Source organism: Schistocerca serialis, chromosome 7 (assembly GCF_023864345.2).
Source record: "Schistocerca serialis cubense isolate TAMUIC-IGC-003099 chromosome 7, iqSchSeri2.2, whole genome shotgun sequence".
Classification (NCBI taxonomy): domain Eukaryota; kingdom Metazoa; phylum Arthropoda; class Insecta; order Orthoptera; family Acrididae; genus Schistocerca; species Schistocerca serialis.
Window position 1 is genome coordinate 195,032,048 of NC_064644.1, and position 144,179 is coordinate 195,176,226.

The 144,179-nt window shown below is 43.2% G+C and overlaps 1 protein-coding gene across 1 annotated transcript; it reads right to left on the reverse strand.

The window, feature by feature from the left end:
* Positions 1-15,299: 15,299 nt before the first annotated feature.
* On the reverse strand, positions 15,300-106,403 carry LOC126412968 (myrosinase 1-like). The gene is made up of 11 exons (XM_050082860.1): positions 106,268-106,403; positions 73,377-73,510; positions 63,015-63,149; positions 58,330-58,452; positions 58,077-58,260; positions 43,377-43,471; positions 42,985-43,132; positions 38,605-38,723; positions 24,075-24,209; positions 23,882-23,988; positions 15,300-15,420 (listed from the first exon to the last, which is right to left on the reverse strand). The coding sequence occupies exons 1-11, from the start codon at positions 106,401-106,403 to the stop codon at positions 15,300-15,302; spliced, it is 1,437 nt and encodes a 478-aa protein (XP_049938817.1).
* Between the last annotated feature and the right edge of the window lie 37,776 nt (positions 106,404-144,179).

Below are 144,179 nucleotides of genomic sequence, written 5' to 3' on the forward strand. Positions count from 1 at the left end.
TATTTCCGGATTCATTTATGAAATAATAATTGAAATTAATAATGTAACGGAACTAGTAGAAATTCATTTGTTAAGAACCATGGACCTTGCCGTTGGTGGGGAGGCTTGCGTGCCTCAGCGATACAGATGGCCGTACCGTAGGTGCAACCACAACGGAGGGGTATCTGTTAAGAGGCCAGACAAACGAATGGTTCCTGAAGAGGGGCAGCAGCCTTTTCAGTAGTTGCAGGGGCAACAGTCTGGATGTTTGACTGATCTGGCCTTGTAACAATAACCAAAACGGCCTTGCTGTGCTGATACTGCGAACGGCTGAAAGCAAGGGGAAACTACGACCGTAATTTTTCCCGAGGGCATGCAGCTTTACTGTATGATTAAATGATGATGGCGTCCTCTTGGGTAAAATATTTCGGAGGTAAAATAGTCCCCCATTCGGATCTACGGGCGGGGACTACTCAAGAGGACGTCGTTATCAGGAGAAAGAAAACTGGCGTTCTACGTATCGGAGCGTGGAATGTCAGATCCCTTAATCGAGCAGGTAGGTTAGAAAATTTAAAAAGGCAAATGGATAGGTTAAAGTTAGATATAGTGGGAATTAGTGAAGTTCGGTGGCAGGCGGAACAAGAGTTTTGGTCAGGTGAATACAGGGTTATAAATACAACATCAAATAGAGGTAATGCAGGAGTAGGTTTAATAATGAATAAAAAAATAGGTGTGCGGGTAAGCTGCTACAAACAGCATAGTGAACGCATTCTTGTGGCCAAGATAGACACGAAGCCCACGCCTACTACAGTAGTACAAGTTTATATGCCAACTAGCTCTGCAAATGATGAAGAAATTGATGAAATGTATGATGAGATAAAAGAAGTCATGGGTGACTGGAATTCGTGTGTAGGAAAAGGGAGAGAAGAAAACATAGTAGGTGAATATGGATTGGGGCTAAGAAATGAAAGAGGAAGCCGTCTGGTAGAATTTTGCACAGAGCATAACTTAATCATAGCTAGCACTTGGTTCAAGAATCATAAAAGAAGGTTAGAATCCCGGAGATACTAAAAGGTATCAGATAGATTATACAATGGTAAGACAGAAATTTAGGAACCAGGTTTTAAATTGTAGGACATTTACAGGGGCAGATGTGGACTCTGACCACTATCTATTGGTTATGAACTGCAGATTAAAATTGAAGAAACTACAAACAGGTGGGAATTTAAGGAGATGGGACCTGGATAAACTGACTAAACTAGAGGTTGTACAGAGTTTCAGGGAGAGCATAAGGGAACAATTGACAGCAGCGGGGGAAAGAAGTACAGTAGAAGAAGAATGGGTAGCTCTGAGGGATGAAGTAGTGAAGGCAGCAGAGGATCAAGTAGGTAAAAAGACGAGGGCTAGTAGAAATCCTTGGGTAACAGAAGAAATATTGAATTTAATTGATGAAAGGAGAAAATATAAAAACGCAGTAAATGAAGCATGCAAAAAGGAATACAAACGTCTCAAAAATGAGATCGATAGGAAGTGCAAAATGGCTAAGCAGAGATGGGTAGAGGACAAATGTAAGGATGTAGAGGCTTATCTCACTAGGGGTAAGATAGATACTGGCTACAGGAAAATTAAAGAGACCTTTGGAGAAAAGAGAACCACTTGTATGAATATCAAGGGCTCAGATGGAAACCCAGTTCTAAGCAAAGAAGGGAAAGCAGAAAGGTGGAAGGAGTATATAGAGGGTCTATACAAGAGCGATGTACTTGAGGACAATATTATGGAAATGGAAGAGGATGTAGATGAAGATGAAATGGGAGATGCGATACTGTGTGAAGAGTTTGACAGAGCACTGAAAGACCTGAGCCGAAACAAGGCCCCGGGAGTAGACAAAATTCCATTAGAACTACTGACGGCCTTGAGAGAGCCAGTCCTGACAAAACTCTACCATCTGGTGAGCAAGATGTATGAGACAGGCGAAGTACCCTCAGACTTCAAGAAGAATATAATAATTCCAATCCCAAAGAAAGCAGGTGTTGACAGATGTGAAAATTACAGCTGCAAAATACTAACGCGAATTCTGTACAGACGAATGGAAACACTGGTAGAAGCGGACCTCGGGGAAGATCAGTTTGGATTCCGTAGAAATATTGGAACACGTGAGGCAATGCTGACCCTACGACGTATCTTAGAAGAAAGATTAAGGAAAGGCAAACCTACGTTTCTAGCATTTGTAGACTTAGAGAAAGCTTTTGACAATGTTGACTGGAATACTCTCTTCCAAATTCTAAAGGTGGCAGGGGTAAAATACAGGGAGCGAAAGGCTATTTACAATTTGTACAGAAACCAGATGGCAGTTATAAGAGTCGAGGGGTATGAAAGGGAAGCAGTGGTTGGGAAGGGAGTAAGACAGGGTTGTAGCCTCTCCCCAATGTTATTCAATCTGTATATTGAGCAAGCAGTAAAGGAAACAAAAGAAAAATTCGGAGTAGATATTAAAATCCATGGACAAGAAATAAAAACTTTGAGGTTTGCCGATGACATTGTAATTCTATCAGAGACAGCAAAGGACCTGGAAGAGCAGTTGAACGGAATGGACATTGTCTTGAAAGGGACATAAGATGAACATCAACAAAAGCAAAACGAGGATAATGGAATGTAGTCGAATTTCAAGTCGGGCGATGCTGAGGGAATTAGATTAGGAAATGAGACACTTAAAGTAGTAAAGGAGTTTTGCTATTTGGGGAGCAAAATAACTGATGATGGTCGAAGTAGAGAAGATATAAAATGTAGACTGGCAATGGCAAGGAAAGCGTTTCTGAAGAAGAGAAATTTGTTAACATCGAGCATAGATTTAAGTGTGAGGAAGTCGTTTCTGATAGTATTTGTATGGAGTGTAGCCATGTATGGAAGTGAAACATGGACGATAAATAGTTTGGACATGAAGAGAATAGAAGGTTTCGAAATGTGGTGCTACAGAAGAATGCTGAAGATTAGATGGGTAGATCACATAACTAATGAGGAGGTATTGAATAGAATTGGGGAGGAGAGGAGTTTGTGGCACAACTTGATGAGAAGAAGGGACCGGTTGGTAGGACATGTTCTGAGGCATCAAGGGATCACCAATTTAGCATTGGAGGGCAGCGTGGAGGGTAAAAATCGTAGAGGGAGACCAAGAGATGAATACACTAAGCAGATTCAGAAGGATGTAGGTTGCAGTAGGTACTGGGAAATGAAGAAACTTGCACAGGATAGGGTAGCATGATGAGCTGCATCAAACCAGTCTCAGGACTGAAGACCACAACAACAACAAGAAAAATTGTTAAGAAAAATTGTAAACCCTTTGTAATATTGTAATTTCCGCAGAGTGTGGGAGTCGTAAGCATGTCTGTGATATCATCGGACATATTTATATTTTTGTAAGAGCAATGTAATTTCGGCTTTGTTGATGTGAAAAATCAAAATTCTGTATGATATACTAACATGTGAAAAAATATATTTACGTAGAAAATGCTGCAACAACAATCTTCAAATTTATTTAGTTCAAATCAACCGTGAGAGCCTGACGTAAGATTTTCAGCTTCAAGAATCAGACCCATAAACGAGAAGGATTGGAGCCATCTCAACATAACAAGTTAAGTAAACGTGAAAGTTTATTTAACTTGCGTTCCTCTCAATCTTCATAAATGACTTTGCTTATTAATTACTTGGACTGTATTGTTTAATGTGGACAATAGATGGAATCAGGAAGGAGGGGAGAGATTACACACTGCAGGGAGTCTGACCTCGGGTGACTTCGCGAGCTCCATGGAACATGCGTCTGCCTCTTCCAGAGGACTGTTAAGGCCGAGGTATGCCGCTATTGACGTTATTTTGCCACGAGCCGTTTCTATTGTTGTGGTGGTGGCTTGGAGACTTGCCATAGGATGTAGCGTCTGGTGGCAGTGGGTAACGTGCTGCTTTATGTAGAGAGCCGTTCCGCCACCATTTATATTTTATGCGGTCTGTTCGATATCCAACCTTGTTTCGTAACTTAAGTATTGGCGCCTGTCGTTAAGTGCGTTTTTGAACCGAGGAGAACATCAACTTACGAGGGCTGTTCGTAAAGTAAGGTCCGATCGGTCACGAAATGGAAACCACAGTGAAAACCAGAAATTTTTTATTCGCGACAGTTAGCCACAAATTCCAACTATCTCTCTAAAAATTCACCGCCGCGGCTTGACATTTATCGTAGCGTTGTATGAGGGTGCTTTGAAAGGGTCGCGGATCGAAACAGAAAAAACTACTTACATCACTGAAAGTTTTTTCTATTTTTCAGTGTAGTGTCCTTGTTAGATTAATGCACTTGGTCCAACGATGCTCCAGTGCCTTGATCCCATCTCAAAAATGAGTTTCCTATAGGCCTGCAAAATAGTTGTCAACTCCAGCTATCAATTCTTCATTTGAAGAGAATCTTCGTCCGCCGAGATAAATTTTCAGTTTTGGGAAGAGATGGAAATCTGACGGAGCCATTTTAGGTAAATAAGGCGGGTGTGGCAGCAATTCATACCTTACTTAGTGTAATTTTACCATGGCGACGGCACATGTCTGAGGGCGCGCATTGTCTTGATGAAAGATGACTTTCTTCCTTGATAAATCTGGCCTTTTTTCGCCTATCTTTTGTTGCAGATTGTCCCGGAGGTTAGCGTAATATTCTCCAGCAATTGTTTGTCCAGTGGAGAGATAAAATACGAACAGAACCCCGTTCGCATCCCAGACAACCTTTCCTGCTGAAGGAATTTTCTTTGCTTTCTTTGGTGGCAGAGAATCAACATGTTTTCACTGCTTTGACTGTTGTATTGTCTCTGGAGTACACAAGTTTCACCTGTGGCTACAAACCGGCGCAAAAAATCTTGTTTGTTTCTCCTAAAACGGGTCAAGTATTGTTCCGATACACTATGTTATCAACAGTATCTGGACACCTGGCGCGCTCCATCGGTAGTACTGGAACTCAATATTGTGATGGCCCACCCTTAGCCTTGATGACAGCTTCCACTATCGCAGGCATACTTTCAATCAGGTGCTGGAAGGTTTCTCGGGGAATGGCAGTCCATTCTTCACCTAGTGCTGCACTGAGGAGAGGTATCAATGTCGGCCAGTGAGGCCTGGCACGAAGTTAGCGTTCCAAAACATCCCAAAGTTGTTCTGTAGGATTCAGGTCAGGATTCTATGCAGGCCAGTCCATTACAGGGATGTTATTGTCGTGTAACCACTCCGCCACAGGCCATGCTTTATGAACAGCTGCTTGACCTTGTTGAAATATGCAACCGCCATCCCGAATTGCTCTTCAACAGTAGGAAGCAAGAAGGTGCTTACAACATCAATGTATGCTTGTGCTGTGATAGTGCCAAGCAAAACAACAAGGGTTCAAGCTCCCTCCATGAAAAACACGACCATAATATAACACCACCGCCTCAGAATTTTACTGTTGGCACTACACACACTGGCAGATGCCGTTCACCGGATGTACGCCACACCCACACCCTGTCATCGGATCGCCACATTGCGTACCGTGATTCGTCACTCCGCACAACGTTTTCCCCTGGTCAGTTTTCCAATGTTTAAGGTCCTTACACCGACCGAGACGTCGTTTGGCATTTACCAGCGTGATGTGTGGCTTATGAGCAGCCGCTCGTTCACGAAATCCAAGTTTTCTCACCTCCCGCGTAACTGTTTGGAACTCCTGTATGATGGTCTGTATAGATCTCTGCCTATCCCTCTTCGACTGTCGGCTGTCTCTGTCAGTCAACACACGAGGTCGGCCTGTACACTTTTGTGCTGTATGTGTCCTTTCACTTTTCCACTTCACTATCACATCGGAAACAGTGGACCTAGGGATGTTTAGCTGCATGGAAATCTCAGTTACAGCATATGACAAAGTGACACCCAAACATCTGGCCACGTTCGAAGTGCCGGCTGCGGTGGCCGAGCGGTTCTAGGCGCTTCGGTCTGGAACCGCGCGACTGCTACGGTCGCAGGTTCGAATCCTGCCTCGGGCATGGATGTGTGTGATGTCCTTAGGTTAGTTCTGTTTAAGTAGTTCTAAGTACTAGGGGACTGATGACCTCAGATGTCAAGTCCCATAGTGCTCAGAGCCATTTGAACGTTCGAAGTCCGTGAGTTCGGCGGAGCGCCCCATTCTGCTCTCTCACGATGTCTAATGACTACTGAGGTTGCTGATATGGAATACCTGGCGGTAGGTGGCACCACAATGCACCTAATATGAAAAATGTATGTTTTGGGGGTGTCCAGATGCTTTTGATCACATCGTGACGTCTATTGCCATGCGTTTTTGATCTAGCGTCAAGAGTCGCGGCACCCATATTCCAGATAATTTTTTCATTTCTAATTTTTCAATTAAAATGTGATATGCGCTTTCAGATGACATCTGGCAAGTGTGAGCAGTTTCATGCACTTTCAATGGGTGATCCTCCATGACCATTTTGTGTACTTTTGCAATGATTTCTGGAGTAGTGACACATCTTGGCTGACCACTGCGCAGATCATCATCTAAGCTCTGCTGACAAAATTTAAATTCATTTGTCCACTTGGCAACAGTTGAATATGAAGGAACAAAGTCCCCCAGTGTATTCTCGAAATCCGCATGAATGTCCTTTGCTTTCATACCTTTCTTTACGAAGTACTTAATCACTGCTCAAATCTCGAATTTTTCCATCTTTGCAAATCACTGCGTGGGAACAACAACAGTGCCACGTCACCGCCATAGCTCTCTTCCAAGAGCACGTATGTGACACGTGTTTACAGGTAACAGTCCAACGAATATCACGTGAACAACTGGTTGCGCTAGCGCTGACCTCTCGTGTTGATTCCAAGAACTTTTCATACCACCCTCGAACAAACTTTCCAGTACCCTCGACACAGAAGACAGCCGTCTATGCTTTCCGCCAATTCTTTACGTTGGTCTGCTTTCGTTGTTTGTGCCCAAATGTTGTCTTCGTAGCCAGCGGTTCATGTGAGCAGGGATGAACATCGGAGGGAGCCAATTAAGGGCTGTATTGTGGGTTATCAAACACTTCCCATCGAAAACGCTGCAGCGTCTTCATTGCCCTTGCGAAATGCGGCTGACAGTGGTCTTGAAGAAAGAAAAGCATGACATTTATGTTATGTGGGCTGCACAGCTTTAGGCGAAATCTCTCACCAGATCCACATACTTGGCGTGAGACACTGTTGTTATAAGCATTTCCACATGATCACTTTGCCCTCTGAACTGAAAAGAGCAACGTGAAGGGCTGGACAGGTTCCCTAAAGACACTGTCCAACACGTTTGTGCAAAGTTCCATAGGTTTTCACAATGGTTTCCATTTCGCACCAAATCTGACCTTACTTTCCCAACACGCCTCATACATGTTGTTAAAAAGTCGTTTAATTCGGTCTGCTTATTGGAGATGCCACTGGAGTTCTAGATACAAAATGTAAGGCTGTCTTTCCGAATAGGCCTATGGGCCACCTTGAGGGCAACAGAACTGCGTAACAATCTCAAAAGGCGATTATATTTGATGAAAGAGCCGTCCATACGTTCCTTTGTTTCATTGAGATAACGAATGAGTTTAAGCCAGAAATGACATTCATAATTTCAGAATAGAAGGCCGAGTGTGATGTTTGGTGAGAGTCGACGTGTTTTGTTGCTTATTTGTCGTGGGCCAGCCTCTGTGGTCTGAGGCTGAGTTCAAATGGCTCTGAGCACTATGGGACTTAACATCTGAGGTCATCATTCCCCTAGAACTTAGAACTACGTAAACCTAATTAACCTAAGGACATCGCACACATCCTGACGCTGTGTTATCTTGTTGAGTTACGGAAATTACTGGTCTGTTCAAAGACGGGAAATGCTGCTGGCTGTTGACGATTGGCGCTCAGTTTGAGGCTGTGCTTGAGTCCCTCAATTTCGGATTGTCTGTTGGGCATTATGCGTATGTAGGGCTTTCTGGAATGCATACAGTCCCTTCATGAGGCTGGATGTGCTTGGTCGCAGTTTGTACATTTCGAGTCCTGACCACGGGAAAGTGGGCAGTTTTGAGAGATGTAATGCCCTGCCGAGAGTGTGCAGTATTTTGCCGTTTGAATGAATTTTTGACATCGTTTTCACTGTGGAGGGCCCTCTTCGTTGCGATACGTAACCCAACTTTGTTAAGACGTATGAAGTAAATATTTCAGCGAGATCTATTTTCTTCAGGAAATAATCATTTAAGGAAACGCGGGACATTTTTTCAAAAAAATGTCTGTACAGCAAATAGGGATGAAGCCCTACAACATGACATGCGTTCAATAAGTGAAGGAGAAATATAAGGAAAAACATGTGAATTACTGTACGTGGCTATGTCAAAAAAATTGAGAGTGGAATGTTGCATCCGCTGCCGTATTTCATGAGTGATGAAGAGTGGTTCCTTCTGACAGGGACATCTGGTCTTGTGGTAGAACACCAGATACAGGTGAACAAATACTCCCTATAAGATTAATGAGGAACATCTTCACGATAAAAAAAGCAGAGTCTGGTGTGGGGCGATCTCTGACATTTCACGCGGGTCAATCACATGAATTTATTCAAGATTCACAGAAGAAATTGCTCTCAGCAGAGGACTGTGGGCGCCCTTGTGACTTTTATCTGCGGTGCAGTCTAAAGGGAAAAGTGAACCTAAATAACTCAATAGCGTTAGAAGACTTGCAAGACAATATTCGTAATGAAATTTTGAGAATTGATGCGGCAGAATTGCGCAAAGTATATATTAACATGTTAGAGGGCGCAAAGAAGTTCGTTGAAGCACAAGAAAGTCATTTTCACTTAAGCACAAGACGGTCATTTTCAGCATCTAATGTAATGTAAAAGACACGATCAGAGCTTACTTGTTACGTCTTTATCATCTAAGTATTACATGTTTATCTATTTGTTTTTGTAACTGTTGGTGGCAGGATACAATTCGTGCGTAACTGCGTAGCAGTTTGGACTCGTGGCTGGTTTTTCGCGCACCACACTGTACAGGGTGTAACAAAAAGAATCATCCGATTTTTAAAAAAATCGTAACTATTATGTTATTTGAGATATGTGCGTGAACAACGTACTGTTGGAAAGAGCAAATTCTCGAGTTTTACATGGTTTTCGCTAGGAAACAGTAGTGTGCGCCCACTTCAGTTCTAGTATAAATGGTGTCGGGACAACAGAAAGCGTTTTCTGTTTTACGTTTTGGGCAGTGCGGGTCAGTAATAACTGTTCAGCGCGACTTTCGTACTAGGTAATGGCGTGGATCCTCCTACAGCACACAGTATTAGATGATGGCATAACAATTACGAGAAAAAGTTGTGTGAGCAAATCGCCGGGCAGTCCCAGAGTCCTCGAGACAGACGTCGAACGCATCCGCAATAGTTTCACAAGGAGTCTGCAGAAATCCGTTCGCCGTGCAGCTCGACAACTCAACATACCCCCTGTGTCCGTCTGTGTCTGACCTGTGTTGAGTCGACGTTTACACATGAAACCATACAAAATTCAGCTACTGCAAACTCTTCGTGAAGGTGACAAACAACAACGTGTGGAGCACTGTAACTTCGTTCTTGGTAAGATGAAGGATTCCAGTTTTCTTCCACGCTTAGTATTTAGTGACGAGGCAACATTCCATTCAAATGGGAGGGTGAACCGTCATGTGAGACTATGGGGTACAGAAGAAACACTTGAAGTTGTACAACATGAGAGGGACTCTCCAAAATTTGTGTTTTGTGTAGAAATTGTACAACATGAGAGGGACTCTCCAAAATTTGCGTTTTGTGTAGTTTCACGGAAAAAGGTACACGGTCCATTTTTTTTCCAACGGTTGGAGACTGATTCGAACGACTTCATTTACCAACAGGATGGGGGACCGCCACAATGGCATCTGCATGTGCGGGAATTTTTAAATCAAAGGATTACTAGATGATGGATCAGTCGATCTGGGCCAAATGATTCAACCTTACGTTACTGGCCTCCAAGGTCAGCGGGCCTGACTATATGTGATTATTTCTTGTTTGGTTTATAAAAGACTCTGTGCATATGCCTCCGTTACCAACAACAATGAATGAACTGAGACATCGCATAACAGCAGCTGTGGAAGCTGTAACTCAAGACATGCTCGCTGCAGTGTGGGAACAATTTGAATACCTCATTGATATATGCCGTGCATCTCAAGGGTGGCATATTGAACATCTATGAAAAGGTATGAAAAACACTTTTTGAGTTTCCCATTCATAAAAAAAACAGAATTCATTGTATATGTTTATTAGTTTCAGAAATATAGGCATACCAAATCGTATGATTCTTTTTGATACACGCTGCATATTAATGAACGGTCAGGTCTGATGATAACAACTAGCGCCAAATCTCATTTCTGATAGCTTTATCCAAAGATACTGAGAAAGTAATGTATTCAAGAGTTGCATCACATATTTGTACAAATGAAATACTAAAAAAGTGTCAAATTTGGTTTTTAAGAAAGGCTTTTCAACAGAAAATGCTATATATGCTTTCATTGATCAAACATTAAATGCACTGAATAACGAAACATCACCCATTGTGATATTTTGCGATTTCTCAAAGGCTTTTGAATGTGTGAATCTTGAAATTGTTCTAGATAAGCTTAAGTATCGTGGTATGATTGGGACAGTGCAAAAATGGTTTAATTCATACTTAATTGGAAGAATGCAGCAGATCTAAATTGACAGTGCAGATAGTATGCAAAAATCAGCAGAGTCTTCTAACTGGGGAGACATCCAAGAATGGCGTCCCACAGGGTTCAGTCTTGGGTCCCTTATTGTTCTTAATATATATTAACGACTTGCCACTTTATATGCATGAAGATGCAATGCTATTTCTTTTTGCTGATGATACAAGTATAGTAATCACACCCAACAAGCAAGAATCATCTGAGGAAATTGTAAATAATGTCTTTGAGAAAATTGTTAAGTGGTTCTCTGCAAGTGGACTCTCACTAAATTTTGAAAAAACACAGTTTATGCAATTCTCTACAGTAAATGGTATAACACCATTTATAAATATAGAATACGAACAGAAATCTGTTGCTAAGGCAGAATACTCAAAATTTCTGGGTGTGTGCATTGATGATCTGCTGAAACGGTTAGGTTCAGCTGGATACGATATTAGGGTTATTGCAAATTTCGGTGATAAACATATCAGTAAATTAGCCTACTATGCCTATTTTCATTCACTGCTTTCATATGGCATCATATTTTGGGGCAATTCGTCATTAAGAGAGAAAGTATTCTTTGCACAAAAGCGTTTAGTCTGAATAATAGCTGGAGCCCAACCAAGATCACCTAGCAGACATTTATTTAAGGAACTCGGGATATTCACAGTACCTCCGCAATAGTATATTCACTTATGAAATTTGTCATTAATAACCTATCCAAATTCTAAAATAACAGCGAATTGCATAGCTACAACACTAGAAGAAACGATGATCTTCACTATTCTGGATTAAATCTCACTTTGGCACAGAAAGTGCTGCCACAAAAATCTTTGGTCATTTGCCAAATAGTATTAAAAGTCTGACAGATAACCAACCAACATTTAAAAGCAATTTTGAAAGAATTTCTGAATGACAACTCCTTCTACTCAATAGATGAGTTCTTAGATTGAAATAGTAACTGTCATGTTGGTCACAGTTTTCTCCGTGTCTGTCGTGTAGTATGTGCTTCGCTTGTGGTCTTATCGTGCAAGCGTGACACGTTCCACATCATTACGAAATGTCACATTCATGATCTATGGAACAAGGTTTACTGTATGTATGTATGTATATGTATGTATGTAAGCTGAAACGTGTAAAAGGGGATTTCGTCCACTTGAAAATATTTTAAATCATTTCTTTGGTCGGTCATAGTATCAAAGTGGTATTTGACCGAGTCTCCTGTAAAGATTGCCTTGATCGATCCCTTGATGCGCTTTTTGAGTTCAGTACTAATTTTTAGGAACGTCACAGTGTACTGAATCCTGCTGATAGGTGGTACCTCGTGCATTCGTTCATTTGGCTTCGTCTTATTCGGGGTGATTGTTTGCTGGGCCTTGATTTTAGTTTGTTCTGGCGTTGTGTCATTTTCCGCCTGCAGGTGGTCGAAATTGTTTGATGTCGGAATCGGAACTTGTTTCTTGGTGTTTATTTTGTGTGCTTGGCTGTTTTTTGGCTGGAGTTCACTTCGTTTGTGTTTCACAACCTGAAAGGGTTGATCGGTACATTGCCCTTTCGGGATGGATTCCAGACTGGCAGTGTTCAGTTCAGTCTTTTACATCATCTGATTGGGACTCGGAGGTTGGTGTTACTGGCAGGACCTCATCTGAGATAGACATGTGTTCCTCTGCGTTTTGGACGACGGAATCTATTCCGCTTTTTTTAAATGTCATGTTGGTCACGGTTTCCTCTGTGTCTGTACGATTTAGCTTTGTGTAAATTTCGATGAGATATAATAAGGGGAGATGACCTACGGATTAACGCTGTAAGTTGATTTGACGCCAATCCGCCAATTATAGACACCACAAAACATTAGCAGACTACTGTTTACGATTCCTTCTTTTTCTTAATTTCTGTTGTGTTCACCCAATAGCTATTTTAAACAGAAAATGTTAAAATGTTTAGGTGAATAACACAGCATTAGGAAGGCATTTTCAGACGTTTTTCTCGTCGTGAATGCATATTTGATCCAGTAATACGACGTATTTCGCCTAGTTAATGTAACACTCTTCTTGTTACACCTTTCGTATAACCAAGAAGATAAGTATGTGATGTGAAAAGGCTGCTTTCGTAATTAAACATTTTCCTTTGATGTTCGGTCAATGTCCTCCTCCCGAAAATGCTGAGAACATATTTTGCTATATTTGGTCGGTTTCCATTCTTTCTTTCTCACATCGTTCACCCACAGAGCTTTTCGAATTGGACTGGCAGGAAATCTAAAGTCAAATGATATAAATAAAACCACTACAGTAAAAGCAAACAGCGTAAACAAAATTCTTGCAAGTAAAAGAAAATATCGCTTGAACGACTCGACTTACGAATGAAATGCGATTCCTTTTCACCTTAGGCCATAACAGGAATGATTAGTACAGCCATAAATGACGCGAGCTGGGATTTTTTTTCCTTATCAAAACACGTCCAGCAGAAGCACTGACATGGCGGACGTCGGCTTCAAGTATGTGACGTCATGACAACTCCCCTTATTAAACACCCGTGCACCTCTGTGCGAAAAATTGGTGTACCGTGGAAACACGTTTAGTCAGGATGTTGATTTGGTTGTCTTTGCGAAGAGCTTGCCAGACACTACTCGGATCAAAAGTGAGACAATATAAATATTCGTCGGAATATAAGTGAAAATCGGTGTTGAATTGAAAACTACAAAAAAATGAAAGATATCCTCTGATACGATCGTAAATATGCTTGGAACTATAGACAATGCAAATTATAGCAAAGATCGCGTCGAAAGGAACCCAGAATAACTGAATATTCGAGTTGCGAGAGCTGCGGTAGTATAGAAAAGGAAATGAAAAAAGGCGCAAAGCGATTACGCAGCTAGCCCATCGGACACATAGCTCCCAACGGCAATCCAAACTTGTGACTTATCTGTTCTGTAACTATTGCATAACTGTGTATAACCACTGCGTTAAAGAGATTGATAATTAAACATGTTAATACGAAACCTTTGTTTTGATTTTATCCCAACGTCTTCGCGAAAAATTCACAGCGCGGGCCCGAACTGCGCTCAACAAATTTTCGTTCTAGATACTTGGTGTCCATCTCAGAAAATAGTGTCATTTGCTGCATTCAGAAATAGCTACTTACCCAGCCATTATAATGTGGAACTTCGTTTCGGAAGTCCGCTAGTGGTGTCATCCCAAAAGCCCATCGAGTGTCCGTCCCTAAAACTCGAAGTCAGAGAGAGCAGAAACTTCAGTAATATTCTGAGCCCGGCTCTGAAAAATGCAGGATTGGGAGACTTCTTAACTGAAAGATCTACTAGTGTGCTGGGGTATCCTCGGACTGTACCAAGGAAAAGAGAAACGAGGATAAGAGTTCCACATCCAGGAGACAGCTTCACCCATATCATATTCATTCTTTAGTGAGACAGGAAGTACATAGTTTCTGTTTGAAAAAGACCGCAAAAAATTCGAAAGTGCTAAAGTTAATGGACTCAACAAGGCAGCACGATTTCGAAGTATCATCGGGACGTTAGAAGAGAATATCCAAAGGAGCCACGAAGAAGAAAGGAAGGAAGTATACTGAGAGAACAGGTACCAGCAACAAAGATCAAAGCCCAACGTCTGAAAAATATTAGTTCCGAACATATGCACCAGGAATGAGATAAGATGTAACTCTTGAAAATATTTGTCACCTACAAAATTATTGAGGCTTTCATGGCCACTTGTTGACGTATTGTCTGTTTGCTTCTGTCTCGGGCTCTTCGGCCGACGTTTGTTTGACGATTTTTATGACGTTTCGCTGGGACGAATGGCTGCCACCGTTAACGCTACGCCCTCCAATTCCGCCACCAGCAAACAAACATCGAGCGAATAACCCGAGACAGAGTCCAACCGGCAGTATGTCAACTATTTGATATCTCACTGATATTGATCAAATCGTAGTTTTTTCTAAACACCTTGCAGATAACAAATTAGTTCCATAAACACCAGCATCGTTTGTGTTATTTCTAATTTTCAGGACAAGGTCAACTTGTGACAGGACGCCACTTTTCTCCAAGTTTGGCGTGGCAAAATAGTGGTCCAAGTGTCCAAATTTGAAATCATATAACATTTTACTCACGTTCTTGTCCACTTGTTGGCGATGATACCTGTAAGATTTCGCAAAAGAACTGTTGAATTTGCGGTGTAAACAAAGTGTAACAAACCGTATTTTGTCATAAACAATAGAATTTTTAAATTGTTAACGAAACTGAGTTAACTTGTCCATTTAAACCGCACCCCATCGTTCAGGAAAAGTCACAGCCCTGCAGTTAAAAATACCGAACAGCAAATGATCGTGCGAGAAGATGTTCTCTATACTGTATATGCGGTCAATGAAGCTACAAACAGTTGCTCGATTTCTTGGCATATTACTCACTACCTTAAGGAGTACAGTGACGGATAAGTTTACACAACGAATTATTGTAACGTGAAATACATTTGAACAACGCAGTAACGATATTCGTTTTAGGTAGTCGATCTAGTTTCTTTATTTGAACACATAGAACAATGCTAAACATGGGTCTTATTTATGCTGTTACGTCAGCTGGGACACACACCATTGTTAGTTCAAGACTGGCAACTGCTTGCTCTCGAAAATCTCTGACATGGCGTACGCTGACAGCCTCGGCGTTCTGGTTTTATTCACACTGTCAAAGTCGACTTCATACAGGCCCATCTTGATCCTGTGAACAAAAAAGATCACAAGTCGAGATACCCTCCATTGCATTTAAGATTTAGTATACAGGGGGTCCCCACTGGGTGTTGTGTGATGTCCTTAGGTTAGTTAGGTTTAAGTAGTTCTAAATTCTAGGGGACTGATGACCATAGATGTTAAGTCCCATAGTGCTCAGAGCCATTTTGAACAGGGGGTCCAAGGAGGAGTGATTAATATTCAGGAACATGACAGGAATGATCATTCGAAGCAAAAAAGGTCTAGTAAACATAGGCTCTGTAATGTATTCCCTGAGGGCTACTCTCATCTTCCCTAGCATGAAACGCACTTTTTCTGCGCAACAAGTTTTCATAGCAAGATATGCATTTTAGAGCCATGTTCATTAGACAACTTTTTCTTGTTTCAATCCATGCTACCACCTCGCAAAATGTGATAAGCAAAGAGCTTGCAGTAGAACAGATTTGTTTCACAGTATCGAAGATGCAGAAGTACTCATAGCTCCTAATGTATTCATGTTAGAGCCTATATTTACGACACTTTTTTATTTCGAATGATCGTCTCTGTCATGTCCCTCAGTATTGACCACTTCTCCCGGGACACGCCGTATATCTATAGTTCTATTCGCAGTAAAGCAGCTATCACAATATCCACAAAAATAACTCTAGCACGCTAAGTGCCACATAGTCTTCCAACACTACATACGAGGGGCGTTCAATAAGTAATGTAGCACTTTTTTTTCTCGGCCAATTTCGGTTAAAAATTCGGAATTTGTTGTGGGACATAGCGAAATATTCCCGCTTCACCCCCTTTACTTTAATGACATTCGTGGCGGGGCTATATGTAGCTTTCAAAATGGCATCTGTAACGGATGTGCGTTCTAAGCAGAGAGCTGTCAGTGAGTTGCTTTTGGCGAAATAGCAGAGTATCTCAGACATTCATAAGTCCCTGAAAATGTTTACGGAAACCTGGCATTCAACAAAAGCATTGAGTCGTTGGCCTAGGCGTCTGCCATCACCTCCCGCATGCCAGCTGTACGCACACTGCTGTGATTCCTGTAATGTTGGAACGTGCGGACACTCTCATCAGAGGTGATAGACGAATCACAAAGGCCTCACTGCTCAACTGGACGTCTCTGTTGGTAGTGCTGATGCACACGTCCACCACATGGGGCATTCAGAGGCGTGTGCCTGCTGGGTTCCTCGCCACCTAACAGAAGGATATAAAGAGCAACGAAGGAACACCTGTGCGAAATTACTTGCGCATGACGAGGCTGATCGTGAACATTGCCACAGGTGATGTACATGGCTTCATCGCTTCAAACCGAAAACAAAACGGCAGTCCATGGAGTGGCGGCACACCACCTCTCCTCCACAGAAAAAAGTTCAAAGCCGCACCCTCAGCCAGTGAAGTCATGGCGAGCTCTTCCCGGACTTTGAAGAGGTTATTCTGTTTGATGTCCTCCCTCATGGTGCAACGATCAGCTCTGAAGTGTATTGTGGTATCCTCAAGGAATTGAAAAGGCGACTTCAGCGTGTACATACCACAAAATGCAAATGAACTTCTCCTCCATGACGACGCAAAGTCTCACGTAGGTCTGCGCACCCGAGAGGAGCTCACAAATCTTCATTGGACTGTTCTTCCTCATTCACCCTATAGCTCAGATCTCGCACCTTCCGACTTTCATCTGTTGGGCCCAATGAAGGATGCTTTCCGCGGGAAGCAGTGCGTGGACGAAGGGGAGGTTACTGATGCAGCCTCGACGTCAACCATTAGAGTGGTACCATGAGGGCATACAGGCCTTTCCTGTAAGGTAGTGCAGGGCCGTCGCATTGAACGGAGATAATGTTAGAAAAAAGGATTTTGTAGCCAAGAGAGTGGGGCATAATATGACGTATTGGAATCTTGAATAATACCATCTTGCTTTCAGGGGCAAAAATGTGTTGCAGTACTTATTGAATGCCCCTCGTGCATTGTAAAATAGCTGTGTCACTGTAAGGGAAAACATCAGTGATAACATAGATAGAGCGTAAAGGCTGTCGCCGCGCTACAACAGTCTTCCACTCTGACTTTTCACTGTGCCCTCTCAGCAGGGGGTCTGAAAACATGTCGTCTTGGCAGGAGACATCTTTCCAACAGTAGTGTTGCAGAGCAGGGCGCATAATTCTACCATACAATGATAGACATTAAAATCTGAACGCCAGGAACGAAAAAAATTTTACTTATTGTGCGTATGCAATATTTAGGAAGAATACATGATTAAACTTGCAGAACATTTGGGGATATTCTGGGTCCGAAATTCAGTACACAGAGTTGCCACCTCTGGCACCAACAGTGGCTCTAATCCGACTGGATATCGACTCGAATAGAGCTTGGACGAGAGATACGGCTACGTCATTCCATGCAGCTTCAAGTCTACGCCAGAGTTCATCGATCATAGTGTCCAGCGAGTGGTAGTGTCTCAATCTCTTGGCAGTCGATAACCAGATGTTTTCAGGGGCCATAGCATCATTTCCGACACCATCTGTTTCGAGGCAGATCAAGACAGCACAGATAATATGCAGTTTTATGTGATCTTGTTGAACGATACCGTCACGAAGGCTTCAAAGAAAGGGTACACTCAGTAGTCCCGTGCACCAGAGGTGATCACTTTGAGTACCTAATGGACCCAATACTTTTATGCCAGGTACTGGGTTGTATGACAATAAGTAATGTATGCAGAATGAAGCGCCAAATGAAACTTTGTACCAACGCCAGGATTCGATCTCGGGTCTCCTCCTCACTAGGCAGATGCGCTAACCAATACGCCACCCTGGTACAGAGGCTTTGCACAACTGCACGGACTATCCCAGCACACCTCTCTCCTCAATCCAAATTCCAATTCATACCTCTGCCCATTTGGTATTCCCCCTATAACAGCATTGGAGAGACTGTCCAACTGTACTAGAATAACACCTAAGCATCGAACGAAATAGGGGATCCTGCCTAAGACCCAGGCATAAGTACAAGGGTGGCGTAGTGGTTAGCAGAGCTCCCTAGTGAGTAGGAGATTCATGTATGAATCCTGGCCTTAGTACAAATTTTCATTCGTCTCTTCAGTCTGCATTAACACATCATAGATGTTTGGGACTTGAAACACCATATAGTTTCATTTGATTAAAGCACCTATGCCTGGGTTTCATGCAGGATCCCCCTTTTTCGTTCAGTGCTCAGGTGCTGTACCAATATAGCTGGAGAGACTCTGCAATGATATTTGATTTTGGGGAAATACCAAAAGGACTGAGGCACGAATGGCAATTTGGACTGAGGAGGAAGGCGTGCTAGAGTAGTCCGTGCAGTTGTGCAGAGCAACTGTACTGAGGTGGCGTAGTGGTTAGCGTATCTGCTTAGTGGACAGGCAATCCAAGTTTGCATCAAATCCTTCTTACAAATTTTCATTCGTCGCGTCCGCCTGCTTAGTTGGGTGCTGACGTGCTCGCCTCTCATGCAAGAGGGCCCGGGTTCGATTCCCGGCCGGGTTAGACATTTTCTCCGCTCGGGGACTGGGTGTTGTATTGTCCTCATCATCATTTCATTCTCATCACCGGCGCGCATGTCGCTCATTGTGGCGTCAAATGAAATAAGACTTGCACTTGGCAGAGGCCTCCCGGCCAACGATACCAAACGCTCATTTCTACTTTCCACCCGTCACTTCAGTCTGCATAAATGCATCACAGATGTTTATAGATTCATTTGATTAAATACTCCTCAGAGCAGCCGCACAGGTGTAAGTCCATCGTGATACTGTATGCAGAATGCGACTCGCCTGAAAGGACGGCGTGGTGCCACTCCTGAGTCCATTGATGCCGTCGGGCGCACCGCTATCAGCGCGCGTCTCTGCCGCCGCATCAAGGAAAGCAGTAACAGTGGTCGCCTTGCTGACAGTCCGTGGTCCTCCAAACATCGCCACATAGTCCTTGTTGATGCGGTTTGTCCACGATACGCAGACAATTTGCTCAATGGCTGTCAGGACTTGCAGTATGGCAACCTTACCCTCACTTTATGACTGCTGAGAACAGAGGAGCGGAGGGGGGGGGGGGGGCAGCTTCGGCAGCTTGCCGCAGTCCTGGCCCCGTAATCTTAACAATGTGCGCATTAACACTTGGCATCTAGCGACATCGTAACGTTGGCAGCACTTGGAGGTAAATGAATATGTTTCAACAAGTGTTCTTGTTCTCCGCTTCTGGCTGCACCAGTAAAATCGTTAAGTTGTCACGGACAAGCAGTACTTGATTCACTGCAGTTTGCTGGCTCGAGCTATATCATGTGGCTCTACGATCTTACACGACAGAGTGAACAATATGTCTGTCCTCCCAGCTGATAGACATATTGGGCCATTGTAATTCCGCTTGGCATTGAGTACGGTCCTCTTCAGTCCATCCATTCCTTGTTCACTTGAAAGTCGTGGAATCCCAACTGACAGGGACAGGAATATCGCGGTCGCGATAAAGCTCACATACACTCGACATCCAGAATTACTGCTGTGTCCCCTCTACCAAGAAATCTTCAGTCCAGTTAAAAATTTTGTTTGATACGCCATATGTTCTAAGATTCAACACTAAATGAGCCTCAAGGATGTTGGACGACGGTTTTGTAAATCATTCCTGGTAGATTCCTTGTAGATGGGGTGACCTATGCTTTGTCCAAATACTGGGCACAGTTTTTAGTTTGAGTGATCTAAGGTGTTGTTAAAAGAGGGGCTAGCTCGGCCCTAAAATCTGAATAGAATCTGATAGAGATTCCAGTGGGTCCTGAAGCTCTGTCCAGTTTTGGAAATTTGAGCTGTTCTGCTGCGTGCAGATTCGTCTTTGTTGAGAGTTGAGATGTGAATGGAAGGACTACTGAGCTGCTCACCAGACAAGCGTCCAATATGCAAACTCGATTCCTGTGATCTGAGGGTAATCACAATAGCAACTGATACGTGAGGAATGTTTTATAGCCTAAGATACTTTCTGTCGTTCAAACAATTCCTTGCTCTACTGTTCAGCATGGCAGTGCTCAGCCGCATGCAGTACCTTCAGACACTGACTGACAACAAAAGTTAAACACATGGAAGCAATGGTCTGATGTAGATGCAGTGGGTATGTGAATGGTTAGAGTTGCAGTGGCGTCTCACGGCTACGATGACCACCAGAGTGCTTTACCGTTATCACCACGTGACCATTTTACCAAAGCATACAAGTTATGTAATTGGCATGTGCTACGTCGGACCGTTGGTTGGACACTCTGAAGAACAATGGGGAATGCTCCGTGCTCGTGTGAGACAATGTTACCAGTATTTAACAGGTTAAGAAAGGGTCTGCATGCTGCTAGCTCAACGAATCGTGAATTATCCAGTCTCGTGGGGCATTCAGATGCCACACTCAAACAACGTTGAACTGAATGGGGCAGGATTCTGGTCGAACAAGTTCGACCGCAGCAAGGAAGTATCGCCTTACTGGGTGCCAAGCACATCGCAACCCCTTTACATTTACGCCTGCGATCTGGGCACAAGTTATGGACTCATTATAACACACTGTCTCATCATGAACGATTCGTTGGAGACTAGTCGAAGCCGGGTTGCTGAATCAGTGTTCCAGATATTGGCTGCCATTCACACCACAGGACAGATGGCTCCTTCTGGTGCCATTCTCGGAAAGCGTAGCCTGTTGTCGAGTGCCGACGCTTAATTTTCAGCGATTAATCTCGTTTCTCCACTATACCCGGTGGCTGTTGCCTGGAACTATGGCGGGGCGACGGAAAATGTCACATTCTGCTAATGTGTTGGAGAGACCTCTAACGGTTCTAGGCGCTACAGTCTGGAACCGCGCGACCGCTACGGTCGCAGGTTCGAATTCTGCCTCGGGCATGTGTGATGTCCTTAGGTTAGTTAGGTTTAAGTAGTTCTAAGTTCTAGGGGACTGATGACCTCAGAGGCTAAGTCCCATAGCGCTCAGAGCCATTTGAACCATTTTTCAGACCTCTAACGTTATGTTGGGGGGGGGGGGGGGGGGGGAGCCTTCAGGTGGACGTCAGATCATCCCTGGTAGGGGCTAAAGGCACAGACGCTTGTGACCGGCCTCATGTGTTACTTGTCATAAGACAATATTCTCGTATCATCTTTCAGTAGGACAACAATTGCCTACCCACTGCACGCGTCTCTATGAAATGCCAGTATGATGTCGTGGTACTCCCTTAGGCAGCAAGGTTCCACGATTTGTCGCCAGTAGAGCACATGTGGAATGCAATGAGACATCGATTCAATCCCTATGCCAATTTCCAGGATATCGACGGCCAGATACGTCGCGGTTCACCTTAGGCGAAGACATAACGGTTGTACTACATTCTTCTCAAGTGAAACAGCGCATGTACCCAGGCCCAAGATAACCCAATATCCTACAGATAAGGAACCAGCAGTGCGCTCAAACTGCCAATTTCGTTGGATATTTAGCTTGAAATAAAACCACGTAACTTCTCAGTTCTTGAAGTTTCGTTTCGCTCCTCCCTCTTGTTCTAGGAGCTTTTTTTTTTCAGTGAATGTAGAATGATAGGGAACAAGCGTTCTTGACCAGGACCTTTGCCAGAGACGTTACGCACTGAACGCGTTTGGAGAATGGATGTCGGCTCTTCACCTCGATCCTCCAGCAACCACTGCATGGAAGGAGCCTGCCTAGGAACAGAAATAGGTTGGTGGGAAGTGACTGCAATCGACGACCTGGTCCGTTTCAGGGTGCGTAGATACTGTCTGAGAATTCAAACCGGGTATTCTTCAGGTTACTTGGAAAAGATACTGCTGTAGTATCTGAGAACTCGAAGTTGTGAGGAATTGTGTAACACATAGTAAGTGTGAAAGAGCGTAACTGTCAACTGTACAATGCACGAAAAGAGTGAAAGAAACATGGTAATTATGACTCTTTCAGTGAGGTTCTGTGGGTCATACAAAAATTCCCCCTGCCGTGGCGTAAACTGATCCGTTTAGATTCACAGTAACGTTTACATTTCTTCATCTTCACTTTTGGCTACCGATTATAAACTCTATTTAGGGTATATCTCTGTTGCCATCTCAGTTTCATTTGGTCACCCAAGGAGTAAGAATAAGAAGGCAGGTGAAAGTGATGTAAACATGAATCTCCCTCTCATTGGTTGGAAGCGAGATTTTAAGAAAGCCAACCGCCATTGTAAGCAGTTGAGACATTCTGTACAACATTTCACTGAATAATTGCAAAACAGTAAATAGAAATGCATATTAACTAAATTTTTCGAAATTTGCGTAATTACTTCGTGGTAAGCATTTAAATTTTACTCCAGGTTTATAGGCGCAGATTCACAGTGCAACAATGCAGGTTTGGTATGTCTGCTTAGCGGTAGAAGCCTTAAGACAAGGTTAAAATCTTTTAGGTAAATAAGCGTCATACTCACCAAGAGAAAAACGAAATAATGTCCTGGAAGATATTACTAAATTTACTTAACGACCAGCCAGTGAACTTACGTTATTAACATACCATGCAGGAGAATCATGGGTGCGTATACCTGAAGATAATAATGCAAGGAGAAGACAGAGTGGTGTCCGACATCTACGAACCGATGCCAAATGGCCTATGATGATGACGACGATGGTAGTGGCCTTAAAGTTTACAATTGTAGCAATGCCATTTTATAAGAGCTTCTGTAAAAAAGTTTCCATATTTAGTACGCAAAATTTTGTACACTCAAAAACTTTCATTATTGTGGTTCGTCTACTGCTTCTTGCTGCCACACAGTATTCATTATTGAGTGTAAACAATGCTTAATTCGGGAAATAACCAAGAATGATAATAAAAAATCAGCAAGTGACTATAGGCCGATCAGCATATTACCTGCAGTATCTAAAGCCTTGGAGTAAATTACTCATGGACAGCTGACATTACTCAAAACTAGCAACTTACATGATAAATATCAGTCAGACTTTTGGAAACACCTTAGCAGAATTGCGTCAATGAAAGTGACTGACGACATCAACCTCGCCAAGTAGTGGTGTCAACCTACCATTTTAACACTGATTTCAGCGACCCTTTTGTAACGTTGATTTAGATATATTATGAATGAAAGTGAAACAGTTGAATTTCTCAAACAGTTCCCTGCTGTGGTTCGACAGGTATATTAACAACGGGTATCAACGAGTGGCTTAGAGATGTAATCATGAAAACTGTGCTCTCAGAAGTCCCGGCGTTCAGTCCTTGCTCCACTGATTTACTCGTTCTTTTTTTCATTTTCGAAGTGAGTAACTTGTGATGTCGAAATATCGGAATTACCGCCACAGAAACATCACTTACAGTTTTCTCGTTTAAAAGTTTTTCGTTTCACTTAGACAATAATGTTTACCTTATTAGTAAATCCATCTACTTCTGTTTCATTTCATTCTCCTGCTAGGTTTCTAGGCATAATCAAGCAGCTTAATTAAGCCGAAAGCAACTTACGAGAAGCCGCTGGTCCATTCCATGTTGTCCATGAGGGTCCACATGGTGTAGCCGAGTACCTCCACTCCGTCAGTGTTGATCGCTTCCAGCAGCGCGCTCAGGTAGTTCTACAGCAGTGTAATACGAGTTTGTTACGGAACATCAACAACATCTACACGTGACATTCAGCAACCTCTTACGGACTTGTGCTTACAGTCAGGTACTCCACCCTGCCCGTGTCATTCAGGCCTCCTGAGTCGCCATAGCCGTTCTCCGTCACGAAGATAGGGTAACCGGGATACTCTGCAGTTATCCAGTTCAGTATTTTCCTCAAGCCTGCGGGATTGTTCTGAAGAAAAGCAGAATGGTTTGATTAAACGATATATTTGATACAGCCAAAGATTAACGTCAATATGAGCCCAGTAGTCGTAAGGCAGTATTAAAGATATCAACGCGTTAATTTGTCATAAAAATAGGTACGCGATGTCAAAACAGCAGCCAGCGACAACTTTTATCCCAAATCTTTATTTAAAGATGATGAAGGTTCAGTTACTAGATCTACATTGGGACAAACCATAGAAGGGTTCCATATTCACCTCTTCATAATGTTTAAATAGAATTTAATGCCCTTTCACATGTTCTTTAGCATTCGGTAAACATGGCGGGAGAAGTAGTCGGCATCTGTGTATGCTCCAGTCAGCCTCAACTGCATACTCGCTGAATTCATGCTTATTCTACACACAAGAAAAAAAAATTCCCAGAATTCTTGAAGATAGACGTTGATGGTGGATATTATATCACAGACACAGTCCCTTTGACTGTTAAGAAATGTCACTAAACCCACCCAAAAATGTAAACAACCATGTATGAGCAGCGCCTACTAGACGGAGGGAGTCTGACAGCCCATTATTTCCAGTCGTTCCACCAGGAATGAGGTACACGGCTCATGTTGTCTGTAGGTCAACCATGCCTAGACGGTCAGTACCGTGGTTCAATCGCGTCCGCATTTTTACTTTGTGCCAGGAAGGGCTCTCAACAATGGAAGTGTCCAGGCGTCTCGGAGTGAACCAAAGCTATGTTGTTCAGGCATGGAGAAGATACAGAGAGACAGGAACTGCCGATGACATGCGTCGCTCAGGCAGTCCGAGGGCTACTGCTGCAGTGGATGACCGCTACCTACGGATTATGGCTCGGAGGAACCCTGACAGCAATGTCATCATGTTGAATAATGCGTTTCGTGCAGCCACAGGACCTCGTTTTACGACTCAGACTGTGCGCACTAGGCTGTACAATGCCCAACTTCACTCCCAACGACCATGGCGAGGTCCATCTTTGCAACCATGACACCATGCAGCGCGGTACAGAAGGGCCCAACAACATGACGAATGGACAGCTCAGGATTGGCATCACGTCTCTTCACCGATGAGTATCGCTTATCCCTTCAACCAGACAATCGTCGGAGACCTGTTTGGAGGCAACCTGGTCAGGCTGAACACCTTAGACACACAGTCCAGTGAGTGCAGCACGGTGGATGTTCCCTGTTATTTTTGGGTGGCATTATGTGGGGCAGACGTACGCCGCTGATGGTCATGGAAGGCGCCGTAACGGCTGTACGATACGTGAATGCCGTCCTCCGACCAATAGTGCAATTATATCGGGAGCATATTGGCGAGGCATTCATCCCGTGGACGACAATTCGCGCCCCCATCGTGCGCATCTTGTGAACGACTTCCTTCAGGATGACGACATTGCTCGACTAGAGTGGCCAGCATGTTCTCCAGACATGAAACCTATCTAACAAGCCTGGGACAGATTGAAAAGGGCTGTTTATGGACGACATGACCCGCCAACCACTCTGAGGGACGTATGCCGAATCGCCGTTGAGGAGTGGGACAATCTGGACCAACAGTGCCTAGATGAACTTGCGGATAGTAGGCCACGACGAATACAGGCATGCTTCAATGCAAGAGGACGTGACACTGGGTTTTAGAGGTACCGGTGTGTACAGCAATCTGGACCACCACCTCTGATGGTCTCACCGTATGGTGGTACAACATGCGATGTGCGGTTTTCATGAGCAATAAGAAGGGCGGAAATGATGTTTATGTTGATCTCTATTCCATTTTTCTGTACAGGTTCCGGAACTCTCGGAACCGAGGTCATGCAAAATTTTTTTCTTGTATGTATGTCTATTTTATATCCATGTATTAATTTATTACGCATTTGGGCTTCGTACACCTTCCCCACAATTAATTACAATGTATTTATATTGTACCGCTATGTTTCTTTCACATTCCTACCATCTTACACGACAGAGTGAGTGAATGCGTATGTACGAGGGGAAGTGAAAAAGTAAAGGGACTTTTGAGAAAAAAAAATTATTCTAATGATAGAAAATTATAGCATACATTATTTATCTACGTACTTTCCCTGCACTTCAACGGACTTTGTACAACGTTTCACAAGTTTCAGGATTTCGCGGTAATAAAGGTTTTTTGGTTGCACCTGTGACCAATTTTGCACTGCGTCAATGGCTTCTGCATCGGTTGCAAAGCTTCTTCTCCTGGGAGCTTGCTTCAACGGTCCAAACATATGGAAATCGCTTGGAGTCAGGACTGGACCGTGTGGTGGGTGTTCCAGAAATTCGAATCCCAACTCCTTCATTGTTTCGGCAGTCCACTTGGCAGATTCCGAGAATTGTCTTGCTGCAGGATGATATCTTTTCCGTGACGTTTGGAACTGATTGCAGGTTTCGATTTAGTTCGCAACACATCACAATAGTTCTCACAGTTCACAATTTGGCCTCTTGGGGTGAAATGAACGACTGTCACACATTCCATGTCCCAGAATACTGTTAGCATAATCTTACCAGCTGATGGTTGACGTTTAAATTTATTAACTTCTGGCGATGATGTGTGTTTCCAAACAATGCTCGCTGCCTTACTTTCCGGTTCGTGATAATGCCCCAAGTTTCGTCTACAGTAATGATTTGCTGTAAAAGCCAATCTCTCTCGTGACGATAATGGGCCAAATGTTTACGAAAGATGTCCAGCCTTTACGCCTTATGCTGCGCTGAGAATTCCTTAGGTACCTATCTCGCACACACTTTCCGAAAATGTCCACTGTAATTTGTCTGTTTTCCATCACCATATCCTCACGGATTCCAACTTGTCCTCAGTTACTGATATCGATGGCCTGCCCGATCTTTCTTCCTCACATGTAGAAGTTCTTCCCTATCCATTCGTATATCTTGCTGCCATAAAGAGCTATTACTATACCAGGCTTTTATTCGACGAATAATTTCCGCAGCTTTAACACCTTCGGGATACGAAATGCGAATCACTGCCCTCCTTGGTGCAGATCGAGAATGGAGCTGCCATGTTTCACTGTCTGCTACAACACAAAGACTGATGCAGGAACAAGAGTGACACTTTGCACGTATAGAATTGTTGCAGATGACAGTACTTCAGTGCTGGATATCAGCATTGTTACCAAGTCTTAGTACTGTCTGGTGGCGGGTAAACTTCTTGTCTGCTACTGTAGCAGTTTAGCCAATAGTCTAGTTTGCTTAAGTAGGCAAGATGCGGTAAGGGTGTTCTCTGACAACTTGCGCTACGTGTGTGTGGGAACCCCCATTAGGTCAGGGTGCCGGACATTCGGTCTTGGGATTTTGAAGAGAAAGGTTGCTCGTGGCAGTTCGTTTGCAGTACTGATTGTGGTAACTGAGTCTGTGTAAGTTTCAGCCTAGTCGAAGTTTCAATCCATATTCTAGCTTCAGACCTTTATAATCATGCAGAATATTTCATTCGGAATGGAAAGTGGTAGGGTTTCATGTAGTTATTCGGTTTTACTAGTAGTTACTTTTTCCAACCAGGACTAACAAATTTGAGAGTGTGGTGTGCGCACTCTGTTTAGTCTCAATTGGAATTCGTGTTTCCCAGAGTGAATGTGCGTATGTTTGTGTTTCATATATTGTTTCTTCTTCTGTTTCGTTACTTTCTCGGTATTCTGTAATTTCCATCCGTTAGTGCGTGTGCTTTTGTTTGGTCAATCCAGTGTGTTCGTCGTTGTTTTGGAGACCCTTCAATTCTCGGAATCTGTTTCATCATGCAGTTATTCCGCGATAATTTACTTATATGGGCAGTTCCTCCGACGGATTAACTTCCTTTTCGGAATTTTTATATTTTTTCTTGGTCTGACTTTCTGTGGCTGTGGCCATGTGTTTGAAAAATTTAACGAGATTTCAGCTCGTCGGTTTTCCACTCTTATGCTACACTTTTAGGGCTTAAATTACATTGCCGTCACATGTGTATCGTGTTTTACAGCCATTCCGGATCTGATCTGCATTTCGGGCGGTGGAGCAAACCTTTTGTCGACTATATGTGTGTTGTGGTGCGTGTTGTAGTTCTTCTAGTTCCTTTTTCTATCTACTGTGTGGTGTTACCATGAATCTGAAGTGCTTGTGCGATTCCTACTTTAAGAGACTCTAATGATTTATAAGCGCATCAGGCAGTGTATCTGATTATTTGTTTAACGCACGTAGTTATTTAAAGCAGGACTAACCATTGTTATGTTTTTAAATAAATGTGTGGCGCTTTTCTAATTTGATTACGTAAAATAAATATTAAATCTTGTTTTTATTAAATTTCACTATTAATGTTTTATCTCACGTATCTCAATCTCTGTTTCATAGGATACGTTCTACAGCGTTTGTAGCTTATACAGTTCATCCAAGCCTGTTTATTTAATTGCTTGTTAAGTAAAATTTCAATTTTATGAAGCACATTCCCTGAGAATAGATCAATTGCCTGACTGAGAACAGAATGCACACTCTCATTTGTTGAGAGAGCCTTATCCTCCGTTTGGTTAAATTAAAATCATTTATTGTACGCGGAATTTTAATAGCTACAGTTCACGATTTTCACAGATACCGCTCATAATCTATACAGATACCTTTCATGTGGCGACCGTACACCGTTCATTTATTCTCGATCCGTTCTTCTTAGAATAGAATACACTCAGAGGGCCTGTCAGGTGTACCGTTATGTCTGCACATTATAGAGACCTTGTACGGGATGTGACTACCGCTGTGGAAATGCGCAACTGTTTGGAAACCACTGTTTTCGTGCAAGATGAAGTGCCACCTCATGTCGCTCGTCCAGGAAGATCTGCTTAATACACCTTCCACGAACGTGTTATCTCCAGAGTTTTTCCAGATGCGTGGCCTGCAAGAACGCCTGATCTCAATCCATGTGACTTTTGGCTCTGTGAATATCTAAAAGCATGCGTTTACACGTTTACATCATTGGCTTCTACTTGAGTTAAAGGCCTTTATATAGGAACAGGTTGCTCAGATCCCACCGGAAATGCTGTAAGCAACTGTTGCTCACGTCGTTTTACAGACGCAGCATCTCGTCGAGGCCTCCGGCGCCCACACTAAACAAATTATGTAAGTGACAGTTAATAATAACATCAACATTATGCGTTTTTCACTTGTTTCACCTTTTCATCCTTCGTCACATTCCTCATCCATTACATATGGAAACGCTCCTGTAAGTCTTTCTTGCATTCACAGAGCCACATTTGCACCTGATGGCCAAAACTCGAAGTAATTTTTTTCCAGCGTAAATCGATTACGCAATAACGCATTAGAATATCTACCAAGTTCCGGAGTCATACGATAATTACAGCCCTCATTGGACCGAGATGTTCTAATATTCCAGTTCACGACTTGTTAGATAATCGTTGCTGGTGATCTGACAAGGAACCCAATCAGTGCGAGGCCGCAAGAGGCCAGTGATGTTTACGGTGTTTGACCCCCCCCCCCTCCCCACATATCGTCTACCATGCAACCACAATATTGGCTACTGATGACAACAGGGGGCATGCTTGGAGGTATCCAATGGTGAGAACAGCAAGAGGCTACGGAGAGTAGTTGAACTGCTTAGTCAACGAGTAAATCACAACAATGCTATAGTGCTAGTGATATTGATACAAAGCAGGACATTACATTGCATTACATCTACAACAACGCTTACCGAAGTTGACATTGCGTCAGAAAGGAACCCAAGAAATTTCGCAGAGTGAGAAAGAAATGGCAAATAATATATGAACATTTCTGCAAGATGAGTCAGTGGAATGTGTGATGCCGTATGCGCTGGACTGTGCAGTGTACATGAGGAGCAAATTTTAACGATGTTTGCTTAACAAGTGAAAGTTACAGTGTAAAAGGTGTAGAGCCATGTAGTTCATCATCCTTGTCGGACTGGGGGCCACAAATTAGGTAAATGGAAGACCATCTGCACCATAGTAAAAAAGCAATTAGGATTTCGAATAAGTCCTCAGCAGTACGACCGTGTGGCAACGGCCTTGCCGCAGTAGCTACACCGGTTCCCGTCAGATCACCGAAGTTAAGCGCTGTTGGGCGTGGCCAGCAATTGGATGGGTGACCATCAGGGCCGCCATGCACTGCTGCCATTTTTCGGGGTGCACTCAACCTCGTCATGCCAATTGAGAAGCTACTCGACCGATTAGTAACGGCTCCGGTCAAAGAAAACTATCTTAACGATAGGGAGAGCGTTGTGCTGACCACATACCCTCCTCTCCGCATACTCACACGAGGATGACATAGTGGTCGGATGGTCCTGATGAGCCACTTGTGGCCTGAAAACGGAGTGCTTAATATGACCGTGTATTGCATAAGAAAAAGTACGGATAATAAAGAGAAAACAAGGTGCACTTATTTCCTCTCCTCAGAATAGCAGTTGCGTCCTATGTCCTCTTGCTGGATATATTCCAATCTCTGCTTTCCGCTACAGTTTCTTTCCTCTGTATCTTCTTCTAGTACCATGAAAGTTATCCCGTGATGACTTAGCGGATGTCCTACCACCCTGTCCCTTCTTTTTGTCATTGTTATCCACATATTCTTTTCCTCGCCGATTCTCTGGAGAACCTCGTCATTCCTTACCTTAACGGTCCACCTAATTTTCAACAATCTTCTGTAGCACCACACCTCAAATGCTTCGATTCTCTTCTTTTTCGGTTTTCCCGCAATCCACGTTTCACTACCATACAATGGTGTGCTCCAAACATACATTTTCAGAAATTTCTTTCTCAATTTAAGTCCTATGTTCAGTCTAGCCTGCTTTTTATGTCATCCTTGTTCCGTCCGTCATGGGTTATTTTTCCGCATAGGTAGCAGAATTCCTTAACTCCACTACGGTCGCAGGTTCGAATCCTGCCTCGGGCATGGATGTGTGTGATGTCCTTAGGTTAGTTAGGTTTAAGTAGTTCTAAGTTCTAGGGGACTGATGACCACAGATGTTAAGTCCCATAGTGCTCAGAGCCATTTGAACCATTTGAACCTTAACTCCATCTACTTGGTGATCACCAATCCTGATTTTAAGTTTCTTGCTCTTCTTATTTCTGCCACTTCTCATTACTTTCGTCTATCTTCGATTTATTCTCAGTCCATATTCTGTACTCATTAGACTGTTCATTTCATTCAGCAGATCCTGTAATTCTTCTTCACTTTCACTGAGGATAGCATAGTCATCAACGAATCTTGTTATTGATGTCCTTTCGCCTTGAATTTTAATTCCACTCTTGAATCTTTCTTTTATTTATCACGCACATCAAATTGCGCGCGACATGGATTACAGTGATTTCAAGGGAAGCAGTGGATGGTTGCGTAACTTCTAACAGTGCTACAGAACTGGAAGACGTAAGATAACGAAATTTCAAACAAAGCGTCAACTTGACGATGCGCAGCAATCTGCAGAATCGGCCCGAAAGTTTTTAGATGAGATAAACTAACTAATCCCATCATCCAATAAGGAATTCAACTCTGACCAATCGGGATTTGAAGCGGAAATGCGTATGAAAGCAACCCTGGAAACCAGAGGTACTAAGAGAGTTGTATCAAGATTAACTAACATCAATGCCTTACAGCATTCATATAGAATTATGCCGACTGTTAATCTGGATGGTAAATTGGCTAGAAAGTTATTTAATGCGCTGCGAGAAGCTGGGGGTGCTATGCCCCCTATGATTCTGTCTCGTGTGGTGATGCTGCAAGGGCAGTAGGGAATATGAATGTCAAAGCAAGCGAGAGTGGAAAAATGGGCGTAAGAGAACTACAGCTATGGTATGAACACTGCTTTTGGCCAATAGCGGGTCAAAATAACTTGCTTTTGCTTGATTCCCGGGTTGCGTATAAAAATGACACTCCTTTAGAGAAAAGTATCACTCCCGAAAAGTGTGTCACACTGCAGTTCGTACCACCTGGGGCCACTGGACAAATTCAGCCTCTGTATGTTTTTCTTCTCACGGTAAGCTCCGCGACAGACTGCTTCGCATTCGGTTGCATGCCATCACATTCCATCACTTCTCATCACCCCGTTACACCAATATGATTCCATACGCATTCTAGCTGAACGTCCTGCACGGTTTGTAACCTCCAAGGAGTTCACCTTCGATTTTACTAGTGTGAGCCTCTGTGATCACCTGGCCCGCCACTTATCATTCGTTGATCGTGGTGCAAGTAAATGGTTTGCTTTGAAGATTTCTTGAATGTCATCGATGTCCATTTCGTGAAGTGTAATACATGCATCCCATCAAAGGTTGATCTCTGCACCTCCTGGTCTCTCGTTTTCTTTGGCCCTCCTGATGCACATATTTTTCCTGTCATAATTGTTAACACAACTCTTTCAAATAAGCCTTACTGAAGACTGAACTTGCGACCTCGCACTCAAGGGGTTCCTTGTAAGTCGTGCACAACGTAATTATTTCTCTCAACCTCGGGCGTGACTGTTTGCTAAAAGCATAATACATGGTGATAGTGCAAGTTGGCCGATTGCCAGACGGGTTTGCGGGGAGCGGAGGAAGCTAGCCGGGCCTATAGATCGACCGCAGCGGGTGAAGAGTCATGCACCCCGCCTGCTTCCCACAGTGCAGGCACGTTAACCGTGCTTCATGCCTCCGCGAAAGCAGAAGTCACGCACAGGTGTAAGGATCGCCAACATGTTGTTCGCAATTGTAACTGAAACTGTCTTAGGTATTGACGTGTTTAAAAAGGATCCTAACCGCAACAGTTGTATTCTAGAATAAAAATCTCTGAGACCAGTGAAGTACAAAACAGGAACACAGCAGACAACAATGGTAACCTCGTACTGTTAGCTAGATAATATGGCTGCAATCAAACAACTACTGGCTGAGGCCTTCCATCAGGCCTATGGAGCAGATCAATCAATGTACAGTTAACAGACGGTAGTTTATGTACTATATTCCAGCCCACGTTGCTGGTGATCGGAGCCGTGCACGACGTAAGGATTTTTACCACTCCCAACGTGCCTGTTGGCATAGTCGAAAGCACCATCGCGGTTGAGAGGGGCCTCATCCGTGAACAATACAACATAGGTAGTTAAGTAATGCAGTAATGCACTGGATAAACCACGTACATTCAAACTCATTTAACCCCAATCCTCGCGCACATAGTTTATCGTGAGGGAGTTATTGTTACCACAGCAGTACTCTTCACACAGTATTATTCGAAGTTCTAACTTCAGAGGCGAGCTGACCAGTGCTTATTACGGAGTCTTGTGCCACACGGTCCACCATTGTTGTTGTTGTTGTGGTCTTCAGTCCTGAGACTGGATTGATGTAGCTCTCCATGCTACTCTATCCTGTGCAAGCTTCTTCATCTCCCAATACCTACTGCAACCTACATCCTTCTCAATCTGCTTAGTGTATTCATCTCTTGGTCGCCCTCTACGATTTTTACCCTCCACGCTGCCCTCCAGTACTAAATTGGTTATCCCTTGATGCCTCAGAACATATCCTACCAACCGATCCCTTCTTCTAGTCAAGCTGTGCTACAAACTCCTCTTCTCCTCAATTCTATTCAATACCTCCTCATTAGTAATGTGATCTACCCATCTAATCTTCAGTATTCTTCTGTAGCACCACGTTTCGAAAGCTTCTGTTCTCTTCTTGTCCAAACTATTTATCATCCACGTTTCACTTCCATACAAATACTTTCAGAAACTACTTCCTGACACTTAAATCTATACTAGATGTTAACAAATTTTTCTTCTTCAGAAACGTTTTCCTTGCCATTGCCAGTCTACATTTTATATCCTCTCTACTTCGACCATCATCAGTTATTTTGCTCCCCAAATAACAAAACTCCTTTACTACTTTAAATGTCTCATTTCCTAATCTAATTCCCTCAGCATCACCCGACTTAATTCGACTACATTCCATTACCCTCGTTTTGCTTTTGTTGATGTTCATCTTATATCCTCCTTTCAAGACACTGTCCATTCCGTTCAACTGCTCTTCCAAGTCCTTCGCTGTCTCTGACATAATTACAATATCATCGGCGAACCTCAAAGTTTTTATTTCTTCTCCATGGATTTTAATACCTACTCCGAATTTTTGTTTTGTTTCCTTTATTGCTTGCTCAATATACAGATTGAATAACATCGGGGAGAGGCTACAACCCTGTTTCACTCCTTTCCCAACCGCTGCTTCCCTTTCATGCCCCTCGACTCTTGTAACTGTCATCTTGTTTCTGTACAAATTGTAAATAGCCTTTTGCTCCCTGTATTTTACCCCTGCCACCTTCAGAATTTCAAAGAGAGTATTCCAGTCAACATTGTCAAAAGCTTTCTCTAAGTCTACAAATGCTAGAAACGTAGGTTTGCCTTTCCTTAATCTTTTTTCTAAGATAAGTCGTAGGGTCAGTATTGCCTCACGTGTTCCAACATTTCTATGGAATCCAAACTGATATTCCCCGAGGTCGCCTTCTGCCAGTTTTTCCATTCGTCTGTAAAGAATTCGCGTTAGTATTTTGCAGCTGTGACTTATTAAACTGATAGTTCGGTAATTTTCACATCTGTCAACACCTGCTTTCTTTGGGATTGGAATTATTACATTCTTCTTGAAGTCTGAGGGAATTTCGCCTGTCTCATACATCTTGCTCACTAGATGGTAGGACTGGCTCTCCCAAGGTTGTCAGTAGTTCTAATGCAATGTTGTCTACTCCTGGGGCCTTGTTTCGACTTACGTCTTTCAGTGTTCTGTCAAACTCTTCACGCAGTATCATATCTCCCATTTCATCTTCATCTACCTCCTCTTCCATTTCCATAATATTGTCCTCAAGAACATCGCCCCTGTATAGACCCTCTATATACTCCTTCGACCTTTCTGCTTTCCCTTCTTTGCTTAGAACTGGGTTTCCATCTGAGCTCTTGATATTCATGTAAGTGGTTCTCTTTTCTCTAAAGGTCTCTTTAATTTTCTTGTAGGCAGTATCTATCTTACCCCTCGTGAGATAAGCCTCTACATCCTTACATTTGTCCTCTAGCCATCCCTGCTTAGCCATTTTGCACTTCCTGTCGATCTCATTTTTGAGATGTTTGTATTCCTTTTTGCCTGATTCACTTACTGCATTTTTATATTTTCTCCTTGCATCAATTAAATTCAGTATCTCTTCTGTTACCCAAGGATTTCTACTAGCCCTCGTCATTTTACCTACTTGATCCTCTGCTGCCTTCACTATTTCATTCCTCAAAGCTACCCATTCTTCTTCTACTGTATTTCTTTCCCCCTTATACTCTTCCTGAAACTCTGTACAACTTCTGGTTCTTTCAGTTTATCCAGGTCCTATCTCCTTAAATTCCCACCTTTTTGCAGTTTCTTCAGTTTTAATCTACAGGTCATAACCAATAGATTGTGGTCAAAGTCCACATCTGCCCCTGGAAATGTCTTACAATTTGAAATCTGATTCCTAAATCTCTGTCTTACCATTATATAATCTATCTGAAACCTTCTAGTATCTCCACGGTTTTTCCATGTACACAACCTTCTTTCATGATTCTTGAACCAAGTGTTAGCTATGATTAAGTTATGCTCTGTGCAAAATTCTACCAGGCGGCTTCCTCTTTCATTTCTTAGCCCCAATCCATATTCACCTACTATGTTTCCTTCTCTTCCTTTTCCTTCTGTCGAATTCCAGTCACCCATGACTATTAAATTTTCACCTCCCTTCACTACCTGAATAATTTCTTTTACCTCATCATACATTTCAACAATTTCTTCATCATCTGCAGAGCTAGTTGGCATATAAACTTGGACAACTGTAGTAGGCGTGTGCTTCGTGGGCTTCGTGTCTATCTTGGCCGGTCCACCATTATCTCCTCAAATTCTTCTCTGAAAACAATTCTTCCTCGGTAACCAAGGCTACCGCTTTGTAGCTTGAACAATCGATTTGTGCAGATGTCCATTTATGGCGTTTGCCTGATTTACATGTCTACCTGAGCGGAAATTTATTCACTTTCTGTACGAGGGTTATGGCAAATGTTTAGCAGAAATTGAGAATTCATTTACAATATAAGTATTACAACTTTTCAAAATATTTTCCACGAACGCTTACTTATGTTTTCATCCTTCGAAATCTCTTCGAAGACACCTCAATCAAGCTTCTTTAGGGAAGTCACTTAGAGCATTGTTGTAGTCGCGACAGCCTCTACATCAGATGAACAACATTGCCCATGATTTTTTTCTTCGTCTTTTGGAACAGGAAGAAGTCGAAGAGGGCTAGGTCAAGTGAACAGTGTAGGTACGGTAACAAACGCACTTTTTCCTGCTCCAGGAAGTTCATAGTTATGGCATTCGTGAGTACGGAGGCATTGTCGTGATGCAGAAGGTGCCCACTCTTCGTATCTGGGTTCTGCGACCTCTGTGTACTGAATACTTCCGGCAGAAATTCAGTCACATAACATTCAGTATTGACTGTGCCACGTGTGTCAAGGATGAAGGTCCAAGATGACTCTTCTTGGTAAAGAAAGTTGCCACCGTCTTCTTTCCAGAGCTCCTACTTCTCCGAAATTTCATCAGGGAGTTCTTCACATCGAAGGCACATATGAAGAGCGCCTCTTCGTATCCTGGTCATAATGATGTTTCCATGTTTCGTCACCTGTGACAATATTGTGTCTTTGGGCCGCTCTTAGTCGAAATTGTCAAGCATATGCCGACAGCAATCCATTCCTGTGTGGTTTTTGAACTACTGTCGGCGAATGTGCCACCCAACTGTCACGTGTCTTGGTTAGGCCTAAATGCTCGTGAACAATAGTCTGTGTCGCAGTAGATCCAATATAGTCTCTTCAATATAACAACAACGATCTTTAACGAACGTTAGTTGGGACCGTACGTATATGTTCTCACTTTGTTTGCTGCTGTTTTGATAGACGTTTTACTTGGCAAACATTGATTGGTTTGAGAATGGACGTAGCTCGAAGCCGGTCACCGACTAAATAAACATCCATTTTAGTTGCAACTCTGGCTGTCTTTTTTGCATCATAACTAATTATTTACTTATTTATCTGCATGGATTTATTTCATCTAGCAAGATTAACAAGATTAGGCCTTGAGACCATCTCTGATACCTAAGCAAACATCCTTAGTGGGGCAACATTACAATTTGTATGGCACATAATTATTTATGTTAGTAATAATTACTATCAAAATGATCATAATATCAATATATATAGTAAAGACTATATGGAGTTTGAGAAATGGCAGTTTTGTTAACACTGTATTAAGAAATTTGAGCATTACGTTCTTCTCAAATGTGACTAATGGATTCTAACAGGATCGTGTATCAACAGTACAGAAGGAATCGCTATGGAGAAGAAGCTGACTGATCAGACGAAGATCGAGGATAATAGGTAAGACAGTAGATTAGATGAAAGTAAGAAAACATAAATAGAAAGAAATGAGCAGAGCATACATAGTTTATGCTGTGACAGAGATATTGGTCCCCCGTTGGACAGAAAGGAAACAGCTGATATAAGCCGAGAGAGAAGGATCAGATAAAGCTTTAACCTCGTCGTAAACGCAGAGTGGATTAGAGTAAGACGCAGACTAGCGAGTAATTAATTCCGCAGGCGCGTAGCTGAAGTGGACAAGAAAATGAAGGAAGATTTATTGTTATGCAATATGGACGTATCTGATCTGCCACACTTTTTGGCTGCTAATCGGATAAATCACTGTTTACTGTGACATTAGAAATTAAAGATCCCGCTGTGATTAGTTGCGAGACATAATGTAAACGCAGTTTTCGCCGAGGTCTAAAGGAGTGCAGTGGATGAGATATGAAATAACACATAGGGTGTTTCACACATTTAGGGTCAAAATTTTATGTGTGTAGATGCTCCTAAAATGAGCATTTTGAAATACGGAATCAAAGATCTGGAATGAATATTTCAGATCGGTGGAAGTCGTGAACGATAAAGACGTTTGAGGTACGTGTACGTCAACACCTTAGGTGTTATAACAAACATTTGCCCACCGCTTCGATGTTGGTGGCAGTTCCCTAAAAAACGTTGCATAATCGGTCCGTGGAGTGTATCTTTTACTGTTTATGACTGGCGAGGGAGGAGTACTATCCGCTACAGGAACTCCCGGAAACAAGCCGACTGAATGCACGCAGAAAAGTTTTGCAACTGTTTTCATCCTAAAGGGAAACCGTACATCACCCCGGAAAGAAACTTACGGGAAAATCGTTTATTTAAGCCTTGTATTAAAGCCCACTGAATATGCTCTTAAATCGCAGTTCATCATTTTGCAGACACAGATATTACGTACACGGCAAAAGCAATTTGAAACCTGTTTAAACAAAAAGATCCCAGTGAGGACGAATTGTTTGTGTGAAACGCTTCTCGAACAGCCTGCAAACTAACCTCGTTGCTGCTTATGGTGTACGCTCCAGAATCTCTCCTCTTTGAAGGGACTGGTCCTGTCTCTCCGGCCGCCGCATAGTACGTCCTGTAGTGATTCAGTCCGAAGAAGTCAGCAGACCCTGAAATAAAAACAAAAAAACGTAAGGTTTATAGATTATCTCTCCAGAGTCTATGCAACAAAAATACTTACCCGACCATTTTAAGTACTTAGCACGAACAGCAGATCACGATAAACAACCAGAGTACCTCCAAGACACGCAATGGATTATACTTTCATGTAATATTTGTGAGACGCATGCAATACATACGCGGCGTGCTTTTTTCCTTAAATATGTAGCCCTAAGCGTTATGTATTAGTGCATTTTATAGAACAGTGGCCAGGCGTAGATCGAATCCCGTCGCCTCTCTTAAACCGTTAATGTGATGTCATTTCCTCACAGTCCTCGTTGTTTTGCTTTTCGATACATTGGGTCCCTAGTTCCGAAGATGCAAGACCGAGAGTTTGGTGCTGAATATCGGCTCGCTGCCAACCTTAGCGAACAAAAATGTGGTTTTACTGTCTGTTGGAGGAACAGGGCTAGTCTCCTTTCGTGCCCGGATCTCCTTCTAAAGCTGTACAAGGAAAAGTTGTGTTCTCAGGCGCTTTTTCGTTCAGTATCAGGATAACGTTGGCGCAACAGCTACGATATGAAAACATATAAAATAGAATTTACAAGATTCCGGGGTAGACGCCATTCATGAGATTTCTCCCCTTTGTTTTATGGTAGCAAGCAGCTGTCCAAGCGGTTGATTATACTTATATAGCGAGTAAGGAGTTTTAATTAAGTGTTGAATCTTTTTTCTTGCGTCATCAGTGTTCTATCTGGTTTGATGCGGCCCGCTATGAATTCCTCTCCTGTGCCAAACTCTCCATCTCAGAGCTGCAATTGCACCCAGCGTCCTCAGATATTCGTTGTGTGTATTCCAACCTCTGTCTACCTCTCCAGTTTTTTTCCTCTACATCTTCCTTTAGTACCACGGTGGCTATTCTGTGATGTCTTTACACGTGTCCTATCATCCCGTCCTTCCGTCTTGTCAGAGTTTTCCATGTGTTCACTTTTCACCGATTCTACGGAGAACAACCTCATTCATTACCTTATCAGTCCACCTAATTTTCAACATTCTTCTGTAGCACCACATCTCAGACGCTTCGGTTCTCTTCTTTTTCGGTTTTCCCACAGTCCATTGTTTCATTACCATACAATGCTGCCCTCCAAACATTCATTCTCAGAAATTTCTTCTCAAATTAAGGACCATGTTCGATACTAGTAGACTCCTCTTGTCCAGGAATGCCGTTTTTGCCTGTGCTAGTCTGCTTTTTATGTCTTCTTGCTTCATCTGTCACGGTTTATTGTCCTTTCAAGTGAAAAGCTTTCTGCTGTAGGCAGCCTGGCGTTTCATTTTCATTAAGCACTTGAATTAATTCCATGATGTGATACGCAGAGTTTCTGTTTTCGATAGAGTAATGCGTGTATAATGTGTTACTTGATTTGTAGATAGGGCAGGAATGAAGATTGCGGAAGTAAGCCTTTCCTCCTCTTTTGTAAGGCTTTTTTCCATAGTAAGTCTGTATGTACACTCCTGGAAATTGAAATAAGAACACCGTGAATTCATTGTCCCAGGAAGGGGAAACTTTATTGACACATTCCTGGGGTCAGATACATCACATGATCACACTGACAGAACCACAGGCACATAGACACAGGCAACAGAGCATGCACAATGTCGGCACTAGTACAGTGTATATCCACCTTTCGCAGCAATACAGGCTGCTATTCTCCCATGGAGACGATCGTAGAGATGCTGGATGTAGTCCTGTGGAACGGCTTGCCATGCCATTTCCACCTGGCGCCTCAGTTGGACCAGCGTTCGTGCTGGACGTGCAGACCGCGTGAGACGACGCTTCATCCAGTCCCAAACATGCTCAATGGGGGACAGATCCGGAGATCTTGCTGGCCAGGGTAGTTGACTTACACCTTCTAGAGCACGTTGGGTGGCACGGGATACATGCGGACGTGCATTGTCCTGTTGGAACAGCAAGTTCCCTTGCCGGTCTAGGAATGGTAGAACGATGGGTTCGATGACGGTCTGGATGTACCGTGCACTATTCAGTGTCCCCTCGACGATCACCAGTGGTGTACGGCCAGTGTAGGAAATCGCTCCCCACACCATGATGCCGGGTGTTGGCCCTGTGTGTCTCGGTCGTATGCAGTCCTGATTGTGGCGCTCACCTGCACGGCGCCAAACACGCATACGACCATCATTGGCACCAAGGCAGAAGCGACTCTCATCGCTGAAGACGACACGTCTCCATTCGTCCCTCCATTCACGCCTGTCGCGACACCACTGGAGGCGGGCTGCACGATGTTGGGGCGTGAGCGGAAGACGGCCTAAAGGTGTGCGGGACCGTAGCTCAGCTTCATGGAGACGGTTGCGAATGGTCCTCGCCGATACCCCAGGAGCAACAGTGTCCCTAATTTGCTGGGAAGTGGCGGTGCGGTCCCCTACGGCACTGCGTAGGATCCTACGGTCTTGGCGTGCATCCGTGCGTCGCTGCGGTCCGGTCCCAGGTCGACGGGCACGTGCACCTTCCGCCGACCACTGGCGACAATATCGATGTACTGTGGAGACCTCACGCCCCACGTGTTGAGCAATTCGGCGGTACGTCCACCCGGCCTCCCGCATGCCCACTATACGCCCTCGCTCAAAGTCCGTCAACTGCACATACGGTTCACGTCCACGCTGTCGCGGCATGCTACCAGTGTTAAAGACTGCGATGGAGCTCCGTATGCCACGGCAAACTGGCTGACACTGACGGCGGCGGTGCACAAATGCTGCGCAGCTAGCGCCATTCGACGGCCAACACCGCGGTTCCTGGTGTGTCTGCTGTGCCGTGCGTGTGATCATTGCTTGTACAGCCCTCTCGCAGTGTCCGGAGCAAGTATGGTGGGTCTGACACACCGGTGTCAATGTGTTCTTTTTTCCATTTCCAGGAGTGTATTTGCTGGTCGTAACGGCCGAACTGTGGCCAAGGCGGTTCCGTTAGGGCGTCAAATTGGAGGTTAGTATTGGGGCCCCGAAACTGATCGGTACCTGGGCCATCGTGTACCACTGGCCGGCTGCCGTTTCGTTCTCTTAGCACAGGTGGGCATTCGGCAAGCGCCGTTTGAGAGGATTGACGTTTCGCCGTCTTCGTCGGATCTCCCTTTCTGTTCTGTTAATTCATTCTGGTAAGGGCCCCAGACTTAAGAGCAATATTCAAGAATCAGTCGAAAAGGTGTTTTGTTGTGTAGTGGACTGGCCCGACAGCCAATCCACTATGACTGGTAGCCGAAAGGCACGCGTTTAAGCTCACGCAGACTGGCGTGAGGTCAGGAACAGGACAATGTCTTGAGACTTGCAAATAAAGTACGAAGATCTTGGAATACTTAACTTTAATCCATAATTGGTGTACATCGCTCTTGTTGATACGTTAATAACAATCTCAATATAAACTGGTAATGGCGCCTTGCTAGGTCGTAGCAAATGACGTAGCTGAAGGCTATGCTAACTATCGTCTCGGCAAATGAGAGCGTATTTGTCAGTGTAGCATCGCTAGCAAAGTCGGCTGTACAACTGGGGCGAGTGCTAGAACGTCTCTCTAGACCTGCCGTGAGGTGGCGCTCGGTCTGCAATCACTGACAGTGGCGACACGCGGGTCCGACGTATACTAATGGACCGCGGCCGATTTAAAGGCTACCACCTAGCAAGTATGGTGTCTGGCAGTGACACCACATGTTGTAATCCACTCCTTCAGTGGATGAATTACATTTCCATAAGATGCTTCGAATGAATCTCAGTTTTTCCTATAATATAACCTTAGTTTGGACACCATGTTAGCCGGCCGAAGTGGCCGTGCGGTTAAAGGCGCTGCAGTCTGGAACCGCAAGACCGCTACGGTCGCAGGTTCGAATCCCGCCTCGGGCATGGATGTTTGTGGTGTCCTTAGGTTAGTTAGGTTTAATTAGTTCTAAGTTCTAGGGGACTAATGACCTCAGCAGTTGAGTCCCATAGTGCTCAGAGCCATTTGAACCATTTTTGACACCATGTTAAAACGTGGTTCCTCCTACGAAGCTGAGATAAGACAATACAGTTATCGAAAGAAGGGCTCTCTCCCACAATAGGTCGACAAACCACGATGAGGACAGCTTGACTTAATTGAGTATATAGTTTATGATGTTATCCATTACTTTATAACACTTTTAAATTAATTATGTCAATACACGACTAAACTACGAAAATGTTTTTCGTAATGAAATAATGAGAGTCAGTGTTGAATTGTTGGACAGTCACAGTACTCACCTCTAAGGTACTCGATCTCTTCCTGAGTAAAAGTTGGCAGCCTTGAGCGAGGTCTGCCCTCCGCTTCGCTATTGGCGTCTACCCTCTGTCGGACGACTGCCGGATAATCCCCGTCTTCACTGAAGATCGGATGTGCGAAGATGCCATCCTACAGAAAAGCAAATGTTACTTGTTATTGTCACAGCCACCAAACTTAATAATTAAGCGACTGAAAATTTAGCATGAATGCCATTTTATTTGCATGATATTGACTAAGATGCAGAAAAGTGTTTGTGTTAGCCATATGTATGTGGCACTGTAATAATAAGAGTCTATTTTTAATGATGCCAGCTACACTCTAACCAATAGTTCAGAGCATAAAGGTCGTAAAACAACCTTCACGCTATACTTACTTCAAACTGCATGTATCTGTCGACTGCCTCTAAGTCCTCAGTAGAATTACTAGCTGGTTCTATGTTCTGAATGTTAAGTGTGATTCCCACACTGCCTGAAATGAAATATGAATAAATTAATGACATACTCCAGCAATCATAATGTTTGTGCCAGGATGAAAACAGAGTCTACTATTAAAATACACCGTCCAGTCACGTTAATGTGATCTACGCCTACATTCGACGTCAACGCGCAATAACCACTAACAGTGAGCAGGGGGGACAGCACTACCAGTGGAGGGCGTATAAAGAATGTTGGGGGGACGCGGAAAACAGTGCAGCTGCTGTCGTAATGGCTTTCGGGCCAGGGGTGGAATCATTTCCGAAACGGCGAAGTTTGTAAACTGTTCGCACTCCAGGTGCTTAAAGTACACCTTGCATGGCAAACTGGCGCTATCCAAAACAGGCGCAGGTGCAACTGTGGTGCAGCGTGGGCGTAAACGACGGCTGTTAAAATGTTTACGGTTGAAAAGACGTGCAATCATAGAACAACTGACCGTCCAGATGAACCAAGCTGCCGGTCGCTGTGGCCGAGCGGTTCAGTCCGCAACCGCGCTGCTGCTACGGTCGCAGGTTCGAATCCTACATCGGGCATGGATGTGTGTGATGTCTTTAGGTTAGTTAGGTTTAAGTAGGCCTAAGTCTAGGGGACTGATGACCTCAGGTGTTAAGTCCCATAATGGTTAGAGCAATTTGAACCATTCTGAACCAAGCTGCTGTCAACAGTGTCTCAACACCCCTTAGCGAACGTTGCTGCGTATGGGCCTAGGTAGCAAGCACCTGATTCATGCATCCACGCTGACTGCTGTTCATCGGGACGAAGCTGGAATTAGCCTGCCAGTACCGCAAAATGGACGTCCACTGAGTGCGGCAGGTGGCCTTTTCAGATGAATCCCGTTTTATGAACTATCGGACACATGGCCGCTGGCGTGTAGGTGAAAGGTCTGGAAGCAAATAGCCTGCAACAATCGCCGGAAGGGTCCAGGCCGAAGTAGGGAGCGTTATGGACTGGGGAATGTTTTCGTAGCGTTGCGTTGGTATCTCTTCATTCTGGAAGGCACAATGGATCAACACAAGTATGTATCTATCCTTGGGGACCATGTCCACGTCTATAGGCAGTTTGTTTTTCCTCGGCCGAAGGGCATCTACCAGCAGGATAATGCAACGTATCACACAGCTCGCAGTTTACGGGCATGGTTCGAAGAGCACCAGGACCAATTTACTGTGCTCCCCTGGCCGCCAAACTGCCCGGGTTTAAATCCAACCGAGAATCTGTGGGACCACCTCGATTGGGCTGTATGCACCATGAATTCTAAAGCGAGAAACCTATAGCGGCTGACCGCAGCACTGGAGTGGTCACGGCTCCACCGTCCAGAACCTCACTGACGCTCTCCGTACACGTCTCGCCTCGCAGCGATCCGCGCTGCAAAACGTGGTGACTCAGGCTTTGGACATGTGGTCGCGTTAAAGGGGGATAGGACGTCAAACGGGTCGACTTGGAGCAGGAGAGGCATCACAGGACATTTTAATTTCCACTGTCTATACTTTTACAAGTAAATTCATAAAACTTTGTCAGCATCACCAGGAAGCATTCAGGATTCACATTCATTGCAGTGGAAGTTCGAAAACTTAAAAAAGTAATTTTTTTTTACGTGTGAAATTTCATCATTTTTTCACTTACTAATGGCTGCATTTGTTGCTATAGGTACACTTTTCTTCATAAGTTAGAGAGATTCTTCGATGAATTTTGCACATCGTACATACCATACTCACAGCTGTATGAAACTCTAGAATTTATTTAATTTATGAAAACATGAATGCACTGCTATATTTTAAACTTCATGGTTAAGAAAAACACAAATTTTATAGTTAATTACCTCATTTTTTACCACAGTTTTTAATAGATTTGGAAAATTCTAGAGTTTCATACACCTTTAAGTATGGTTTGTATGCTGTGCATAATTCATCGAAGAATCTCTCTTACTTATGAAGAAAAGTGTACCTATAGCAACAAATACTGCCATTAGTAAGTGAAAAAAATGATGAAATTGCAGGTGTAAAAAAAATTATTTCGTTATGTTCTCGAACTTCCGCTGCTATGAGTGTGAATTCTGAATCCTTTCCTGTCATGCTGACAAAGTTTTATGAATTTTATTGTAAAAGTATAGACAGTGGAAATTAAAATGTCCTGTGGTGCCTCTCCTGCTCCAAGTCGGCCCGTTTGACGTCCTACCCCCCCCCCCCCCCTACCCCCCTTAATCTTAATGTGACTGGACAGTTTATATTGGTGTTACATAGAGGTATAGCTTTGCCAGTCGAAGTTTTTAATCACACAATGTAGGCTTTCGCGGCCGGTGTTGTCTTCAGTTAAAACTTCCGGGCTGAGAGGCCGTGGTCGCTGAATAAAACTTCCACCTACGTTTCGTCTCCATCTGCGGGAGACATCTTCTGAGGTCGCCGGGCAACTGCCAAAGGTGGAAATTTTATACATCGACCACGGCCTCTCAGCCCGGAAGTTTTAACTGGATTCGAAGTTTTTGTTCAACGGTAGTAACTACATTCAAACGTGCTTTATTTGGGAGGAAACTGGTGGAACGGTTTCACGCATTCTGGGAAAAAAATGGTCCCATTAGAATAACTATTAGCAATTCCAAAATGTAATGATGTCATTTCAGGTACGTTCTCCGCATTCTAAGAGATCCTGTCAATTCAGATAGCTACAAAATCAGAGCTAAGCACGCTTAACACGTCCAATACCCGTCGTGTCCAGTTCGGAGCTGAAGATTTCTTGCAGAATTCACTCTTAAGGTAAGATATTTTTGCAGTAAAATCTGAATTATCACGTCATAGCTCAGAAAAAGGCAGAAAGTTAGCAGTGACTACAATAAAATTGTTAATTTTATCTATAGAACATAAAACATGAGAAAAATGCTTTGACGTAGGTGGGTCGTAGGGAAGTTAATATCTCAATTAGTGTGGCTCTGTTATTGCCTGTGAATCTAGATGTCACTAAATTGTGTTTAAGGAATTTATATTTACGTTTCGAGAGCTCCTAAGACAAGGGTTATGGCGCCCTTATAAAGATGTATCTCACGTGCTTCACACGTAGGCTTAGATCACATTAGATTTACTTTCATTCCAATTGATCCGTAGTGAGGAGGTCCTCCAGGATGTAGAACATGTCAGAAAAACAACAATACATGACGAATATTTACAACTAATAGAAATAAGCTAATGTACCATTCCACAGGTTCCAAGTGGAATGATCGTCATTTTTTAATGAACACTATATGAAAGAGTCATTTTATTTATTTATTTATTTATTTATTTATTTATTTATTTGTTTAACCTGGCAAGATTAGGGCCATCAGGCCCTCTCTTACATCTAACCAGGCATTCTACTTATTTTACATTCATATGTTTTAGTAGGCATGTTAAACTACATCTAGTACAAAAAGTGAAATAAACAATTTGAAAGGTACACCTGGAAAAATACATACATATAGAGTTTATATTCTTAGGTCACAAGTACTGTTATAATTAGACATTATTGAAGAGACAGATTTTAGATAGGAGTGCCGGCAGCACGGAGTATGAGGGAGACTCATAGTGAAGGGAGGAGAAGAATAGAGACATGATGAAACATAATTAAGGAAATATAAAGGAAAAGAAGATTGCGTGGCTAATAGAGAAAGATGAAGAGGAAGGCATCTCAGGAGCAAGATAGGAGACGCTAGCTTTGCTATTTGACAGATGAGGGGATTGTCCTTGTACATTAATTTTGTGGAGAACTTTGTGAGGATGATAGTAGGAAATGCTTCAACTTCTTCTTAAAAGCAGCAGGAGATCGAATTTTGCGCAAGGTAAGGGGCAGTTTGTTCCATAGGCGGACAGCGGCAACTGAGAAGGAGTTTGCAAAAGTTTTTGTTTTGTGAGTGGGCACAGTTAGGATACCAAATAAGAGTGACCTCGTGTTTCGATTATGATGACATGACAGGTTTTTAATCTCTGAAGCAAGGTACTGGGGTGCTTGCGCGATGAGGAGTCGGTGGAGTAGACATAGAGTGTGGTAGTCACGCAATTTGTCCGGCCGCAGCCACCCTAGCTCGGAGTATGAAGCACTAACATGATCATATCGGCGAATGTTGCAGGTGTAACGCACACAGGCATTCATGGTTAGCTCTAGCCGTCTTTTGTTTTCACTACTCATGCCTTGTTGAATCACATCACAATAGTGGAGGTTCGGTAGAACGAGTGCTTGCACGAGCTGGCGTTTCAAGTCCTGTGGAAATATGTTCCGAAACTTTTTGAGAGCATAGAGACAAGCAGACGTCTTTCAGCACACTGCGACTGTATTCTCCGCCCAGTTGAGATGCTCATCCAAAGTTACACCCAAGTTCTTCACTGTTTTCTGATATGGTATTGGAGTACCGTCGAGCAGAATAGGAGGTAGCCGTTCGCGAAAATCTGAACTTATTAATTTCTGATGGGCTATTAAGATTACTTGCGTCTTTTTTGCATTTAGTTTAAGCCCCAGGTTTTTCGCCCATCTCACTACTGAAGACAGATCATCATTCATCTGAGCGATTGCAGTGTTTACATCTTCAGGTCTGACGCTTAGGTAGAGCTGGAGGTCGTCGGCATAGAAATGATATTTACAGGAGGACAGAACCGACGAAATATCGTTGACATATAAAGAAAACAAAAGTGGTCCTAAGATTGATCCTTGTGGCACTCCCGAGGAAACATGTTTCCAGGAAGATTTTTCATTTACGCAGACAACACATTGCTGTCTGTCTTTTAAGTAGCTTTCAAACCATCTCATTGCACTATCAGAGAAATTAAGCTGTTGCATTTTTCTGAGCAATATGTCAAAGTTAACAGTGTCAAAAGCTTTGCTGAAGTCCAGTAGCGTCAATATTGTTGCCTTTCGATTGTCGATGGCATATTTCAGGTCATCAGTTACTTTAATTAGAGCAGTGTTTGTGCTGTGATGTTTACGGAAACCGGATTGAAATTTGTCATATAGGCTGAATTCATGCAAGTGTTCAGTGATTTGGTCATGAACAATATATTCAAGTGCTTTGGAAACAGCAGGCAGTATGCTAATTGGTCGGTAATCACTAGGCAGTTGCGGGTTTTCGAGCTTAGGGATGGGTCGAATTAGGCTTCTTTTCCATGCAGTAGGATATATTCCGTTCACGAGGGAAAAATTAAATATGTCAGTTAAGACAGGTACTAAGATATCGGCAACATTCTTAATCATGGTTATACCGATACTGTCGTTGCCTATTGCATCAGAAGAGATTCTCATTATTGCTTTTCTTGCCGTATTTGTTGTTACATGTTTTAGATGGAAGGTATCGTTGTTAGTTATCCTGTTTGGGGATTCTTGTGGACGGTAATTATCAGCTGTGCTGGTATTCAGAGGTGCAGAGAAGAATTCATTTAATTCGTTAGCAGACACATGAAAAGTAGTTTCCGATTTTGCCTTTCCGACCCCCAAGCTACGGAGATTCTTCCATAGAGTCGTGGGCGTCAGATCGCTGCATACAAGGGAGCGAGCGTGCCTGATTTTAGCATTGCGAATGCATTGTTTCACTCTGTTCCGTAGCTTTCTGTATTCTTCGAAACGCTCGGGTTTCGGATCTGCCTTGAAACGCCTGTGGGCAGCATCCCTATTAGTCATCATTTGACGTAATTCAGCTGTCAGCCATGGAGCAGGAGATTTTCTTACACGGATTGTGCGCACAGGTGCATGTTTGTCATAGAGGGCAGTGAGTTTATCACCAAGGTCATTAATTTTGCCGTCGATTGTGGGTTTTCTGATTATTTGATGCCATAGGATTTCTGAGCAATCGGCTGTTAGAGCGTCAAGGTCAATATGTTTCATGTTCCTACAAGTTATGTAACGCGATTTGATCCTTGGGGGCTGCACAGAGTAGGCCAGGAATATTACATCATGTGCTGAGAGGCCAGGGGCCGATGTTTGACCAACATCTCTTACTTTGTCAGTCTGTTTCGTTGCGATTACGTCTATAAGAGTATGACTGTGCGCTGTATGGTGTGTAGGTTGTAATGGAAGAATGTTCATGCTATTGCAACTAAACAGTCTTCTTAGGTTTATTGCGGAGGGAGTGTCTCTTAGCAGGTCTATGTTCAAGTCACCCATTACGATGACATGTTCGTATTGACACTGAAGTGAATGTAATTCCGACTGGAAAGAACTCATTGAGCTTATTTTTGGCGGCTTGTGCACGACGCCAGTCAAGAATTTCCGACTTTGTATATTTATTTCAATGAACATGAATTCAGCCTCTTTTTCTTCAGCAGGTTTTGACGTACATAAGACTTTCGCTTTGAGATCTGTTCGTATATACGCGCCGACCCCGCCACCTCGCTTTTTTGATCTGTCTGCCCTAAGAAATGTGTACCCTGGGAGATGAAAAGATGCAGAGGATATGTGTGGTTTCAACCACGTTTCGGATAAGAGGATTACGTGGTAGTTTAGTTGGTTGAAGAGGAGGCTTAGTTCTTCGTAATGCGCAGGTAAAGACTGGACGTTGCAGTGAGCTGCTAAAAGCTCTGACGAGTTCTGCCGAGCTGCCTGGAGTAGGGTGGCAGACTGGTTTGTCCCTTTGTTAGGCACTATCTGCCGCGAGGGGCACTGGCCGCTGCTTCCGCCAAGTGACATACCACAGGGGTGTCCAAGATTTTGCACGCCCTGTTTGTGACACCGCGAGTGCCGAAAGAAAGGCGCCTGCTAAAGATTTCCTGAGGTTGCGGGAGTATAGAAAATGGATTAGTGGTATTCTGTGCAAGGAGAATATGACCAAAATAGTGACGGCTGTGTGTCACTGTGTATCCTCTGTCGTACGAGGAGAAATGTAATTAGCGTATTTGAAACAGCTTAGGGTGGAAATAAGGGAGAAGGGGGTGATTTAAGAGGCCGATGCTGCCAGCAGAGAGAAGTAAGCTTAGTAATTAATAGATTATCGTAGGAAGCTAGAATTAAATTGAAATTTACTAAAGTGATACTGGTAGTGATTATCGTAGGAAGCTACAATTAGTTTGAAATTTGCTAAAGTGATACTGATAGTGATTTTTGTTATGAACAATTTAAACCGAAGAGATGGGTGATTAATGAACTAAAGGAGAGACTAATAATTGCAATAGAACTATTTCAGAATCGAAGAGAATAAACTGAGAAAATGAAAAAAGAATTAGCAGTAACTAAAATTAAGTAATGGTTAGAGCTACAGACACAAAAAAATAGTGAAAAGTTAATACAGTTACAAAAACAATTAGTTGAAGGTACAAATATGGGTATAATTAAAAAATTAATACAATTACAAGACTATATCTGAGTATTGGGGCTGTTACAATTGCAAATGGTGTTAAGTTTGCACTTTTGGCTCGAGTAGCTTCACTTAATACTATTCAGTTCTGTCATGTTTGTGACTGTCTTCTTTCCAGCTGCTGTCTTAATGATTACTCTGCCATCCTGAGTCCACACATTCTGAAGACCGAAATGGGATATGGCACTGTTTAAAATCTTTAGCCGTTCATGTGTCAGATCTTCCCTTATTGTAAGCCCTGTCCTTGCTAACTTCTTCTTCTGGGTAAAGATCTCTGCCCTTTTTCGGTACGAAACAAATTTAATTATTATTGGACGAGGTTTGGTGGCACCTGGTAATTTTCGTCCCACCCGATGGCTCCTGTCAATGTCTGCCTTGGTCACTTCAACACCTAATTTTTCACGTGCAACTTGTATAAGCAGGTTGTCCGTGTCTTCTTCCTTATTTTCTACTACTCCAAACAGTCGTAGACTATTTCGCCTTTGGTACTGTTCTAGTTCGTCAGTTGCGGCAGATAGTTTGACTTCCAACTCTCGTGCCTTTTTCTCGTATTCAGACACAGACTTTTTTAGTGCTGTAATTTCGGCAGTATTGGCCTCAACAGTTTCACGCATTTTGGCCAATACTGCTGCCGTTACAGTATCTGATATAGTGCCTGCTATCAGATCGAGATTGTTTTTATCGCGAAGCGCAGCGTTTACCTCAGAGCGGACCAGCTCCGCTATACCGGGAGCCGCGGCCGCACCTTCCGCCAAGAGCGGGCCCGCCGCACCTGCTGCTTCCCCGCTGCTGGACGCGCTGCTGTTCACTCTTCTGTTTACCATTTTCTCGAAGATATTGGCGGAGCACAGAAAAAAAAATAGCACTACTGCACAGAACACTGTTGTTTTCACGATTTCCACTTGTACTAGACAACACCACCTGCGAGAACACCTTCGAATTCAACTAAATTTCGCGAGCCGAACTTAACACGTGTTACACTGCAGCCGCCATGACACACATCAAATACTGATGCACTGAATTTAAAATAAAAACGTTTTTTTATTTATTTATAAGGTAATAAACATGTAATACAACTACTACAATACTTATTTACAATGAACACATTACTGCACTGAGATGGTGCAGAAGTTAGATTGTACTTACACACACACACGCACATATTTACAATGAACACATTACTGCACTGAAATTGTGCAGAAGTTAACACAAATCAGTTGGTTTTACTGAGAAATTCATCAATGGAGTAGAAAGAGTTGGCCACCAATAAATCCTTTAGGCTTCTCTTAAACTTAATTTCATTGGTTGTTAAGCTTTTTATGACTGCTGGCAAGTTATTGAAAATGTGTGTTCATGAATAATGCACACCTTTTTGTACGAGACTAAGTGACTTTAAATCGTTGTGAAGATTATTCTTATTTCTAGTATTGATGCGTAAAAACTGTGAATGGTACAGTAATTACTCCCCAGACTCTCGGCTACAGCATTAGAACTCAAAGCGACAAAAATAAAACGAAATCGGAAATGCTAGAGTCTCTTTTCGAATGTTATTTCATAATCACGGTGTTTGTCCTTCCACCAAGCGCGTAACGCATGCATACATCAGTAGTAGTTATGACTAAAAACTTCAGAAAGAACTATTCCTAAAAATGTCAACATGAGGATACCTAACGGGATGGAATTTCAGCTGAATATGTTCCATTCCAACCACAGATAACCGCAGATCTTTTGAGCAAAAGAAGTTGTTCCCAGTAACTGAAAAATCTATTAGCAAAAAGTCACTGCAGCTGACAGAAAGAGCTCTGCTCTGAATCACTCTTATACGTCTGCTTCAGAACGCTGCAAACTTTTTCTTTTAATTTATTGGTATATGGCGTACGTATCGTGCAGCTAGTTCAATACTACAAATGTGACACATCCGATGATTAAAGGACGTGAGTAAGGACATGCAGAACATATAACAGGTATAACAAGTCTTTTTAATACATTATAGTAACTGACAAAATATAATTCTTTCAGGTTATTGAAGAAGAAAGGTACAGAAGTACAGTAAAAAGTACATTAATTTAATCTGAAATTATAATTTTACCTATTCTTCTTGTTACACGCTGGATCTCATTCCATAACGATTGCACAATATGTAGCTACTGCACTGAAGCCAAACAGTACAAAAATTCTCCGTCTTAAGAGGCATTCGCTTGTACGTGCGGGCTACAATCTCTAAAAAAATTGATTGATTGAATTGTTGCACTTTCTGATGTAGGGATAGTGGTAATACTAATGAAAAATTGAGGTTCCATTTTTCTTATCGTCCTCCACTTCATAGTCGCGACATCACATACACGAAAATAATAGGCAGTTTAAGTCAACTATTAAAGTTTAGTCGCACGAAATATTCTAGGACTTTCCGAGCCCATTCTGTGAAGGTGACTTGGGAAGTTGCCCTGATGGAAGTGCATCATTTTAATGAAGGCAGTTAGGTTCTGTCTGCCGTGTCCTAGCTGCAAATCACAATTTCATTGAGGTAAAAGTCTGAAAATTGTAATATTGGTGGCGTATGTGTCGTCACGTTGCTTCCCGTTCTTTTCTTTCTGCATGCCCTCACTGTAAGTACGGGGACGTAGTCGGACGGACTGAAACTGAATTTGTCTAAACTGCATGAAAAACAAGTACTAGAAATTTCGACAATTGCGCACAACACGGACTGGAAACATCTCTGCGTGACTCTATCGACGATTCACGTGGGATGGAGAGGAATTCTTTCCTCACATCATGACTGATGATCAAACATGGGTTTCTTATAAAATGTAGGTTGATTGTACGTTGTACATTGTGTTCTTTGCTAAAAGTCCATGTACTCATGTACAATGAATGACTTGGTGTGCTGCTATCTATAGACAGTTCTCAGAAGCTACAAATATTCTAGCGCTGTATTGTATTGTATTGAACTGGGGACCTAAAAACGACGGAGAGGCTTCGTCCCCGCCGTAGCCCTCAGTGGTTCATAACCCCATAACAGGCTACAGCAGTCCACCCACCCCACCGCCGCCCCACACCGACCCAGGGTTATTGTGCGGTTCGGTCCCCAGTGAACTCCGCCGGGAACGTCTCACACCAGACGAGTGTAACCCCAAATGTTTGCGTGGTAAAGTAATGATGTTGTGCACGTACGTGGAGATAGTGTTTACGCAGCAATCGCCGACATAGTGTAACTGAGGTGGAATAAGGGGAACAAGCCCGCACTCACCGAGGCAAATGGAAAACCGCCTTAAAAACCATCCACAGACTGGCCGGCACATCGGACCTCGACACTAATCCGCCGGGCGGATTCGTGCCGGGGACCGGCACGCCTTCCCGCCCGGAATGCAGTGCGCGAGACCGCACGGCTAACCGGGCGGGCTTATATTCTTGCATAGTCGGCCATCTTCAACAGTAAATGCTCTCCAAGGCAACCACCAGGGGTTCTGATAATTGTGTGTGTATGTGTGTGTGTGTGTGTGTGTGTGTGTTGGCTAGGAATTCAATGACATATGCATAAGCACCGTCCTATTATCACATCCGGCCATGTGCACCAAGGCTGTTCCCAGAATCCTGACATCATCGTATCTTTGCCCTGTAAAGGCCACACCCATCCCGAGCCTCCCGCCCCACATCTCTCCCCAACCCCAGCGTCCCCGCCACCTCCCCTTCCCCTCCCTCCCCCCCTCGCGTCCCCGTGCCCCTCTCAGTCAATGACGTGCAAGTTCAGCTCCACATCTTTCTAACATTTTTTTTTTTTTTTTTTTTTTTTTTTGTAAATTGATTGCGGTCCAGCAAGAAGTGCCATCAACAGTAGCCATCAGGTGGGAAGGACAAGGCTATCAGTCTCAAATTATTATTAGTATTGTGTGTGAGTGTCGTTATACTTAGGGCTTTGTTACTATTGTTACAGACGAGGATGCACAGGCATTGCACACATAACTGCAGAAACCACTGACCACATTACCTCTGCCTGACCTGGTGTCGTTTGACTATGCAAAAGCCGCAGCAGCAGCAATGAACCCCTGATCCAGTACTGGCTGAGGGACTTCCAGTGTTCTGCAACATACTAGCGCCTCAGCAGCACCAACAACAGCAACAACAGTCACTCTCCATAGTATGTCTTCCCGATGTTTTGGATCCGGTGTTTTTCGATTATGCCATACCACAGCCGCAGCAGCTACCAGAACTCGAGTCTCAACTAAGTCCTGCAAGAGTACTCTTATTTGTCAACACATACAGTGTGACTGCTAATGGTTCTAAACGCATGAATATAGGTGTGTCACCGAACAAAGACTCTGAAGTAGTTATAGAGTTAGAAAATGCACGACGTAGCAGAACTGATCCACAAAACTGCCGTCCAGTATCCTCGACATCCATTTGTTGTAGAATCCTGGAACTTATTCTGAGCTCAAACATAATAAGGTATCTCGAACACAACGACCTCCTCCATGTCAATCAGCATGGATCTCGAAAACGTAGATAATGTGGAACACAAGTCGCATTTTTCTCACATGACATCCTGAAAACCATGGATCAAGACAGTGAGGTAGATGCAGTATTTCGCGATTTCCGAAAAGTATTTGACTCAGTACGCCTACGGTTACTATCAAAAGCATTATGATATGGAGTAACGACTGTGGTGTCACCGCCAGACACCACACTTGCTAGGTGGTAGCTTTAAATCGGCCGCAGTCCATTAGTACATGTCGGACCCGCGTGTCGCCACTGTCAGGGATCGCAGACCGAGCGCCACCACAAGGCAGGTCTCGAGAGACTGACTAGCAGTCGCCCCAGTTGTACGGACGACTTTGCTAGCGACTACATGGACGAAGCCTCGCTCATTTGCAGAGCAGATAGTTAGAATAGCCTTCAGCTAAGTCAATGGCTACGACCTAGCAAGGCGCCATTAGTAACATTGCATGTATCTATGGAGTCTCACTTATATCGTCAATAGCGATGTACCAAGGATGGATTAAAGTTAAGTATTCCAGAAGCTACGTACTTTTCTTATAGCATTCATTACGTATCCTGTTACAGACCTATCTCTTGCCTGCGTGAACTAAACGCCTGACTTTCGGCTACTTCCGTGGCGTGGCTGTCTTGCTACGCCACAACAACGACAATTCCCGAAAATTGAGACAGTGTTGTAATAACACTGAGGTAACAAAAGTCATGGGATAGCGATATATACATTTGCAGATAGTGGTAGTATCGCGTACACAATGGCGTACACAGGGCAAAGACACGATGATAACAGGATTACGGGAATGGCCTGGGTGCATGTGGCCAGTTGCCATGATAAGGAAGTACTGATATTGATGTCAGTGAATTCCTGGCCAGGAACTGCTACCTGGGCACATGGCGCCGCCCTGTTTCTATCGCTGTATGCGAATTGTTTATCTTACGTGCCTTGAGATAATGTTCTATGAGGTGCCACTTAGTATCACACAGACACCAAAACTGAAATTTGTTTTAGAACTAACAGGGCCAGAAAAAATCCGAGAGAAAGCTGTAAGCAAATAAATGGCTAATGCAAAGGATGAAATTGACCTGCTGCTGTATCTCCTATGGAGAAATGCTTCATAAGAAATAACATAACCAAGAGCTTAAAAACAAAAGGAGAACTCTTCTCAATAATAAATAATTCAACTTCTAAGACACAGTGAATGAACTCAGTGGGACGTGAAGACTATGCCACTGATAATCCCTAACGACGGAGGCTGAGCGTTCGGCGTAGATGGCCGACAAGTACCGATCGGGATATCGCTGGAAATCCGCACGCTCCTCTGCGTTGGCTTCCGACAGGGCTCTGACCGATGGGCGTTGCCCAACCGACTGACTGACAACAAAAACCGGTCGGTCAGTCGGCCAACAAGCTTAAAGCCGTCGGCACACAGACCGTGCTGTCGAACGTTAACGTTGAGGGTGCCAAGTTCAACGTGCTGCTGAACGCTCAGGAACGATGTGACTTGTGCATACGGTACGTGGGCCCCGACGTGGTATACGCGATCGCAACGCACTCCAGCGGCAGTTGAGGGATGTTTCTAGTTCGTAAATCACACTGTTTACTCAACGGGCGCGCGTAAAATTCCACTTTAGCTCTATTAAAACGCACATTTCCTCCATCGTCCACGAAGAGGAAAGTAACACGTCCAATCAGCAAGGACGCAGGGTTGTAAAAGTTCCATGACAAACAGTGCGGTACAAATTTGGAATCCTTCTCTGCATAAGATAAACATTATTTCATCATTCCCACAGTTTGGTAAAACCCCAAGGTCAGTCTTACTTGATCACTGTTCCTACCCAGTAGCAGAATCTTTGCAACATGTGAATTACGAAGCGTAAAAGAAAAAGGAGGAAAATATCTTTACACAAGTAGTGCAAGCTGTCCTGTAGATTAAGCCAATCGAAGTCACCCCTCAAAAAAAGGTGAACTTATATTTACATAACATCAAATATTATAGTATATACTTATAAAACTAATAATAAAGTATCAGAACCTAATAACAACGCGAATGTTAGGAAAAAAAATTGGAAGTCGCAAGCCGCGAACCACAGCCCCAACCCACAGCTCGTAACAGGACAGCGACGCTACCCATTACGCTAAACCAACACCACACCGCTTCTTTTTAATCATATTATTCTACCCCTTGCTGAAAACCTTACTCGTAGCTATGTTACTATTTGAAATTTAATTATAACAAATTGACCAAGAACAATGAGTTTTGGGTGGATCTTCAGTGTGTCGTTCCCTCCAAATAGCCTACTCTCATAACACGCAAGTTACAATAATTCTTTTGCCACGAATATGATGTTTCTCATTATTTTATTGGAACGAATCACATAGTTAACAACGGGTTTTCCAGTGATTCTGAATTTGCTGGTGCTCAGAAATGGCATATATACATATAGGCTTGAAATGAATGCTAATATGGCGCCTTACAACTGTGTACTGAAGAGAGACGGCGTGCGTGTCACGTAGGCGGCGTTGTGCCATCTCATTGGTCAACGCTCAGACGCACTCTCAGAATATCTGACATGCCAGATATTGCTCTGCACGTTCGGAAAGACTCCCGAACGTGCTATCCCACGCTATGACGTCAGAAACTCGGCACGCTCAACGCTCAACGTTCGGATGCACGGTCCGTGTGCCGACGGCTTAACACGCATAACTTGTCAGCCGGTCGGTCGATGAACTGATGTGTGTGTAGTGCTCTTCTCTTTGCTTTGCGTACGCCCCTATGTGCGCCTGGCGTTGCAGAGGCTGTGCTGTGGTACTGACCGTTCTGTGTGGCCCGGTACTGCTGGTCGTACAGGCGGTAGACGCGGCCGTGCGCCCTCAGCAGCGTGTGAATGGCCAGGTAGTCGCCGATGCCGGGGGCGGGCTGCGACGGCGCCGCGGTGCCCACCTCAGCGTAGCCCGAGACGAAGACACCCGGCTCGTTGAACGTTATCCACCACTTCACCTGCGGAAAAGCGCACCGTCAGCCGAGCTGTGGCGCCTTTGTTGGGCGGGTATCGCCACCTTCACTCACCCTGTCACCGAAGTTGTCGAAGAGAACTCTGGCGTACTCCACGAAGTAATCGGCGATCAGACCGTTGGGCCAGCCCCCGAGGTACTGAAGCGCTTGTGGTAGATCCCAGTGGTACATCGTCACCTGCACCATAAAAATCGTATTTGTGGCCAGCATCTGATGACACTTACCAAGCTTGTGCAGCTCGCACTTGTAACATTGTGCCACAAAAAGCCACAGTAACTGACAAGTGTCTGATTATTAGCAATCTGCGTGGAGACTGAGCTCAAAACAATTAACAGCTGCTGTGTGAACCTCTGCATAACACCATCAACTGTGTGTCTGTATTTGTCACTTACACTACTGGCCATTAAAAATGCTACACCACGAAGATGACGTGCTACAGACGTGAAATTTAACCGACAGGAAGAAGATGCTGTGATGTGCAAATGATTAGCTTTTCAGAGCATTCACACAAGGTTCGCGCCTGTGGCGACACCTACAACGTGCTGACATGAGGAAAGTTTCCAACCGATTTCTCATACACAAACAGCAGTTGACCAGTGTTGCTTGGTGAAACGTTGTTGTGATGCCTCGTGTAAGGAGGAGAAATGCGTCCCATCACGTTTCCGACTTTGATAAAGGTCGGATTATAGCCTATCGCGATTGCTGTTTATCCTATCGCGACATTGCTGCTCGCGTTGGTCGCGACCCAATGACTACTAGCAGAATATGGAATCGGTGGGTTCACGAGGGTAATAGGGAACGCCGTGCTGGGTCCCATCGGCCTCGTATCACTAGCAGTCGAGATGACAGGCATCTTATCCGCATGGCTGTAACAGATTGTGCAGCCACGTCTCGATCCCTGAGTCAACAGATGGAGACATTTGCAAGACAACAACCATCTGCACGAACAGTTCGACCACGTTTGCAGCAGCATGGACTATCAGCTCGTAGACCATGGCTGTGGTTATCCTTCACGCTGCGTCACAGACAGGAGTGCCTGCGATGGTGTACTCAACGACGAACCTGGGTGCACGAATGGCAAAATGTCATTTTTTCCTATGAATCCTGTTTACAGTGATATCGCGGTGAACGCACATTGGAAGCGTGTATTCGTCATCGCCATACTGGCGTATCACCCGGCGTGATGGTATGGGGTGCCATTGGTTACACGTCTCGGCCACCTCTTGTTGGCAATGACGGCACTCTGAACAGTGGATGTGTTACGACCCGTGGCTCTACCCTTCATTCGATCCCTGCGAAACCCTACATCTCAGCAGGATAATGCACGACCGCATGTTGCAGGTCCTGTACGGGCCATTATGGATACAGAAAATGTTCGACTGCTGCCCTGGGTAGCACATTCTGCAGACCTCTCACCAACTGAAAACTTCTGGTCAATGGTGGCCGAGCAACTGGCTCGCCACAATACGCCAGTCACTACTCTTGATGAACTGTGGTGTCGTGTTGAAGTTGCATGGGCAGCTGTACCTGTACACGCCATCCAAGCTCTTTTTGACTCAATGTCCAGGTGTATCAAGGCCGTTATTACGGCCAGAAGTGGTTGTTCTAGGTACCGATTTCTCAGGATCTATGCACCCAAATTGCTTGAAAATGTAATCACATGTCAGTTCTAGTATCATATATTTGTCCAATGGATACCCGTTTATCATCTGCTTTTCTTCTTGATGTAGCAATTTTAATGGCCTGTAGTATATTTAATTTTTAGTGGTTTTGGTGGTCAGTCCACTCTCATCAGGCCCCTAGATACAGGAAACGTAACATTAGCATTACCTTCGCAGAAATACAACATAATATCAATAGTAACTATCACGAAACAAACTTACGTTAGCTACTATTATACTGAACCAAATGATATTACATCTGTTTGTGTTACCAGCAGTAACCTAAAATCATAAAATAATCACAGTTACTACAGCTGTTCCGTTGTACCATTCATATTTACTGTTGAAAAAAAATTTGATATTAAGTTATGCATCTCGCTGTTCTCATGTCTGCTAAGTGTCATTACTTTCGTCTTTCTTCGATTTATTTTCAATGCAGATTCTGTACTCATCAGACTGTTCATTCCATTCAACAGATCCTGTAATTCTCCTTGACCTTCACTGAAGATAGCAACGTCATCATCGAATCTTATCATTGATATCCTTTGCATTTTAATCCCACTCTCAAACCTACTTTTAGTTCCGTCATTGCGTCTTCGATGTATAGATTGCACACTAGGGGTGAAAGATTGCCTCACTACCCTTTTTAATCCGAGCACTTCCAGTCTTATTCTTCGCTCCTGGTTCTTGTACATCTCGTATATTACCCGTCTTTCCCGATAGCTAACACCTCTCTACTCAGAATTTCGAGCATCTTGCAGCACTTTACGCTTTTTGCAAGTCGACAAATCCTATGTACGTGTCTTGATTTTTCTTCATTCTTGCTTTCATTATCAACTGCAATACCAGAATTACGTCTTTGGTGCCTTTACCTTTCATAAAGCAAAACCGATCATCTAACGGACCCTCAACATTCTTTTCCATTCTTCTGTATATTATTCATGGCTGCAACTTGAATGAATGACTGTTAAGCAGAATGTCCATTAGTTGTTATCTCTGGAATTGTGTGGCTGATGTTTTTCCGACAGTTTGATACTATGTCGCCTGTCCCAAATTCTATACACCAACTGGAACAGTCGTTTCGTTGTCACAACCCCAATGACTTCAGAAATTCCGACGGCATGTTATCTGTCACATTTGGAAGTCTTCGAAAGCTCTTTTAAATTCTGACTCTAATACTGGATCCCCTTTCTTTTCCATATAGAGTCCAATTTCACCTTCTATCACATCATCAGACAGCTCCTCCGTCTCAATATACTCTTTCCACATATCTGCTCTTTCTTCTGAGTTTAGTGGTGGAATTCCCATTCTACCCTTAATGCTTTCACCCCTACTTTTAAATTTACCAAAGGTGAGTGAGGAACGAATATATAATGAAACTAGTTCATTTAGACAACTGAATCACATAGCTGAAACATCCAAGTAGTGTAGAAATAACGTACAGTCTTAGGCGTAAAACCCGGCTGCCAGCCAGTAGCCGTAGAGCCTAAATTCGAGTCTATCACTTAATGCGGCCAATACAACCGATCGCCCGTCAGAACTCCAAGTCGGGCCACATGCATGATGGGGGTGGCGACTCAGGAAGGGCAGCCGGCCACCCTCTGACACTAACATCGCCACTTCCATAGTAACAAGGCCGACCCCCGTGTGGCAGTGGGACAAAGGTCCAAAGCAAGTGATAAGGTGGACCAATACCTTATTGAACTGAGACCTGCTCAATTTGTCAAGCTCTTTCTCTTGAATAAATAAACCAATTTTTCTGCAATTGTAATCGTTTCTTTATCTGTACATGTGCTTCACATCTCGTGATTTCCATCTGATTGGGATAATTCCTTTGTTGTGGGTCTTTCTTTTTTGTTCTTAGAGCGTGTATACTGAGTGTCTCTCCTGCGGGTTGTCAGCCACTTTTTCTTTGGTGTTTCCACACATATTTGCAATTTCGTTTTTGCAATGTTAGCTGGAGTCAGCCCAAACAAATACCGCTTATCACATCTTTCATGCGAAGCCCAGTATCCACGGACAGTGTCGTTTTGTATCTCGTTACAAACAAAATTATTTTTAAAGTGAATTTTACGTGCTCTCTAGATACAGGAGTCCGAAATTAGTCTTGTGCGGTATTCGTTTTAGAATAATATTTCTTTTAGTCTATAGTCGGAATGTATTTATGAGGGCTATTCGTAAAGTAAGGAGCGATAGGTCGCGAAATGGAAACCACAGTGAAAATCAAAACTGTTTTATTTGCCACAGTTAGCTACAACTTCCAGCTACGTATCTCCATAGTCGCCGATCCGACTTAGACGTTTGTCGTAGCGTTGAACCAACTTTCCAATACCCCCGTTATAGAAAGCAGCCGCCAATGCATTCCGCCAATTCTCTACACTGGCCTACAGCTCGTTGTCTGTGCCAAAATATTGTCTTCATAGCCAGCGATTCATGTGAGCAGAGATGAAACTCAGAGGGAGACAACTACAGGCCGTATAGTGGGTAATCACACATTTGCAATTGAAAACGATGCAGGAACATCTTCATAGCCCCTGCAGAATGCGGCTGAGAATTGTCTTGAAGAAGAAAACGCACGACAGTTATGTAATGTTGGCTGCATGGATTCAGGCGAAATTTCTCACCACATCCTCGTACTTGTCGGGAGACACTATTGTTCTAGGTATCTTTATGTGCTCCCTATGTGCTCAGAACTGAAAAGAACGACTTAATGCGATCGACAGGCACACTATAGACACTGCCCAACACACCTGTGGAAATCTTCATGGGATTTTGACTGTGGTTTCCCTTTCGCGACCGATCGTTCCTTACTTTCCGAATAACCCTCGTATTTGGCCTACTGGCTAACGCTTTCGGTAAACAGTACTATCCTCAGGCCATCCCGTGGCATAGAATCATCACGTCTGTTTCCCAAGTAGGTGTGTCAAATATTTAAAATATGGCAGGATACTTTCCGCGACTAAACTTTCATTTCAAGCTGTACCTTCGTCTCATCTAGACCATTTTCAGTAAATAACAAGAAGCGTGAGACATTTATCGCCTTCTGATTGGAGTTGATGTGATGACACCCTTCCTTACCACAGGCTGGATCCCGTTGTCCAGCAACTCATTGATGAGGTTGTTGTAGTAGTCGATGCCTGGTTGATTGATGACGTCGATGTCTCCAGTGGGCAGAATGCGAGACCAGGAGATGGAAAAGCGGTACACGTCCGCCTGAGGGAGAAAAAAAATCGCAGCTAAGGAAAAATTAGTTATACAAACATCACACCCCAGTCATAACATAAAACATTCCAGACTTCAAACCGATCAATACCACATTTGCTTAAACATACAAATTCAACTTCAGCAATAATAAAATCAACTTAATTATTGGTGGCGTATGTTGTTGTGTGTCGCTGTACAAAAAAGGTAGCTTAAAATGTAGTTCCTATAGAAGTTTCAAATATGTTAAAAATAATAATTAAATACAATAAAAAACTGTGTAAGAACAAATCATTTGTTGGGTAAATTATTGGAAATAATCACAATGTTCATCGAAAAAATTAATTATGTTCGCTTCCATTACGCCTAGCTAGTGCTAAGTGTAGGGAGAAATTTTTGATCCACAATCTAGCAGACGACATCGTTCCAGTAGAACGGATTAAATACACACTAATCCTTTTTCATAATATTTTTTAGCTCTTGATTGTCGCCCTGACATTCTTCTACGACTGTAATTTCAGTCTTTAAGATAAAGAGCGAAATTTTTCCGCTTGAAAATGGTCCCAGAGACTGAAACGGCAATCGAGGGATTTATAAATAAAGTGATTTTTATAGTTAAGGTCACCGTGAAGTCCATTAAAAAGGTTCATATCGAATTATGACTATTAGCCATTCCAGCACGGCTTTCCAGATTGGGAAGGAGCGCCTGGTCCCCGGCACGAATCCGCCCGGCGGACTTGTGTCGAGGTCCGAGTGAGCCGGCGAGTCTGTGGATGGTTTTTAGGCGGTTTTCCATCTGCCTCGGCGAATGCGGGCTGGTTCCCCTTATTCCGCTTCAGCTACACTATGTCGACAATTGCAGACAAACAAGTTTTCCACGTAAGCGTACACCACCATTACTCTACCACGCAAACATAGGGTCTACACTCGTCTGGTGTGAGACGTTCCCAGGGGGGGGGGGGGGGGGGGGGACGGTCCACCGGAGACCGAACCCCACAATAACCCTGAAAGAGGGGTGGGGCGACGGAGGAGTGGACTGCAGTAGTCGTCGTGCGGTTGTGGACCACTGCGGCTGCGGCGGGGACGGAGCCTCTCCGTCGTTTCTGGGCCCCCGGTTAACATACAATGCAATGATTATTTTCTGTTACTCGCGTCGAAATTTAATGGATACCATATCTTTTATCTTTTGTGAGTCATCAGCCTTCTGACAGGGTTGATGCTGCCTGCCACATATTCCTCTCCTGTGCCAGCCTCTGCATCTCAAAGTAGCATTTGCAACCTACGTCTTCAATTATCTGCTGGATGTATTACAGTTTCTGTCTTCCTCTACAGTTTATGCCCTCTACAGTTCCCTCTAGTACCATGAAAGTCACTCCTTGATGTCTTAACAGATGGCCTGTCATCCTGTATTTTCTCCTTGTCTGTGTTTTCCACATATTCCTTTTCTCGCCGATTCTGCGCAGAAACTCCTCATTCCTTATCTTATCAGTTCACCTAATTTTCAACATTCGTCTGTAGCATCACATGTCAGATACTCCGATTCTCCTCTGTTCCAGTTTTCCCACAGGCCGTGTTTCACTGCCATACAATGCTGTGCTCCAGACGTACATTCCCAGGAATTTCTTCCTCAAATTTAGTGCTACGTTTGACACTAGTAAACTTCTCTTAGCCAAGATTGCCCTTCTTGTCAGTGCCAGTCTGCTTATGATGTCCTCCTTGCTCCGTCCGTCACTGGTTATTTTGCTGCCAATGTAGCAGAATTCCTTAACTCCATCTGCTTCGTGAACATCAATCCGGATGTTAAGTTCGCGCTGTTCTGATTTCCACTATTTCTCATTACTTCCGTCTTCCTTCGTTTTACTGAAAATCGATATTCTGTACTCATTACATTGTTCATTCCGTTCAGCATATCATGTAATTCTTCTTCAGTTTCACTCAGGGTAGCAACATTATCAGCTACTCTTATTATTAAGATCGTTTCGCCTTGAATTTTAGTTGCGCTCCTGAACATTTCTTTTATTTCCTGTTTCTTCGATGTACAGATTGAGCAGTAGAGGGGAAAGACAACATCCGTGTCTTACACTCTTTTCAATAAGAGCGCTTCGTTCTTGGTCGTCCACTCTTGTTATTCCCTCTAGGCTCTTGTACATATTGCATATGACCCGTTTCTCCCTATAGCTTATCCCTATTTTTCTCAGCATTTCGAACGTCTTGCACCATTTTATATCGTCGAACTCTTTTTCCAGGTCAACAAATCCTATAAACATGTCTTGATTTTTCTTTAGTCTTGCTTCCATTATCAACCGCAACGTCAGAATTCCCTCACACCAACGCGAATAGTCTTCTTGTTGCCACTTTCCTCAATGATTTTTGAAATTCTGTCTTATTTGACCTTAAGTCCTGCAAAGGTCTTTTAGTTCTGATTCTAATACTGAATCCCGTATTTCTTCTAAATCGTCTCCTGTTTCTTCTTCTATCACATCAGACAAATCTTCCCCCTCATAGAGGCCTTCAATGTACTCTTTCCACCTAGCCACTCTCTCCTCTGCATTTAACAGTGGAATTCCCGTTGCACTCTTAATGTTACCAACATTTATTTTTCGATTTCTTCACATTTTTCATGCAAACATTTCGTCTTAGCTTCCCTGCACTTCCTATTTATTTCATTCCTCAGCGACTTGTATTTCGGTTTCCTGAATTTCCCTGAACATTTTGGAACTTCCTTCTTTCATCGATCAGTTGCAGTATTTCTTCTGTTGCCCATGGTTTCTTCGCATTTACCTTCTTTGTACCTACGTTTTTCTTTCCAACTTCTGTGATTTCCCTTTTTAGACGTCAATTCCTCTTCAACTGCCCTGCCTACTGAGCTATTTTTTATTGCTGCATCTATAGCCTTAGAGAACTTTCCGCGTGTACTTTTGTATCCCACTTCCTTGCTTATTGATTCTTCCTGAATAATCTCTTCAACTTCAGCCTGTTCTTCATCGCTACTTCATTGTGATCTGAGCCGATATCTGCTTCTAGGTACGCCTTACCATCCAGTATCTGATTTCGCAATCTCTGTCTGACCATGATGTAATCTAACTGAGATCCATCCATCTCACCCAGGCTTTTCCAAGTATACCTCCTCCTCTTGTGATTCTTGAACAGAGTATTCGCTATTACTAGCTGAAATTTATTACAGAGTATTCGCTGTTACTAGCTGACATTTGTTACAGAATTCAATTAGTTTTTCTGCTCTCTCATTACTAATCCCATTCTCCTGTAACCTTTTCTTCTGCTCCTTCCCCTACAACTGCAGCCCAGTTACCCATGACTATTAGATTTTCATCTCCCTTTATGTACTGTATTACCCTTTCAATATCCTCATATAGTTTCTCCATCTTTTCATCTTCAGCTTGAGACGTCCGCATGTGTACCTTAACTGTCGTTGTTGGTGTTGGTTTGCTATTGATTCTGACCAGAACAACCCTGTCACTGAACTGTTTACTGCAACACATTCTTAACATTACCTTCCTAATCCCATTATACCATTTTCTGCTGCTGTTGATATTACCTTATTCTCATCTGACTAGAAATCCTTGTTTCTTTCCATTTCACCTACTATGTTTAGATTGAGCCTTTGCATTTCCCTTTTCAGATTTTCTAGCTTCCCTACCGCGTTCAAGCTTCTGACATTCCATGCCCCGACTCGTAGAACGTTATCCTTTCGTTCGTTATTCAGTCTTTGTCTCATGGTCACCTCTCCTTGGCAGTCCCCTCCCTGAGACCCGATAGGGGACTATTCCTGAATCTTTTGGTTCAAATGGTTCAAATGGCTCTGAGCACTATGGGACTTAACATCTGTCATCAGTCCCCTTCAACTTAGAACTGCTTAAACCTAACTAGCCTAAGGACATCACACACATCCATCCCCAAGGCAGGATTCGAACCTGCGACCGTAGCAGTCGCGCGGATCCAGACTAAAGCGCCTAGAAAAGCTCGGCCACACCGACCGGCGAATCTTTTGGGAATGGAGAAAGCATCATGACACTTTTTCAATTAAAGGCCACATCTCCTGTGGATACAGGATATGTGTCTTTACTGCAGTTGTTTCCATCGCCTTTTGTATCCTCTTGCTGTTGATCATTGCAGATTCTTCCGCCTTTAGGGCTGTTTCCTACCGCAAGGACAAAGGAGTGCCCTGGACCTCTGTCCACTACTCTGCCCTCTTTGGCAAGGCCGTTGTCAGAATGAGGGAGCTTTGGCCGCTAACGCTGATTATCAATCAAAATTTAAGCGGTGGTGGGTTTCAACCCTTGGCAAAGGACGTTTTGATTAAGCGTCAAAGACGTTACCCCTTTTTTTTTTGTTTCTTTTTTTTTTTAGTAAAGTTTCCGCCCGGGGTCCAACCGGGGACCTTACGCGTGTTTTTTTATTGTGAATTTTTTTTATTTATTCATTTATTTATTTATTTATTTATTTATTTTTTATTTTTTTAATAGTAAGGAACTGAAAACTAGTAATTGCACTCGTTGCATCGAGTTGGGGACGCATGTAGCTAAAAACATGCTAATAGTTGTAGAAAAAGGCATAAAGAAAGAGAGCAAAGTGCGGGGCTAAGGAAACCATGAAACAAAAACGAAGGGTGGAATCCATACCACCATTAACCAGTGCTACATCTTGCACCGGGTGCGAAACAAAAACTGCAAAGACCTTTTCGCACCGGGGACAAAAAGTGGAAATGGGGCAAATACTGCTACAGAGTGTGAGGGTTCACGACGAAACTCTCCATCTGCTGTATCATCCAGGTACGATCTCTCGTAATGACCAAGGTAGATCCCACGTTGTACCTTGTAGTGTTCTATCATCGTCTGTAATTTTAGCTTCTCTTACCCGTAATGTTCCAGCTACGTGGAGGGTCGTGGAACGCACTCCACAAATAATTGGAAAAATATTATCGATACTTTGGAATCTTGCAATGTCGTTCCTGCAAATAGTTCCAAAAGTCTAAAGTGTCCTTAGTGTCGTCTTGAAACAAATAATGCAATGCATATCCACGAAGCCACGTCATTGCATTAGTTTTAGTGCTTGGATAATACGTCTTATCCGGGAATAAGATAGTCTTGGGGTCGATATGATTCGGCGTTACTCGAAGGAAGTATGTTGACATTTGCCTCACTAAGTGCCACACAGCCGCAGACTCGCCACAGTTAAGACGGAGTTCATCGTTGTCTTGAACGCCACAGCTCGTGCACGTGGGTGAGTCTACCATGTGGATCGCATGTAGCCTTGGTCTGGTCACCTGCTTACCGTTGACAGTGATATACCACATCGCCGTGACGTCAGTGTCCAGTGTTACGTGGGGAATTGTCCTCCACACTTCTCGCCAGTTGACGTTCGGGTGCTTCCTCTCCACGACATTATCGGGTCGTCCACGTTGCAGGACCCGATAAACCGTCTTTGCCGTCGCCAGTTGAGTCGCTGGTAAGGCAAGTCGAACGTAACTGAGATCGAGGTAAAAGACACCGATGTAGAAGAGCGAGGAGGGGACGTGGTGTATCGGCACAGATGGCAACAGGGAGACTGTCCGGACGGCGGTGCCATAGTTTGACTAATGTGCTCACAAATAGGGCGACCGCTCCGTCATGAACGTGATAAAGGCTAAGCTCTCCCCGATCCGGGGGAAGGGTGAGAGTCTCATATTTGATCTTGAAAAGCATTCCTGAACTCACGAAGGACCCAAAAGCCGCAAGTATACGGCGAGCTAACATCACCGGTATAGGTAATATCTTGGCGATGTGCGGAATGCGTGACGCTAAATGTGTGTTAACGTACTGGGTCCTTTGGACGATGTCCAGGGCTAGTAGGCGGTTGTTGGCAATTCCAGTCCGAACATTTCGTAAAAGCCGTTGAAAGTTGTGAGCAGCGGTTCGTCGTATATCGTCTGTAAAATCAATGTCAAGACATTTCAAACTATCTCTGAGCTGTAACGGGGTGACACTGTTCTCAGACAATCCGACCCCGATGTTCATCGCCACCGATTTTGCGACGTTGATACGACTACCAGTGGCCATGCTATATTTCGCTATGCAATTCAGTGCGCTAGCGGTGTCGTCGCCGTTCGGATGACAATCACCAGGTCGTCAGCGTGTGCTTTACACCGGAAAGTGTGGCCTCGTAACATCATACCCGTTAGTCGTTGGCGCAGGCCACAGAGGAGTGGTTCCATGGCCACAGCGTAAAGTAAAGTGGACAGAGGGCAGACTTGGCGTATCGATCGAGAAATGGTGAGGGGCTGCGAAGGTCGGCCGTTGACGATCACCTTGGACGTCGTGCCACGGAGTAGTCGCGTGACGACAGTGACGAATGGCTGTGGGTACCGCACATGTTGGAGGACCGCTTCCAAATAGTCGTGGTCCACTCGGTCGAAAGCTTCACTAAAATCGATTGCCTCCAGTGCACCCTTCAGACGACATACCCTCACCAGTGAGATCAAGTCACGATATTCACTGAGTGCTGTTTGAATATTATTGTCGCCTCCTAATGACGTTTGATCGGGTGAAATAACATTTCGTAAGGCCTGGTGTATCCGCGCCGCCAACAGTCGAGAAAAGATCTTAAAGTCGCAGTTCAATAGCGTCAACGGGCGGTAGTCCTGCAGTCGTGAGCCACCAGACGGTTTGTGAATAGGAATAATCATCCCTTCCACAAGGGCCGCAGGGAGCGGAACTTCCGGGGATAGTAGTTCGCGACAGATGTCCGTCCATCGGGAGGCTAATAAATATTGAAAAGTCCTGTAAAATTCCAAGGGGAGGCCATCAGGACCCGGAGACTTGTTGACAGCTCCTTTTCTAATGGCGTCAATCACTTCTTCTTCTGTGATTTCTTCCTTCAAGGCCGCTTCCATTGCCGGGTTGACGGTGCCGTAAATCGTCTGAGAGACGTCCTCCAGTGCTGTCGGATCAGGGGTCTGAGCGGAATAGAGTGGGAATAATGATCGTAGAACACTGTGTTTATGTGTTGTTGCGTGGTGAGGCGACGACAGTCCTCCGTGTCGATGAAGCGTATCAGCGCTCGTTGACGTCGTTTACGTTCACGAAGGACGTGGAACATTGACGGGCGTTCGCTCGGTATCCGATCCTGCGTCCTCGAGCGGATGACTACCCCCTCTAGGTGGCGTCGCATATGAGCGAGGATCTGAGCCTTAGCACGGTGGACCGCCGTTTGCCGTACCGGAGACGGCGCCATAGCGCCGCAGTCGCGCAGTACTCTGAGGTAAAAGTCGAGTGTATGTCTACGCCAAGCAGCGTGGTCGCGACCGTAGGTTATCAACGTTCGCCTCAGTGCCGGTTTGGCGCAGTCCAACCACCAGCGGATCGTTGTGGGATATGCACGGAGGCGATTTTCACACGAATGCCACGTATCCTCAACGGCTTGGCGGCAATCCGGATACGACAGGTGAGCGATGTTTAATTTCCACGGGCTGCGGCTTCTCCACACTTGTTGCCGCCGCAGGGTGATGGCACAAATGTAAGCCGAGTGGTCCGAGAAGGCTGCAGGCCACACTTCCGCGTCCTGCGTTCCAGCGGCGAGAGAGCGGGAGACATAAATCCGGTCGATACGTCTGGAAGAGTGACTCGTGAAGTGTGTGAATCCCAGTCGGCGGCCGTGAAGATGTTCCCAAGTGTCCACCATCTGCAGGTCTCGAGTTCCGGGCACGGATTATGTCGTGGGAGTTGGTCTCTGGACGCCAGCACGCAATTGTAGTCACCTCCAAACACCAGATGGTCGTGGCGGCCTTGGAAGAGCGGGGCGACGTCTTCCGCAGAGAATCGTGAACGTTCGCGACGTTTGGCCGTCCCGGAAGGTGCGTAGAGATTTATAAGGCGGACACCCAGTACTGTGAGTGCCATTCCTCTTGCACCAGGCAGAAACAGCATATCGTCCGCCACTATCCCTTCAAAAAAAATGCGTGTGAAATCTTATGGGACTTAACTGCTAAGGTCATCAGTCCCTAAGCTTACACACTACTTAACCTAAATTATCCTAAGGACAAACACACACACCCATGCCCGAGGGAGGACTCGAACCTCCGCCGGGATCAGCCGCATAGTCCATGACTGCAGCGCCTAGACCGCTCGGCTAATCCTGCGCGGCACTATCCCTTCCCGAAGAAGTACAGCGACACCGCTGCCTGTAGGTGAGGCTGGAGAGACGCAAGCATCGTAACCGTACATGTCTGGGAAGTCGTCGACGTACACTTCTTGGAGAAGGACCATATCGATGAAAGCAGAGTTCAACATATCCTGAAGCAAGGATAACTTAGCGCGCGTCCGTATAGTGTTGATGTTTATAGTTTCAACGCGATAAGTTTGACGTCTATCCATAGCACCCGTGTTGGCCATCAATATCCTTGTAAGGCTGTCTCGTCACTGTATCTGATGGCGGGAAAGGATCAACACTGGTGGGGTAAATTCCCCCGCGTGTAATCCGACACGATGGGCAAGGAGTTTTCCTCACAGTCGTCCTTCCAGCTGCCATGAAATACCATCGGCTGTTGGTGGCTGTTAGTGGCTGCTGCGGCACTCGGCGCTGACTCCATCTGCTATACTAGCTGGGAATCGGCAGCGGCTGTCTGCTTGTGATCCTGCTGTTCTGTGGGGTCTGAGGGGCTGAAGCCGTCACCACGGCGATCTGTTGAGTTTGATGTTACAGCGGCCTCTGTACCGCCGTTACCGTCGTCGGAGTGTCCACAGTCCATATCAGACGATCGCTTCAAACACTCGTCAGATGGAGCACGCCGCCGCCTCTTGTGTTTTTGCGGGGAACGCTGTTTACTGACGTGTGTTTCAGTATCCGAATGTGGGTGGATTTCTTCAGCTGCTCCGGTGTCTCGAAGAAAAGCCGCTGTCGGCACAACCCGTGGGTCGATGTCCATCCTGGCATCCACGCCTTCTTGCAAGGTCGGTCGATGATTATCTTCAGGTGGGGACGCCGTTGTAGAGGACGGATCCTGTACTGCAGAATCCATCATGGTCTCGCTATCGGGGGCGGCTATCAGACTAATGTGGTCAGCATCGGAAAGGGTTGCTGCCCGTGCAACTTCGGCCTAATTGAGAGGAAGGGTCGTCACCGTAGAAGGAGTCATAGATTCACCTGTCGGGATTTGAGTACGCCGTCGTCGGAGACAATCCGACCGGACGTGCCTTTCTTGGCCACGACCAGAGCAAGTGCGTGCCTGACCGTCATACATAATGATCGCCCTACATCCGCCGATGACAAGATATGACGGTACATGTTTGGTCAGTTCAATTTTGATCTGTCTTACCCCGTTAAGAACGGGGTACGTTGTAAAGGTGGTTCCGCCGGCCGGAGTGGCCGTGCGGTTCTAGGCGCTACAGTCAGGAACCGCGTGACCGCTACGGTCGCGGGTTCGAATCCTGCCTCGGGCATGGATGTGTGTGATGTCCTTAGATTAGTTAGGTTTGGGACTGATGACCACAGCAGTTAAGTCCCATAGTGCTCAGAGCCATTTTGTAAAGATGGTCCATTTTTCGGCCATATGGCTGACCACTCTACCGTAGGGCTGGAAAGCCGCGGTGACTACGTCCGGTGGTACTTCGAAAGGGAGTTCGAAGACGCGAATCGTACGGAGGCCAAGCCCCGCGTGATCGATAGAGACCGCCCCAATATGGCCATCAGAATGTTTGAATTTAAGATCGTTCGCATGTGCGCGCACGATTTTGTTGCAGACCTCGTCACTTACTAACTTGACGTAGACAACACTGCTCGTGATAGAGAGATGGATACCAATGATGTCTCGCGGTTCAATTTTAACGTCGTCACGTAGGAAACGTTCCACTTCAAAAGCTCGCGATCGTGCATGATCGGTTTGAAAACTGATCTTGATGGTGGTTTGTCTGTATGAATGTGCCATGTTGCGTCGGTAGTGATGGACTCTAAACTAGCGACAACGCAGTAGTAAACAACTTTGGGCACTCGCGACCGCGCGGACGGGACGTAAACAAGACGTCCTCGCCGCAGCGCTGCGGAAAGCAGACTGTCCTTAAACCACGGGACTCCAAGTACTACAGTAAAAACAAATCAGCCGATTTACCAATGCCACATCGCCAGATTGTTGTAATGCTAATGGTTGTGATTTGTTGTATCCTTTCGTCCAGAAAAATCAAATCACCTTGTCGCTGATTCTTACTTCGCATCAAAACAAGGCACATAACGTCATTTTAATTCACTCACATTGATGGCTTTCAGCATTTGTACATCCTCCTTGTATTTGTGATAAGAGTCGCACGTCACATCTCCATTGTCTCCATTGTTTCCATATTCTGGATGTTCGTGCAGCATGTGGTCCCAGATACTCTCGCCTTTGCCTGTAAATGACACAAACCACATTTGACATGGTATTACCAGACAGTTTTTGATATGTAAAGTGCATGGATAGAAAGACTGAAAAAATGCTAAGTTGCTTCAAATTAGTCGAGATAAGAGGAGTGTTAAAAAATTAGCAGTGTGAAATAAGGTATTTTGAATACAATTATAACACAATCTGGTCCGTATGAAGTTCCCTATGTGCAAGCAATAAAAACAGTAATATTTTATTTTTTAATAACAAATCTTTTTTGCTGCCCGAGGAGATGCCGTTATCCATTATTGTCGTTTCATGATGACACAGAAGAGAAAATAAACACTGCGCGATACCAGAATGACAGAGATCATACTTTAGTAGAACTTGACGAGAGGAACTACTTATATCTCCTTAGCACATTTTTCAACTAGAAAAAAGAAAAGAATAGAAATCTGGTGAGGAACAAAGGTGCAAAAATGACGCTGACTAAGGTTTACCAAACAATAAAGAAATTGTACAGATTGTGACGACGCCAAAACATTTTCGAATTGCAAGTGACTATAATCTCGCAAGATACAGGGTAAAATTGATAACAAGTTAGAAACGAAGTAACTGAATGTTGAGTACTAGAATTTATTTAAACCAGATTAAATCAAGTGGCAGATTCAACGTCTTTGAAAACATAGGCTATACAAATATAAACGAAGAGGGCAATTACTTAAGAAAGATACTTACGCAAACAGCAAATCTTCCAGGTACAAGAAAGAAAATGACAAGAACATCTCAGCTGGAATGCATCAGCTATTAAAGAAGTAGGTGACAGCATCAAGTAAATAATAATAGGAATTTGACAGAATATGCTGCATTAATTAACCTTGAGGCTTGATAAGCAACACAGGATCATAGACTTTTCCACGCGATGTGCAGATTCAGTGTTGACGTAAATATCTACATCTAAAACCAGCACATCACTGACAACGGCTGCATAAAAGTGTTCTACACCATTCGACTTTTTCAATGACTAAACAGTGTTGGTGTATCTGTAATCATGTGGTGTTCTGTCTACAGCGTGTGTGTGCGTGCAAGCAAACAAATACTCTAACATGACCTACTTATTTTATGTAAGTATGACCTGGCATTATGGTGTAAACTATAGGCCAATAAATTCTGGTCAAATGCAAGTATGGAGAAATAAAAACAGAAATTACATCAGCAGTCGACACTGGAACATCCAGTCTTCTTCTTCCTTCATGGGGTGGACTTACTTCATGTTCTATCTTTACTGAAGTCACGTGTTCCTTGATTGTTCTACATCTTTCTTTCCTTTCGATTCAAAATTAATTACTTGTTTAGTTAATCTGTCTTCCCCCATTGTATTGGTATATTGCTTTCATTTTATGCATCCTTGCTCTATATTTACACAATATATTCTCTATGCCAAAAAAGAAACGACGCACCACGGAGAAATTATCCGAATGATATGAAAATCGGTACATGTGATGTTCATGTACTGACAAACACATGATTAAAGTTTCAGAAAAATTGGATGATTTATTCAAGCGAAAGAGCTTCACAAATTGAGCAAGTCAATAAAGCGTTGTTCCACCTCTCACCCTTAAGCAAACGGTTATTCGCCTTGGCATTGATTAACAGAGTTGCTCGATGTCCTCCTGAGGGATATCGTGCCAAATGCTGTGTGATGGCGCGTTAGATCGCCAAAATCCTGAGCTAGTTGGAGGGCCCTGCCCACATATTCCATACTTCCTCTGTTGAGAGAGATCCGGTGACCTTACTGACCATGGTATCGGTTGATATGTGGTGTCAGCGCCAGACACCACACTTGCTAGGTGATAGCCTTTAAATCGGCCTCGGTCCGGTAGTATACGTCGGACCCGCGTGTCGCCACTGTCAGTGATTGCAGACCGAGCGCCGCCACACGGCAGGTCTAGAGAGACTTCCTAGCACTCGCCCCAGTTGTACAGCCGACTTTGCTAGCGATGCTACACTGACAAATACGCTCTCATTTGCCGAGACGATAGTTAGCATAGCCTTCAGCCACGTCATTTGCTACGACCTAGCAAGGCGCCATTACCAGTTATATTGAGATTATATTAATGTATCAACAAGAGCGATGTTCTCCAATTATGGATTAAAGTTAAGTAATCCAAGATCTTCGTACTTTATTTGCAATTCTCTAGACATTGTCCCGTTCCAGACCTCACGCCAGTCTGCGTGAGCTAAACGCTTGCCTTTCGGCTACCTCCGAGTGGCTTGGCTGTCTTGCCAAGTCACTACATGATAAACATGAAGAGAAGCAATAGAAACCCTTGCCATGTGCAGGCGGACATTATCTTGTTGAAAAGTAAGCCTAAGGTGGCTTGCCGTGAACGGCAACAAAACGCAGCTTAGACTATCGTAGACGTTATGAAAAGAAATGGCACCCCACACCATCACTGTTGGTTGTCAAGCTGTGTGGCAGGCGAAAGTCAGGCTGGAATCCCACAACTGTTCGGAGTGTCTCCTGACTCGCCTCGGTGGTTGTCTGGGCTCGGTTCGAAGCGGGACTTTTCACTGAAGACAGTTCTTCTCCAGTCAATGAGATTCCAGGCCGAGGACGTGTACCGAGACGCCCCAAACAACGGTTGGATACCTGCCTGAGCGTCGCCCTCCATACAGCTGTTAACCAGGAGTGATGGTTCAAAATGGTTCAAATGGCTCTGAGCACTATGGGACTTAACATCTATGGTCATCAGTCCCCTAGAGCTTAGAACTACTTAAACCTAACTAACCTAAGGAAATCACACAACACCCAGTCACCACGGGGCAGAGAAAATCCCTGACCCCGCCGGGAATCGAACCCGGGAACCCGGGCGCGGGAAGCGGAGTGATGGTCTGGGGTGCCGTTTCTTTTCATAGCATGACCTCTTCGGATGTCATCCTCCGCACCCTAAAGCCGTCGGCACACGGACCGTGTTGTCGAACGTTAACGTTGAGCGTGCCAAGTTCAACGTGCAGCTGAACGCTCAGGAACGATGCGACTTGTGCATACAGTACGTTGGCCCCTGACGTGGTATACGCCATCGCAACGCACTCCAGCGGCAGTTGAGGGATGTTTCTAGTTCGTAAATCACACTGTTACTCAACGGGCCCGCGTAAAATTCCCATGTTAGCTCTATTGGAACGCACATTTCCTCCATCGTCCACGAAAAGGAAAGTACCATGTCCAGTCTATAAGGATACAGGCTTATGAAAGTTCCATTACAAACAGTGCGGTACAAATTTGGAATACTTCTCCGCATAAGAATAATAAATAATATTTATTATTTCATCATTCTCACGCTTTAGTAAAACACCAAGGTCAATCTTACTTGATCACTGTTCCCAACCAGTAGCAGAATCTTTGCAACATGTGAATTACGAAGCGTAAAAGAAAAAGGAGCAAAATGTCTTTATACAAGTAGCGCAAGCTGTCTAGTAGATTAAGCCAATCGAACAGTCACTCCGCAAAAAAAGGTAAACTTACATTTACATAACTTCAAATATTATAGTATATAATTATATTAAATTAATAATAAAGTATCAGAACCTAATAAAAACGCGAATGTTAGGAAAAAAAATTTTGAAGTGTCAAGACGCTAACTACAACTCACTATAAGACGGTGATTCCACCCATTACGTTAAGCCAACAACACACATGTACTTGTAAGCATTGTAAGTTACTCATTGCTGAAAACCTTAATCGTAGATATGTTATTAATTGAAATTTAATTATAACAAATTATACCAAGAACAATGCGTTTTGGGTGGATCATCAGCGTGTCGCTGCCTTCAAATAGCCTACTCTCATAACACGCAAGCTAAAATAATTCTTTTGCCACGAGTATCATGTTTCTCATTATTTTATTGGAACGAATCACAGAGTTAACAACGGGTTTTCCAGTGATTCTCAATTTGCTGGTGCTCACAAATGGCATATATACATATAGGCTTGAAATGAATGCCAATACGGCGCCTTACAACTCTGTACTGAAGAGAGACGTGCGTGTCACGTCGGCGGCGTTGTGCCATCTCATTGGTCAACGCTCAGATGCACGCTCAGAATGTCTGACATGCCAGATATTGCTCTGCACGTTCGGAAAGACTTCCGAACGTGCTATTCCACGCTATGACGTCATAAATTCAGCACGCTCAACGCTCAACGTTCGGATGCACGGTCCGTGTGCCGACGGCTTTACAGTACAGCAGTACGTCGACGATTTTGTTACCTCTCATAGCAAGCCATCCTGGGCTAACATTTCACCAAGAAAATGACCGCCGGCACACGCAAGAGTTTCTACTGCTTGTCTTCCTGTAAAACCTCCTTTGGCAAGTAAGGTCGTCGGATCACTCCCCAATTGAGAACGTATGGAACGTGTAACGCCGCTTCCTTTGGACGAAAAATTGAAAATATAAAATAGTACCCAAAGCCCAATAAGAGTCCCAAAAGCCAAGATCCAAATTTCAAGTCCCACTGAAATAGCATCACTTCAATAGTAGCAAGTATATAGAAAAGAAATCTAGTATAAAGTGACTTAATGTTTTGAAAAGGAAAAGAAAAGAAATAGAATCCATTAGTTCCAAATTAAAATTATAGTAGATCACAAAGTAGTGTACTTATAGCTCACGGAATAGAACGAGTCAACTCAAAGAATATTCCTTGTGAGTACTCTTTGAGGACACTGCGTAATACAGAATGAAAAAATCCTACATTGTTAATCTGCTAGCGCTTGCTGGATCAGGTCGTATCTCAACGTGTGTTCTTGTACGTGGGCGTGACGAGGCTGTTTTTGTGCATTTTCGGAAATTTTACCATCTACTAGGAATCATTAAACTTGCAATAGGTAGGTCAGCAACCTTGAGTATATCATTACGTAAAGCCAAGAGAGGAAAAGATCCGAACTTGTCTTAAATTGATTATCATACAGGGAAGACTGAACTCTGCCCCAAAGTAATAGACTGTTAGCAATTCACCGACATAGGAAGTGAACATTGGTATTGAATTGTGAGGAAGTACTGAAGTTTCGTTAAAGTAGCAAATGAAATCTGGATCTTGTTAGAAACTCTTTGACTGAAACTTACGTAACTAATTCCACCCAGCTCAGAGAAAAGTTACTTCCTTAATACAATGATAGTATAGAATAAACCAGCATAAAGTGGATTTACCGTGTGACATTTCTTTCAACCCATTTAATATTGTTTGTTTATGAAATATTTATTTGCGCGACGACATAGATCAAGTAACAGAGCGCAGCATGCATAAATATTCTTTGCCGCGTTAGAAAGTTATTGTACGGATTCGAACTATTAAGCTTACGTAAACTGAAAACTTTAGGGGATAAACTATTACCGTACAGGGACTGTAGACACAATTAGTACGAGTACGAGGATAGCCATTGGTGGGCAACTAAGAGTGGCTGTGCTCGTACACGTCGGGGAGCACATTATTATTTGAACTGGTCGGTATCATTGATACGCACTCGGCGTGAACACAGTGCAGCAGGACAGATTTTTTAATGTAATGTACCTCATAAGACAATATATACGTTCTACCGCTAGTTGGTCGGAGCACGAATTTCATCAACGAACGTTTCCAATATATCTTAAGAGGAGCAGTTGCAAACATTATGGGCAGGGTCCTCTAACTAGCTCGGGATTTTGACCATGTAACGGGCAGTTGGACAGAATTTGGCTTGATATCCTTCAGGAAGATACTTGCCTAGCCAAATAACTGCTTGCGTAAGGGCCAGAGTTGGACCAACACGTTATTGATTTGCTCAATTTGACTAAATCATCCATTTTTTTGTGAAATTGTTATCATTTGTTTGTCTGTACATGTAAATCACGTCTATCGATTTCCGTCCTATACGGACAATTTCCTCGTGGTGTGTCGTTTTCTTTTCTCTTATAGTGTATATTAACTTTTTCTCTTATAATGTTGTTTTTATTTGATACCTGAGGGTACATTCTTTAGCTTTCCTCAGAAATTCCATTTCAACTGACTGTAATCTTCTTTTGTCTTTCTTGTCCAAGACTCGCTTCCATATATCAGGATAGAGGTAGACATTACTTGGTAAAATTTTAACTTAGTGCCCTTCCTTGTCCTGCTCGTTGAGCAAGCTATGAAAATCATCAAGGACAAATTTGGAAAGAGAATTCAAGTTGAGGAGAAAGAAAGCTTTGAAGGTTGCCGATGACTTGTAATTCTCTCAGAGGCGAAAAAGTATTTGGAAGAGTAGTTGAATGGAATCGATAGCGTCTTGAGAAACGGTTACAAGATAGACATCAACAAAATTAAAATAAGGATGATGGAATGTAGACGAGTTAAAACAGGTGATGCGGAGGGAATTGAATTATAAAATGAGATACTAAAAGTGTAGATGACTTTTGTTATTTCGACAGCGGAGAGGTACAAAATGCAGACGGGAAAAGCGTATAAGAAACACAGAAATCTGTTGACACTGAGTTCAAATGTAGATGATAGTAAGTCTTTTCTTAAACCATTTGTCTGGAGTGTAGCCTCGTACGGAAATTAAATATCCTCAGTAAACAGTCCAGACAAAAAAAGAGTAGAAGCTTTGCAAGTGTGTTACTATGGAAGAATGTTGAGGATTAGATGCACAGGGAGAATAATTAATGAGGAGGTATTGAAGCGAATTGAAAAAAAAAGACAGTTATGTCACAATACGATTAAATGAAGAGATCGGTCAACTGGACGCATCCTGAAGCATCAAGGAATCGTCAATTTGGGGAAAGGTGTGATGTTTTTGTGTGAGGGTGAGCATTAAAATTGTAAAGGAAGGTCTAGGCTCAAACGCAAGGAGCGGATTCAAATGGATGACATGGATGTAGGTGGCACTAGTTATGCTGAGTGCAAAAGTTTACACATGATAGAATAGCGTGGAGTGCTGCGTCAACAACAATAATAACAATTTAATAATAACAATTTAGAAATGAAAATAGCACAATGAGCCATTTGCAAGCTTTGCTCGAAGTTATCAAAAGGGGAAATTAGTACGAATTGCTACTTTGCCTGATATTCATAAATGTTGGGAAATTGTCCGAGTTAATTTTAACAAAATGTTTACCAACAGCTCTAGGTTTAGCCTGTGGTAGGTTTCTCAGATGATGAAAAGATTCAAGTCGAGATTTACTAGAAGAGACAGGGAAACAAACAAATTAATCAGGGAAAAGATCGTTATGGACGATGTAATTATAACTAATGAACATGGAATACGCATGAAGAGGACAGGTAGCCAGGCGAATAGAGGCTGAGGAAATTTCATTGTTGGATTTCAAGAGATGAGAGAAGACAGGCAAAACGACGTAATCGAATCAAGGTAGTAGCAGGCTAGGGAAGTCCAATATAGAAAAATTGCCCAATAGCGGGTAGCCATAGGTCGGAAATGCACGGTTGTGAACCTACAACCACAAAACGACTGCCAATCAGCGACGAGCTCGCCGAGATCAATAACCGAGAGGGGGTAGTCGCAAGATCTCTTGAAGGCGCAACGGTAGTACGCTGCATAGCAGATATTGATATTTGAGGAATAAATTTCGACCATTACGCCTACACCTACATCTACATGGCTATTCTGCAATTCACACCTAAGTACATGGCAGAGGGTTCATAAAACTTCTTTCACACCATTCTTGACCTTCCATTCTCGAATAGCGCGCTGGAGAAACAAGCGCCTAAATTTTCCCCGCGAACTCTTATTTCTCCTATTTATCACGACGATCGTTTTCTCCTATGTAGGTGGTATTCAACATATTTTCACATTCGGAGGAGAAAGTTGGTGATTGAATTTCCCAAAAAGAACTCGCCGCAATGGAAAACACCTTTGTTTTAATGATTGTCGCCCAAACTCGCATATCGTATCCATGACACTATCCCCCGTATTTTGCGATTACACAAAACAGAGTTGTCCTTCTTTGAACTTTTTCATTGTCCTGTCTGGTAAGGATCACACACAGCGCAGCACTACTCCGGAAGAGGACGGACAAGCCTATTATAGGCAGTCCAGTGTCTTTAATAGATCTGTTGCATCTTGCAAGCGTTCTCCCAACAAAACGCAGTCTTTGGTTCGCCTTCTCCACAACATTTTCTGTGTGATGGCTCGAGTTTAAATTATTCGTAATTTTAATGCATAGGTATTTTGTTGAACCGACAATTTTTAATTTTATTTGATTTATCGTTCAACCGAAATTTAACGGATTTTTTTAGTACTCACATGTAGATCTTCTCACTTTTTATTGTTCATGTTCAACTGCCACTTTTTATTCCATGCATATATCGTATGTAAATCATTTTGTAATTTGAACTGATCTTCTGACGAGTTGCCTAGATGGTAACCAACATTATAATCTGCAAGCAATCTACGAGGGATGCTCATGTTGTCTAAATGATAGAGGACCTATGAAACTTCGTAGAGGAACCCCAGATTTCACAAGCGATTCATTCCATGAATTCTCGTCGGTAACCACGAACTGTGGCCTTTCTTGAAGAAAATCATGCACCTAGTCGCACGACTGAAATGATTAGACGCACTCAGACATTAGAAGACACTTGAGGGAATAATTTCAGAAGCCTTTTGGAAACCTATAAATGTGGAATCAACTTGATATCCCGTGCAGATAGCACTCGTTATTTCATGTGAATATAGAGGCAGTAGTGTTTCAAAAGAATGTTATTTTCTTAATCCATGCTGGATATGTATCAACAAATAGTTTTCTTTGAAGTATTTCATAACATTCGAACACAGCATGTGATCCAAAATCCTTCATAAATTTAAGTAAAAAGTATGGTTTGAGAAAATATATGTGCTATTTTTTCATCTGAGTCTTAGCGTAGAGTTACTCAGCTACTTGTTATGATTAAAGGTCATTCGTGCACTCCGTACAGCAGCAAAAATTCGTTCTTTCTTATGTTAGATTTCGTTATTAACATTACGTTTTACAGTACCACACGTCGAGCACCTTACTAAGGTGATATCTCCAGAGTGCACCTTGTTATTTTAACGAATCAGTAATAATGCGAGTTTTCTAGCGGAGTCGATTTAATGGTCGAGTTTAACACATTGACCATCACAGAAAAATCGTGTCTAACGTAAGCAGCCTCCTATAGGTGTTTATTATTTGCTTGGCTTTGACTGCTCAGCTTAGAACCGAGGACAACTTTTTTTTTTTTTTTTTTCTTTTCAAAGTCCAGTCGGTCGCGAAATTAAAACCACAGTGAAAATTCGATGAAGCTCCGCACAGGTTTGCGTTGTGTAATCCGTAGTTTTCAGTTCTGAGCGCAAAGTGAGTGCGTACAGATGCCTGAAACAACAGAACCTCCCGTCAAGTTTGAAGTGTGTGCTGTCATTAGGTTTTTTCGTGCTGAGGCGTTCTCCCTGACTTCTCGCAGCCCGCATAACGTAACTGCCATGCGCTGACAGCATAGTGAGGAAATCGTCCCGGAATTTTGAATCAGGACTTACAGACGTTCATGACCTAGGCGGCCAGGGAAGGAAGGGAGCGTCAGCTGCCGATCTTGTTCAGCGAGTGGGTCAGACGATAAGAGAAAACCTTCTACGAAGGAAATTCGGACCAAGCGAAGACGAATGTAATTAACAGGTATTGTCCTTCATGACAATGCTCGAACGCAGACTGCAGCTGCTGCAATAGCACTCCAGCAGTTGTATTTGGCTCCATCTGATTTTCGTCCCTCTTATTGCGTCAACCGCAGGGTATGGGGACAGCATTTTTGGCACAGACGACGAGCTGCAGACCGGCGTAGAGAATTGGCGGAAAGCACAGGTGGCTGCTGCCCACTATGACGAGGGAAGTTGGAAAGTTTTTCACATTATATACTGCGGCCTATGGATGAAGGGCATCAGGCAGATGCCATATTTCTAGATTTACGGAAGGCGTTTAGCACGGTGCCCCATTGCAGGTTGCTAACGAAGGTACGAGCACGTAGAATAAGTTCACATATATGTGAGTAGCTCGAAGACTTCGTAAGTGATAGAATCCAGTATGTTGTCCTCGATGGCGAGTGTTCATCAGATAATCAGAGACAAGGGTATCGTCAGGAGTGCCCCAGGGAAGTGTGATAGGACAGCTGTTGTTCTCTATATACATAAATGATTTGGCGAACAGAGTGGGCAGCAATCTGCGGTTGTTTGCTGATAATGCTATGGTGTACGGTAAGGTGTCGAAATTGAGTGACTGTAGGGAGATACAAGATGACTTAGACAAAATTTCCAGTAGGTGTGATGAATGACAGCTAGTCCTAAATGTGTAAATGTGGAAAAATGTAAATTAATGTGGATGAGTAGGAAGATCAAATCTGTAATGTTCGCTTAATGTATTACTAGTGTCCTGCTTGGCACAGTTAAGTTGTTTAAATATCTGGGCGCAACGTTTCAAAGCGATATGAAATAGAACGAGCGTGTGAGGACTGCAGTAGAAAAGGCGAATGCTCGACGACTTCGATTTACTGGGAGAATTTTAGGAAAGAGTGGTTCACCTGCAAAGGAGACCACATATAGGACTCTGATGCAACCTGTTCTTGAGTACTGCACGAGTGTTTGGGATCAGTACCACGTCGGATTGAAGGAACACATCGAAGAAATTCAGAGGCGGTGTGCTAGATTTGTTACCGATAGGTTCGAACAACACGTAGGGCGACGTTCTTTTCGAGAAACTCTATTGGGAAAGTTTAGAGAATCGGCATTTGAAGCTGACTGCCGAACGATTCTACTACCACCAACATAAATCGCGCATAAGGACTCAGGAGATAAGGTACGAGAAATTAGGGCTCATACGGAGGCATAGACACAGTCGTTTTTCCCTTGCTCTGTTTGCGAGTGGAACAGGAAAGAATATGACTAGCAGTGGTACAGGGTATCAGGAAACAACTAGTAGATGTACATGGTATCCTCTGCCACGCACGGTACTGTGGCTTGCGGGGTATCTATATAGGTGTAGATGTCGATGTAAGTCGAAGTGGTGACTACGAACAGAAGTAGCTGGAAGGTGTAGCTAAATGTTGCAAATAAAACATTTTTGATTTTTACTGTCATTTGCATTTCGCAGCCGATGAAACCTTGAAAAAGAAACCTCTTATATTCCTTCAAAAAATGGTTCAAATGGCTCTGAGCACTATGGGACTCAACTGCTGACGTCATTAGTCCCCTAGTACTTAGAACTAGTTAAACCTAACTAACCTAAGGACATCACAAACATCCATGCCCAAGGCAGGATTCGGACCTGCGACCGTAGCGGTCTTGTCTTATATTCCTTAAACTAATATAAACAGCAACTACGCTCTCGCTGATAGGCTACCTTCTTTTGCCAGCAACGGTAATGTTTCTGGGGATGCTTTATGACAAGTAATGTGTAGTTTTCGCTGATGTAAGCAGGATCCACAAGAGACAGCGTAGTAAAAAAAATGGTTCAAATGGCTCTGAGCACTATGGGACTTAACATCTATGGTCATCAGTCCCCTAGAACTTAGAACTACTTAAACCTAACCAACCTAAGGACAGCACACAACACCCAGCCATCACGAGGCAGAGAAAATCCCTGACCCCGCCGGGAATCGAACCCGGGAACCCGGGCGTGGGAAGCGAGGACGCTACCGCACGACCACGAGATGCGGGCTAGACAGCATAGTAAATTACCACAATACGCATGTGTGGACACATGCAAATCGCCCAGCACTCCGGGAGGTGAGAAGTAAGGGTCGCTTCAGAATCAGTGTATGGGCACGAATCTGCGACACGCTCATAGGCCATGCATTTTATCAGACTGAATAATAGGATTTCTGCAAGATGAATTATCAGCCTTACGAGAGTACCTTGCCCTTGCAGAAAGCCAACGACGGTTTTCTATGAACGACGGGGCATCACCCCATTTTCTGCGCATAGTGGCATAATGCGACAATAGATCACCGCAACGTTTCACGGCGATTAGTTGGTCGATAAGATCCAGTGGCGTGGCCTGCCCGTTCACAAGACCTAAATACTTTGGATTTCTGGCTATGATGATATTTAAAGGTATTGGTGTATGCCCAATCCATCTACAATGTCCAGATGATTCAGCAGCGTGTTATCAACGCATGTGACGCAATCCGAATGACGCTGGGTGTACGCGAAAGAGTGCACAATTCACTGCTGAAGGATGCGTGAGGTTGTGTGATAAATAAATGCAGCACTGCCTATAGTTTCTTCTTCTACGTAACAGACAGATGGCAATGAGAGGACAGGAGGGCCCATATCCCAGACCTACAATTAGAGTAACATTTCTTCTAGTTGCGACTAATACTACCTTCTGTAGGTACATGTGATACTTTTGTTAAACGTCGCACTATATATAACTCCTTTGCAGGTTGTTGCCCAGCTTGCAACCAAAACAGCCCACATAATATAAAATGTAGCCGCAGAACCACCATTTACAGACATTTGAAACAAGCTTACTGTAAAGGCTTCCCATATAATTTAGTTGTGTAGGGATTAATTTTATGAATTTGCAATACATCTCGCCGCGAGAGTGTAACTGTTGTCACACGTAAATTACTTGTAGCCTCCGTATAGGCGTGTTTCCCTACAGACATTCCATATTACAGCCTTTCATTTCTGACTCAAGGTCGATAACTGCGGATTCCATTTCGCTAGAGGCTTTACCCCGACTACAATCCAATTACACTGTGCAGACTGCCTTGAGGCAGAAATTAATTTCAAAGTTGTATTAGAACATCAATCGAAATATTATAACTCAGCTTGTAACGCCGGAAATGCATATCCTCCTATTTCCATCTACAGTACTATAAATTTTTTTTCTTTATTTTGTTACCTGAAGATATGACATTTCTGTGTCTTTATATATTGTAGTTGTTTTACTATTTGTATATATATATTTATGCATTTATGTCGATGTGTAATTGGTTAGTTTTGTAAATATTATTTGTATTTTTACGCTGGGTCTTGCCTAGGGAAAACTATGCTATCGAATGAATACATCAATAGGTCGTGTGGAGAACCAAAGTGTTTAGGATCTTTGGTAGTGTTACCTCTGTCGCGTGGAGCGCGGGCAGAGGCAGAGTCTGGCTGGGGTAGTGCAGTGGAGCAGGTGTGTTGTGTGACGCTCCCACGAGTTGCCGCGCTTTCGGGATTTGGCACCATATAATTGTGCTCTACTTGCTGTGATAGTTTCGGACATGGTGTCGCCGACGGGAAGCGTTAGCTGGCACACATCAAGAGCCCGTTTCGGCTGGAGACCGTGTCGAGAAGAAGGCGCGCCAACATCCAGATTCTGCAACAGCGACGGCCGACAATGAGTGACTGTCGCCACCTCCTCGATCGACAGCTTCAAACCTTCAATCAACCAACAAGGAAGACTGGAAGCACGTAAAGTTTTAGAACTGTATGGCAGACCTCAGCTTTTATAATTGTTGCATCACAAAATTATAGCAACTAAGCATGAACTTTTGTTGCTCATTGTCCCAATTGCATTACCAAGCAGGGTCCCTTCCTTTTCCGAAATGAACCCGAGTGTCGTTGAAATTCAGACGCCAGCATTAAAGTAATATCATTCCATTTCACTGCTTTAATTTCAAAGTTCAGTTAAGGTATTCATAGCTGGCTACAATATTTAGACTGCACAAGCACAAATTAAGAGTGCGAGTTTTGTTAGCATATTTTAGCTTACCTGTGACTCCAGCTCAGCTTGGTACGTACTAAATTTTACTATTGTTAATTGTTCAGAATCATTTAGTTAAAGTTCAAAGTTAAATCTCTTATTTCTAAATTGCGTAGATTCAAGTAGCTTTTGAAATGATTGTTGAGGTAGCCCAAGACTAACCGTATTTTACTGAATTTCGATGTGCTTCAGAAACAAAGCTCACTATTAATTTCAGTCACTAAATTAACTTTCAATTTTCCGGTTTTATTAATTCTTTTGCTCAATTAAGTCAGAGTGTAGCGAAATTTATTACTTCTGGCAAACTTTCAGTTTTCACACTACACGTGTCAACCTTCAGTTGCCACGTTCTAGTGCTAGTTATATGTGTAATAACCTTTCTTTTTCAGTTACTATAGTAATTGTCCATAGGACTGGCGGCCGTAATTTCCTCCAAATCTCAAATATCTAATTACCGCTAGCTAATTGTTAACGTAACGACCGCACATTTACTTCCTTTATTAATTTTACCCTTTTCTCAAAATTAATTTCCACCAATTTCCTTTCATTTAGATGTAACCCTTTCCTCCCTCTTTACCGACAGATTAACTTCGGTAACGATTGCTTTTCCCAAATTTCCATTAGGTACACGCGGTTTAATTTTTCACTGTCATGAAGGTCGATAAGTGAGGGGGAGGTTACACGTGGCGACCTGGCGACAGGACAATCTTCAAATCTGAGGTCGTTCTGGACACGAATTTTGCATTGTGCAAATCTCGTAACAAAGTACTGGTTACGAACAGACCGTTACGTCAGCGAGAATAAGTAGTGGTTGTAATCCAAATTATATTTGAGATTTGGCATTTACATTGAAAATTATTAAATTGAGTGAAGGCAACAACTACCAAAATTTGGTAGACTTAGATACGGAACAATCGGTCGAACAGTGGGAAACACGCACCGCGGAACCCATTGTTCAGGGGCAGGCGGCTAGCATGAAAGACGCGACCGCCGAAACGCAACAAAGAGCAGAAATGGAATTCCAAACTTTGGAAAATGTTTCGGAATCGGAAGCGAAAATCAAATCTGTACCCCTTGATGACGAATACGGGGGAACATATACAGAGGAACCAGCTACGCAAGTAAAATCGGTAGTTTCCGGGAATTTAACTGATTTATTGAATGTTTTGATTAACGAAATAAAGAGTCAATCGGCAGAAATTAAAGCTCAGGCTGCCAAGCAAGAAGCTCAGTATGAAAAAATTGAACGGAAGCTAGACAATCAGAACAAAGCTATTAATGTTGTTAACAACAATGTTGGAGTTGTTAACACAAAAGTTGATAAAACCAAACAAGAAATTGTTGTAATTAATACCGAAATCGGTAATCTTAAACAGGAAATGATAGGCGTTCAGGCGGAAATTGCGAGCATAAATACTCGTTTTTATTCCGAAATTAGCAGAATCGAGAAAAGTGTAGGAGAAGCAGTTGCTCCGATCATCGAGAATAAGATGACGGAACAAATTCAATTAGTGAAAAAAGAGGATCAAAAGAAGGTGGAAACTTTAAAAGCTTTAGTATCTGAAGTAGATACCAAAGTGACGAAGTAGGCTAATACCTGCGAAGAGAAAAAAAGGGAAGTAGAAACGCTTGCGACAACCACTTGCCAAGTAATTATGAGAGTGTCGGGATTAGAAAAGAAACTTGACGAAAAACAGAGCTATGTGCCAATCTGTGCACATAGTTCGGAATTGTTGACGAAAGAGGAGCGGTTCGACCCCTTGAAAAAAGGCGGTATACACGCGACGGATTTCATTAAAAATTGTGAAAGAGTTTTACCCAGATCATGGACTAATGAGAGAAAAATTAATGTGGTTATTGACGTGTTGGCTGGTGATGCCAAGCGTTGGGGCCTAAACCTCAACATTACGAACCTGGCTTTTGACGAGTTTAAAAATTTGTTTCTGGCTGAATACTGGTCAGAGCAAAAACAACAAAGTGTCTGGCGCGAATTTGTCGTATCGAGGCCTTTCGATGCGAATTCGCGTGGCTCGATGAAGGAGTTTTGTGAGGACTGGATCCGCAAGTTGGATATTTGCGTGATCGCCGCACGGAATCTGAAATAGTCTGGGAACTCTACAGGAAGCTTCCAGATGATACAAAACGCTATGTAGGAAGCAATTACAGGACAATCAATGATTTCCTGGATAGAGTTGAGGACGAGGACAATTGGCGCAATAATCGCGACAGTGGTAGAGGCCGTGGTAACAACAACGGGTACCACAACAACCACAACAACGATAACCATGGGAATAATGCATACCGCAACCATGGCAGCAATAACAATAATGGTTCGGACCGTAATAACAATCGGTACAATGCAAATAATAACAGGAATGACGGAAACCATTATCATACTAACGTGATAAGGGCTTCGCAGAATAGTAATAACGCCAGAGGGTGTGATCAGCCGCCTCAGCAGCATCCGGGGAGCGTATCTGCTGGGACGAGACAGGGAAACCATTAGCCGCGTCGGTGAGGGGCCGACCAGGCGTGGAGAAATTTTGGCGGCCCAATAACAGGAGAAAACCCAGGTGTCGTCGTTATGAAAATTCCGTGTGGAATAATCAACGGCGGGAGAGTGTGCCAGTGTTAGGAGAAAGGAGTGCGCCCACAAGTTGTAGATCAGCTGTAGACACGGCAGTAGAAAATACATTCACTGTCAGTGAGAACAATTTAAGTAGTGTTCCGGAAATCGATTATAAAGTGGCAGCTGTAACACCAACAGCGGAACTGGAGATTGAGTTTAAGAATGATTCGCAAGTGTTGAGAGAAGATCAGATGTCGGATAACACGTCCGTCATCGAGCGAGGGGATGCAGAGAGGGATGAGGTCTGGTTAAGGCAGTTCGGTCGCTTATACGGCGAACTAAGAGATTATAGGGGCCTGTACGGGAGAAGTGTTTGTGGGGAGCGCGGACAGGATTTGCCGTGTCTCGTCCCGCGGGAAGATAGTGTTTGTGAAGTGATAGAAAGTTCTGGCCCTAACCGGCAGACTTTACCAGAAATAGTTGATGTTAATGAGGAGCACGAGCAAGATTCGTCGTGTTTCGTCCCGCAGGAGTTAGATGTTGAAGTAGTAACGGAAAGTTCTCGCCCTGACCGGCAGACTTTACCGAAAGTTGTAGTGGTAGAAGTGGCCGACCCATCCGACGCAAAACTCCAGTTTAAACATTGCGAAAGTATTAAGGAGAAAGATTACGAGAATTTTAGTGATAGCCGGGCACGATTGGTAGAAAATCACGCAGATTACAGCATGTACGAGGTTAGAACTGACGTTATACTGTCGGACGATAGCACTGTGGGTTGCGCAGATCCAGAGGAAGTAATTTCAGATACTACTGGGCACATTCCTCCAGGTAGATTGGCAGATGAGATCAATCTGGCCAAAGAGGAATCAACGAAGGTGACAATTAGTGAATTGATAGCAAAGCAACACTCACTAGTTGACGAGTTACAGGAAAAGGTTTCGGTATTGGAGGCGAAGCTACAGACTAAGCCTCAGGACAAACATGTTGAAATTAACACTGTATGTGAACAGAGGCTGAAAAAGCCGCCAGATAAGCCGGATTCACGATCAAAGCCGGATGGTTTATTCTGGAATGACCTGGATATAGACGAGGATTTATTGTGGGAAAATAAAGAAACAGTCGAGGACAAGTGTAGACAGATAGTGGTGTCTGTTAATATGCACGACCTACAACTAAACGTTTTGATTGATACCGGTGCAGAATTGAGTGCTGTATCTGGGAAAATATTTGAGTTACTGAAAGACAGACCTGGTATCGTAGTTATGCCAGTAACCGGAGTGAAAATTATCGGTGCTACTGGGAAGGCCAGTAAACCGGTCACAAAACAGATTTTTGTCAACTTCGAGATATGTGGGGTACGATTTGAACAAGAGTTTGTCGTCGTGCCAGACTTAACTACGGAAGTAATTATCGGGTTAGATTGGCTATTAAAGTACCATGCAGTGATTAATTGCGAAAGCAAAACTTTGACATGTACGTCACAAGATAAAACAATAGTAGTTAGTTTTGACGAGGCAGGAGATGGTGTGCATAGGCAATACCAGCCTATACACATTGTTAACTAGCCGGATGCCATTGACGTAGGTATGAATTTGAACTGCCGTAACATGAGGAATTTCGGCATTGACAAAAGTGTAGAAAGTGAATTGGAAAGTATTGTAGACGGTGTGTCAAACGTAACACACGAACAAAGGCGAGGCCTCTATGAAGTAATAATGAGGAATAAGAGAGTGATTTCAGACAAACCGGGACTTATGGAAGAGATAATCAAATTCCCTCCAAGGATTGACATTAGTATTGGTGTGAAAAAAGATCGTTTGCGAGAAATAATAAAGCTAAAAGCCGATGCTCGCATACGTCGTCATGACTCTAAAGCGCGTTTTGCTAAGTTTGCAATTGGAGACTTAGTACTTGTAAAAGCTCATGAGAAATCGAGTGAGATAGACAATGAAATCTCTAAATTTAAGTTTGTTTATAATGGACCATATAAAGTCATTGGTATACCTCACACAAATGCTTATTGCTTAGAGTATCCACGCTCTGGAAAACTATTAAATATATGGAACATTGTAGACCAATGATTGATTAATACCACTGAATGCGTAATTTGTACAGTATGTAAATATAGAGTGTAAGATTTGAGGATTTGCTAGATTGCCATGCCTTTGCCTGACCAAGAGAACATTAAAGAAGTTGTAATTAATAAGTAATTAATTTTGATTAAATGATTTAAGAGTAACTGATTAATAATCAGTTGAAAAATCCAAGCTGCTAGTTTAAGTTTTCAGCTGAGTCACAGTACATTAAGGAATGTAAATATGATTTTGTAACTAGCTGTAAGATTTCATAAATATGTGATTTACTAGTCATTGCCGATGTACTTAGACGCTGTTTTAAGTTTCAGGCTAGTACATGCGTATGATGATGGACAGTGTTGAGTTATCCACTGTGATAGTGTTAATGGACTCCTTGAGATTACTCGGGAGTGAGTTTTTCCGAAAGAATTCAGTGAAACGGACGTTCTGGAAGTGCCGTTACAAGGGCGAGTGAGATCAAGCGTGCCGCACAGGCGGGCGCAACAATACTGGCGAGGCGGGGTCGCTCTCGGCTCTTGTGCCGCTGTCGGCATTCTTTGTATTTGCGTGTACGGAAGGCGGAGTAGTTTTTCTTCCCGGGCAGCAGATGTGAAAGAATTCTGCTGACAATATTTATGTTTTTTTCGATCTGCTGAGTATTATTTTCTTGTTTAGCGTTAAGTGGACTCTCATGGCGAGAATATTAATTATGAAAAGGTTATATAAAATGTGTATTCTATGTAATTAATTATTAATTTGCGTATTTTGATATACCTGTTATTTTATGACCATGTACTCTGGTTAATTTTGTAAATAGAATTCCATTTCTTGATACTGTTAGGAATTTTGACGATTTTAGAATAGCTAAACCGTTTTCTATGTTTTCTATGAATTTTAATATGTTGTCAACCTGTTTTATTTTGTGCAAGATGACAGAGTGGAATAAGATTACGAGTGTCTCCACTCAATTGTTATGGTCTATAAATTGGTTTATGGTTAATTCGCCTAATGCTAAATTTTCTTGATGTTTTGAGCATATGTATTTCCGCTGTTTTTTTTCCTTTTTGGGACATTTTCTGAGTCTGTTTACGTTACACGAACATCCTCAGACAATGTGGGGCACGTGTAACGCCGGAAATGCATATCCTCCTATTTCCATCTATAGTACCATAAATTTTTTTCTTTATTTTGTTACCTGAAGATATGACATTTCTGTGTCTTTATATATTGTAATTGTTTTACTATTTGTATATATATATTTATGCATTTATGTCGATGTGTAATTGGTTTGTTTTGTAAATATTATTTGTATTTTTACGCTGGGTCTTGCCTAGGGAAAACTTTGCTATCGAATGACTACATCGATAGGTCGTGTGGAGAACCAAAGTGTTTAGGATCTTTGGTAGTGTTAACTGGAAGATGCTAAGTTCACCGGACTTGGATACGATGTGACGTCATTATGACGGATACACGCTACATCGAAAACGATAGAAACCGTGTATCGACTATTCGACTTTTGTGTATTGTACTGTGTTTGTGTCCTGTGCGTTGTTTTTCGTTTGCTCGTCTCTAATTATGTGTTCAGCATTCGAGAGACTAATGAGAGAAAATCTGAAAGAGTTCAGCAACGATGACAACGGGCAATTGCGTGGTTATTGTGAATCTCAAGCAGAAATTGATGTACTTCTGACCCAACTGAAGTGCGTCGGTTATTCGTACTCGGTGAGAAGAAGCACTCAGCAGCCAAAATCTTTAGATGTGTCAAGACACTAACCTTTGGTTAAGATTACATTGAGAAATCTACTTCCCCTCATATTTCATCTCCGGTCGACGATTTTTCTTCAACAATGCCTCATATTTTTCTTTTTAAGTTCGAAATTCAATCATTCTACACACCAGTCATTACTGGACACTAAGGTACCTGTCTCTGCGGTCCGAGTGTAAAATTACTTGGAATTATGGTTGATAAAAGAGTATCTTGAGATGGACATATAAATTACTTAGCTAACAGACTTGCACAAGTTCTCTTTCAGCTGTATAAATTAAGAAAAAAAAGTCAGCAAGAGTATGCTGCTACAATGTAATATGTACTGACAAGACCAATTGTATGAAACCATACTAAAATATTGATAATAAATAAATATTATTTTCGGCGTAAGCGTTCAACACAACAATCACACAATCAAATCTGGTCGGGACATAAGAAGAGTTCACTTTTTTACGAAACATATTGTCTGTGGTGTTTTCAAGGCCACAGTCAGGAATATTTCTATTAATATCCAGCTCTTTTATTTTGGCGAAATACATATCCGCTGCCACACTGAGCTGTTATCAGAATCGCACGTGTCAAAACAAACCACTAGCTGACGACAGTTTAGAATCTCGAACGTTCGTAAAAGTCGATAGGTGTGTTAATCGACTAAAGCGTATATACGTCATAATGACGTCACATCATATCCAGGTTGGGTGAACTTAGCATCCTCCGTGTTAACTCTGTCGCGTGTAGCGCGGGCAGAGGGAGAGTCTGGCTGGGGTAGTGCAGTGGAGCAGGTGTGTTGTGTGACGCTCCAGCGAGTTGCCGCGCTTTTGGGGTTTGGCACCATGTAATTGCGCTCTACTTGCTATGATAGTTTCGGACATGGTGTCGCCGACGGGAAGCGTTAGCTGGCACACATCAAGAGCCCGTTTCGGCTGGAGACCGTGTCGAGAAGAAGGCGCGCCAACATCCAGATTCTGCAACAGCGACGGCCGACAATGAGTGACTGTCGCCACCTCCTCGATCGACAGCTTCAAACCTTCAATCAACCAACAAGGAAGACTGGAAGCACGTAAAGTTTTAGAACTGTATGGCAGACCTCAGCTTTTAAAATTGTTGCATCACAAAATTACAGCAACTTAGCATGAACCTTTGTTGCTCATTGTCCCAATTGCATTACCAAGCAGGGTCCCTTCCTTTTCCGAAATGAACCCGAGTGTCGTTGAAATTCAGACGCCAGCATTAAAGTAATATCATTCTCTTTCACTGCTTTAATTTCAAAGTTCAGTTAAGGTATTCATAGCTGGCTACAATATTTAGACTGCACAAGCACAAATTAAGAGTGCGAGATTTGTTAGCATATTTTAGCTTACCTGTGACTCCAGCTCAGCTTGGTACGTACTAAATTTTACTATTGTTAATTGTTCAGAATCATTTAGTTAAAGTTCAAATTTAAATCTCTTATTTCTAAATTGCGTAGATTCAAGTAGCTTTTGAAATGATTGTTGAGGTAGCCCAAGACTAACCGTATTTTACTGAATTTCGATGTGCTTCAGAAACAAAGCTCACTATTAATTTCAGTCACTAAATTAACTTTCAATTTTCCGGTTTTATCAATTCTTTTGCTAAATTTAGTCAGAGTGTAGCGAAATTTATTACTTCTGACAAACTTTCAGTTTTCACACTACACGTGTCAACCTTCAGTTGCCACGCTTCTAGTGCTAGTTATATGTGTAATAACCTTTCTTTTTCAGTTACTATAGTAATTGTCCATAGGACTGGCGACCTTAATTTCCCCCAAATCTCAAATATCTAATTACCGACAGCTAATTGTTAACGTAATGGCCGCACATTTACTTCCTTTATTAATTTTACCCTTTTCTGAAAATTAATTTCCACCAATTTCATTTGCATTTTTCCTTTCATTTAGATGTAACCCTTTCCTCCCTCTTTACCGACAGATTAACTTCGATGACGATTGCTTTTCCCAAATTTCCATTAGGTACACGCGGTTTAATTTTTCACTGTCATTAAGGTCGATAAGTGAGTGGGAGGCTACAAGCTCTTTGGTCAGGGAGAGATTCGGTAATTGAGTATTGTGTACTGCTGTGATGTAATTTTCGGCTGTTGGCAAGCTGACCGCCGGATGGGAGTCGGCAGGAGGAACGAAAGTGGAGTTAATTTGGTATGATCATTTAGTGACGCCAGGCATCAGAGTCAGTATCCTTGGTTTGATTGGGTTAATGTTATCCCCTTCTGTGGAAATTAAATTTGCAATGCACTTGGTGAACCCTCAATAATCCGACAGAATCTCGGAGGCAGTTCAGAAACATTTTCTACTTGTTGTTTCTGTCGTCAATCCCAAGGCATTACACATATATTCGATATGTAATTCGAAATACTTTTGATAATATTTTATCCATGTTGGATCTTGTGAACTCCGCGGCCGTTAATGACAGTTGCTGAATGATGCAACCAGCCACAAATACTTTTTAAATGTTTTATTTCAGTGCCGTAACCGGTTTCGGGCTACCATGCCCATCTTCAGATAGCTAATATTTTTTGTTACATAGATATTTGATCAACAGCATGTCGTCTGCTCCACACTGCACAAGAATATTTGAGTATTACTTTTGTTTCTCTTAAACACTGCAGAATCCTGTAAGATATAGTTACTGAAACAGACAACACAAAACTCAAGAGCAATGCAACAGTCCTTAGACAGATGCAAATGTACTGCAAAGTGGTTGCCACCGTTGCGGTGTAACTTGTGTTAAGGGGTTTTATATTGTGAATTATATTGGATTGGTTTTCTATTCTTTGACCGAGCGATGTGGCGCAGTGGTTAGCACAATGGACTCACATTCGGGAGGACGGCGGTTCAAACTCGCGTCCAGTGGTACTGATTTAGGTTTTCCGTGATTTCCTTAAATCGCTTCTGGCGAATGCCAGGGTGGTCACTTTGAAAGGGCACGACCGACTTCCTTCCCCATCCTTCCCTAATCCGATGGGACCGATGACCTCGCTGTTTGGTCCCCTCCCCCAAATCAACCAAGCAACCAACCAATCCTATTCTTTAACATCGTGTGTGTCTGTACTGTAATCCTGAACAATGCAAATGGTGTGCTTACGTAAACTCTACCTGATAAAAGTGCCGCCAAATCTCTGAAATTAAATAACTGTGCTGAAATTCACTTTCACCAAAAACTATTAGAAGACTTTAGACTTTTGAGTCGTTGGCCTAGTCTTGGCCTTTTCCTCATACTTTTCAATGAACTTAGAACCGCATCACGTGTAAATAATTCAGTCTTGCATTCCAGTTTTAATGATAACATGAAACGTGAATGATTTTAGGATTCGAAGGGTGCTGTAGTTAGTTTTATCCTGATTACAACCTTCTCTATGTTTTCAGTACTATATTTTTTTTGTATCTAACATTTATTTCTGCATGTGGGAGTGGTTTCTGGAGCTACGTGTGAGATCCTCTTAACTCGCGTTTCTCATGGGTCTGATATAGGTGTACCTTCGTAACATCCTTTCGGCAGGCGACCTCCGCGCCAGACGCGAAGAGCCTGGCGCTCACCGAACCATGGCTAAGCCGCTTATACGGAAAACAAAAGTGGACCTGTGGTCCCAGTTTCCGCAAAATGCGGTCCACACAATAGTGTGCCTGAGCAGAAGGACAGGGCGAGGGCGAGCCATTCCCATTACCCAAAGCAAGAGTGGAGTGGGTGAGAGCTGACCTGAAGAGCAAACATTCTGCTCGAAGGCCGCGGAACACAGCTCGCTAGTCGAAATAATATCGTCTCGAGAATACTCTGGGGAGTACAGACTCAGAGCCTTCCGTGCGAACGTACACCTTTAAAACTTCCCGTTTCTGTTTCCAAATATCTTACGATCAGGGCACCGACCGCCATAGGGAATCGAGCCAGCCGGCCGGTTGCTGACTGGTTGGTTCACAGTTACCATTCTGGTGGGGGGCTTAAGTTCATTATAATTTGCTGTAACTGGAAGAGCGTTTCAGGGCAGGCCTAGGAATGGCCTAGAGCAGGGCCGGCCAGAAATTTTGCACGCGTGCGGTGCTCTTGCACATGTGCAGCTTCCGGGTCACAGCGTGGACGCCGCATCCGTCAGCGTTCATGTAGTGCATGTTTCTACGCACAGATGTCGTTACTCTGTTACAAAAAGTGCGTTATCGACACCTCGTATGTATATCACAACCTGGGCTGTATCTGTAAGATCTGTTGCTTCATCGAGCGCAACAGAGAAAGCAATAAAGTATTTAGCCTTATTTATTAGCTGCTTGTGCAGATCGCCGGCCATAGCACTGATACGTCTTGTCACTGTTTGTTTGGATAGACTGATTTCTTGAAACCTGCTAACGTTCGTGTGACACACAAGTTCTGCAGCATCAATCAGACACCCTTTCACAAACTCCCCTTCGGAAAAGGGTTTCCCAGATTGTGCAATTCTTAGTGCGATTTTAGAACTTGCTCGCAGTGAAGATTTAGTGTGGTTGTCATTCTGGAAAACTGAAAACAGTATATTGTACAGCGTACAGTAAAACAGACATAAATCTAACACAAGAAACTAAGAGTTCAAGAAGAATCAGTTGCTTTGACGTACAGTAAAATCGAGTTGATGTGTCTCATCCATTTTCTCAAGGACATTTAATTTTGCTTGCCGTTCTTCACTGTTGAGTACACTACACTCGTCTTTGTAATATGTATTGTAATGTCTTTCAATTGAAAACTTACTCTGGACGCCTATTATTCGGCGGCACAGCAAATACTATGAGTTTTCACCTACGTCTACAAAAAAGAATTGCAGTTCCCAGTCATTTTTAAACGACTGAGAACATAGATCTCCCGTCCTTTGCTTTTTCACAGTACTTGCCATTTCTCAGTACTTCTCTGTTAAGGTTACTGTCACCAGGGGTAAACGAGACTGGATATGTTGCGCTCTTGCTTGTACCACAGGGAAGTTGAGCCACCGCCGTTCATTTAGTACACATGTCTAATAACAGATGTCGCTGTCGCTCGCTGTCGCACACGTGCGCACATATGCAGCACTTCCGCACGTCTGCACACTGTGCAGCGTTTGGCCGGCCCTGGCCTAGAGGGAGAGACGTGAGCACTGCTCTAAAGTTTAGATGGGAAGACAGATAGGTGAGGTCTGGCCACACTTATTCTGGGAGGGTGATCTACAGTTCACAAGACTTTGTACAAACATGACGCCATTTTGACGCCACACACTCTTACAGATTTTCGTTAACATTCGATGGAGGTTGGTTGGGCAACATTATTTTGGATTCCGTAGTTTTGTATCGTGTTACGCAAGTATGCCGTTCCAGGACAATGGAGCATTGTCGATTTTATAAAAACACGTCATTCTTGGCACAATTTGTTATATTAAACGTCACATAATGACGTATTGGCCGTTAAAGCCTTCATTATTGTAAGTTACAGTACAGGAAACAAAAGATCTCTAGTTCATCGTAGTGCAATGGTCATAAGCGTTGACTGTCGGAGTGTAGTGTAGCTTTGCAGCACGTTCGTATCCTGTCATATCTAAACAGTTTTTTTTACCTTCACGTGTCTAAAATGTTATGGGACTACCTTATTCAGTTAACAGAAGTACGCTCTATAATATTTGATGTTATGTCAACATAATAGCCTCTCTCTCAGAATGAATTGTTATTGTCAATAACTTACAAATTAAACATAAAACGCACAAATAAGACTAAATATTTAAAACACATTGACCATCTGGTAAAACAAACTACCACTCAGAATAAAAAATACAGAAAAGCCTGACACGTTTGCAAAAGAACTGAAAGGCAACTTAGTCTCAGCCGTCTATAAAGTATAAAAGAAAATTTACGAGCTAATTCTATTAGGACACTCCCTTGACAGACAAAAATGTCTTCAATTAAAGCACCTCTTCAGCCACCATTAAGACGTTTTTCGTAATTTTGTTACAACGAATTTTACCAATATCGAGGCGTTACCGAGAGATCCTCAACGTTCTACTGTTTTGAAACAGCATTTATTCGTTGGACATAAATAAGTTAATGGTTTAATTCGTCTGCTGTAATGGCTACCCATCCTTTCTAATTACAAACCATCTCGTGAAACTGGTTTTTCACAGTTTCTAAAAGTAAGCTTATTTTGTTGAGACACCTTGTTGAATACCGTTGAATGTACGCAGTATTAGATTTAGCGCATGCTGGCTTCAGCTTTTCTTTCTGTTTTGTAAATCAGCAATTCGTCTTATTTTCCGTATCAAAAAAAGTACGTTTTCAGTAAGTTTCATAGTTAATTCTTGTCAACAAAATTTTATTTCTCCCTTATCCACAGTCTAGTGTACATGAATGCATTACTTTACGTAGTTATAAACGACGTAACTTCGAGGTTAACGTATCCAGCAGTAAAGAAAAGGCATATTCTCCAGTTCCCTCTCCTTGAGGTGAACGTTACTGTTTTGGACGTCATTTTCGACTCGTGTGTTGTGAACCGAACGACAGACAGCTCTTTCCGTCTTCGATACAACGGGTGACATCAGAGTGACGTCACGTTTACACGAAGTGTTATGAACTGTAGGTTGCCCATTCCGGGACGGCAAGTGGCCTGACCATTTGAGTTTTGCGTCTTATAGTTTTTCTCTCGGAACGGCATCTGTTATGACGGAGCGCTGAGTCTACAAGCACCACCGCTGTAGGGGAGCCCTGCTCACGACTAGAAAATGCTCAGAGCCGCATTGTCGGTCGCCACGTACGCAATCCGACGGTGGTAAGGACGGCAATGCAACGCAAGAGACTGGCACCGAAGCGTGGAAGAGTTTGGAAACGGACTTTTTATTAGAACGCTTAAATTCACGGGGATTCCTAGTATCCGTGCAGTGCGCAAGTTCAGAGCGCAGCACGTGCATTATTATTCCCTTTCTCTTCTTGTGAGGGTACCTTATCGAATCACTCACATTATTAATAAAGGGCGGAGATGGCCGCGAAGATATTGATGCTAAATGTAGGTGAATTTCTTTTTCCCTAATATTCTAATTGTGCGTTTTCCCTCTGTTTTGTTTTTGTACTCAAAAATTTATCAATTTATGAATTTTAATGTAGTGCCATATTTTTAGTGACCGACATTCGGATACTAATTGTCCAGCGACTTTCTCTGGTGGCGACACTGTGCTATTCTGTATTAATTCACTTTTGTGCCAGTCAGATAATTAATTTATTGAATAAATTGTGTCTCGCCAGATCTATGAATTTCGTTTGGTGACTGGAAGGAGAACCTTTTTACATTGACTGCAACAGGTTCATTCATCAAAAACAAGCGATTACGGCCACTATCAAATCGTGCAAGAGAGAAGGCGTTCCCTTTATGCGCACAGTTAGTTCACTAAGATGATATGCTACTTTCATGGGGGCTCCCTGTAGCGCTTGATCTGGCTTGCTAGGGAAAAGAGCAAGTTATCTTATCAGCCCAGGAGCCACTCGTAGGGCCGATGGTCAGTTCGCAAAACACCAGCTTCTTGCAAACTCTAAACTAAATAAACTATCGTGTGAAATACTGTACTGTATAGTGCTACAATGCGTTAATTATTAACATCGCTGTTGTGTGCTTTTTTTTCATGAAGTAACCTCAGCAGATGGGCTGTTCTTCAACGTGACTGCCATGATTAAATTGTAAATTGAAAGTCATTAACTTCATTTCATAATTATTCTTCATTTCATTAGGTTCATTAATTCTGATTTTGAGGCATATATATAGCTGCAGAATGTGAACACGAAAATGCCTTTAATATAGCGTATGTGTGTGTGAGGTTGACACATTACATACTCATACTGCTTAGTATTTTTCTAGTATTTTTCGCGTAGACTTACATGACTGTTCTCGAATAAGATTTCAAAACACTTAAGGCGGAAGCGACCACCTCCCCCTCCTCTTCCCTCGTCTTCAGCATCTCGCGAATAGCAGGGCTCTGGTTGTCACTCCACTGCACGCTAGGGCACTTCGCGCTTGAGCCTTAAGTGGCTCCAGTGGTTCAAAATGGCTCTGAGCACTACGGGACTTTACATCTGAGATCATCAGTCCCCTATACTTAGAACTACCTAAACCTAACTAACCTAAGGACATCACACACATCCATGCCCGAGGCAGGATTCGAACCTGCGACCGTAGCAGCAGCGCGGTTCCGGACTGAAGCGCCTAGAACCGCTCGACTACAAAGGCCGGCTGGCTGCAGTGGACCGGAGCGAGTGACAAGCAACCGGTGCAGGCGCAAGTTTAAAAGCTGTACTTTTACGAGGGCAGTTCAATATGTAATGCAACACATTTTTTTTTCTGAAACAGGGGTTGTTTTATTCAGCATTGAAATACACCAGGTTATTCCCCAATCTTTGAGCTATACAACACTATTTTTCAACGTAATCTCCATTCAATGCTACGGCCTTACGCCACCTTGAAATGAGGGCCTGTATGCCTGCACGGTACCATTCCACTGGTCGATGTCGGAGCCAACGTCGTACTGCATCAATAACTTCTTCATCATCCGCGTAGTGCCTCCCACGGATTGCGTCCTTCATTGGGCCAAACATATGGAAATCCGACGGTGCGAGATCGGGGCTGTAGGGTGCATGAGGAAGAACAGTCCACTGAAGTTTTGTGAGCTCCTCTCGGGTGCAAAGACTTGTGTGAGGTCTTGCGTTGTCATGAAAAAGGAGAAGTTCGTTCAGATTTTTGTGCCTACGAACACGCTGAAGTCGTTTCTTCAATTTCTGAAGAGTAGCACAATACACTTCAGAGTTGATCGTTTGACCATGGGGAAGGACATCGAACAGAATAACCCCTTCAGCGTCCCAGAAGACTGTAACCATGACTTTACCGGCTGAGGGTATGGCTTTAAACTTTTTCTTGGTAGGGGAGTGGGTGTGGCGCCACTCCATTGATTGCCGTTTTGTTTCAGGTTCGAAGTGATGAACCCATGTTTCATCGCCTGTAACAATCTTTGACAAGAAATTGTCACCCTCAGCCACATGACGAGCAAGCAATTCCGCACAGATGGTTCTCCTTTGCTCTTTATGGTGTTCGGTTTGACAACGAGGGACCCAGCGGGAACAAACCTTTGAATATCCCAACTGGTGAACAATTGTGACAGCACTACCAGCAGAGATGTCAAGTTGAGCACTGAGTTGTTTGATGGTGATCTGTCGATCATCTCGAACGAGTGTGTTCGCACGCTACGCCATTGCAGGAGTCACAGCTGTGCACGGCCGGCCCGCACGCGGGAGATCAGACAGTCTTGCTTGACCTTGCGGCGGTGATGACACACGCTTTGCCCAACGACTCACCGTGCTTTTGTCCACTGCCAGATCACCGTAGACATTCTGCAAGCGCCTATGAATATCTGAGATGCCCTGGTTTTCCGCCAAAAGAAACTCGATCACTGCCCGTTGTTTGCAACGCACATCCGTTACAGACGCCATTTTAACAGCTCCGTACAGCGCTGCCACCTGTCGGAAGTCAATGAAACTATACGAGACGAAGCGGGATTGTTTGAAAATATTCCACAAGAAATTCCCGGTTTTTTCAACCAAAATTGACCGAGAAAAAAAATGTGTTGCATTACTTATTGAACTGCCCTCGTAAAAAGCCGCCTCTTATAGCCGCGTCCACATGTTGCTATGGCTGCTTCGACTATACTACAGTAGTTTCGCTGGGAAGCCCTTACAGATTCCCCATACAGACCCGATTTCTCCCAACGCTATTTCATATTTTTGGAGCCCTAAAAAAAGACGTTCGTGGCCGTCGATTTGCTTCGGAGGAGAAGGTGCACACCTGGGTACGATCGTGATACCTTAGGCAACCACAAACATTTTTCCATGAAGGCACTGACCGTCTGTTTCAAATTGATAAATGTATCAACAGTTATGGCGATTACTTTCGAAATAATAAACAGTTTAGCTAAGTTTGTTATCTGTCTCGTTCTCGTCTGACTGCCCGTTTTACTAAGATTTTCTCCATTGTCTGACACCTAGATCAAGTCTACGGACATGCAACAGAGCATCAAGAACACAATGTAAGTCGGCTGTTTAGGGTTTTATGTTGGGTATGTCACGTAGTGTTCTGTATGAAAATCGTTGACCGCGCTGTGGGCAGTCTGTGGCTGGTTGGACTCATTGTTGGAATATTCGCTAGTGTAGTGTTGGGCGGTTGGATGTGAACAGCGCGTAGCGATGGGCAGTTGGAGGTGAGCCGCCAGCAGTGGTGGATGTGGAGAGAGAGATGCCCGAGTTTTGAGAGGTTACTATAAGCGGACGATCTGGACATGTGTCCGCCAGAAAAAGGAAATTTGTAAAGATGTATGTCATGAATTGATATATATATATATATATATATATATATATATATATATATATATATATATATATATAATGACTTTCGAACGTTGTTAAGGCAAATATATGGTTTGTTCTCTATCAAAATCTTTCATTTGCTAACTATGCCTATCAGTAGTTAGTGCCTTCAGTAGTTTGAATCTTTTATTTAGCTGGCAGTATTGGCGCTCGCTGTATTGTAGTAGTTCGAGTAACGAAGATTTTTGTGAGGTAAGTGATTCATGAAAAGTATAGATTATTGTTAGTCAGGAATTATTGAAAGTCAGATTGCTTTGCGCTAAAAAAAATTTGTGTGTCAGTTCAGTGATGACCAGATTGAGTAAAGAGAGAAATGTCTGAGTACATTCAGTTTTGCTCAGCTGTTTGAAAAGCAAATAACGTAGAAGTTTACCAGCACAGTCATTCTTAATTTTCAAAGGGGACGATACATAAATAGTGTTGAAAACGCGTTTTGTGGAAAAGATGCCACGTAAAACGTTTTCCATTTCCGCTCTATTCATGAATAAGGAAGTTCGCTTACCTTCACAGTCAGTTGCTGAATGTTTGTTTACCTCACTAGTCCTAACTTACATAACGTTATAGCGAGGAACAATGGAGGATCTATAATGAAGGATTTAGGAGGGCTATTCTGAAAATAAGGTCTGATGTGGTGCGAAATGTAAACCACAGTGAAAATCCGATGAAGCTTTGCTCAGACGTGTTGGGCAGTGTCTCTAGTATGCCCGTCGATCGCGTCACCTCCGCTCTTTTCAGTTCTGAGCGAACAGTGAGCACGTTAAGATGCTTAGAACAAGTGTCTCCCGCCAAGTATGAAGGCCTGGTGTGAGATTTCGCCTGATGTCGTGCTGCCCACATAACATAACTGTCAAAAGTTTGTAAGTTGGCTGTTCAGGTTTTTATGTTGGTGACGCCACGTAGTTCTCTGTATGAAAATGGCTGTGTGCAGTCTGTGGCTGGTTGACCTGATTGTTCGAATATTCGCTAGTGTTGGGCAATTGGATGTGAGCCGCCAGCAGTGGTGGATGTGGAGAGAGAGATGCCAGAGTTTTGAGAGGTTACTATGAGCGGACGATCTGGACGTGTGTCCGTCAGAAAAAGGAAATTTGTTTAATTGGATGTCACAAATATATATATAATGACTTTTGAACGCTATTAAGGTAAATACATTGTTTGTTCTCTATCAAAATCTCTCATTTGCTAACTATGCCTATCAGTAATTAGTGCCTTCAGTAGTTAGAAACTTTTAATAAGCTGGCAGTATTGGCGCTCGCTGCATTGCAGTAGTTCGTGTCACGAAGATTTTTGTGAGGCAAGTGATTCATGAAAGGTATAAGTTATTGTTAGTCAGGGCCATTCTTTTATAAGGATTATTGAAAGTCAGATTGCGCTGCACTCAAATATTGTGTGTCAGTTTAGTGATGATCAGAATAAGTAAAGAGAAAACTGTCTGAGTACTTGAGTTTTGTTCAGCTGTTTGAAAATCAAATAACGTAAGAGTTTTACCAGCACATTCATTCTTTACATACAAAGGAGAAGCTTTAAGTTTCCTTCTGCATGACAATTCTCGGCCGTACTCTGAAGGGGCAATGCAGATGCTCCTGCAGCGTTTTCGATGGGAAGTGTTTGATCAACCACAATGGAGCCCGCGATTGACTCTCCCTGAGTTTCATTGGCAGGAAGCACAGGCGACTTCCTTCTACGACGAGGGCATTGGAAAGTTGGTACAACGCTACGGCAAATGTTTAAATCGGGGCGGCGACTTTATACAGAAGCAGCTGCAAGGGATAGCTAATTGTTGCAAATAAAACATTTTTGATTTTCACGGTGGTTTCCATTTTGCGACCGATCGGACCTTACTTTCCGAATAGACCTCGTGTTTAGTCAGCGGTTTCGAATATGTTCCTTGGAATGTGGTAGTGAAGGGAAAAAGTCAGTAACGTAAGTGGCAACTATAATCGTGTTCTTGTATTAACCTACACTTAATGAGTGAAGGTGAAACATCAGGAATGTGCCGTCAGTGGCTGAAAATGTGTTCTCACACTCGCCAATAATAGCAAATAAAATTAAAGTTCAAGAAAATACTGTCAGTTGCAGTCTGTATGGGTTTCACATTCGTTCTCACCTAACAATGACCACAATGCAAAAGAGTGTTTAAGGACCTATTCAGTCAGTTGCTGAGATTGTACTTCTCACGTTAGTCTTCACTCACCCCTATGTTAGTAGTAGTGTGCGGACATGTTTCGTTAATATTAACTTACCATCCTCGTTCCATGCCCCTTCTACCTGGTAGGCAGCTGTTGCGCAACCGAAAAGAAATCCATCCGGAAACGTGTTAGCTGGAGTCTGTGCAGAACCCACAGCTAATACGGCTGCGAAGAGCACATGCACCAACATTGTCAGGGAAGCCGTTGCGAACTCAGGTGGGACCGATAGCCATCGGACTGAATTCGTGCTTCAGGAAGATAAGGTGGTGTTTACTTCTCGTAATCTGCCAGCACTCCAATTAGTGAAAGATTTTGATTAGATTTACGTAATGGACATTTTCGCGAGGTTGCATATGTAGCTAGAATAATGAAAGGAGAAGAAGATTACACTGTCTATACCGATTTTCCATTGGCAGTACTATCTTCCATGTCTAAAGCAGAATAGATTTCGGAGACGAGGATCTTGGGAAACACGTCGCGGTGTCTGTACTTACGAGATATCAGCTAACAGGTGAATGTCGTTGTCCATGACTTTGGCGTCTTTTGATTGGCGCTATCTCTTAATCGATAACGTATGTGCCTGTGAAATGTCCGATACGCCAATAGATCGATGATTTATTGTCTATCAGAATCCAATGTGATGTTCTGGTCGGATACAATCATAGGAAACAGAAGTAATACCGTGTATGGTGTGGTGAACTATACAACAGTAGTTTTTTTTTTTTTCCTTTATACACGGTGTTTCACAATTCATGTTAAACTGCGAACCGCAGCCACGCCGGCCGTCTCACATATCCCAATAGGTCGGGAGAGAGACCCGCACACGAGGTTGGCTCAGGTAATGCACAGACTAGAAGTCACACTAATCGATGAACGAAGTGTCAGGCGGCGGCAACCCTTTGCGTGGTTATGCAGTCAGGTAAGATGTGGTAGGAAGCACTAGTGGTCTGCTGGTACAAACATCAGATGTGGTGTCCCTACTCTGGTTACAGTGCTACATATTAGTGGCGGGTGTAACATATCATAAAAAACATCGCTAATAAAGACCTAATGATTCCACAAAGCTTAAAAAGCTATAAAACATGCATCTGCTAACAACTTCAAGCATATGCATGGTGCTAGAAACTGCATTTCATTGGAACAGCCAAGACAAAACATCTGCTTCCCATAGCGTCTGGAGGCCATTGGCCCAGCCCACAGACAACTGGCGAGGATACCAGCGCCCCAAGCGACACTACTGACTGGTTATCACACCACAAAAAGTGACATGATCCATCCTCACATGTATAGACAGACGAAGGCAAACCAATTAATTAAACTTCAAAAACACTCTCCATATATTGGTAGTTTGTGTGTAGGGATGTTTGAGAACACAAGCACCCTCCTCCATGCGTTACCTGTAACCCATGCTATCATGAAGTCAGCCAAACACATACCGAGCAGTAGTTTGCTATTCAGCAACTCAGAGGATGCCTCAAGTGTCACCACCTGGACAGTTCAGTGACTGTGGAGCAGAAGATGCCGTCCATTGATATTTGATACCTGGGAAACCATCTCCACTTTCTTTTAAGTGGCTACTAAGCCATGGCTTCCAGTCGGCTGCTGGCCATAGATACTGTGACACAAACTGGTGAAGCCTGGATGCATCATTTTAATTGAAATTCCACTCCTGACGTAGACTTCCCTATTTTAAAAAATCCACTTTATGCAGTCTGAAACAGGGATGTTGCTCCCGAAATGGAATTTTCACTCTGCAGTGGAGTGTGCGCTGATGTGAAACTTCCTGGCAGATTAAAACTGCTTGCTGGGCCGAGACTCAAACTCGGTAACTTCGCCTTTCGTGGACAAGTGCTCTACCTACTGAGCTAGCCAAACACCAGTCCTCATAGCTTTACTTCCACCAGGACCTTGTACCCCACATTCCAAACTTCTCAGAAGCTCTCTTGCGAAACTTGCAGAACTAGCAATCCTGGAAGTAAGGATATTGCAGAGACATGTCTTAGCCTCAGCCAGCGTTATGTGAGGGTCCTGAGTTTGAGGTTCATATCAGCGCACGCTCCACTGCAGAGTGAAAATTTCATTCTGGAAACATTCCCCATGCTGTGGCTACACCATTCCTCTGCAATATTCTTTTTTCCAGGAGTGCTAGTTCTGCAAGTTTTGCAGGAGGGCTTCTGTGAAGTTTGGAAGGTAGGAGACGAGGTACTGGCGAAAGTAAAGCTGCGAGGACAGGTCGTGAGTCATGCGTGGGTAGTTCAGTCAGTAGAGCACTTGCCTGCGAAAGGCAAAGGTCGCAAGTTCCAGTCTCATTGCGGCATGCAGTTTTAATCTGCCAGGAAGTTTCAGGGTTGTTGTTGTCCATACAATTCAAAGTTTTCACGCAAAATGTAGATTCTTCCCTTTTATATGAGTTATTTTCGAAGAGAGGAGAAATTGAAGCACACACACGTTTACACATCGCTAAAGTATTGGTACTTGTTTAGATAATCCTATACAACAGTATGGCATAAGGGTATATTTCCTCTAAGTATTCTTTCATCTGGTAAAAAATATGTGTTCTTATCAGCATAGTGTCTGCTACATCCAGCACCATAAGAATAGAATATTAAATTCCTTTTTGGATCATAATGAAGTGCTAAGAGCATGCTCTACCTCTGTCACAGGATGCCTCCTCACTTTCGAACTCTCTTAAAAGTCACCTATGAAGTCTCTTAGGGTAGCAACACAGAGGAATTGTAGATATCAAGGTTATACTATAGAGGAATTGTAGATATCAAGGATATACTATGTGTCATTTTATAAATTCGGTAATATAGGGATTTTATTACTATGCTTATCTCTTCCTGTGCAGGCGGGAAACTGAAATTTCGTTAAAAGATCTCGTTGCAACGAAACCTGATTATCGCTCCAACTCTCGAATCATATCCATGAGACTCTCGCCCTCGCTTTCACCCACCCAGCGGCACATCATTGATATCGAGTTAACTGACGAATTAACTACATTGATCATGAGAGTCATTTTGTGTGCTGGTAATTGAGAACCGACATTTGAAAATGAGTGCAGAACGTTTCTACTGCTGACAACATACGTTTCGGGTAAGAACCACAAAGATAAGATACAAGAAATTAGAGCTCATATGGAGCCATATAGAAGTCTTTTTCCCTCGCTCTATTTGCGAGTGGAATAGGGAAGGAAATTACAGGATACGCTCTGCCACACACCGTACGATGGCTTGCAAAGTAAGCATATAGCTGTAAATGTAAATTTAGTCTTCATAGACATCTCTCCATCCATTTATAGGCACACAAAACGCATGGAAGAATCTTGTTTTATCTATCGTGAAAACAAATGACAGAACTTCTGCTGCTGATTGCCTCTCAGGAAAAATCTTCGTATTAGCCCACAATTTTCTCATTGCAGTCAGTTCCTGAGCCATAAGTGAGAGGCTGTAAGACGACTGCCCACAACACTTAGAAGTAGTATACAGCTCACCTCTTAACTCTCCTTTCGTCAGAGTATCACTTACCTACCATACTCTCACGAATCTTCCAGTTTCGATATATAGCATTTGAATCCACCTGATTTCGATGAGTAAGAGGTGTCCCCCACCAAGTCGCAGACCCCTGATAATTCTCTCGAAACCCCATCATGTTACGATAGTACTGTTCCATTAGTTAGAAGGCTGACAGGTAGAGAGCCATCATAATGAGAAAAATAGCACACTAACGCACAGGAGGAAATCCACAACCACTCAGAGTAAATGTAGACAGCACAAAGAAATTCAGAAGCATAACACCTAAAATTCATCGATACTGAATAACTGTCTATAAATATCCCCCTGTACATGTCCTAATCTCCTTTATCATATTCTTATGAACACTACAGTGCAATGATGTCAGAGTCTTCGTTGAAAGTACAGTGTCTCAGTTTCTCCCTCTCTCTCTCTGTCTCATCTTTATTTTTATAACAACCAACAGAGTAAAACTACAAACTATAAAAACTTCACTAATGTCGCCTTGTAGAGAACTCGATAAGATTTCACTGTGTCTCTCTCTTCTGATATATCAAAAAAAATACTGTCCACGTGTTGACACTGAGCTTATGTGGTGATCCCATTGAACATACTCAAGCAGGTGGAAAGTGATCAGAGTCGCTTCCACAGACCTGTGTAAAGTTTTGTCGCCTGTACTGGAGGAAGACAAAATCCCACAGAATATGAGTCACAACTGAGGATTCTTGTGTTGCTGTTTCATAAGTGGTTTGATACTTTTTCCCCTGTAACACATCCAAGCAGTGTATGGCTACAGCTTTGTATACCATCGTATATTTTGTTTTCTACTACAACTTTGAGGTACATGTCGGCTGCTAAACTGACATTAACATGTTTCATTCCATTGGCTTGTAAGGTGTCAGGCAAATCCAACACCTTCCATGAAAACCCTGACATGATAAGCAAATCCGGCAGTATGTCACATAGCTCCGAATAAATCCTGACATTAAATTAACCAAAGTAACACAATCAACGAGTGAGCAAATGGAATACCACAGACTAACACAAGAACGCCTAAATGCATGTCATACCTTCCCACCGTGAAACAGACGCAGTTCCGAGGGAAGAAACGAGAACAGAAGCCGAGAGCAGAACCGTGTTAAGCTAGAAGGCCCTACGATAAGGGACGGACACCCACATCGCCTGCCGACCACCACGACCATCCCCCAGCCCATGTTAAAAGATAGAGCCCTCCAGAAGAACAGTATACATCTTATGATAACACTAAAAGGGCCACACCAGCTGCAAGTTTTAGCGTGAGACTTTTTCACGTCTCTGTTACGATGCAAAGTTAAAAACATTGCTGCACCACGAAAAGTATAACGTTTCTCATTGGATAGACAGAATTTTGTAAGCGGAGCTTAAAGTTAACATTGAGACCCTGATTGGTTAGAGGCTCTCACAGAAAGCTGGATATCGCTTGGTGTAAGGTAAACTTCTCCCACAGCACACAAGATGGTTGAAATAAAAGAGAGAGGTGGTGTTTCTTACTGACAGAAATGTGGAAGACATCGCAATGTCTGGAAGAGTCCGCTGTATTGCGAAGTGTTTCCAAACAGCTCTCCAAAGGAGATGACCTCTACATTTAAACTCATCTCCCACAGTGATGTTGTAGCAGATGTCTCAGTGTTCCATTTTCAAATAGATCAAGAGCATTGACTACACATATTGGCAATGCATGATAAAATCAGGTACATGATCACTGTAGTGGTGCCCTAAGTGGTGGTCATCATGACTTCAAATCTTTGGACACTGTCTTTCATTTTTATGGCTTAAAATGCATAACCAGATGTGGAACAACAGGGTATCCTGCGAGACTTATACTCATAGAGCACGGATGTTATGAACCAGCTGTCAATCATGCCAGTGGAGGAATGGACTGATTTCCATACACTCAGGCGAGCACGTAAGTACCCTCATTCATCCACATTTTTATCGTATGTACCTTAATTTTACCAGGTTTTTCGTGATTGAAACAGATTTTACCCAATTACTCCAGTTCCAAACCACCATTCTCGACGACTTGTCATGTCAACAAAATGTCTCATCAAGTCAATCTCATTATGCTATCAGCCACTGACATTGCAGCATGATTCTCAGTTTCTGTATCGTTGCTAAACTACCACCCCCCCCCCCCCCCCTCCGTTTCTCTGTGAGGTTTGTATACATGTGGACGGATCACGAACACTGTTACACTGCCTACATCACATGACACAAATATTGATTCTTAGTGTAGGAAAATCATCACCGGAGAGGAGATGCAAACAGCTACTGTCCTTTGCCGAAAATTCAGTAAGATTTCATTATGGTTACCCATCTTTCCTTATGTGGATAGTAGTCACTAACTATTCTCGCATTCGTGGATCCTGAGAAAATCTCTAAATGGTCTCTATATGCATCTTGTAACAGTTCCTCTGTCTTTAACCAACCCACCCTACAACATTGTCTCCGATTTAATTTGGAACTGACCAGAAAAAGGAGGGCACTATACACGTTACATTCAACGTCTTGTGTAGGAAGAGAACGAACTGAGTTCGATATTTTGCTTTTGGAAAGAGCATAACATGTTTTCCAAACTGACACAACCGACTCATGCAAGTGATATAGACCAATATTCTCGTTCCAGTACTGTTACTGCCATTCTGCGAAGACTGTTCCGTACCAGTCTTACGTCACCCATCCAATTACACACGATCTCTCTACATGCATGCATGCCGAGAAGGTTAGCACTCCTTTTTGGTGTATAGTAGATATGAGCCTCATACATTCGAGAGTATTGTGGCGGTATAACAGACAATTAAAAAGAAGAAGAAACGAAAGGTTTACACATGATGGAGCTCCAGATGTAAGAGCTTGAAACATTTTGCGTAAATCACTTGTGCTATGAGTTCTGCAGTATTGTTGCAGTGTTTGGATTCCATACTAAGAAGACACTGGAAAGAGAGAAATTATTGTAGAACATAAACTCGCACTCCTAAGGTTTCATGGTTCTGCACTTAAACTTGCTATAATGTTAAATTAGTGTAGTTTACGATATATTAATCGTGTGGAATGCAATGCTTTTAATACTCCAGTGCACGAAATATATTTCCAACACCTGACATACAAGATTCCTGCAAGCTTTCTATCCTACTCTCTACTGCGAGAAACTGTAAGATGATAAGACCACTACCTTCTACACCAAAGGAGAAAGACCATAGATTCCTTGTGATACGTGCTGTATAGCTTTCTGGAGGTGTATAGCGCTCACTGTCCACATCCAATTACGATTCAGAAATCGTGCTACGCTTCCGCCAGTCCTATAAAATGATCGTCGACAAAGGAAAGACGCATAAAAAGACGACATTTTATGAGAAAGTACTCACATGTATAGCAGCAGTGTTTGACATGTGAAATTACACGCCTTGCACTAACTCCGTGAACAGAACACAGTCTCTTCCACAGACATCATCTGTCAAGCAAATGTATACACAGGGATTACAGAACCTCACAAATCCTTGTCACTGACTTAAAATCGCTCCAGTTATGAAACTGAAGACGCAGTTTATGTCCAAGGTGTGACAGGAAAATGGAGTACTTCGCTTAATCTTCGTTCATATAGAGGAGGGTACCGAAATAGATTTTCCGTTGATTTGATGGACATGATGCATCACACATGCACGCTGCGCCCGCCACGGTCGCAGGTTCGAAACTCGGGCATGAATGTGTGTGATGTCCTTAGGTTAGTTGATTTAAGTAGTTCTAAGTTCTAGGGGACTGATGACCTCAGAAGTTAAGTCCCATAGTGCTCAGAGCCATTTGAACCAACCCAACTCGTTACAACCCCTCTCAGCAGATTTCTCCATCTACTTACTATTGTCCTTCAACGCAGATCCATCTCAGTTTGGAGGCAGATGGTTCTCTTTTCCAGGGAAACATACAAGACAGCTGTCAACTTGGGTGCATTTCTATTACCTCAGTACGAATACTGCAGAATGTTGTTAAAAACCATGTATTTGTTAGTTGACGCCGCATGATTGTGACTTGTAGAGAATACAGAGAAGCTCATTGTAAATACTGTTCGTTAGAGTTTAAGACACTTAAACTGTCTTGCACAGGGTCAAACACGCGATCAAATGGTTCAAATGGCTCTGAGAACTATGGGACTTAACTTCTGAGGTCATCAGTCCCCTAGAACTTAGAACTACCTAAGGACTCCACACACATCCATGCCCGAGGCAAGGTTCGAACCTGCGACCGTAGCAGCAGCGCGGTTCCGGGCTGAAGTGCCTAGAACCGCTTGGCCACACCGGCCGGCAACACGCGATCGATTCGGTAGTTGTGTATTGCAGCCCCAAGCTGACAATACAATATTCTTCATCTAAGGAGGACATAAAGTTTATCGTAGTCACATGTTCGATCATAAGGTGGTCACCGCTAACTTACATATATAAATTTATTACTCTACAATTGGTGGCCATGAACGTTAAACAACCTACTCCAGTCGTCTCTTCGCTGTCCATGAAAAATTACTGTTTTCTTGGTTCCCAGTGGTTTCACGTCGACTTTTTCTTGTATTTCTCGTGCTGTCAGAATTTCGTTTCCATTTGCAAGAATTTTTCTGTACCAATCAGACATATAAGTACCCTCTCTCGTTCCCCCTCAATTTTGCCGCATTTTGTTGTGTTTCCTCCAATTTACAGAACACTTATTTTCCATCAGTTTTCTAATTTTACCTGTTTTATGTCACTTCTGCTCATGTGATCGTGAGTGGGCCTAGTACTAATCTCTGTGGCACTCCTGAGGGAATATGCTTCCAAGACAGCTTTTCATTGCTACAGACAACAAACTGCTGTGTGTTTCTCCAATAGGTTTCTAACCACCTCAGCAACTATCTAAAAAATCTGTCATATTTTTCAGAGCAGTTCGCCAAAACTAACGATATTAAACACGTCGCTGAAGTCTAGTAGTGTCCATATTGACCTCACGGTTGTCAACAGTAGATCATCGGTTACATTGATTAGTAGTGTGCTCATGTTAAGGTGTTAACGAAAGTCGGACTGATATTTGTCATATAAGCTGAAGCTGGATTCGCGTGAGAATTCAATAATTTGGTCATGAACCATGTGGTGTATTCCAGAGCTTTTTGATATAGTGGATAAGATGCTGATTGGTTGATAATCACAAGATGATTGTGAATTTTCATACGTAGTGATAGGTCAAGGTAGGCTTCTTTGCTATTGAGTGGGACATATCCCATACCCTACAGAAAAATTAAATATGTCTGTCAATATTAGTAGTAAACTGTTTGCGACATCTTTGACCATGGTTATGCTGATGCCGTAATTGCCTGTGGCTTTGCTTGTTGTGATTATTGTACATTTTAGGCAGAAAGTGTCAAGGTTGGATGTGTGATCTGTATGTTCTTAAGGGCGATAGTTCTTTTGAGAATGGGGGCTCGCTGATACTACAACAAGAAATTCTTTCAGTTCGTCTATTAGCACGTGAAAAAAAGTTTTTCAGATTTTTCCGCGGAATCAAATGGCTCTGAGCACTATGGGACTTAACATCTATGGTCATCATTCCCCTAGAACTTAGAACTACTTAAACCTAACTAACCTAAGGACATCACACAACACCCATTTCCGCAGAATCGCACGACTCATATCAATGCAGACACCGGAACGAGCGTGCCTGATTTTGGCATTGCGAACGTATTGCTGTTCTGCATCTTTCTTTATTTTGCGCATCGTTCGGGTGTTTGGTTGGACTTGAAATTTCTGTGAGTAGAATTCCTGTTGTTCATCGTTTGTCGTAAGTCAGTCATGGTGCAGGAGTCATTCTTACTCACATTGTACTATATGAGCAAGTTTGTCGTAGGGCGCCAAGATCTTATCAGTAAGCTCATGAATTTTGCTCTCCGATTGTTTGGCTCTATTGAGTTTCAGAGCGGTTCGCTGTATATTTAATAGTTCTACAAGCTACGTGACAGGTTTTATAGCTGTGAAAAGTAGAATGTTATGTCACATGCTGAGAGGTCTGGGACCAAAGTCTGACCGATATCTCTTACTCTGTCAGTCTTTTGGTTGCGATTACATCTACAAGAGAGTGACTGTGCGCCGCGTCGTGTGTGAGCTATGATCTAAGAATTCTAATGTTGTTGCACCTAGACAATCTTCTGTGGAGGGAGTGGCTTTCCCATTACTAGTCTCATAAAAATATATTGATATTTATTAAATTTTAATTAGATTGTCTTCTATTCTTCTTGTCCACTATACGTGCTTCGTAACTTCTTTTTACGTATTTGTCAATACTGGTAACAACTTACGCACTGCTGAAGTGAGGCGAAATGCTTCTATCCTTGCTGTGAAAAACAGAAAAAAAATTACAGAAATCAAAATACAAAGCTATTACGTAAAGATTTTTCACTTCTGTTTTATGACACTGGGCCTTTGTTGTCGGATGAATTCCAAGTTTTCTTCGAATTTAGCACCTTTCGGAAGAAAGATAAATCCACTATTTCACAGAAATACTAGAGAAGTGTCGTCTACAATGAACAGAAATCAAAGATGTATTTTCTGCGCACTTTTATCGATGTATGAGAAAGAAAACTGTTACGCACAAGTTACAGTAGTTTAAATGAGTGCTGTAGTTTCATACCACCTGAAACTTTATTTGGTGTAGTCTTCGTAAAAATATATTAGAGGCACAATGACTGGAGTTGTCGAATAAGACCTGCTACCATCAGAGCATAATAAATCAGAGTATTTAAAGGGACTATTCAATACTATAACGTGGTTTACATGATTGTAAACGTTACTAGTAATATTTTGTTTCTTTGTATTTTGAATCAGTACAGGAAGGTGTGATATATTTTGCCCTTCACATTAAAAACTTAATGAATGCCGAAGGATTCGAAAGGACAAAAATGTTAATATTATCTGTCTCATTACAAACGTTTTCTCAATTACAACGATTTCTAATATGTTCTGCTTCTTGGTTCAGTATTGCTCAGTTCAGTAATAGCCATAGAGCGTAAAAGCCTTCTTCTTTTTTGTAAAATTGGCACGTTATGCATGAAATCTAATAACAGCATCAAAAATATTTTTCAAAATTCGTCTGAAAACTAAGTGCTTCCTATGGAACTGATATACAGCCACCACAGAACGACGAACCATATGAATATCCTCTGAATAAAAGCAGATTCTGGCACTCACAAATAATATACACAGACAGAAATGTAAATTCAATATCAACCTAACAACTGCTGCTTACCAGGCGGTATAAGGAGCGATCTGTGATGGCGGGACGTGTGGCGGACATGTCGTCAGTCCCTGCAGTCGTTATTGCGAGTAGATGAACTCTGGCGATGCCGCTGCTTCTTTATTCAAACAGTTCCTCATTTGGCCTGCTGGGGCTGAGTGGACTCCGTTCCAGAATTCCCCATCTCAGAAAAAAATTGAGTAAGTACTAGAAATCGAAAGCGTTCCTTCCACCCCAAAGGCAGCGACGCTAAAATTTGTCTTTTTTTAGTATAAAATTTACTTGTTTCGAATTCAGACGTGCATATCCAAAATCATCATGTAGTATGAACTGCAAATTGAGAAATATAATTATTAGTAACAAAACAAAAGAAAAATATTCTCGCAATTTATTGTCTATTTTTTATTTTTTAAATATTTTTCTATTTTTGTTTTTTATTTGTGTATAAGGATGAGGTGTTAACAAAAAGAGACTTCAGGTGATTGGGCACCAGAAACATGGAAAAATCAAAGAGCACATAGGAATTTAACCATCATCCTCTCAACTGAATACAAGAAAAAGTATATGCGCAAAAAGAGTTCGGTAACGTGGCACCGGCACCTGCCTCCAGTGTGCGGTCTCCAGATACTGGTGAAAGACACGGGGATCAGGGGTGTTCTCTCCCTCAACAACAGAGTGAACGTAGTGACCCAGGAGCCATATGATCGTATTGGTTTTCGTCTGAGGAAAAAATAATATCTCCTGACGAATAAGAAATTCACCTGAAAAGTCGGATTCAGACCCTCGAGAAAGAAAAGCCAACTGTCGACGAATCCAGAGCCGACAGGGATGAAGAGCCATGACGACTCCAGTACCGTGACCAGCTGCGCTGGATTCCTTGGTTGAAGATCTACGGCGCTATCAGCGTAATGGCATTCGTCACACTGACCAGTCGGGCGAGGGCCTATGCGTAAAAGACGGTCGCCAGTCGATATCAAACGATGGATGACATTATACCACGACGAAGCAGTTTCCATCCGTAATACAGGAAGACTAAGATGAGACCACATACTTTTCCAGAATGTTGATGGGGAAGCTATTTCAACAGATGAGAGGCAAGATGTTTCACCCCATCGTGATAATAACGTCTCAGTAGTGAAATGAGTCTAGAGGCGTGAATGGCTTTACGACAGGCCCTATTCGTGCCTTATATGCGCGTGGAACAAATTATTAGAGCCCATGGCGAACCATGTGCCTACTAGGCAACAGGACACATGCTGAACCGAGGTGACATATGTTTATCATTTCTGTGGAACATGATTATGGACATGTCCTATGAATGTGAGCGTCTATCTCCAGTCGGTGAAGGTTTTCTGTTTTTTCCTGAACATGAGTGTAGTAATAAAGGTGAAGTTAATTACATGTATAGGTTCGAAGAAGAACATACCAAAGTATGAGTTTTGGATCTGATTGACAGTCTTCCTATTTTTCGTTTTGATGTGAAAGCGATGAACAGACTTACGGGACGCGACAATCCTAATACCACCTCAAGTGTGGAAGCGTGAATTTTCTTATCAAGAACGAGGTATTTCCAACTGATATCTACCTCCGATGCCCAATAGATGAGATACAGTTGTGACGAATTCCAGATAAGCGTAACAAAGTGCTTACGAGTAAAGTGCTCAGTTTCAAAAGCTAAAGATTAACTTCAGTTGTTTTATCTGAGATAAAGCCTAAACTAATGAGAAGCGTAGCGAATTTAAAGCTCGATTGAACACATATGCACTCAAACAGAGACTACATTAGGCGTTGCCCTTTTTAAACCATGTACTTCTTTTTGCTCCTAAAATAGAAACTTGTGTCATTACGGAATTATCCTTTCTATTCTAGTCTTAATATGGCCTAGTGTATCATAGTAAGGATTTTGAATAATAATCCATATGCAGAGGCAAGTAATCCAAAGATTTTTGCAGTTGTTTGCCACAAAAATTTCATTTATCATATTCTTTAGGATGGAAAAGGAAAGTGAAGTGACAGTAAACCTGACCATGGACATTAAATGTTTTACTTAGCGTGGTTTCGTCAGGGTAGTACCTCACTGTCTTCGTCCAATCAGTTGCGGTTCTTGCATCATCTTCAGTGGTAGATGGACTACAAAGCTGGAAGTACCTAAAATAAATTGCCTAAAAATTAGTAGCAAAATAAATATTATAAGGAAATACAATTATCTTTTGCTAAAACTTTGTGCAAAAGAATCTATCCCTCTCTCCTTAAGAGGAGAGAATTTGTCAATGATGCGTCAACTGAAGTCTACAATTCCGTGAACAGAACCTTTCTTGATGGAGGGCATTACCAGTGCCACTAGCATCTTTTCACTCATATTCTGACGCACTTGTAGACAGTTTCATCAAAAAAAAAGAAGAAGCAACAGGTACTCATAACTTCGGAAAAAATCCCAGTTCTTGCATACCACTCGTTCGTAAACTCTCCTACAAAATAACTAATATATTCGGATCACAGAAGATCAATGTCGCTTTCACAGAACAGGTCACAACACAATGCACACTCAGACGCAACACACACACACACACACACACACACACACACACACTCGCATAGTTAAACACAAAGAATCCGCTATATCGGTGCAACATATTTCCCTGTCCAGTGACGTTAATGCGACCACTTTTCAGAAGACTCAATAATCACCTTTTGCAGCACGGGCCGATGCGAAACGTACCGGAAGAGAGTCAATGTTGTTCTGGAAGGTACCGACTGGGATGTGGAGCCATGTCGACTCCAGTGCGCTGGATTCCTCGGTTGAAGATCCATGGCGTGAACAGTCCTATTGAGATGGTCGCACAGATTCTCAACTGGGTTTAAATCTCGTGGAGTTTGGTGGCCAGTGGACTACGGCGAACTCATCCCGGTGTACTTCGAACTACCCGCGTACCTTGTGAGCAGTGTGACTCATTAGACTATACCATCGGCTAGAGCAGGGCTTCCCAACGTGTTGTTCCGCCGGCTCTTTCTAGGGGGTCCGCGGCCACCCTTCACCAAATCGTGTAAAATAATGAGTAAAATTATTGAATAAAAATGTGAAAATCAAATTCATCACTATTTTTTTTCGTGTGAAAAACATGGTTAATTTTACTTCAGATCGTTTTCCCAAGCAGCCTTTGCGGTTCCTAAATGAGAACGCATACACAGTTTAGTGCCGGAGAATGCGGCTTCTCTGATGATCGACTGTTTCGCAACAATACGGGGTTCGTTTGTGCGCCGGCTCACGGCGGTAGATGCACTGAAACCTTTTACGCATGCGCGGAGCGAGCTTTGTCGACCAATCACAGCGCTCGCTGGCACGTATGCGGCCCGAGGCATCATTAAATGTTAACTTGCTTTGTCAGTGCACTACCTATTTCATAAGTCGATTTTTGACCTTCAAATTGTTTTCATTCTTCTCTAAACCAAAGACTATTGATACTCCGGGGCGGGGGGGGGGGGGGGGGGGGGGGAGGTGGGGGGGTCATTGGGAACATGGAACTTGCATTAAGAAGCTTTCAGTTCCCATGGATTTCGTCCTGAAATTTAAAGTTACTGTGCTCTTGACTGATTAGGGGTCCGACATGGATTTTCGACTGAAGAAAGGGGTCCACCTGCTGAAAAGGTTGGGAATCCCTAGTCTAGAGGTAAACCAATCTGCACGGTCTTGGTGCCTAAGGATAGATTCATACTTGTGTTGATCCATTGTGCCTTTCAGAATGACGAGACCACGCAGAGAATGCGACCAAAACATTCCGCAGAACATAACGCTCCTTTTCCTGCCTCGACCCTTCCAACGATTATTGCATGGTGTTTGCTTTCTGTCTGAAGAAGCATAAAACGTGGTTAATCTGAAAAGGTCACCTGTCGCCACTCAGTGGACGTCCAGCTGCGATACTGGGGTGCAAATTGCAGTCTTCGTCGCTGATGAACAGCAGTCAGCATGGGTGCATAAGCCACGTTCGGTGAATAGGTGTTGAGGATAAGGAGACACAGCTGGTAGCCCCTTGGCCCATTTGGGCAGTCAGCTGCGCAACAGTTGCGCGTCCATTCGCCTGTACACGTCTCTGCAGCCGCCGGTCACCCATGTGAGCTGTCGCCTCTGGTGCACCACAGTTGTCTCCCCGCAGCTTTTGGATAGAACCATTTTGCTATGCACGGTACACTTTAACCACCGCGGCAAGCAAATAGTTTACAAGACTAGCTATTTCGGAAATCCTTCTACCCTTACCCCAAAAGCCATTATTACGCCGTTTTCGATGTCAGATAAATCGCTCCATTTCCGCATTACGACAGCTACACTGTTTTGTGTGTCCCCCTGACATGCACTCCTAGTGCTGCCACCTGCCGGCTGTGAGTGGTTATAGCACGTTGACGTCGAACATACGCAATGATCACTTTAACGTGACTGGATCGTGTATAAGTTAAAGTCCCCTGCCACCTTATTTGTGTGTATGTGAAAGCTAATCTCAGGAACTGCTTTTGGGATTTCGACATATTTTTCATTAATAGTTTGATTGATTCACGAGGAAGGTTTGTGCATATAATTTATAATCATAATAATGACGAGTGTGTAATATAAGTATTGTTATCTGTTCCATATTTAATTGGTGCCTGGAGCGACATCTCCTTGCAATGATGGGCACTACAAGTTGGTCAGCTACAGAGAAGGCGACATCTGACGAGAAAAGCAGTAAACAGTCGCCGCAACTTCAGGGGTCAGTCGAGCTCCACCAGAATCTATGTATCTATGTATATCTTCTGTGCATATTATAAATCAAAGTCATCCAGCAGGTTTTTCTGCCTGCACATGAAGACTGATCTAAGGAATTATTGTACTGAATTTTGATACAGTTTTCATTAACGGATAGAGTGATTGACAAGGAATACACCATACTGAATTCCAGCATTACCGATGGAGGGCGCCACGAACTTGTAAGTCATTTTCAGCCAGCGCAAATTATCTGAACTGTGACGAATTAAAGTCTCCCGCCCCTTTTTTCTGTCAGTATGTGAAGCTAATCTCAGTACCTATTGCAGGGATTTTGATACGGTCTTTGCTGAATGATAGATTGATTCATGAGGTAACTTGGTGTATATAGTCTATTACTGTTACGCCAGACAATTCGTCCAGCTGTAGATACTTACAATTAGCGTTACCTGTGTGAAGTGGGACAGACTTTAAAAAAAATATAGAATGAGCTCATATATGTCTGCCATACGAGCTATTATTCTAAATCAGCAGTAAAACCCACATCAGGTAAACTGATCTCCCATTCCATTACGTCCAAAATGATCACCATCAATGGACAGTTAACTTTTGTCTCGAACTGAAGGAAATCCAATGTTTCAAATGATGGGAAAATGAATGTCAGAATTTCTCAGATAGCCTGTCTTGCGGTGTATAACTGTTATCCCTGAAATACCTATAACACCATCGTGAAAAAAAAGATGAATTATTTACCGTAAAAGTCCATTCATGGCTACCCGTTTTTATTAAGGTATATTCGAAATTTCGTAATTAAACGCCTCTTATTCGAGTATACAACAATTGGGCGGATCTGAATAAGGCCACAAAGTACAATTAAGAAAATAAAAGGATGGTTAAGTGGAAATTAATTGTAATATGAACTAAGAATGTTGATTCTCAACGTAAAAAGAACTATATTAGACCAAACTGGAGTGCAGTATAATTCCAAACTGACATTGTTATGAAATTAAGTGAAATATTAGGCTACTATTGTATTATAATAATAAAAAATGGATATATATAATTAAAATGGAAAAATTAAAGGATAGTATAATTGCATTATTATTAAATGTTCTGCGTGTACGAAATTGTGCTGGTCTTCATTCACTTTACCTTGTGTCGCTTGTTGTTTTCTATGTGTGTCCATCACTAAATATATTTTAATTATATTTGTCGTCTTCTGAAAGCTTCTCTTCCATGTTAATCTTGCAAAAATATGACCCTGGACTTCCTCTCCTACATTTCAATTGTAGATGCAGGCAGCCGACTCCAGGGAACACCAGTGCCTCTCCAGGTGATACAAAACATGAAGGAAACTCCTCCCAACTTAGCTCCACTTCATTTCAATAAAAATACTTAATACTGTTATTAAAAATTCTCTCATTCAGAATCACATAGAAAGCAAAACATCACATATAATACAAAACACTCGTAGCACGTCATACTCAGAGCAATAACAAGTGTCAGCAGGCGTTCATCCCTCGGGATATTATGCTAGAAAATACCTTCCTCCTCGATCTGATGTTTGCCAATTCGGTCTGTCTACGTGACGCCGCTGGATGTGTCGGAGGCATTGGACTCCCTTGACTATGCAGCTCTTGACCCTGTGATAAGAGCTCATGGTTTACCCCATGAACTCCTTCGCTACATCCTGCGCTGCTAAGATGACAGGTAGACGGTGATAGCAGGCCCTGCCGGCGATAGTAAGGTCGTGTGCCGACCCTCTCTCTCCCCCCCCCCCCCCCTCTTCAGTTATGACCTCGGCCTCATCCTTCATCAGCTTTCCTCCATATCGGCGCCCATGTCCTCGGTCGCCAGACCAACGTGGCGGCCTTCCCAGACGACGTCTCGCTGTTTGCGTCGACGCCGGGAGGATTGCAGACATTCATCGCCTCGGCAGTCACAACCGTGGGCCATCTGGGATTGCAGGTAAAGGGTGCTAAGTATCGGTCCCTCACGCTCGTGGCGTCCGACCGCGAAAAGAAGGTGAAGGTGGACGACTGAACAACCTTCAAAGCCAGCAACACCACCATGCCAGTAATGCGTGTGGGGGAGACATTCCGGTTCCTCAGCTTGCAGTTTACATCGGCAAGGTGGTGCAACATGAGGCGCCACCTCCAGAAGCAGCTCGACATCGTCTCCGGAGGGCCATTGAAGCCGCAGCACTGGCTTTATGCACTCTCCAGTGTCATTCTCCCACGCCTCTACCACTGTCTCGCACTTAGTCGCACACACCTGGCTGTTCTAAAGGCCACCAACAACTGTGTGCGAGCTGCAGTGCACAGCTGGCTTCGACTCCCGGCAGACACCCCAGTCAGCTACTTCCATGCCACCATCTAATACGCGGTCCTTGGCATTCCATCTGCAAGGTGGGTAGTCCCCATCTTACGATGAAGCCACCTCCGGACATTGCAGCAGATGCTACCACCAGCGGATGATGAAGGTCGGGGAGAAGTGCAGCGAGAAATTGGCGCCCTAGGGAAACACCTTGCGTGGGAGGGACACATGCTGATGACGATGGGGAAGATAGCACACATGTGGGCGGCACGACGCCTTGTATCATACGACGGTGTGGCGCTGATGTCTTCGGCTGCAACATCTGGCCAGCATCATTGGGTCGGCGACACCTTTCTGGCCGCGAGTGCGTCAACTGCATACGTGCACGGATTAATGCCCTACTATCCAAGGCCTGCTGTAGCCGTGGCCAGAAAGTGGAGAAGAGATGCAGAGCAGGATGCAACTCTGCCGAGACCACCAACCACATTGTCCAGAGCTGCAGCAGGACCCATGGCTCCCGCGTGAAGAGACATGACGCTGTCGTCAAGTACATCCCGTGGGGGCTGGTGCATAAGAGATTCAACACCGTAGTTGAGCCCCACTTCCCGACACCTCGAGGAATCCAGAAGCCGAACATCTTGGCGGTGAAAGGCGGCGTCGCCCACGTCGTCGATGCACAGGTTGTCGGCGGCCACCTGCGTCTCGACGCCTCGACTGGTACCACCAAGACAAAACTTCTAAGTACGATCACAAAGACGTTCGTTGTGCTGTCCGCCGTCTGCACCTGGATATCGAGGAATTGTGGACCATCTCAGCAACAGTGAACTGGAGGGGAACCTGGTCACCTCAATCTGCCGAAAGTCTCCTCAACCTGGGCCTTTCGAAAAGGGATCTTTGTGTTATGTGCTCACGTGTACTGATTGGTGTGATCATGTCCTTCCGCATTTTCCAGTACATGACTGCTGTATGCACGAAGGACAGGGTTGGAGTGGAGTAGAGCGCCATGTGTGTGTGTGGGTGTGTGTGCGTGTGTGTGTGTGTGCGTGCGTGTGCGTGTGTGTGTGTGTGGGTGGGTGTGGCGCTGAGGCCTGGCGCGTCTTCGCAGGACAAATACAATTCTGAGAGGAATACCGCTGTCGAACAAATGAATGCGCCAAGTATATCCATTGTTACGTGCAGCTGGTTGATGTACTGAAATAATCTGTCGTGGTTGTATTAGGTGAACGGCACACGACAGCCGGCCAGTGTGGCCGAGCGGTTCTAGGGGCTTCAGTCTGGAACCGCGAGACCGCTATGGTCGCAGGTTCGATTCCTACCTCGGCCATGGATGTGTGTGATGTCCTTAGGTTAGTTAGGTTTAAGTAGTTCTAAGTTCTAGGGGACTAATGACCTCAGATGTTAAGTCCCATAGTGCTCAGAGCCATTTTTTTGGCACACGACATGCGTTTAGCTTAAAATTGAAGTGTTTAAGAACGGCAGTGTAGTGACTGAGTGAGAAGTGTACAGACACAACATCGTATTAAAGTGAGCTTGTCAAGTGCAACAGGCTAAAAAATAGCGCCGTGAGTGTCATTTCAATGACAATTAGCTACAACAAACAGTTTTTTCGAGGTGGCTTTCAAAACGAGATTAATATACAGGATATTGTAAAACGTGCTGTTTAACTCAGCAGAGAAATACGGTGCAGTAAAGCATCATGCCTGTACCAAGACTGATATTGATAAGGTGCAGGATGTGTTAAGAAATTCCACTGTCAAAGGTATTTCGTACCTGCGCCAACTAGTCAGGAAAATGAAGTGTCAGCAACGTAACTAATATTAACATATCACGGAGTGAAACATCATCACAGTTACATTTCACAAGACTGTGGGAATGCTCTCCTATCTCACTTTTTGTTTCAAGATTCGAAACCATCGTCCATTATTCGTGTGGACGGACTAAAGCTGAAGCTATGGCAGAGAATGTATTGGTTCCCCATTCTCTGCAGTAAATCTGGAAAAAGTTGGTACAGCTCCATTATCGATTGCATGTGATGCTTCAAACATAGGATATATGACATTATTTCCAGTTGCTATCCGGTACTTAGAGCAAGAAATGAGAACGACTCCAGCTGTTACAGATTTTTACGAAGACACTGACGAATCATCAACTTCTATGGCCAAGAAGCTTAAAGAGAGCATCATTAAGACTGATCCTTCAGAATCACAGCTAGTTGCGTATGCTACAGACAACTGTTCTGTCAATTGCGGGAAAAACCAATCAGTTTTCGTGAAATTGAAAAAAAATGAGTGAAGCGCCACATCTTGTTGCAGGACATTGTCACATGCAAATACCGTACAATACCTCGAAATGTGGACTAAAACTACTGTCATACAATGTTTATGTAATGAGTTTTCTTCAAGCGCGGAGAAGGTGGCTGAGGTGAAAAACATTTTTGAGTTCCTGCAGTTAGAGTACTCCATACTACTCCGGCATGTTCCCACACGCTTTTTGACTCTTTTTTTCTGGTGTAGACAGATTTCTCCAGAAATGGCAATTCGAAGCCAGAGTGAAGATAATGCGCCAAACTTATTTGGACACTAATAGCCCATGAAAAGACAGTGAAGTGGACGATGAAGTAACACTCCCGGAGATTTACATTTATTTTGTCCACAATGTATGCGTTTATTTAGTATAACCATAAAACACACGGAAAGTGATTATATACAGACAACTGAAATATATTCTGTATTCCTCAAATTGCGTACGGATATTATTAATAGATGAAGAAATAATTTCTTTGGATTCAAGGTATTGCAGTCGGCAATATGAACAAGCAAAATTTGTCAAAGAAGCTGAGCAATTCTATACTAGGATTCTAGAATATCTAGAAAAATGGTGTAACTTCAGTAAAGACTCAATTTTCAAGCTTAGCTCTCAGGTAGTATTGAAGAACCCCTTAAAATGCAGAACATAAAGAAACTTATAGATTATTTCAACATAAATATAAATGGTAACGAACTATTTTCTGAAATGAACACTGAATGACTTCTTGCCATTCATTAAGGGCTTACCAGACTCAAAAATTTCAAACAAATGGATGTCATTTTTTAAGAGATGCAAAGCACACAATTTGCTGAAAATTGTTCAACCTGTGCTAGCAGTTCCACCGTCCAGTGCGTTTATAGAGCGGATTTTCAGTGTGATGCTAAATACCTGGAGCAACGACAGTAACAGACTGAAAGCGGAAATGCTGAAAGCCGAACTATTTCTGAACTTTAACTACCACATGGAATGTGCTGAATTCCCTAAATTTGTCAAATCCGACAACGGGAAAGAACTTGTTAAAACCATGAAATCAGAAAAGAAGTATAACTTCAAAATACAATTAGCAAAGAAACTAGAGGCTCGCAGAAATGGCTGGATTCGCAGTATTAACGTTGAGTATCTTGTTAAACAAATGCATGATCCTTGTTGTAGCAGCTACTTACAACGTATGTATTGTGAAAGTGTTGTGAATAATAATAACAATAATACTAATAATAGTAATGGTAATATAATAGTAATGTTTATACATTTGTGAGCGGCCCGGTTTTGGCTCCATTTAAAATTGGTAACCCTAGCTCTAGCGTGTCATTGGAGTAGCAAGTATGACATTTGCAGTTGGTCTTAATTTCATTCTTGCTAGCTTTACATTTGAGGGCACGATGTCGTTGAGTACCTTAAAATAGACTGTTCTTACTTTTGTGTTTCAGGTGACTTCGTCCACGTTTTGCCACACTTGTTTCCATTTAAATTTTTTTATTTGTACTTCGTTGCGTGGCGCTTAACCTCTCAGTTCTGCGTATAGAATTTTTGTTGTCCTGATGTGTGAGTCATCGGCTGTTTCTAGCACGTATTCTTTTTGCAAGAAATTCCCTTACGTATTTTACTTTGAAAGGGATCTTTGCTAGGGGTACCGGCGCTTTTTTCTGGCTCTGGTAGACATGGTTTAACAAGACTCTCAAACGGTGGATTATAAATGCCCCACATTTCCTTTGTAGGTCGATGAGGCTCACTTCCCCATAGCATACACCCAGCCTGCACGTGGTGGGCTGGACATTAAGTACCGGGTGATTCAAAAAGAAAGAAAGGATTTCAGTTGTTTGTGTGTGAGTTCCTAAGGCACTAAACTGCTGAGGCCATCGGTCCCTAGACTTACACATCACTAAAACTAACTTATGCTAAGAACAACACACACACACCCATGCCCCAGGGAGGCGGGAACGGCCGCGCAATTCGTAACATGGCGCCTAAAGCCGCGCGGCCACTCTGCGCGGCTTCCAGTTGTTTATTGTAGACAAACTACAAAAGATAGAAACTCATTTCGAAAGTCATTGGACAGAGGAATGTTTATAGTTTTGACAGAGCTGCGCTGTTCTTTGTTTATAACAACATGGCGACTACACCACAAGAGAAATCATTTTGTCTGTTGAGATTTGCACGAAGTCAATCCATTGCTCAAGGGCAACGTGCATTTCGCCATCGATTCAGGAAGACGTCATCTCTGCACAAACATATTTATGACTTACATGCAAAATTTTTGGAAGTTGGTTGCATATGCACATGGACGATCACTGGGCGGCCAGGCACGTGTAATGAAGAGTCGAGTGTATCCGTGATGCTTTCACACGGAGCTTTCGGATGTCAATAAGACGGGTAGACCTGGATCTTCAACCACCTCAAACAATGGTGTGGCATGTACTGAAACGACGTCTGCATATGGAGCCTAACAAGGTGTAGTTACTGGCAATGCGTCCTGCGGTCATAATGGAAGCTACGAATTTTAGTTTTCAATTCTACACGATATGTCAGAGGACAGGATTTATGTTTAATTCATAAATTTCGGGCGTATTATAGTATTTGAGAGTTGTAGCATCGCGTTTTAGTACCTGAATAGTGTAAATTCGCGTAGTCTCCTTCCGCCGCCGAGCAGTGTCAGCAGTGCGCAAGTAGCAGCATTACTGCATTTACTAGGCAATCTTGTATTTTAATAACCGTTTAAATTTTGTCGATTTGTTTGCGCTCTCTGTAGATTAGTTCAGACGTTCTTTGCAAAACAGTTTTTAGCATGGATAGGGACTGCAACTGCTGTGTTCGGATGCAGGCTGAGTTGGCATCCCTTCGCTCCCAGCTTCAGGCAGTGTTGGCTTCGGTCACACAGCTTGAGGCTGTTGCCAATGGGCATCACTGTGGGGGTCCGGATGGGGGTTTGTCGGGGACGGCCAGCTCGTCCCACGCATCCCCTGATCGGACTAAGACTGTGGTTGCCCGGGATACTGCCCGCATTGAGGCTGATCCCTCACCTGTGGTAGAGTGGGAGGTCGTTTCAAGGTGTGGCAGGGGGCGAAAGACATTCCGGAGGGCTGAACGGAAAGCCTCTCCAGTTTGTCTGACGAACCGGTTTCAGGCTCTGTCTCAGGCTGATACTGATCTTCGGCCTGACATGGCTGCTTGTCCTGTTCCAGAGGTTGCCCCTCAGTCTGCAAGATCCGGGCAGTTGCAGAGGGTGGGCTTACTGGTAGTTGGGAGCTCCAACGTCAGGCGCGTAATGGGGCCCCTTAGGGAAATGGCAGCAAGAGAGGGGAAGAAAACCAATGTGCACTCCGTGTGCATACCGGGGGGAGTCATTCCAGATGTGGAAAGGGTCCTTCCGGATGCCATGAAGGGTACAGAGTGCACCCATCTGCAGGTGGTCGCTCATGTCGGCACCAATGATGTGTGTCGCTATGGATCGGAGGAAATCCTCTCTGGCTTCCGGCGGCTATCTGATTTGGTGAAGACTGCCAGTCTCGCTAGCGGGATGAAAGCAGAGCTCACCATCTGCAGCATCGTCGACAGGACTGACTGCGGACCTTTGGTACAGAGCCGAGTGGAGGGTCTGAATCAGAGGCTGAGACGGTTCTGCGACCGTGTGGGCTGCAGATTCCTCGACTTGCGCCATAGGGTGGTGGGGTTTCGGGTTCCGCTGGATAGGTCAGGAGTCCACTACACGCAACAAGCGGCTACACGGGTAGCAGGGGTTGTGTGGCGTGGGCTGGGCGGTTTTTTAGGTTAGATGGCCTTGGGCAAGTACAGAAAGGGCAACAGCCTCAACAGGTGCGGGGCAAAGTCAGGACATGCGGGGACCAAGCAGCAATCGGTATTGTAATTGTCAACTGTCGAAGCTGCGTTGGCAAAGTACCGGAACTTCAAGCGCTGATAGAAAGCACCGAAGCTGAAATCGTTATAGGTACAGAAAGCTGGCTTAAGCCAGAGATAAATTCTGCCGAAATTTTTACAAAGGTACAGACGGTGTTTAGAAAGGATAGATTGCATGCAACCGGTGGTGGAGTGTTCGTCGCTGTTAGTAGTAGTTTATCCTGTAGTGAAGTAGAAGTGGATAGTTCCTGTGAATTATTATGGGTGGAGGTTACACTAAACAACCGAACTAGGTTAATAATTGGCTCCTTTTACCGACCTCCCGACTCAGCAGCATTAGTGGCAGAACAACTGAGAGAAAATTTGGAATACATTTCACATAAATTTTCTCAGCATGTTATAGTCTTAGGTGGAGATTTCAATTTACCAGATATAGACTGGGACACTCAGATGTTTAGGACGGGTGGTAGGGACAGAGCATCGAGTGACATTATACTGAGTGCACTATCCGAAAATTACCTCGAGCAATTAAACAGAGAACCGACTCGTGGAGATAACATCTTGGACCTACTGATAACAAACAGACCCGAACTTTTCGACTCTGTATGTACAGAACAGGGAATCAGTGATCATAAGGCCGTTGCAGCATCCCTGAATATGGAAGTTAATAGGAATATAAAAAAAGGGAGGAAGGTTTATCTGTTTAGCAAGAGTAATAGAAGGCAGATTTCAGACTACCTAACAGATCAAAACGAAAATTTCTGTTCCGACACTGACAATGTTGAGTGTTTATGGAAAAAGTTCAAGGCAATCGTAAAATGCGTTTTAGACAGGTACGTGCCGAGTAAAACTGTGAGGGACGGGAAAAATCCACCGTGGTACAACAACAAAGTTAGGAAACTACTGCGAAAGCAAAGAGAGCTCCACTCCAAGTTTAAACGCAGCCAAAACCTCTCAGACAAACAGAAGCTAAACGATGTCAAAGTTAGCGTAAGGAGGGCTATGCGTGAAGCGCTCATTGAATTCGAAAGTAAAATTCTATGTACCGACTTGACAGAAAATCCTAGGAAGTTCTGGTCTTACGTTAAATCAGTAAGTGGCTCGAAACAGCATATCCAGACACTACGGGATGATGATGGCATTGAAACAGAGGATGACACGCGTAAAGCTGAAATACTAAACACCTTTTTCCAAAGCTGTTTCACAGAGGAAGACCGCACTGCAGTTCCTTCTCTAAATCCTCGCACAAACGAAAAAATGGCTGACATCGAAATAAGTGTCCAAGGAATAGAATAGCAACTGGAATCACTCAATAGAGGAAAATCCACTGGACCTGACGGGATACCAATTCGATTCTACACAGAGTACGCGAAAGAACTTGCCCCCCTTCTAACAGCCGTGTACCGCAAGTCTCTAGAGGAACGGAGGGTTCCAAATGATTGGAAAAGAGCACAGATAGTCCCAGTCTTCAAGAAGGGTCGTCGAGCAGATGCGCAAAACTATAGACCTATATCTCTGACGTCGATCTGTTGTAGAATTTTAGAACATGTTTTTTGCTCGCGTATCATGTCATTTCTGGAAACCCAGAATCTACTATGTAGGAATCAACATGGATTCCGGAAACAGCGATCGTGTGAGACCCAACTCGCCTTATTTGTTCATGAGACCCAGAAAATATTAGATACAGGCTCCCAGGTAGATGCTATTTTTCTTGACTTCCGGAAGGCGTTCGATACAGTTCCGCACTGTCGCCTGATAAACAAAGTAAGAGCCTACGGAATATCAGACCAGCTGTGTGGCTGGATTGAAGAGTTTTTAGCAAACAGAACACAGCATGTTGTTATCAATGGAGAGACGTCTACAGACGTTAAAGTAACCTCTGGCGTGCCACAGGGGAGTGTTATGGGACCATTGCTTTTCACAATATATATAAATGACCTAGTAGATAGTGTCGGAAGTTCCATGCGGCTTTTCGCGGATGATGCTGTAGTATACAGAGAAGTTGCTGCATTAGAAAATTGTAGCGAAATACAGGAAGATCTGCAGCGGATAGGCACTTGGTGCAGGGAGTGGCAACTGACCCTTAACATAGACAAATGTAATGTATTGCGAATACATAGAAAGAAGGATCCTTTATTGTATGATTATATGATAGCGGGACAAACACTGGTAGCAGTTTCTTCTGTAAAATATCTGGGAGTGTGCGTACGGAACGATTTGAAGTGGAATGATCATATAAAATTAATTGTTGGTAAGGCGGGTACCAGGTTGAGATTCATTGGGAGAGTGCTTAGAAAATGTAGTCCATCAACAAAGGAGGTGGCTTACAAAACACTCGTTCGACCTATACTTGAGTATTGCTCATCAGTGTGGGATCCGTACCAGGTCGGGTTGACGGAGGAGATAGAGAAGATCCAAAGAAGAGCGGCGCGTTTCGTCACCGGGTTATTTGGTAACCGTGATAGCGTTACGGAGATGTTTAATAAACTCAAGTGGCAGACTCTGCAAGAGAGGCGCTCTGCATCGCGGTGTAGCTTGCTCGCCAGGTTTCGAGAGGGTGCGTTTCTGGATGAGGTATCGAATATATTGCTTCCCCCTACTTATACCTCCCGAGGAGATCACGAATGTAAAATTAGAGAGATTAGAGCGCGCACGGAGGCTTTCAGACAGTCGTTCTTCCCGCGAACCATACGCGACTGGAACAGGAAAGGGAGGTAATGACAGTGGCACGTAAAGTGCCCTCCGCCACACACCGTTGGGTGGCTTGCGGAGTATCAATGTAGATGTAGATGTAGACATTTTTCAAAACGACCCATCTTTTCGGACGAATCGACGTTTCATCTATCGGATCATCCAAACCTTGGTGGTATTCGCCGAAACTAAATGTGTTTTGTGCCTATTCTGTTCACAAAGCTATGGACCTTTTTTCTTCGCAGAGTAAATTGTGACAGCAATGTCATACGTGGACAACAATTTCATTTTCAAGCACAACGGCCTCCCTCCTTACTTTGACCTTGAGGTGTGGCGTTATCTTAACAACACCATCCCACAACGTTGGATTGGAAGAGGGGGAACAACAAGATCTTGTTCATTGCTTTTGACCTCTCAGGTCAAAGGCTCACACCTTGCGATTTCTTTCTGTGGGGGGTACATAAAAGATTGAGTCTTTGTCCCACCTACAGCAGCTACTCTTCAAAAGCAGAAAAATAGAATTGTTGAAGCTGCCAATTCAACGAATAGGGACCTTGGTGCGTGAAATGAAAAGGACTACCGAGTTTCGACGTTTCTCGAGCAACGCATGGTGCAAATTTTGAATATGTGAACTGGTGTCTGTGCGAACATAAAGACTTTGAACCTTCCTCTGCCCAGTGGCATGCGCAATGTGTTTGTATCTTTCATAGTTTGCCCATAATTAACAAATAAAATTTGTTATTTCTCTTTGAACCACACTTTCGCGACGTCTTAGCCGACAGCGTACTGAGATGACAAAACTCATGGGATGAAGACGGCGGTAGTAACCTATACACAAGGTGCAAAAGGCACGACGGGAATTAACAGATTTTGAACGCGGAATGATAGTTGCAGCCAGATGCACAGAACAAGCCATTACGAAAATTGTTAGGGAAGTCTCTATTCCGAGTTTCACAGTGTCAAGAGTGTGCCGAGAATACCAAATCTGATACATTACCTCCCACCACGCACAAAGGAGTGGCCGACGACCTTCACCTAACGACCGAGAGCAGCGGCGTTTGCGTAGAGTTGTCAATGATAACAGACAAGCAACACTGCGTGAAACAACCGCAACGCGCGACGAACGTATCCGTTAGAACATTGCGGCGATATTTGGCATTAATGGACTACGGCAGCAGACGACCAACACGAATGCCTTTGCTAACGCCATGACATCGACTGCACGCCTCTCCTGGCCTCGTGACCATATCGGATGGACCCTAGGTGACTGGGAAACTGTGGCCTTGTAAGATGGGTCCAGATTTCAGATGGTACGAGCTGATGGTGGGGTTACAGTGTGGTGCAAAGCGCACGGAGCCATGGACCCAAGTTGGGTTGGGTTGTTGTCGGGGGAGCAGACCAGACAGCGAGGTCATCGGTCTCATCGGATTAGGGAACGACGGGGAAGGAAGTCGGCCGTGTCCTTTCAAAGGAACTATCCCGGCATTTGCCTGAAGCGATTTAGGGAAATCACGGAAAACCTAAATCAGGATGGCTGGACTCGGGATTGAACCGTCGTCCTCCCGCATGGACCCAAGTTGTCAATAAGACAATGTTTAAGCTTGTGCTGACTCCGTAATTTGTGTGCACTGTAGATACATGGATTGGACTGGATCCTCTGGTCCAGCTGAACCTACCATTGACTGGAAATGGTATTTTTGGCTACTTGGAGACCATTTACAGGCATTCATGGACTTCATGTCCCCAAATAAAAACGGAATTGTCACCGGGCCACAATTGTCGCCATTGATTTGGAGAACATTCTGGAAAATTCTAGTGAATAATTTTGCCACCAGATTGCCCGACGTGGATCCCATCGAACATTTGTGGCACCTAATTGAGAGGTCAGTTCGTGTACAAAATCCTGCACCGCCAACGCTTCCGTAATAATGGACGGCTATAGAGACAGCATGGCTCGATATTTCTGCAGGGGACTTCCAACGACTTTTTGAGTCCATGCCCCGTCGAGTTGCTGCACTACATCAGGCAAAAGGAGGTCCGACACGATATTCGGAGGTATACCATGACTTCTGTCACCTCAGTGTAGTTCTTCCGTCTTCTGTTTGGAGTTCCTTAATTTCTTATTATCTTGTCTTTCTAACTATCCAGCTGATATCGTGTATTGTGGCCGGTTCTTCTTCTATCTTCGACACCGCCTGCTTTCTTGTTTTGACTTCTTTTGTTCCCTCTTTCTGCATGTTGATGAGTTTCGCCTTTATGCATTCTGTCTCTTTGTCTGTCGGAACGTTTATTGCGTCTCTCATGCACTGGTACAAAGGTCTGCTGTGCAATTTTCCCGCATGGACTTTTCTGCCCAATATTTTATAAGCGTTTTCCTGACCATGGGTTTAGCTTGTGTTGTCCAGATGTTTCTGCTGTCCCTTTCTTCTTGAATCATTTTCTCCACGTTTCGTAGATTTCCTTAGGCAGTGATGTCTTTCATGTCGCTAGTGGGCATCCTCCAAAAGCTTTTGCCTCGATCTGTCTTTTGCACTGGTAGGTTTATCTTTGAAATCTGACAGCTGTGGTCCGAGAAGACAAGATTTCTATTTTCTGCATAGGATATTTTATGGGTTAGATACCGAGATATGTACCCCCTGTCAAGCCTGTTCTCCCCGTTGTTGTAGAAGTATATATACTCAGTTGTGTGTGGGTGTTGTATTCTCCATACATCTCTAAGTTACATTTTTCTGATAGCATCTTCTAAATCTATAGCACATGGTTGGTGTCAGTACTTGATCTTCTTTCGCTGTTACACAGTTGACGTAGGATCCAAATAATAATTGGTGTGGTTTTCAGTAATCTGACTACAGATATCTTTTCCGGAAAACTGTGTTGTTTCTAATATATATGTATGTTGTGTTCTGTTCTGCACGTCAAAGGGCGTGAAGTTCATTAAACTGTATGATTTTTAGGCACATATACGTGTAGTTACACATCAAATGACGCCACACACAGCAAAGTGGCAACACAACTTATTAATGGCAAATTACACAGTCTTTATTTATGGAAATATTATTTGAAGGTTTGATACCCGCAATATGAAACACGTAAAGAGGAGTGTGAAACGTGGCACTAGCTCGTATGTTAACAAAACATCTTAGGTTCTTTTTGCATTGCACTTTCATTGAAATTAATACTGATTTAATGTCATAGGTTCGTGAAGTGAAATATTTTTGTGTGGCATATTTATCATGGTTGTTATGCGACAACCACAATAATTTAATGAAAACTACTATTGATCCTTGCTAATAAATTAAAATGACACTGAAGTTAAATGATATAATTAAAATGCTAATTCTGTAAGATATTGCCGCGACTCTACAGTTTAATATTGGCAATATTTAAATAAGACGTTGCGGCCGTGCAAATAGACGACAACAATCGTTGGCTCACGCTGTACTGCGCTTTCCGATATTCTGAAAAAAATTAAGTTAATAGTCTCCCAACACGTAGAGATGCTAAAGATGCATAAATAAAGGTTTTAAGAGCTAATAAACACATATATACAACCAAAATGCAACGTAAGTACACTTAAAATGCCTCTGAAGTCTATCCTCATCCAAGATCAAGATCAGTGTAAGTAATTACATAAAATCATTCGATTGTTTCACAGTTATTAATATTTTTAACATAGAACAAAGAATGATATACATAATAAATCGATATTGTTTTTAAATACAATTACGTTGAGTGATAAAGGTTTTTTCTGTATATTTTTACGTACATCTTTCATTGTACTATTCGTAATTCATTGTGAATTAATATTTTTTTTCTCCCAGGGCAACCATTGCAATGGCCCCGTGGGATTATTGTCCCACAAATGCACATAGGTTTTGTGGACAGCAGTTCCACTAGTACTGGTTCTGCACTGCCACGATTGATCACTTTATTCGCACTTGTGAAAGAGACACTTTACATTAGTGTGAGTACATTTTTACGGTTTGTATCATCTCCTTTTCAGAACGATCATGATTACTTAAGAATGATTATATTAATCAGTGTTCGAAGTTTTTTTAAAGATTTTTAGATGTCAGATGACATTGGATATAATCAGTTACTTTTTTGCATAGTTATTTCGGTTTATATGGGCACTATATTGTTGATTTTGGCGCATTTATACATTACAATTATCAAAAACAGTCCGGCATATTTACATTCCCTGAAAGATATTGACTGACTCCCCCATTCGAGTTACAGGCAACCGGAAAAAAACGGGTACTACTAAACACTCTGCCCAGAGTCCTCAGACTGTGAATGACTGAATTTTACATAATAATTACCAAGTCCTTTATAGGTTACATTATTCCAGTTATTATGTTAGCGGTAAGAAATCAAAATTATTGCGTTATGATTACGAAATTTACAAAAACATATTTGTTATATAAAGAACATTACAGCAATGGTGTCGCACGGGGTAGTCTCGTGGTCTATGACGCCTTGTCACGGTTCACGCGACTCCTCCCGTAGTAGGTTCGAGTTCTCTCTCGGGCATTGGGTGTATGTGTGTGTGTTGTCCTTAGTGTCAGTTAGTCTAAGTTAGATTAAGTAGTGTGTAAGCCTAGGGACCGATAACCTCACCAGTTTGGTCCCATAGGAACGTACCACCACTACAACATATCTTTAGTATATCAGGAACATGAATGAATTCAAAAGTCTTTGCCAGGAGAGGTTTGGTAAACACTTCATGTAGATAATGTTTGCGGAAGTACGAGGTTTCAAAATGGCTCTGAGCACTATGGGACTTAACATCTGTGGTCATCAGTCCCCTAGAACTTAGAACTACTTAAACCTAACTAACCTAAGGACATCACACACATCCATGCCCGAGGCAGGATTCGAACCTGCGACCGTAGCAGTCGCGCGAACGAGGTTTCTACAATCTTCGTTCGCGAGTGCACAAATAATTCTGTAGTTACTTGCGTTGGTGGCGGTGGTGTGGGTACGGTACACTGGAACAGAATCCCGTGGTTCGACGTAGGGCTGGCGCGTAAGGTGCGACGGCTCGAGGTCAGATCACGCCCACCTCGGCAAACAGCTGTTGCGACCGGCTCCACCCCCCAGAGGCGACCAGCTGATCTGATCATTAGAAGTGACTTAGCTGTAAAGAAGTTTTGTCAGTCTGCATTCATTACAATTATTCTTGTGTATGAATATATGTTCCCATATGTAATATCAAGATGTGTTTCAGTCCAGGTTTCGTATATGTTTGGGTCGTAGGAACTCATTTTTTTCAACAACCCATACAAAGCACCACTTTTTACTTTGGCACAGCACTTCTAACATCCCGTATTTCTGTAGAAGCTGTGGTGAGCGTTCCTAACAGGCTTGTCGGGTTGTAGTGCCTTTAGTTTTCATGGTTAGTACACCTGGCGTTGCAGCCTTCAGATGCGTAAGTTTGAACTGACTCTGCGCCTCGCGTGTAAACACAGCTGGTTTCCACTTGCGCGACACAGTTTATAGTGTAACGACGTAAGTTTCTTATAAATGATTTTCTTTCGACATATGACCGTGTGTAGACTTCGTCACCTACGTCAGTTACAACCCACTTCAAATTATTTATATTCTTTTTAAATTGTCTCAGAATGGTTCTTGAACGAAACTGTAAAACATCATTTGAGTCGTATGCACAGAATTACGTCACTCGGGCCAATTGGTTTGCGTAAACTTTTTCAATTTTAGATGTCGTTTGTTTCTCCTCAGAAATTATATTGATACACGTTATCTGATTTAATCGATATTAGAACCACATTGAATACACTTTTTGAGATTCAAAGTCGCGATGAACGCTGTCAAAATCCAATAATCTTGTCAAATATATTATTAATTCATTCACATAATTCTTCATAAATAAATCCTCGGAACACGTATTTCAACTTTAGTAACATCCACTAGTTTATTGTGTTCCTAAATACAGACGTGAACCTGAGTCTTGACGAGACAAAACTAACATGTTCAATAAGATTAAACTTCCTATGATATCATTGTTGTACAAAACATTACAAATTCTCAATTATTTAATTTTTAGAAGCACGACGCAACAACTCGGTTTCAGGAGCTTCTGTTGCTCTTTGGCTGTCGACCCGCGACGTATAGTGGCCAGCAATTTTCTCTCCGGTCCCGGCAACGAAGATGCTGTCTCCGTTCGTTGCGCCGCCCTCTCCGTACATGAAACATAAAAAAAATACAAAAACTTTAGACACTTCACAACCATTACAAATATTACAAAAATACATAAACAAAACTAAATTAAACTTATATTCACCTGCAAACTGGGCTGACACTGGTGGATGGGTGACGCTTCAATTTCGTCCCATTACAAGTTTCGGTCTCTTTTTCCTAATGCACAATTCTTACGTACAGACGCATGAGGTGAAGCATTACTCAACTAAATACTTAACTGAATAATTGAACTCACTGATAATTATATCAGTCACTTGATTTCTGTGATTTAGCAGTTTTTATGTGTTTGCGTTACACACAGTTTAGCTCTCGATTAGAGAGTTTTATATTCACAAATTCATACTTAGAATGTCTTTCACATCATTCAGTCCGAACATTGTACGTGATGAAAAGAAGCACTCGAAGTATACAAATTCCAGCAGCTCATGAGCATATGCACACAATGTGAATTACATGTACATGTTACTATTTTTCATTTACAATGCTTTGAGCTTTCGCTACTTGTGACCACATCAGAAGTAACGTAGCACCCCGTCATCCAGAAAACTTGACCATTTCTTGTGGTTTTACATTCATTCGTACTGATTCATTCTGCAAAATACTGTCCTGCCCAACTTCGCTATAATGTGCAGAAAACTCTCGCACCTGAATGAACAGTTAAGAACATTAGCGTAAGGCGTACAAATGTCCACAATCAGGGCAAGTGTCGCTCTGAATGAGCCATAGCAATAAGCAAAGCGAAAATCAGAACGATGTGAATACAAGTTGAAATCATAAAAGCAAAAAGTGCTACTGGAGTCAGACAAAACATTACACACATACAATCATAAACACATAGAAAAGACTTAAAATTACTTACATGCATAGATATCAATCAATAAAACACAAAAATCATACTTAAACTACTATTTAAATCAGCAAAAAATTTGTTTCTTCTGTCATACGACATGCCATATTGTAAGAGGTCCATGACTAAGGGATTTATCGCTAACGCACTCGAGCCGATGTAATTTCGATGGATTGCTCACGCGCTGCCTGCGATATGTAAACTTTAAGAGAATCTCAGACCAGAGAGCAGAGTTGTATGCGGTAAGAGCAGCGTCAGTAGCAGTAGGAGTAAGTTGTTGCTAGCAGTCGTGTGTATGGAGTTGGCTGGGCCGGTCGTGGGGGAGCGATGGCGGAGCCTGAGCGTTGTAGTATAAGGTAAAATCAGCCTCGCGCATATGTACTATTGTTATAGCAAGTCCCATGTAAATGTTTAAAAAAATCTCTTAGTAATAATCTTTTCATAAAAATTACCTTTGACAATTATTCATCTCAATTTAAAGAATTTACTAATTTCTCCAGTCTATGGTCATCCAGATTATTGCAAAGAAATATACATGACAAATCTATCGGCGGGCATTGCACTGGGCTGTGCCAGAAAAATTTCTTATAGGAGCAGATATATATACGTTATCTGGCGACTTAATTGAGGTAAGAGTTTTCAATGTATTGAGTATGATCTTTCAGGGCCATGACGCAGCACTGCTGACGTCCAAATTAACCAGTTTAGATTGACAATCAGTCAATTATTGAAAGGTTGTATATGAGTCATATTTTTTATTAGGAGGTTAGTCACATTTTATTATTGGTAGGCTATGGAATTTTCTGTTGGGAGGTTACACTAAATATCAATGTTATAATTATAATTTTTATGAGAAAGATTATTATTAAGAGATTTTTTTAACATTTTCATGGGACTTGCTATAACATTAGTACATATGCGCACTACAACGCTCAGGCTCCGTCATCGCTCCCCCACCACCGGCCCAACCAACTCCATACACACGACTGCTAGCAACAACTTACTCCTACTGCTACTGACCCTGCTCTTACCGCATACAACACTGCTCTCTGGTCTGAGATTCTCTTATAGCTTACATATCGCAGGTAGCGCGTGAGCAATCCATCGAAATTACATCTGCTCGAGTGCGCTAGCAACAAATCCCTTAGTCATGGCCCTCTTACAATCTCATTCTCCCCGTTCCTACATGTACGTGGGCAGTCTTCCCACTTATACTAGCAGGCGGCGTGCAACAACTTTGGCCGGCCACCTTTAATCCCCAAGAATACTGTCCGTGCAGGGCGGTTGTGTTTATCATCGCCAGTTCTACAATTCTGCCTTCATTGCTTAACAAACACACAGGCCGAGAAGGTTCTATCGTCCATCACTCTCTCTCAAAAATTCCAATTCCAGGATACAGGGAACCGCCAAATTCTTTACAACTAGAGATGAGCATTTAATTGCTTCGTTTTCCAGTTGTATCACGGCCTGCACCTGGTTTCGGATTCGTTGCATTCGTCCACATACGGCACCAACAATTTTACAGTTCTGCACCGACAATGACGGCAACTTATGTACCTGATTTATGCACCTGAAGAAGTCATAATCCATTACGGATACATTTGCATCAGTGTCACTAATGACACTCACGGGCATTCCATCAATAGTCCGTTAATCGCAGCTTGCACCAACTCAGTGTTCCGCTGATCACATTTGCGTGTATCAGCGCACAATTTCTCCTTCAGGTCCAACCAGTCGCTGTATCTGAGCACGGATACATTTATTTCACAACTGCTACACCTCTTTGTGCCCGCACGACCACATGCGGAGAGCTTACATGGGTCGACGCTTGTGACATGCTGCACTGGGCTTCGTCAACAACCCTACAATTCTAGCGCTATGAAACTGTTGCTGCATGTGCGCAGAATCTTGTTTTGTGGTGGTATCCACTGTTGTTGCAGGTTGACGTTATTTACAGCATGGTTTCTATCTCGTGGTGGATTCGACTGCCACTTTACTGGACCAGTTATTTGTCGAGGCTCATTCATCTCACGCATGTTTTTGGATTGGAATTGGGCCTTATAACCGTTTTCATTCCGCCTTTTTTTGTAATCATTACCTCTCTTTTGACCATTCTTATGTGCACTGTTGCCATTCTGGTTTTTGTTTTTATGGTAGTTGTTTTGCCCCTGTTTACTGCCTTGCAGCCTCTTGGATAAGCTCGAGCGAGTCCATTGTGGCCGCTCAATTCCAGGTCCGTGTTAGTCACGTAGAATATTTGTCGCGTGTAGCGATCTGAAATCTACATTTTAAAATTCTTAACACGTCGAGCGAAGACATGGGTCCATCCCAGTACCGCGTTTTGTTCATTCTTGTACACACTTCGACCAGAAGCGACACAAGAATGCCTTCTCAAATTCGAAAAATGTTTGGCAGCCATCAGCGATCTCCATCGCTCACAGAGCTTCGTGCTAGTTATAAATGAGATCACGAACTGGATCTTTTGTCTTTCAGTCCATGACATAGGCAGTACATTCCGGAAATGGTTCAAATGGCTCTTAGCACTATGGGACTTAACATCTTAGGTCATCAGTCCCCTATAACTTAGAACTACTTAAACCTAACTAACCTAAGGACATCACACACATCCATGCCCGAGGCAGGATTCGAACCTGCGACCGTAGCGGTCGCGTGGCTCCAGACTGTAGGGCCTAGAACCGCTCGGCCACACCGGCCGGCACATTCCGGAAACTCCTAACAAATATCACGGGATGCACAGTTTTCTCCTCTTCCGAGACTGTTTGGAACCGGCGGTGTTTTATTAAAGATTTCTCATGTTTTATACACTGAAAAGCCAAAGAAGCTGGTATACCTGCGTAGTATCGTGTAAGGCCCCCGCCAGCACGCAGAAGTGCCTCAACACGACGTCGCATGGACTCTCTAATGTCTGAAGTAGTAGTGGAGGGAATTGATACCATGAATCCTTCTGGGCTGTCCATATATCCGTACGAGTACAAGTAGGTGGAGATCTCTTCTGAACAACACGTTGCAAGACATCCCAAAAGTGGTCAATAACGTTCATGTCTGAGTAGTTTGGTGGCCAGCGCAAGAGTTTAAACTCAGAGTGTCCCTGGAGCCACTCTGTAGCAATTTTGGACATATGGAGCGTCGTATTGTCCTGTAGGAATTGGCCAAGTCCGTCGGGGATGCACAAGGGACATGAATGGATGCAGGTCATCGACAGGACGCTTACGTACGTGTCACCTATCACAGTCGTTATCTAGACGTATCAGGAACTCCATATCACTCGAACTGTACACGCCCACATCATTACAGAACCTCCACCAGCTTCAACAGTCCCCTTTTGACATGCAGGGTCCATGGATTCATGAGGTTGTCTTCATACCCGTACACGTCCATCCGCTCGATACAATTTTGAAACGAGGCTCGTCCGACCAGGAACATGTTTCCAGTCATCACCAATCCAATGTCGGTGCTTAAGGGCCTAGGCGAGGCATAAAGCCTTGTGTCGTGCGGTCATCAAGGGTACACAAGTTGGTCTTCGGCTCCGAAAGCCCTTATCGATGATGTTTCATTGAACTGTTCGCACGCTGACACTGCAGCAATTTGCGGTAGGGTTGAACTCATGTCACGTTGAACGATTCTCATCAGTCGTCGTTGGTCACATCCTTGCACATCCTCAGCGATGTCGGAGATTTAATGTTTTGCCAGACTCCTGATATTCACGACACACTCGTGAAATGGCCGTACAGGAAAATCCCCACTTCATCGCTACCTCGGAGATTCTGTGTCCCATCGCTCGTGCGCCGATTATGACACCACGTTCAAACTCACTTAAATCTTGATAACCTGCCTTTGTAGCAGCAGTGACCCATCTAACAACTGCGCTAGACACTTATACGAGGGCTGTTCAGAAAGTAACCTCCGGTTGATTTAAAAAAATACACCAAGTTAAATAAAAATATTTTAATATATACATCTTACAACTACATCTTTGCACTATTTTTCTACATAGTCTCCATAGCGATTGAGGCACTTATCGTATCTCTTCACAAGCTTTGAAATTCCTTCTGCATAAAAATCACCCGCTTGTGCCTGGAGCCAGCCTGTGACCGCATCTTTGAGCTCTTCGTCGTCATCAAACCGCTGTGACCCGAGCCATTTCTTCAAATGCATGAAGAGGTGATAATCACTTGGCGCCAGGTC

Coding starts and splice junctions, on each gene's coding strand:
- LOC126412968 (XM_050082860.1), bottom strand. CDS start 106,403: ATGTTGGTGCATGTGCTCTTCGCAGCCGTATTAGCTGTGGGTTCTGCA. Junction 63,150..73,376: donor AAATGCTGAAAGCCATCAAT/GTGAGTGAATTA, acceptor TTTCTCCCTCAG/GCGGACGTGTACCGCTTTTC. Junction 43,133..43,376: donor ACAGATACATGCAGTTTGAA/GTAAGTATAGCG, acceptor GCTTTTCTGTAG/GATGGCATCTTCGCACATCC.